Source organism: Grampus griseus, assembly GCF_964374135.1.
Source record: "Grampus griseus genome assembly, chromosome: 20".
Classification (NCBI taxonomy): Eukaryota; Metazoa; Chordata; class Mammalia; order Artiodactyla; family Delphinidae; genus Grampus; species Grampus griseus.
In genome coordinates, this window is record NC_139014.1 from 17,514,084 (window position 1) to 17,656,435 (window position 142,352).

The window sequence follows — 142,352 nt, forward strand, 5'->3', positions numbered from 1 at the left end:
TTGGGGGGTGGAGAGAGAATTGAGAATCCTATTAAATGTCAAATGATTGATGTCTGTACTGTATTAAGAATACATTCTGCAGATAAATGGGCAAAAGGATAGAAATAGTTCACAAAGAAGGAGGAATATAGGGGAAGGGTATCCTGCTGTATTAAAAACATACAAATTGACATAATTTTGAAATACCATTTTATACCTAGCAAAGTAGCATAACAGACAGTGCTGATGAGGTTGAGGTAAAATTGTACTCATTCATTGCCAGGCATTGTAAACTGCTAAGACCTTTTTAGAAAGTCAAATGCCAGTACAGAGCAAAAACCACGCAGACTTACATTTCTTGTGTCCTGATAATAGCACTTCCTAGAATTTGTCTATAGATAAATTCAACCAAAGTATAAAGGAATATATTCAAGAAGACATTAAGTGTCAAAATACATTTAAATCAGTTGGCTTTCCTAATTGGCAAAAAATATTTAGGTGTTTGGCATCCCCCCACCTCTCACCACCACTCATCACATGCTCCCATATTTTCCATTCATAGAGTATGGAAATGATTTTTATTTTTTTCACGAGAGCTGTTCACAGGTTAATTTTGCACGCTCTCACTCCCTACTCTATAACCAAGACTGTGTTCTGAATCTTAGGCTTCTGGTAGGAGAGCGAAAAAATGTTTCTGAGAAAAGGGAATTTTAGTGGAGCAAGAACACAGCAAGACCACACTTGGCAGTGACACGTTTTTGCTTAGAAATGTCAATTCCAGAACCCACCATTCTACTCATTCAGTTTTTTCTCCTCTCTCTCACCCTCCCTCCCTCTTCCCCTTTCCACCCCACCCCCCAAATTGGAGGAGTCTACTCTGATACTTAAGCCTTTCTCTTAATGCTTACAAGGAGAAGAAAGGGATTTGGAAAGGGAAGAGTATCAAAGAAAAGCCTACTGACAGCTCAGTAGATCCACAGTGGTGATGCTGCCATTTGATTAGGAAGCCCATGGTTATTTTAGGAAGAAAATCACCCGTCACCCATTTTATGAGGTGCTGAAGCTACATTACTTTACACATCATTTATACTCAGGGTTCAGGTATAGGGTGCTGTGGCACTTATAAGTACCCTCGGAAAACCAGGCTCTAAGGGCTCATCATTGTCTAGGCCTACAGCTTAACCAGTATGCAGTGTGTATTTCTGGATGTGTTTAAGTGGCTGCTTTATAACTTATAAGCTTTGAAGGGTTTGTCACTAATTTCCCCCTGAACTGTTGAGAAATTATTTCATAGCAATAATTATTAAAAAGGTACCCATTTGTTTTCGGTATGGACGGCAGTGTAGAGGATGAGCTTCCTAACTAATTAACAATTGCACTTTCATGATTTTGGCTTATCGGAACAAATAGAATTTCAGGCTTTAAGGGAAATGTTTTAGATATATATGGCGTTTGGGGAAAATGTGAATCTGGACTTGTGGACGTGAATCATTATTGAGTTCTGTGTTGGAAATCTGGCTTACATCACCATTTAAAGACTGCATATTATTTACTTCTTGTGGTGTGGTTTTATAACTTGTGTATGCAGTGAGAGAAGTGGTGAGCTCAGTTGGACATCAGGGCTGGAAATAAGAGTTGTACTTGAAGTCCTATGGTGAGATCTTTGTGTGGTTGGATTCTGTATGTGAATCTTCATACTTGCATGCTATGCAGATGCCTGAACTTTTCTTCTTCTTCATTGACCTTTTGGGAACTGTTCTGAGTTTTCTTCGTGTATCTTTTTTATTAAGTTATTTTGAACACATAATAACTTGGAACACTCAGGGATTGTTTTACATTCATTTATTAAATTAAATGATAGTAAGTGTGGATGACTCTTGGCCATAGCTATTCCATAGTTTGCAGAACTTGATAATGAGCAATAATTTGTCCTATATATATAGTTTTTTTTTTTTTAACATCTTTATTGGGGTATAATTGCTTTACAACGGTGTGTTAGTTTCTGCTCTATAACAAAGTGAATCAGTTATATATATAGTTTTTAATCACAATACAGATGCAGGTGTTTTCCTTCTGTGAGCAGTTGAGTCTGTAAATCACCTTCTGTGGATATGGGTGTCCCAATGACTGAGAGCCAGCTGTTGGGTGTTTTAACTGAACAGCTCGCTCCTAGTTGGCTGCTCAGATCCCATTGAGAGAGGCATTGGCCGCTCCAGAGAATAGAACAGGAATAGAGCGCACAGGGTGAAGATTTTTGCAAGGCCTTTAGTGACCCAGTTTAAATTTGGTGAAATTTTCTACTTTGGCTTTTTCCTATAGGTGCCAGAGTTCATCTGCTTCAGATTTTCACCAATGACTCATCTTCCTGTCATATTTTCTTAGACTACAGTGACCTAAGACTCTTTGAGTCACTGTTAGGTAGTTTCTCCTACCACGTATAGGAGGAGAGAACAGTGATATTCAAACTCAAGCCTGTTTCCATCTCATGCTGATTGATTCCTATGGTACATAGAAAACTGTTTCTCCCTGAAAATGGCGTTCTAGTGATTTATTGTTTTCTGTGGGAGGAAACTTATGACCTTCTTTTTTCTTTTTCCCTTCCAGAGGGAATCTGGAAAACTTGTAAGCAAAACGTCATTTCTCTTAGAAAATTTTGGATAACAGAAATTCTGGATAACAGGTAAAAAGTATATTTAGATTTCTTTGGTGATGCTGATAATCAACTGTTATCTGCAGAAGTAAACCAAGAGAGGGAAGATAGAAGAGAAAAGCTAGGTGTGCTATGTGGCAGGGGTTGTATGAGGGATTTTACGTACATTATCTCATTTGATGGTTTTTACCTGGATTCTGGACATAGATCTAAGAATCTCAGAATAAAACTGTCCTTCAAAATGCTGTTTTAAGTGGATTTGTCTATTGATTGGATTTTTAATGTCCTCACAATTCAATCTACAGGCATTTTTTAACTTCTACCGTAAACAAAATACAGAAATATAATACAGAATGCTAGAATCTCTGTGATGCAGCCTAGCTCAGAAGTGTCTTCCTTGTTTCTTTCTTTTATTTTAGTTCTTGATCTTTGCCAGTTATTTGCAGCTGTACTATCTCCTTAATTCTTTTTTAATACTTTGTCACCAGGTCCAAAATTTAACTTTCCTGATAAGGTACCTCTTCACAATGGAGTCCATCCAGCCCAGGTGTCCCCATTATGTTCTCAGTGGCAGTCTTACTGTGACCAAATAGCCATACTTCTGTGCTATTTTCTTATCTATATTCCACAAAGTTCGAAGGTCTTATGAAATAATACTGTATGTAAAAAATCCAGTATAGGGCTTCCCTGGTGGCACAGTGGTTGAGAGTCCACCTGCCGATGCAGGGAACACGGGTTTGTGCCCCGGTCCGGGAAGATCCCACGTGCCGCGGAGCGGCTGGGCCTGTGAGCCATGGCCGCTGAGCCTGCGCGTCCGGAGCCTGTGCTCCGCAACGGAAGAGGCCACAACAGTGAGAGGCCTGCGTACCGCAAAAAAAAAAAAAAAAAAATCCAGTATATTTTGAGATATATATCTCAAATGATAGCTATAATTTTACCTTTTAAGCTAAGGAAGACACGAAAACTAATCAGACTTCCTAGGACCCTGTAGGCCCAAACCAGTGCTCTTAGACTGGGGTGAATGGTCCTACCTGATGGTAGTATAGAGAGTGAGATGCTATTTATTCTAACAGTCATTCTAGTATGAGCCTTGAAGATAAATTTCAAGTATGTAGAGAAGTAGTTACTAGAGATATCATCAATGAAAAAATTAAGATTTTAATATTTGCTGATTTTCCTTTAGTATTTTTTCATTTTTATCAGGGTGAACCAGTTCAGTCACCATGAGTTGGAGCTTCCTCACTCGCCTGCTAGAGGAGATCCACAACCACTCCACGTTCGTGGGGAAGATCTGGCTCACTGTATTGATCGTCTTCCGGATTGTCCTTACAGCTGTAGGAGGAGAGTCCATCTATTACGACGAGCAAAGCAAATTTGTGTGCAACACAGAGCAGCCAGGCTGCGAGAACGTCTGCTATGATGCCTTTGCACCCCTCTCCCACGTGCGCTTCTGGGTGTTCCAGATCATCCTGGTGGCCACCCCCTCAGTGATGTACCTGGGCTACGCCATTCATAAGATTGCCAAAATGGAGCACGGTGAAGCAGACAAGAAGGCCGCTCGGAGCAAACCCTATGCAATGCGTTGGAAACAGCACCGGGCCCTGGAAGAAACAGAAGAGGACCATGAGGAGGATCCCATGATGTATCCAGAAATGGAATTAGAAAGTGAAAAAGAAAATAAAGATCAGAACCAATCTAAACCTAAGCATGATGGCCGACACCGGATTCAGGAGGACGGGCTCATGAAAATCTACGTGCTGCAGCTGCTGGCAAGGACCGTGTTTGAGGTGGGCTTTCTGATAGGGCAGTACTTCCTGTATGGCTTCCAAGTCCACCCATTTTATGTGTGCAGCAGACTTCCTTGCCCTCATAAGATAGACTGCTTTATTTCCAGACCCACTGAAAAGACCATCTTTCTTCTGATAATGTATGGTGTCACAGGCCTTTGCCTGTTGCTTAACATTTGGGAGATGCTTCATTTAGGATTTGGGACAATTCGAGACTCACTAAACAGTAAAAGGAGGGAACTGGAAGATCCGGGTGCTTATAATTATCCTTTCACTTGGAACACACCATCTGCTCCCCCTGGCTATAACATTGCCGTCAAACCAGATCAAATCCAGTACACCGAACTGTCCAACGCTAAGATTGCCTACAAGCAAAACAAGGCCAACATCGCCCAGGAACAACAGTACGGCAGCCATGAGGACAACCTCCCAGCTGACCTGGAGACTCTGCAGAGGGAAATCAAAATGGCTCAGGAACGCCTGGATCTGGCAATCCAGGCCTACAGTCACCAAAACAACCCCCATGGTCCCCGGGACAAAAAAGCCAAAGTGGGGTCCAAGGCTGGGTCCAACAAAAGCAGTGCTAGTAGCAAATCGGGGGATGGGAAGACCTCCGTCTGGATTTAACCTTGGCTGGGCTTAAAACTTGTGCTTTTCATAGTTCACGGTAAGCAGCGGCTCACGGAATAATGACTTCCACTGAGTAAACATTCAGCTCTGGTTATTTTCAGGGATGCTGTTGGCTCATGATCCAAGCTCAGGGGACTCTGAAGTGGGGGCTGGGACAGGGGGAAAGAACGGGAAACACAGTGTTCCTGGACACATGTTCCAGCAATAATACAGTTGCAGAACTTTACATTTGCGTCTTCCAGATCTGGAAAAGAACAGATATATTTAAATCATTCTTGTTGAACAGTTTTTGTATGTACAGTATTATGGTACTTTTTTTTTTTTTAGTATGAGAACTTTTCTTTGTATTTGTATATTGGACCACTGTAGTTATACTTTTATATTAAAGGGGAAATAATTCTTAAGGTAATGCCTATTAGGCTAGTGTTATTACTTTGTTCAGCAAATTCTACCCTGGATTTAAAGTTTTAATAGATGCTACATACCTAATAAAAGTGCCTCTCGTGTTGCAGGGAAGATTTCAGATATGTAAGGAGCCGGAGGAGGATGAATCAGTTCTCAGTCTTGGAAAGAAAGTCCATAGTAGAGGGAGGTTGAGATCTTTCTTTGACTTGAGAAATCTTTGAATCTCATTCATGTGTCCAGATTTGTATCTAGTCTTTGAAAACCTATTTGTGTTTTCAAAGAAGATAAAGTGATTCACTGCAGAAGTCCTTTAAATATCAAGCCTTGCCAGTGTATGCTTTGATGGTGTGTATATAATGTCAATTCTTTCAAAAGGCTGGTGCACAAAGCTGTCCTCATCCAGTAGCAGTGTGGAGACCCTGGCTAGAACTGTTGTTCTAAGATTCCTCTGTCACAAAACAAAGGCACTCCTGGGAAATAAGCCCTGATAAGATGTTTAGTTGTGGACCTGTTTGATTTGCCTTAAACCTGTATCCAAACACCTGCCTCTCTGGTTTCTTAAGAAGCCAGTGCTGGATATTTTTTTTATATGGTAACAGTAAAAATACGAAAATTCCCTTCTAGGCTAAAAATTAAAGCTACCTTAAACTGCATATGGCAGAAGGCCTAAATTCAAATTCCTTATTTTTTATAATTCACCATGGAACTTTTATAATTTACATATTTCTGCCAATGTAGGTTTCTGCCTGGAAGACCAGTCAGACCTGGGAGTCTATCTGTGAATAGACCGAAAGAGAATTTCAGTATTTATTTGCTATAGGCATATCTATTAGTTAATGACAAGCATTAATGTTCACATAACACTCGTAATTTGCAGTAGTATTTTACTGCCATTTTCAACCTTCTCTAACGTTGGAGAACTTTGCTCTCCTGTCATGTTCACATCATTTGTCTTACAGTTTATGAGCTTCTGAGTAAGAGCTTTTGGTAAAGATTTAAAGGGAGCGGTGTTTGCTTCACCAGGGAGCTTTCATTTTGGGTATCTCACTCTCTTCCAACAGAAAGTTATTGCAAGCCACCTCCAACTTTGAAATTCCAAGAGTGCTATTTTTTTGACTTAATTTTTAAATGTCAGTTCTCTATTCTTAGAACAGCGTCCTGTATGCAGTTCTTTTTCTCTTTGTTGCTGTCCATTGCATTTCTCCCCCACCTCCACCCCCCGCAAAAGACACTCAGTTGCAAATTTAAGCTTATCTTCTAACCATGCATTTACCTTTATTTTGCTTTTTTTAGTCTGTAAATTTTAGCCTAGAGAAGTTCTTCAGGATCTCTAAACACTTAAGCAAAAGGTAAACTCCCTTGAGACTGAAGGGGAAATTTCAGAAAATGATTTCTACATGTATGGATCCTTGATAATTAATAGACCTGCACAGTTTCCTTGAAACCAAGTGTTTAATAAGGAATTTCAAATAATTATTCTAAAACAGGGAGGATTTTAAATACTTCAGGCCAGCTAAGATAAAGAACTAGCAATAATTCTTATGTCAGTAGAACTTCATGTATGAAGGAGAACAGAGTGGCTTTGCCAGTGGAAGGGTTGGGGATCTGAGTGAGAGAGAGGGAAGGAGTCAAGCAGAAATGCCAGGCAGACATTCGGCGCCAGAAGCATCCACTTAGTTTCTACAAACAGGGCCTCTGGTGTTTCATCTGGGCTTGTTCTGATGAGAATGTTATCTTTTGTGTCTGGATAATTCTTCAACTTCCTCAAGTACATAGAAAGATATTCTGGGTCACTTCACATGTGTTAAGGTCTATTTTTATTCTCTCACTAAAGTTCTAATTATGACATAGATTTCCCAACTCTCACTGCTTTCTTAGTCCATTTCTTTCAGCCTTTGAACATATGAGTTTGCCAAGGCCATTCTCCCCTAACAACATGTCGTGGACTTACATTAAGAAAACGGCCCTATCAGTGTCTAGCTTGTTAACCCATTAATTGGGTCTACATTGAGTCTATAAAATATCGTTCCAGTTACTGTTCTGGAACTTGCAGGTATTTGTATAAAACACCTGTCAGCAGGGTTTTTTTTCCCTATCAAAATCATTCCTTTGAATTGCTGTATAAGACATGCTCTGTAGGGCTTCCCTGGTGGCGCAGCGGTTGAGAGTCCACCTGCCGATGCAGGGGACACGGGTTCATGACCCGGTCCGGGGAGATCCCACATGCCACGGAGCGGCTGGGCCCGTGAGCCATGGCCGCTGAGCCTGCGCGTCCGGAGCCTGTGCTCCGCAACGGGAGAGGCCACAACAGTGAGAGGCCCGCGTACCGCAAAAAAAGACATGCTCTGTCGTATGACATTTGCTTCTCTAAATAGAAGTTGAGTGCTTAGTCCTTCACAGACTACAATCAGGATATGGTCAACATGTTATATTCCTTAAAATACAGTTGGATTTATTCAGATGTGGTGTGTCCTTTGTTCATCTTTGTTACAATTATTCAGAAGAGATCAGTAAAACAAATGGGCTTTTTTTCTTAGTTCAAATTTGAGGGAAGAATTATATAACATTTTCCCCTAAAGAAATGTTACTGTTCATTTTGTGGCTTCCTCTTTGCTTTATGCCTTAGTTTCGCCTGTTTCTATATTTGTTCATTTAAAACCACACGCGTGTTACTTCATTGAAGTCAGTTTGTCTGGGGATTTTCCTTGACTGACGTCTATAGACTTTCGATAAAAAGGAACTTTGCCAACTAAAATGGTTCTCACAGGTTAGGGCTCCCACATATCTGTCTTTTAGAAGGACACCTATATCTTTAAAAAGAAAAACGTCATCATTAGGTACCTTAACTGTCATTTCTTCATGGTATGAGACTAGGCAGTTCACTTTACTTTTCCAAGTTCCAGGAGCCACTTACCTCTCAGAAGTGTTATGAAGTAGTTAGAAAAAGCGTCTGGTAAAAAGTATTAAAAAACCAACTATTATTGTCATTTGTCTGACCTTGGAGCTTCAAAAAAAAAAATAGGTGAAAGAACTATGTGATGTAGTAAGAAGTCCTTCAGTGCTCTTTATCACAGGAATCAGTGATTGTTTAAAACACTTAACTTGCTCTAAGCAGTTTATACCAAGAATGGACTTAAATGTTATTCCTATTAGTCATACCTACGCTTTACGCGTTATGCTTATAAACGTCTAGGCTTTACGTTTTCTGTCTCATTTAAGAGACAGTACACTGCTAAAAATAATACCTATAGTTTAGGATAAATTTTTGGCCAGCCAGTTTTTTTATAAAAGGCAAGTATGTTATACTTGAACCTACTTCACAAATGCCTTTTTATACAGGAAAGGTCTTTCCCAACTGTGAAGAAAAGTACCTGAAGTCAGAGATATGCAGCTGCTGGTCATTTTGATTGGAAGGTTCCAGTTGTTAGATTAATTTTATCTTTATAAAATCATGTAATTTCACGAAGAGTCTTACCACCTGAAAGTAAAGCCCCTGCACCTATACAGTGCAGAGTTTGGAAATAAAATTTCAGCTCGCCTATATATCGTAAGTCTGTAGTCATCCACAGTCACCATCAAAGATTAGAGCCACTAGGTTGACTTGCACGCATTCTGGCCACATGTCCTGGAGACTTTAAAAGATTTTATTTGTTGTCCCTAATGTGCAGTTGTGTTTTTGTTGTTTTTAATAATGATGGTAAGTGAGTTTGGTTCATGCACATTCCATGTTAATAATCATACTTTTGAAAGAAGCAATCCATGGATTCCAAAATTCAGGATTCCAAACAAAAGAAAGCCCTGCTCCCGTGCAAAATCTCTACAGAAATAAAAGAAGTAAGAGTTCTGCACTTCAGGGTTGGCTTACTGAACCAGCAAAGACATTTGGCTGTATGATTCCAAGATTGGAAGTGGTTTTCTTTTCTGTACTCTCTATTGTGTTCTCTTCGATAAATCTCTTACAGAAGTCTCTACCTCAGGCACTAAGTGTTAGATATGATTAGCATATTGATACCAAAAATCTTAGCTAGGACTTCCAACTTTTTAAGATAATTTAAATGTAAAATTCAACTGTTAACCAGCAATTTAATGTCATGTGATGTGCAGTTTGGATATTGTATGAACAGCTAAGGAGTTACCCATTCTAGTGCCAAAGATCACTTGTTGCTAATTTTGTTCTGTACAGTTGATGTAAAATTTTATGGTGGGGACAGACTCTGCTGAGGGCCTTGTCTCTAGGAAGATTTTTTGTCAGTTCCAGATGTTTTTGTCAGTTCCAAATACAGTTTAGAAGCTTCATTCGTGGTCTGTGCATCTTTTTCCAAACGTGAAAACTCAACTGCCAGGAGATGTCATATTGAGGATTTTTACCCCATTCTTTGTGTCAGATAGTGCCCGAGAGCTTAATGGTTTACACAGAAAACCTGATATGAAAATCTCTTCCCATACCTTCACCTGTAAGTTGATCTCAGTGGAAATACGTGAGCAGGAAATTTTCCAAGTAGAGGTTTGGGCTCAAAAGATGCCCTTTTTCATAGCTGGGTTAGAACTCCTCTGGAATGGCTGTGGCTAAAAGGATTTGGCGTGTTTGTGGCATCACAGTCTGGGAGGCGTAGGTGGCCTTAAGGGTGGAGGCTAAGGTCTAAGCACAGAAACCGGGAACATACCCGCTCTCTGGCTCCCTTTGGTTCTCGAGGCCTGGAGAAGAGGAGTGCCTTCTGAGAAAGATGCTCCTCACAGACGTAGACCAGTCTTGGTGTGACTAATCCACTTTGTGAGAATAGCGGATGTGGGAGAGGGCTGAGGAGAGGGTAGCATTTATTCCAACAATGCCCTCTGTTACCCCAGACACAGAATAGCTGACTGAGTGACAGAATAGGTCATGCGTCAAGCCCACCCTCAGCGGCACAGATTGTAAACTGGTCAGCCAACCATATTTGGTAATAAACTTGTGAGCTGTTTGAAAGCTGCTGGAGCTGTTAAGTCACTGCTAGTTTGGAAAGTGGATTCTTTGGCAGATTTGCCATCAGAACAGATATTAGTACCTGGAAAAGGTGTTGCATCAAAGTTAAAGTCTGTTTTCTTTGCTACATAGAGATTAAAACAATATTTCTAAGGTTTTAAGGACTTATACCAATCTTAACATGTAATACTGTTAGCGTTTGCCTCCTTTAGTTATTTAGAGTTGGAAGCATGTTACACAGGGGCATAAAGGATAGGGGGGTCGAGGCGGAGCTGAGAACAGAATCCAGGTCTGCACAGTGATTGCGCAGTGGCTTAATCCAGCATCCTATGTTCTTTTCCTAGCGAAGTGCAGAAGCAGATATGAGTGGGGCTCTCACTGTGGCAGGGGGTGGATCCAGCTGGCTGGACCGTCCTGTGTTTACAGCATTTTTTCCAAATGTGACCCTTGGACCACCTATGAAGAAGTAACAGGGAATTCCTATTAAGATGTTGGTTCCTTGGACCCATCTGAGGCCTATAATAAGAACTAATAAGTTCTCCAGGTGATTTTTAATCTTTTATTAAGGTGTAATTTACATGATGTAAAATTCACCCTTTTTAGTGTATAGTTACAAATGCATGCATTGAGCAACTACCACCGGAAGATACAGAATAGTGACATCACCCAAAAATTCTCTCTAGGTAATTCTTATGTATATTGAGGTTTGAGAACCACTTAAGAAAAAAATGAAAACATGGAATGTGGGCCAGAATAAAAGTGAGAGGGGGATTGTTTTGAGCGATCTCTGTTCAAGGAGGTTTAAACCTGACATAGCACATGAATGTCATCTCACGTGCCAGCTCAGACTGATGGCTGTCTGGAGTGGAGGACTGCAGATGATTCAGACTCTCATCTGGAATCAGTGGGTTAGTCCGTAAGTGATTTGGGGGAGGGGCGGGGGCCGCTGGGAAGAATGCTGTCTCCAACTAGATGTTTAAACATAAGTGTTTTTTTATTGGAGTATAGTTGATTTACAATGTGTTTCTGCTGTACAGCAAAGCGAATCAGTTATACGTTCACATATATCCACTCTTTTTTAGATTCTTTTCCCATATAGATCATTACAGAGTATTGAGAAGAGTTCCTTATGCTATACACTAGGTTCTTATTAGTTATCTATTTTATATATAGTAGCGTGTGTATGTCAATTCCAATCTCCCAATTTATCCCTCCCCCCCAAGCATAAATTTTCAAAACATCTTCCAATATGCACTCAGGACTTCTGGCTTATGACTATGACTAGACCAAGAACCATCCCACCTTGTATATGAACGAGTTTGGTGTCTTTACTTCGGAGTTTCTCCACCCTACATTTTATAACATCTTTGAGGAAATTAGAAATAGGAAGTGACTCAGGGTTGGAAAACAAAAGGAAAAAGATGATGACATGGTAACACGCATCCGCTGTCAGTTGGTTTTCTCTCCTGCCCTCTCAATCCTGAGGAAATGGCACAGCACTTCCTTGCCCTGCCCTTGACATGCTATGCCTACTTTAAACGAGATTCAGGGATTGTGAAAGAAAACCTATGGAAGCCCACTGCTAGTGCCTCAAGGAAAAGCTGACCGGATTCCCTCTTTACCCTCGGCCAAACCTCCCACAAGTATCCTTGTCTGCTCTGCTCTGCGGGGCCATCACACAGGGTATGGGCTGGCTGACAGCCTTAAACTCCAGGCAAGGCAGAACCAAGCAACTGTTCATAACCGATTTCGGTGCATAGCCAGTGACCTGAATGGGACTTGACCATGGGGAAAAATGATACAGAACTAGATAGCTTTTTTCAATTTTATTTTTAGTTTGTACAGTCAGTCCCGTGAAAGTGAAATTTTATCTTTGCTCTGGAAACATTGAAAAACACTGACAGGGAGCTCCTTCAGCCTGGCCCATTTTCCTGAAAGCGTGTTGCAGCTGTGGCTTCTGCCCAGCAGGCAGAGACTGATGTTCGATCCTGTACCCAGGTGCTGTAGAGAGCAATGACAGGCCTCAACTTCTGACTGCAGAGGGGTCTGCACAGGATTTGGGCTCCGTAAGACACTTTTAATGCCAAAAGCCCTGGAAACAGCGCGAATTGTCAGTGGATTGCTTACTTCACATTCAAATGTGGAAATGATCACAGACAAAGGAGCTACAGCTTTGTTTTAAAATATAAATTTATTTATTGTTGGCTGCGTTGGGTCTTTGTTGCTGCACATGGGCTTTCTCTAGTTGCGGCGAGCGGGGGTTACGTTGTGGTGCGCGGGCTTCTCATTGCGGCGGCTTCTCTTGTGGAGCACGGGCTCTAGAGCGCAGGCTCAGTAGTTTTGGCGCACGGGCTTAGTTGCTCCGCGGCATGTGGGATCTTCCCGGACCAGGGCTCAAACCCGCGTCCCCTGCATTGGCAGGCGGATTCTTAACCACTGCGCCACCAGGGAAGCCTGAGCTACAGCTTTTGAACCAGTTGTGATTATAGACCAGCTTGTGATTATGGTGTTTAGTTCCAGTGGTCTGCTTTGGGGGGCTTGTTGACCCAGAAGACACATAGTGTGGGGTAGGAACTGCTTTTCCTTTATCTTAATTGACCCTAGGCAGTGAGCAGCTGCTCAAGCCAGCCCTTTGAGTTGTTGGCTATGATCCCGGGAAATAGCTAGAAGAGTAGGGACTTCCCTGGGTCCAGTGGTTAAGAATCCACCTTCCAGTGCAGGGGACATGCATTTGATCAGGGAACTAAGAGCCCACATGCCGCAGGGTAACTAAGCCCGTGTGCCACAACAACTGAGCCTGCGCTCTACAGCCCGCGAGCCACAGCTACTGAGCCCGTGTGCCACAACTACTGAAGCCCACGTGCCTAGAGCCCGTGGTCCACAGCAAGAGAAGCCACCGCAATGAGAAACCCACGCACCACAACGAAGAGTAGCCCCTGCTCGCTGCAACTGGAGAAAAGCCCGCGCATAGCAACAAAGACCCGACGCAGCCAAAAATAAATAAATACATACATTTATATATTTTTTAAAAAGTAATATACATGCACATGTCTTAAAAATTCAAAGTACCGGGGCTTCCCTGATGGCTCAGTGGTTGAGAGTCCGCCTGCCAATGCAGGGGACACGGGTTCGTGCCCCGGTCCGGGAGGATCCCACGTGCCGCGGAATGGCTGGGCCCATGAGCCTTGGCCGCTGGGCCTGCGCGTCCGGAGCCTGTGCTCCGCAGCAGGAGAGGCCACAACAGTGAGGCCCGCGTACAGCAAAAGAAAACAAAAACAAAAACAAACAAACAAAAATTCAATGTACCAAAATGTGTTAAGTGGGTGAAGAGTAAATATCCCTTTCCCAATAGTTTTTCTCCCCAAATGTAAATGCTGGTCTGTTTTTGTGAGTTCTACACAGGTTTTTCCTGTGCGTATATCAGTCTACGTATGAGGTGTCATCCTATAGACACCTCCATGTCTTATTTTTTCACTTCCTACATCTTGGAGCACTTTTCACACCAGCATTTGTAGACCTGCTTTGCTGGATGCCTTCAGTTTTATACTTTATGCTCCTAGCAACCCTCAACACCATGTTCTCAAGAGAACAGGAGAGAGAGCTTCCCAGAAGTGAATTTGCAAGCGCTTACCAAAAGCGAAGACCATGCAGGTGCTTGATGGGGGGTCTTCAGCTGTCTCTCTGAGCGTAATTTCGTAATTTCTAGTGTCTTCGTATAATACATCCTCTGAACAAGGATTGACATGTAGTTTTGGCTCTTTCCTAAAAACTAAAAGCTGTTATTAAATTTAGCCCCCCAAATTTTCTCAGATTTAACATCTACAGAGTTAGGCCAAATCATGGTAAGATGAAGGCCAGTAAATACACATTTCTGATGTGGTCTGATCAGAGCACAGTTACTGCTTCTGTAGAAGTGAGGCTTCCTCATCAAGGATGGTAATGGGCCCACTGCTCTGGCTCTACTGGTCGTGACACACTGGAGTATTCTCTGTTTCTGGGCAACGTGCTTTAGGAGGCACATGGGTAGGTTGGGGCATGTCCAGAGGAGAATAACAGGACAGGGCAAGACCTGGGTCCCTGGCCCGTGAAGGGCACTTAAGGAATCCGAAAGGATCTTTAGCTTGAGGGAGAGAAGACTTGCACTGGGGAAGTAGGAGCAGTCCTTGCAGTTAAAGGACTCGCCTAGGAATTCCGTGGTAGTCCAGTGGTTAGGACTCCGGGATTCCACCGCAGGGGACACTGGATCGATCCCTGGTCAGGGAACTAAGATCTCGCATGCAGCGGGACGAAAAAAAAAAAAAAAGGACAGTCCTAGGAAGATAAGAGGACACTAGCAAGGAGGAATCAGAGGGAGGAAGAACGTGGTTACAATTTAAGTTTTCTGATAAAGAATCTCTAGGGTTCTGAGGTGGTGTGTTTCCCATCATTGTAATTCACACGAAGGCTAAACTGGGGGGTTTGCAGCAGGAATCAAGCGGGAAGTTGGACAGATACTTTCTCAAGTCCCTCTCATTTCCTGATTCTGCAGTTCTGTCTGAATAAACAAGATTTTAGTCTCCATCCCCCTTTCAACAACACTGATTATTAGGATTTTTTTCTTTTATTCTTTCCCCTGAAGCTCCTGGAGGGGCTGGGCAAGTATTTTAGTAAGTAAACACTATAAATCTTTGAAGTTTATGAATTACTCAGAAAAGGGAAGAACCCATGGAGATCCTCTGAAGCTAGTGGCCGGCTCTTGTGTTGGAGCAGCAGGCCTGTTCTACCTCATAGCTCCACCGTCTCCGCTCTGGGCCACGGCAACTGCACAGGGTGTCATGTATTAGCGTCCTCCCCAGCAAGGATGTTAGGTAGCCCCACATAAGAAAAAACTCTGCAGAAGTTGCAAAAAGACAGAAAATGAGACTCCCTGAGTGCCTTTACAGAGTTGTAGAAAATAGGAGCTTTACATCAAAGTTAACAGGGTCAGATGAACGTTACAAGCAACATAGTGGGTTCAAGGGGGCGTGTCCTCTAAGGCTGGGTTTCCTTATCTGTCAAGTGGGGCTAAAATAGACCTGCATTTGGTGAGTGTATCACCTGAGATGCTGCGCCAGTGCCCGGCCCACTGTAAGCCCTTACTAACTAGGGGCTGTGAGTTCTAAGGCTTCATACATGAGGGTACTTGGTGGGACGAATGGTGTTTCCACCAATAAACCTGGAAAGGCTCAGAGGAAATATGGTTGAGGGAGAGGGTGTGGGATTAGGAATATAATCCCAATTCTTTTTTACAGTAACAAGTCAGATATTCTTTCTGCTGTGCATTGGGAAAGAAATTTCCACAGTGAACACCTGTTGTGGGGTATGTCTCAAATGAAACTGTTTTGCTCTCACACCCCATAGATCATTCACAATCCAGATTAAACCCCAGTTCAACACAACAGGGGCTTCGCTGGTGGGCCAGTGGTTAAGAATCCACTGTGTGGCCGAGAAAAACAAACAAAAAAACAAAAAAGCAGGACAGTTGTGAGCCAGTCTGGATTTTCAGGTCCAGTTGTACGTTTCCTATTGTTTTCCCTAGCCCAGTGCACAGCCATCCAATCCAGTCCAGTTTAGTCTTTGGAGGCACTGCCTTTTTTTACTTGACAAACACTAAGCACCATGAATATTGCAGGCATCACATTACATGCTGGGAATATGATACTGTGAAAGGCAGGCTCTGCCCACCCGTCACGGAGCTGATGCTGTCTGGAGGGGTGGGAAGCATGCGTGGACAGGCTAGTGTGATGGAGTGTGCTGAGTGCTCTGATCTAGGAAGGAGAACAAGTGTTCCAAGAACATGTGGGGGAGACACCCAACCCAGGTGTCTTTCTGGAGCAAGCCATGTCCATTGAGACCTAAATGATGAATAGGAGTTAGCTGGAGAAAATGAGGGTCAGTCACGTCATAAATGGGGAGAAGGTCCTGAAAAACTTCAAGAGACTGAAAGAGATTCCCAAGGTTGTAGTCTAGGGGGAAGGTGGACTTGAAGTGAGCTGGAAAGGCAGGTAGAGAACAGGCAGGTGAGCCAGAGCTCCGCGTTGAGGAATGACTGGAGAGGGCGTGACTGGAGGAGTGGAGCTGGCCGTTGCCAGGGTCCGGATGATGGGATAGAGAAGGAGATGGATTTGGAGTTGACAACCTCCAGTGTTTGCTCCAAGGACTGGATGATTTTTTTTTTTTTTTCGCGGTACGTGGGCCTCTCACTGTTGTGGCCTCTCCCGTTGCGGAGCACAGACTCCGGACGCGCAGGCTCAGCGGCCATGGCTCACGGGCCCAGCCGCTCCGCGGCACGTGGGATCTTCCCGGACCGGGGCACGAACCCATGTCCCCTGCATTTGCAGGCGGACTCTCAACCACTGCGCCACCAGGGAAGCCCTGGATGATTGATGAGGAAATGTGATGGTAGGAGCAGCCAATTCTATCAAGAAGTGTGGCTGTGGTGCCACAACTACTGAAGCCCTCGCGCCTAGAGCCCACGCTCCACAACAAGAGAAGCCACCGCAATGAGAAGCCTGCGCACCGCAACAAGCCCGCGTGCAGCAATGAAGACCCAACACAGCCAAAGATAAATAAACAAATACATAAATTTATTAAAAAAAAAAGAAGTGTGGCTGTGAAGATTCAGGGCTGGTAGCCAGGGGTGTTCTGGTGGTGGTGGTTTTGTTTTTAAAGATGGAAAGGTCTTGAGTTTGCAAAGAAGTAGAAGATATCAGGGGAGAGGATTAGTAAATGACAGAATGGTGACTTCCCTGGTGGTCCAGTGGGTAGGGCTCTGCGCTCCCAGTGCAGGGGGCCCAGGTTCGATCCCTGGTCGGAGAACTAGATCCAACATGCATGCCGCAACTAAGAGTTCATGTGCTGCAATGAAGATCCCACGTGCCGCAACTAAGATAAATAAATAAATAAGTAAAATTAAAAAAAAAAAATTAATGGCAGAATGATGTCCTGAGAAGGTAGGGGGGGTTGCGGTTCAAGCTAAAGAGGGATTGACCTTTGGGAGGAAGGACTCAAGAGCACTGGTAAGAATGCAAGTGGGACCCCGGCAGGGCTTAAGAGTGGGGTTTCAGTTTGAGTGTGAAGTAGGAGGCGAGTGGTTATCTGGGTGAGAAGGGGTGGGATGGGGTGAGTTTGTCGGGAGCAAAGGAGGTGGGATTAAATGACGGGGAGAGGAAAGCATCGACCAGGCAAATGCAGGTGTGCCTGTGCCGCTGCTGTGAGCACCCAGCTGAGGTGGGAGACTACTGTGTTTTTTTTGGTTTTGGTTTTTTTAATTTTACCTATTTCTTTAATTGAAGTAGAGTTGATTTACAATGTTGTGTTAATTTCTGCTGTACAGCAAAGTGATTCAATTATACATATATGTATTCTTTTTTTATTCTTTTCCATTATGGTTTATCAGAGGATACTGAATATAGTTCTGTGTGCTATACAGGAGGACCTTATTGTTTATCCATTCCATACATAATAGCTTATGTCTGCTAACCCCAATCTCCCACCCCATCGCTTCCCCAATCCCCTCCCCCTTGGCAACCACAAGTCTGTTCTCTACGTCCGTGAGTCTGTTTCTGTTTCGTACATAGGTTCATTTGTGTCATATTTTAGATTTCACATATAAGTGATGTCATATGGTATTTGTCTTTCTCTTTCTGACTTGCTTCACTTAGTATGATGATCTCTAGTTGCATCCATGTTGCTGCAAATGGCATTATTTTATTCTTTTTTATGGCTGAGTAGTATTCCCTTGTATATAAGGACCACATCTTCTTTATCCATTCATCTGTCGATGGACATTTAGGTTGTTTCGAGGCTACGGTTTTGTAATGAGGTCAACCTGGGCAAGCCTGAGAGTCTCTCCCCCTAAGATCAGCCCTGCTTCCCACCACCCTACCCCTGTGCCCTCAACCACACCTCAACCTGGGAATGACCCCCAGAGAACTGACAATCATCTCATGACAAAACAGAGTTTTCTGGGACAAACTTCATACGGGCTGTCCTCAGTGGAGACGCTGGAACACGTTCCTGCAGTGGCCTCTGGGGTGAGGGAGGCCCCGTACTTTCAGCAGCTGCCGGGATCAGGCTTAACCTGGAGGAAGTTACAGGGGTCGGGCTGAAGAAAGGCAGAGCATGAGTTTATTTTTAAACCCAAGTGGGCACTCCAGCTGCCAGGGAGGAGCAGACAGCTCTTGGGGAGAATAGAGGTTGGCAGTTGGTCAGACACTTGTCAGGAAGCATGTAGGCTGCCAAGTGGGCAGGGGTTCAGGTGGCTGAAGGCCAGGACTGTCCCTGAGGGGCCGGGGTGGGGATCTGCAGGGAGCAGCAGGTAACACTTCGGAGCCCAAGACGGCAGTGGGGGCGCGAGGCCTGAGCCCAGTGGTCCGGGCTGCCCTGGGGCCGTGAGTGTACTTCCCGGGGGGTGGGTCAGGCTGGGTCTCAATTCGTGGTCAGACGGAGCACGTGAAGAGCTCTTTGCAAGAGCAAAGGGCAGTCCAGCATCAGGGATGCTCTGTTGGCATTCTGGGGGACCAAGTGTGCCTCATCTCCTTACAGCTGAGCTGGAAGGCAGCACTGCGCGGGGGATGGGATCCAGGGCTTCACAGCCTCATCAAGTTCAGGAAGTACGGAGACACTTCTCCCAGGTTCAGGCGACAGCAAGTCCTCCTGAGGACTCCTGCCGCAAGGGCTGTCGCCGCACCTTTCAGGAACTGTCACCAGGGGTGGCGTCCAGGTCGTAAGGTCATAAAAGAACAGTGATAGTTTGAAGCACAGCACCGATCGACGTTTATTTCCCACCTTGCTTTCAACACCGGGAGGCCTGAAGAGCCACTGTGAATGCGGAGCTAAGGTTGGGGTGCGGAGGGTTCCTGGGCTTGGCGGGAGCGCCTGGGGGTCTGTGTGAGCCTGGGGTGCAGAGATCTCACTCCCTTAAATGTATCTGTAGCATCTTAAGAAATGAGAATTAATCTCCATCTTCAAAGGCCAAATGTTGAAGCTGAAGCCGTTACTGACAGCCCGTAAGTCCTTTTGGCAAGAAGAGTCGTCATCGGTCGTCACTGACCTTCTGCAGTGGTGGAGTCTGGGGGTAGAGGTTGCAGATGTGCTGGGGAATTGAGATGCCGGAACAGGGTGGGGACCAGGAATTTAGGCCAGCACTGCCCCGAGCCCTACTCTCTCTGCACGTGGAGGTGGTCCTAGGAATCCTGCCCTTCCGGCAGCTTCTAGCTGCTCACCCTCCCCAGGCCCTTGCCCACTGCAGCTATTTCTTGCTCCCCTTATCTCTTCTCTACCCTTCCCTTCCTCCATCCTTGCCCCAACCTCTCTCACCTTATCTTTCCCCTGAACAGGCAGGACTTTCAGAGCAAGATATCTGCAGGCCCAAAACGCTCTGGAGGGGAGGATGGGAGGAGGAGGTTCTTGGCTCAAACTGGGCCCCCAGTGGGGGAGGGACTCCCAGCCTTGGCCTTGCTCAGCCCCTTCCTGCCCCGGGCACAGTGGGGAAAGAGAAAATTCTCTGCGGGCTCAAGAGCACAGTGCCCTTGGGACCAGATAGCGGTTTTATCCAGCTTTCTGGACTCTCTTGGGAGGTGAGGACAGGCTGCTCTGGCTTCAACCATAAAAGGGAAGTTGGGTCTTCTGCCTGTTGGTAAGATGCTTTCCTAACTCAACTCCCATCTGCTTTACTGAAGCCAGAGACAGCACTTATCTTTGTCAGGAGACCAAGGAAGCGGAAGTGCCAGGCCCTCCACCCAGTCGATGCCTATTTCCTGTCTGGGAATGGAAAGCTACGCCCCCTTCCTCCCAGCCCCCCAGAGCCCAGTCCTGGGTGCTCCCGTCCCACCTTCAGTGCCCAGTCATCACACTCCCTCCTGGGCCAGAGAGGACAGGGAAGGGTCCTGAGCCACCGCGCGGTCATTTACAGAAAGGAGAGACACAAGTCGGTGTGAGCTCCATGGAAGCCCCTGGACGTGATCTTTAATTGATGTTCCTGTCCCTGCCTCCCCACCCCGAGCCCCAGATGACATATTTACAGGATGCTGTATGGAGCCAGTTCCAGGCCCAGGTCAGTGCGGCCTCCACTCCTCCCTGGGCACTGCCAGGGTGGGCGCTGCCAGGGTGGGGCAGGAGGATGCAGACAGCTGGGAGCCAGGTGGACTGGTCACAGGAAGTCTTGTGTTCTCCACATGCTCACCCCCACCCCCATGTGCACGCACACACAGGTGTGCCTGTGCATGCAGAGGTATTCAGACTTGTGCGGAGATGTGGATCCAAATGCTTGTGCCAGATGCACCGCCACCTGTGTGCACGTGTGTACCACCAGAGGATGCCTTAAGGTACCGCAGCAATAGTGCAAAACCTGGCCCTTAGCCTCCTGCCCCTGCCTCAGTTTGTATGGCTGGTGGGGCAGTACTGGCCAGAGGGGTACCCCATCCACCCCCCTCACTTGGGCAGTACCAGCTGGAGCTCAGTATCAAGGACCCCACTGCAGCTGCATCCAGCCACCTTAAAGGGTGTCAGTGGGCCTCAGTCCCCAGGTTGCCCTGAGGGGTGGTGCAAATAAACAGGGAGCCATTTCTTCCATGATTCCTCCTCAAAGATGCCCCAGGCGGAGGCAGCTCAAAGGCCCTGGGGTGTTCAGAAACCCCTGCTGGTCTGGGTGGGGGTATCCCTGGGAAGACGGGCTCCGTTCATTTGTGGCTTTCATCCGGAAGGTGGCTTGACCCCCAGCTTGCCCCTGCCGGCTTTTTTTCAGGAGTTAAGGAGCCAGCTCCTCTGTCCCAAGCGAGGGTCATGAGGAAAGGCCCTGGGCAGGACTGTGTTTGTGGGGGGACTGAGGAATTCTGCCAGCCTCGGTCTCAGGCTCAGCTGCAGTGGGGATCAGAGGACTAATGGGGAAAACGACTGTAAACTTACTACTCTGCCCTGGAGTGGGGTTAAGGAGCAGAATGGGTTTGACAGGGACTTGAGGACTTTTCTAGAAGCTGAGGATCAAACATGAGACTTGCCTTTTCCTACGTCCTCTTGCACATCACAGGCAGAGCCCCTAACCCTCCAGGCACTGGGCCACCCCTGGCCTTCCGTCCTTGGGAGAGTGCTCCCTGGGAAGATGGCCCAGCCGGGAACCTCCAGGCCACGCCAGGGGGCACCTAAACCCTGAGTCAGAATCACCCTTCTTGAAAGGGGGAAGGTGCCGTGTTATTTTAGGGACTGTATTTTCTAGGACCGTCCCCCCAATACATGTGTCCTGGCAGGGACAGCAGGACGGTTGTTTTGGAATTGAAGACAATCTGGGACATGTGGTTGCCGCACCCATAACCTAGGCCTTGGGCACGGAACAGGCAGCTTTGGTTTGAATCAGCACTCGTACTTCTCTCCAAGCTCAGCAGGGCTGGGCGGAGGGGGCAAGCAGGGATGCCAGGCCCCTGCCTGGCTTGGGGACGTCTGTGTTCAGTGAGAGGATTCCAGGTGTGACCATCCCAGGGGAGGGACGGTGGGGATGGTCAGACCTCAGCTCCTCCAGTCCTTCCTGCAAATGTCGAAATATCCCCACAACTGCCCTGGCCCAGCACCCCCAAAGTTACATTCATCAGTTGAGATTCAGTAAAAAAAAAAAAAAAAAAAAGAATGTAGATGTCAGCCCTCTCCCACTAGGTCCCAGAGAGCTTAAACCCTGCCTGGTCCCAGCTGCCAGGTTTTGAGGAGGGGCCATCCCAGGCCATGCCCACTGGTAGCTGCCTGCCCCACTGGGGCACCCCTCTAGTCCTCCCCCCACCCAACTTGAGCTGTGGCAGTCTGTGATGATGGAAGGTACATTCACACAGGGAGAGTTGGTGTGCAAGGCCAAAGCTGCATGAGGTGGGGTGGGGGCCATGGGGGAAATGCCTTGCAGGCCTGGTCCACCCTGGTGGTGTGAGGGCGGGGCCACAACCCGGCCCCAAGCCCTTGTAGGGCCGGGGGTTGAAGGGCTGAGCCCGGAAGACATTTGCTTGATGCCTCCCTCCGTGGCTGGGCGGGGGCAGACTCCTGGTTCAGGGCCGAGATGGTGGACGCCAGGCTCGGAGGGAGGGGGAGGGCACTTAGGCTCCTCCAGACCTGGAATGGAGAGGGGGCATCAGGGGAGGATATAAGGCAGGGCCCAGGAGAGCCCTCGAGCTGGGCCCTGGAAGGTCAGTGCTGGGCCCTGGAGACAGCAAGTCACAGGCTGGTCAGGGAGGGGATCTGGCGGGAGGTCAGACAGCGGTGACATGAAAGACAAAACAGATGGGACGCAGAGGTAGGCTCCCTTCCCAGGGGTTAGGGCCTGTGTGGGCGGGGGCACAGCTCCAGGGTCCACGGGGCCAGAGGTGGTCTGGCCGTAGGAAGGGCAGGAGTTAAACGACCAAGGCCTGAGGGGGTGGGTGGACTGGAGGAAGGGGCAAGGGGCAAGTCGAGGACACTTCCTGGAGTGGGGTTCTCCCACCCCTGTAGTGACAGCAGTGACAGCAAGGGTGGAGGAACCAGCCCCAGCTCCCCATCCACAGAATGCGAGGTGACGAATGAGATGGAGGAGACAGGGACAGCGGGAGGGATGGCGTGGCCGGCGTCACACTGCCCCCTGCTGGGTCGGGTCATACCTTCCTCGGCGGATGTTTCTTCAGGAGCCAAGGAGAGGACAGGCAGAGAAAGGAAAAGGAGCCGTCTGTGACCTTGTCCTTCTCCCAGGGAGGGGCCTTCTGGCTCCCGGGAGACCCTTTGCCCCAGAGATGGGCCAGGGGCCCCAGGACCTAGATGCTAATGACAGGCCCAGGGAGCGCTACCAGGAATACCTACTGAACTTGGGTCCTGGGTTTGAGTCCTGACTGCAACTAACTCACCGCATGACCCTGAGCCTCAGGTCCTCCTCTGTACACTCAGGGGTTAGACCAGCTCGAGGGCCCCAGACACGGGTGCCCACAGAGCACCGTAGGCTGGGTGGGGCCTGGGGACTGAGGACTCGGGCAGCTCCCTGCTCAGCTCCACTGTGGCCAGGCTGGGATGCACTGAAGCACAAGGCGCCCCCATCTTCTCACATTTCAAGAGAAGCTGGAAATCAGGATTCTTAATGTAAAATCTCCTGGTTTTTTAAATGTGAGCAACCAATTATTTTAAATGTTAAGACAAGACGCTGTGGGCTGGCTTGGATTGTGACAGGCGAGCTCCGGTTTGGTTAACCGCTCAGGGAGGCCCCCTCAATTCCAACAGCCTGGGGTTCTGATAACCCCAGAGGATGCCAGGGGGTGCAGGGGCCATGTGTGTGTCTTACTTAAATCCCCAGCCCGTGCCGCCCAGGACGATGGCTGCAACCAGGACAGCCCCGGCGATGGAGCCGATGATGATGTTGGTGCCGCTGGGACCTAGGGAGGAGGGCAGGGCTCAGTTGGCAGGGACAGTCATGGAGGACAGGAAAGATGGAGCCCCACCCTGGCCAGCTCCAGCCTCACCCTTATATCTCTCCGTCTCCCCTGTGGGCAGAGACGTGGGCAGGGGGTTGTGGATACTGCAGTCCTTGCCCGTCCAGTCTGGCTGACAGATGCATTTCCCTTCATTGCTGCAGACCTAGAGGTGGGGTGGGGCCGGTAGAGGTGAGCAGGGCCCTGTCCCCACTTGTAAGCCCTTCCCCTGATCCCTGACCTCCAGGCACCCACCCCGTGGTGGGAGCAGATCCGGTGCTCCCCGCTGCCAGGGCAGGTGCTGAAGTTGAAGGCAGAGGCTGGCAGGCAGCGATGGTCCAGGCACAGCATGTTGGGCCCGCAGGCTGTGCCGTCCTCTACGTAGCTCAGGTCTGAACCATCGGCCAGCTGCACGTGGCCACCCCTGGGGAAACAGCACAGCCGACCTCTGCCCTTGCCCCCGACCCCATCACGGCTGCAACCTCCCCTTCCCCAGCCATGGTCCCAGCCCACACCTGCAGTCCAGCTCCTTGCCCTGGTGGTAGAAAGTGACGCTGCTGATGTCTCCCCCTAAGTCCCCCAGCCGAGGAGCTCCAGAAATGTTGACACAGAGGAGGAAGCCACAGAGCACATCCCTGTTGGGGTAGTGTGGAGACAGTGGGCCCCAAGTCTGACCTCAGACCCAACAACTGACTTTGTATCTGCCCTCTCCCCCTGATTTTTCACATAGTCTCCCGCTGGGACTCATAGCCCGCCCCATCTCTGAAAAAACCCTGCCCAGCCCCAGAGCCCCAGCCCCAAAACTGGGGAAGCCCAACCAGGAGCTTTGACTACTCACTGTTTATTGCACTGGACCCAGCCTGACCCCTTGCGCCCACAGTTCCCACGTTCTGTCCCCTCCACGTTCAGCTTCTCGTAACAGAAGCGATCAGCAGCCGCTGTAGGGAGATGACGCCAGGCATCACCCCACCCACTCCAGAACCCACCTGGGGCCTCAGGCCTGACCCCAAGTCCAGCTGGGTCCCTGAGATCCTGGGGAGCCGCACATCTGGCAGAAGGCATTTCAGCCAGAGCCTGTCCCCAGCCTCTCCATTCCAGGTATTCCACGTTCCCCTCTCCCATCTCCAGCCAAAGACTCACCATGGCCCCAAAGGGCCTGGCACTGCCGGTCCCGGGTTTTGCAGCGACCTCCGTAGCAGCGGCCCTGAGGGACAGACAGGAGACAAGGGACACAGACACTGAGGACAAGAGACTGCACTGAGCCAGAGACCCACAGGGGGTGGAAGCTCCACCCCATCATACCTGTTCGTGATCACAGTAGTAACCATCCAGCTTGTGCAGGTTGGGGGGACACTGCGGAGAAAGGGGCTGGACTGAGTAGAGCTGACCCAGGACTGGGAGCTGAGGTCGGCGCCAGGGAAGAATAAAGGGGTGCCAAAGGCCCACCAGGTGGGGGCTCAGGTCCCAGGGCTCCTCCAGGTCAAGGACAAGAGGAGGGAACTCAGACCACATGGATTGGCAGGTCCCATAGTTTCTCCAGTCTCCCTCAGTTTCCTGCACCTCCTTCACAGGGCTGGGAGCACTGAATGCCTGGTATGTAATAAGGACTTAGAGGTTAAATAGTATTATTATCCACTGTGATCCCTAGTAGACACCAGGCACTGCGCCAGGCACTGGGAACACCAGCTAGACTATAAATACTGGTTTAACGATTGGAGGAACAAAGCCAGAAGGCATGAAGAACTCCTTTCTCAGATGAGAAACGGAGGCTGATCAGCGGCGGCGACTACAGCAGCGGAGAGGAGGGGCGCGCAGAACAGTCACCCAGCAGAGCTAAACGGATAGGGATAGTGGTTGCCTCGCTCGGGACTCCGCAGGGCGGCCGGGACGGACGGACCTGGCTCGAGTCCCCGGTGCAGGTCTCCGCGATGTCGCATTCGTTCACGGCCTCTCGACAGGACACACCCCGCGGCTCGTACTAGGGAAGGGATGCATTGCGGGGCTCAAGCAAGAACCACCGACCCCTCGTCTTCCCGCCTCCTCGGCCCGGCCCCCGCCCGCTCCCTGCCCACTCAGCACCGCCCCCAGATCCGTTCACGGCTCCGCCCACCCCGCTACTTCTCAACAGGTGCTCCGCCCCACTCCCCGTAGCTCCGCCTTCAACAGAACGGAGAGGGCCGCACGCCCAGCTCCTCCCTCCCCATTGGCGCTTTCTTCGCGTCAAGCCCCGCCCCTACAGATTTGCCTCCAGCGGCTCCTCCTCCTTAAGTCCCGCCCCCTATCTGGACGTCCGCAGCCCAGTCCCTCCCGGTCCCCGCTCCTTCCCGTCCCAGCGGCTGGTCCCCCTCACCTTGCAGCGGCGACAGCAGAGCCCGTCGCTGCACATGGCGTCGTGAGTCAGGGTGCATTTCTTGCAACAGTTCCCGCCTGCGCGGCTGCACTCCTGAGGGACGCAGGGAAAGGGCGAGCCCTGACCCTCCCCACCCAGACCCTCCCTCGCACTCACCCCTGCGTTCCCCGCCCCCCACCTGGCACCAGCACTAGTCTCGCACCTGCACCGAGCCGCAGTCGCACTCCTCCCCCGCCTCCACGAAGCCGTTCCCGCACTCAGGCGGGTCCAGGAGCTGGACGGGGAAGAGGTGTCGGGAGTCTGGCCGGGACCCTGCCCGAGCCCCGCTCCCACGTTCCCAGCCCTGGGGCTGGTACCTTGAGGGGCTTGTTGAAGAGGCAGCTCCCGCCGCCCTCCTGCAGAAACTGGTTATACTCGTCGATGCTACAGCGCGAGAACTTGCGGGGTAGGTAGAACCTGGGTAGGGATGAGGGGGCCGTGCCGCTAAGTCCCCGCCAGCCCACTGTCTCGTCCTTTCTCAAGACTGGGATGGGGTGCACCGGCGGACTCGGTCACCATCTCGAGGAGGCTGAAGATCTATGTGCCTGGACACTGCATGAGAATCCTCCCGCCTGCCCATCAAGCGGGAGTGGGCAGGGGACGCCGCTCCTGGCTTCTCCCCGAAACCTCAGGACTCCGGGAGTCGGAGGTTTGTGCGCCAAGGAGGGAAGGTGCCTCCAAATGAGGCTTTGGCGGTGCCCAGTGGCGACAGTGCGCACTACAAGCCTGAACAATTCGGGCGTCCGGCTGGGGAATGTGCGTCTCCCTATGCAGTGTCCACAGACAGCTGTGCTTCCTGGAATTCTGAGTGGTCCCGAGAGAGAGCTGGGTCTCTTGAGGCCACCGGGTCCAGAATGTCACCCAGTGCTCGCTCTAGGACTCCCTTTGCCCAAGATCCTCCCCCGTTTTGTCCCCAAGAACTCACCCAGTGTCCTCCATGATGCAACCCAGCCAGTTGTCCGGACATTTGCAGTCCCCTGAGAGGTAAGCCAGGTGAATATAAGGGAGGGTGAAGAACTGCCCCCCTCCCGTGGGCACCTTCTTCATCTCTAGAGTGTGGGTCTGGGCGGGGTGTGAGGGTCTTCACTGATACCTGCCGAGCTCCGGTGTTTATTCCACATCATGCCCAGGTTCTGCCCCAGCGTCTGGGCCAAGGTCACCGCCATGGCCCCCATGTTGTCATACTTGGGGTGAGGAAGATGGAGCACAAAGATGTCTACATCCCTCCCAAAGGCACAGGGCTCATGCCCTTCGCAGCCCCTCTCCTTCCCACCTGGCCACGCCCCCCCCACTGCTCACCTCGTTCACACCCCCACCCCTGGACAGCGAGCAGATGCCCCCCACGTAGGCAGCGCCACTGCTGGTGCTCTGGAAAGTTCTGCCCCTGGAAGGGAGAGGCTTGTCAGGAGAACCCACTGCCTTCCCCATGGTGGCTCCCCTGGGCTCTGATGGGGAGACAGGTGAGCCCCCCCCCATGAGGCGGTGAGTTCTGCCCTTCATGTCAGTCTGTGTGACCTCAGGCAATTCCCTTCCCTTCTTTGGATTCATTTGCCCTTAAGCCAAATGAGGGATTCCTAATAGATCATCTCTAACTGCAAGGACCTTTTATCAGATTTTTTTCCCTACTAGGGCATTGGAAGGGATGCCCTGAGGAAGGGATGCTGGGACCATTTGAAAGGGGAAGAGGGGACGAAGGGGAGGTATGGGCAGAGGAAGACCACGGGTGGTAGGGAAAAGGGGCCTGAGCCTAAGATGCAGGGGAAGATGCCCAGCCACTGCTGCAAATGGCTGGGAGTAGGTACAAGGGGAGCCCAGTCCCCACACCCTGCAAGCGTGCCTGGCCCAGAGCCATGTTCAGTAACCCTGTGCACCACAGCCACCAGCAGAGGCTGGCAGGGTTCATGGGGTGAGGGACTCACGAGAAGAGGTGGGTGGCATCACTGGGCTCAGGCAGGCCCTCCCGCCGGTAGACCATGAGCCGGGCCAGGGTCTCCAGGAGGTCATCCTGCACCTGGATCTTGTCCCCATCTGCCCACGTTTCCATGGCAACCAGCACGATGCGGGTATTCAGCTGTTCCTTGTACATCTGGGCCAGGAAGGGAGAAGATGAGGAGGGGGCTGGGGCTGGAGGGTGGGAGTGGGTGTGGGGGAACAGGGCTGGAGGAAGGTCTCAATCTGTCCCTCCAGGAAGTGGGGGTCAGAGGCTGACGGTGCCCTTGAGAGCTCACCCTGAGGATGCCTGCGGTGGCGTGGGGGGTGGGAGGAGAGGGAAGGGAAGGGAGGGCTGCTCACCACATCTGCCAGGTTCACCACGGACTTGGCAAAGTTGCTGGTGAGGACCACCGACTGTCGCATCTGCTCAAACTGGGAGAGAAGAGAGTGGGCGGAGGGCCAGTCTGCTTCCAGCCCCTCCTCCCAAAGTTACTCCCAGCCTGGGACTGTACCAGCTGGTGGTCGTTGATCACAATCAGCTCCACATACTTGGTCTCACTGTGCACTGTAGGGTGGCCCCTGCGGACCTGGCGGGGGGGAGGTGGGCACTTGGAATCAGTCCCCTCCATGCCTGGCATCGTGGCCAAGCCACAGACAGACTCAAGGAGGGGCTGGACTCCAGCCAGAGACAGTGTCGGTTCCCCACTTGTGCGGGTCCCATCCAGCCTTGGTACCAGGGCAGGCAGCCTCGGTTTGCCTAGACACTAGTGGTAGGGCCTAGGGTGGGCGCTTCCTGCCAGAGGTGGTTCCCTGGCTTCCAGCCACATCAGTCTGAGCCCTCCTTTGCCCCGGCTATGGATGGGGGTGACCTCCTGCTCCCGGCCACAGCCTGAGGCCTCTGCAGCAGGAGGTCTGTGCGGGCCCCCATACCTGCCTTTTCCTTCTCAGCCTTGGTCGGTTCGGAGAAGCAGAATGGGCAGGGGCAGCAAACAGGCAGCCTGGGGGGAGGGTGCCGGTGAGGGGGGCACAGTCGACCCCCTCCCTAGCCCCATTTTCCCTCCCTTACCTGGTTCCCTGCATCCGAGGGGGGCTGGGAGGAGAGGGGTCCGGTAAATGAGGTGGGGAAGGGGTCCCTGCAATGAGGGGAAATTAGTTCTTGGGGAGGCCGACCAGATCTGCTCTGAGCCCAGTTGCGGGGGAACATCTCCAGCCCTTCCCCCCACCCCACCCCAGGGTGACCCAGAACTGGCCAGAGCTCCCATGTCGGATCTGATCTCCCAGATGCTCAGATTCCGGGGTCAAGACCTGGGGGCACCCTGAGAGACAGGGGCAAAGGACACTGGAGCCCGATGGGAGGTCACTTGGGGGACAGAGGGGACATTGGAGCTGGGGGCACGGGGGAGGGAACCAGAGCTGGGGGCACGGGGGAGGGCAGTGAGGCTGAGGTTACCAAGGCAGGAGGATGAGGAGGCAGCAGTAGCCACAGAGGTGACAGCCATTGGGACGAGCGCAGCAGGGCTGTCAGAGGGGCCAGGGAGGGGCTCACCTGGAGGGTTTCCTGAGGCCTGGCCACCTCGTGGGGCTCCATGATGTAGGTGAAGTTCCCGTCAGAGAAGACCCCGCTGCAGCGAGAGAGACGCAGCTCCCCACCGACCCCAGGGCTGGAGGCTCATCCTGGCCGCCCAGCCCCTCCCCATACTCACTGCAGCCCCTGGCAGGTGGAGAGGGCAGCAAAGGAGTTCGGGTTCCCTCGGAGCCTCCCCTGGTAGTAGCAGTGGTCTCCAGCCCCCTGGGGGAGCAGAGAGCGTGAGTGGACATGCTCCCTTCCCCGCATGAAGGCAGGAGGACGGGTGAGGGCCGCTGAAGCTGCCCCGTGTGCAGGGCTGCGGTCCCTGGATACACCTGGGGATCTGGAGCCCGGCTCTGCTCTGGCTATGCTCCTAATGTGCTGTTTCACCTTGGGCAAGTTCCTAGCCCTCTCTGGGCCTGCTTTACCTCACCTACAACGTGAGGACTTCGGGGCACATCAGTGGCTCTTAACCATGAGTTGGGGCTGGTACAGGGATCACAGACTCATCTGAGAAGAATAGCTGACGTTCATATAGCACCTACTGGGTGCCAGGCACCATTCTAAGCACTTACCACGGATCCGCTCACTTAATCAGATGAAAGCTATGGACTCACCCCCAACACACACACACCATTTCACACACGGTGTGTTCACAGACGCCACAGCCTCTGTGGGCCACCCCTGGACGCATGGTCTGTGGCTGAGGAAACATGAGCAGCGTGTGTCCTCCTGGCCAGGCTCACAGGTCAGAGGGGACGAGCACCCCCTCCCCTCTGCTTCCTGCAGAATTACTGGTGCTCCGATTACTGACCAGTCTGGAGGGGGAGGGCCGAGGCTATCTATAGACACCCATTCATCTTTGCTTGCACCCCTGGGCCTTCAGGGCTGGGACCCTGGGGTCCCAGGCAGCCCGGAATTCCCAGGGCCTTGGTGCTGAGCAAGAGGGGCGTCGCCCCAACCGCCCCCTGCCAGAAGATTCTGGGCATGGAGCAGTGGGGGTCCTGGAATGTCTCCATGCTGGCAGACAGGCTGGCTGGGGGTCAGCCCTCTGGAGCTGGGCGAGGGGAGCTGAGGACTCCATGCCATTCGACAGGCCACCCCGACTCCAATCCTGGAGGGGCCAGGCCCAACCCGAGTGTAGAATATACCCCAGACCCCATCTCCACCGGCCACCTGTCCCTTCATACCACCTCCCCATCCCCTTCCAAAGGCACTCACGGTGCTGTGCTGGGTGGGCCCCTCCCGGCTGAAGTGGCGCTCCACATATTGCGAAGAGAGAAGGTGACTGGAACAGACAGAGTGGGCAGGAGGAAGGAGCGGGTCACAGTGGGGCTAGGTCCTCTTTGGGTCCCACCACAGCTCAGATCCAGGTGCCCTGCCCCAGCCAGCCTGCCCGCCTGCTGCCCTTCCCCCAGACTCAAGGCCACACTCACTGGTTCAGCTCCAGGTCCAGAGTGAAGTTTGAGTTGAAGGCTGGGATGACGAAACTCACCTGGGCCAGGTGGACAGGCTGGGAGAAAGTGGGGGAAGGCAGAAGGGGAGTCAACCTGGGGAGGCCTGAAGGTGGGAACTGGGGGGACTGGCGAAACCCCAGTAAGGGGAGTAGCCCTGGGGAGGGGATGACCCAGGCCCAGTAGCTGTGGGTACCATTGATCTAGGGGGAAGATGCTTTCCTCCAAGCTCATCTTCCTCCAAGACCCTGTTCCTTTCCTGGGGGGAGGGGCAGGAGCACGCATCCCGGGGCACAGGCCTCCTGGCTCTCTGGGTGCCAGCCCACCCTCTCTGGTATGGCCCTGGGGCCAGTCTACGGTAGGGATGGGCAGGGGCAGCTCAGCCTGCCCACTGCCTCACGCCAGGCCCTCCCTGCTGCTGGCAGGGCCACGCTCACCCACAGGTGAACTAAAGGGAGGCCCCGAGAAGTATCACGGGAAAAAGGCAAACAGGAGATGGGGTGCAGTGTGACCCCAGGGCCCTGCTGAAGCAGGCCCCTCCCTTCCTGTCCCCCTACCTTGGCCCTAGCCTCAACTTATGGAGGAGGCCTCGTACACTGCAGACAGGGGTGGAATGGGTTAGAAATGATCGCAGGGCCCCTGGAAGCTGGGATGATGGGCAAATGCCATCCTGTCGGGGAAAGAACGTGGCTCCTCTACCCCCAAGTCCATTGCCCTCTGCCTCGCCCAAAGCAGCTCATCTTTGATATTTCAATCCCATGGTTAATTTTTAAACACGGAAGTTTTCCTGATAAATTTTTCAGAGGGGCCTTTGCAGTGGGGCTGGGAGGCTCCAGGTTGTCATGGCAACGTACCAGGCCTGAGCAAGATGGCTGCCCTCCCAGGCCTGGGTGCCCAGCTACTGTAGCAGGTACGGATTCCAGACCTGACGCTAGTGTGCCTGGAGGGAAAGCGACCCCAAGAGAAGAAGGGGCAGGAGAGTCTGGGCTGAGGAGAAGTCAGCCTCTCGGGTCCCACGTCCCCAGCCCAAGCCTCAGGTCTTACAAAAGATCTCAAAGCACAGGAAGGGCCTGAGGGGGGCTGGAGCCTTCTGTTCATCCCCGTCCGTTTAAGGAGACTGAAATCCAGATCCCCAGATGAGGGGCCCACCACTGGGCTGTACAGATGTGAGGAAGTTTGTTGGCTGCCTTTCCTTCGGGGGGAGCAGGTTACAAGATGGAGGGGAGCCCCGATGTCACAAAACTCCATAGCCTGGTGTAGTCGGCTTCCTGATCAGCCACCCAGATTCCTAATCTTCATGAGCGCTTGTGCGCCAGGCACTGTTCTAAACACTTTACAAGTATCATCGTATTTGATCTTCACTACAACCCAGTGGGATAGATACTAATGTTATCCTCATCTAACATATGGGGAAACTGAGGCACAGAGAGGCTAACTAACATGCCCATGGTCGTAAGGCTAAGAAGTGGTAGAGCTGGGATTCAAGCCTAGGGAACCAGCTTCTAGGGCCTTCTCCCCTCAACGGTAAGGTAAGATGGAAACGGCCCAGTGTCCATGAGAGGTCCTGGGAGTCAGGGTGAGGTAGGCAGCCCTCTGAGCCCCAAAGACACTGAGTCACCCCACCCCAGGCTGACCGAGGCTCCAAGCTCCATCCTGAGCCCCTAGAGCGTCAACCAGATTTGAAATAGAAAGTCAAAGACAAGGAGTCACTGCTTCCCTCTCCCCACCTTGGCCTGGACAACCCCTGCCCTCCCCCTGCCCCTGGGCCTCGACCAGCTCTGTCCCCAATACCCTAACTCCTTGGTCTGGACCACCCCTGCCCTCCCTCTCCCCTCCTGGACTTGGACTATTTCTGCCTTCCCCACCTATCCCTGTCTGGACCATCCCTGCCCTCCCTCTCCCCTCCTGGACTTGGACTATCTCTGCCTTCCCCACCCATCCCTGTCTGGACCACCCCTGCCCTCCCTCTCCCCTCCTGGACTTGGACTATCTCTGCCTTCCCCACCCATCCCTGTCTGGACCATCCCTGCCCTCCCTCTCCCCTCCTGGACTTGGACTATCTCTGCCTTCCCTACCCACCCCTGTCTGGACCACCTCTGCCCTCTCTTGCCCTCAGGTCTGTTCCTGCTTCTTCTTTCTGGCCCCCACTGACAAGCCTGTATCCCGGCCCCTATGCTGACCACCCAGGAGAGCAGCCTGTCCAGGCCCCTTGCCTTGATTCCGCTCTCTAAAGTTGGTAGCCTCAGGGATAATCCAGCAACCTCTCTGAGCCTCAGATTTTCCCACTGAAAATGGTAAGATGAGCCCAGATGCAAGGCTGCAAGGTTGCCTTGTGTGGCAGAGGTTGTCCTGGGCCTGGAGGATTCTGGAAGAGTCGACCCTGGTGCTTGCAGAATCTCCCCCACTCAGAAAGTCAGCGAGCTAACCCATCTGGCCTCCCCACTCTCTCTGCAGACCAAGCTGACCCCAACTCAGGGTAAAGCCCGGACCGATGCGCGAGCAGACGCCAGGTGGCCTTTGTCCCCACCACTTCCTGCAGCCTGCTGAGGCCTCATCCCTCTCCTTACCTGGCAAGGCCTAACTGTGGGGCTGGGAGGCCCTCTTTCCCAGCAGGACACAGGGTTCAGGCCAGGTGGGATCCTGGGGCAGTGCAAGGGCAGCTGCTGGGACTGGGAGGCAAGCCCAGGAGGGGTTGGGGGAACCACCAAAGGCTACGGGAAGAAGAGGACGGAAAGTAGATAATGGGGCATGTTTGCCTAACCTGGCCCGATGCAGGGGCGCTGGGGGGGACACCCCCTGTCTGCAGGAAGAGAAAGATCAGGCAAAGCCACCTCAGTCCCCAGGCCCTCTGGACCCCAGGCGCCCGGGTAGGGGGTTCCTGCTGGCACCAGAGTCTTAACCTCCCCCCACCAACCCACACACTCCCAGCCGAGCTTTCAGCCCATGTTCTGTCAAATCCAAACTGCTCCTGGCCTGCATCCTGCCAGACCTGTCCCTGACCTCTCTCGCTATCCCTCAGTCCCTCCCTCGGGAGCCCCTTCTGTCCCCGACTGCTGCCCTCCTTTGCGCCCAGCTCAGCGCTGCTGGTGACCGGCCGACCGGGCCTCCACCCTGTGCCCCGTGCTTGCCTCTCGCTCCCCGGCCACTGGCTGTCACGTGCTCAGGCTCATTGGATCTCAACCTGCCCGGGCAGTCTGGTGCTCATTTTATAAACGCCAGGGAGGGACACTTGGAGGTGACTGGCCCAGGGCCATGCTTGGGAGAAGCTGGGTCGAGGCTCACCCTCGGGCCGGAGTTCCTGTCTCTCATGGCCGCTGTGACCACCTGGCTGCGGTGACCTCACCCTCCCCTGTCGCCAGCTGGTCCACTCTCCAGGCACCTGCTTGCCCCCCACCAGATATGAGTGTGGAGGCAAGAAGGCAAAATCCCCACTGAAGTCCCAGAATCACAAATACAGATGCCAGGCCTCCACCCCAGACCTACAGAATCACAGTCTCGGGAAGGGGAAGCCTAAATATCTTTCGGGTTCCCAAACACCTCAGCAAGTTTGAACATCCAGGCGCTACCCCTCAAACAGTTACCCTGAATCCCTCCTCCCAAGCTTCCATCTCCTCCCAGGACCTTCTCCTCACCCTCGTCTGCGACCACAGGGCGTGCACCCACCGACCCCACCTGACGGGGCTTCGGCCCCTCTCTATCCCTGGGACCTCGGGCACATCGATTTCTTTGGTCACTGATTCCATTCTTCACAGGGGCGGCCTTTAGTCCCCTGGGGTTCGGGCTACACCACCTTTTTCCTTGCCCAGGGGCTCAACACTTATGTTGAAGGAAAGGCATCAGAAGGCCCGAGTGAGCTGCTTACCCTCTCTGAGCCTCAGTTTCCCCACTGGTAAAATGATGCTGTCATGAGGACTAAATGAAAGCCCTTTCAAATGTGTTTTTCTCACAAGGATTAGTAATATAATAATCAATGAAAAAGGAAGCGTAAATGTTCCCGCTGAACAGGGCTTTGAGGCACTGGAGAAACCGCGTGGGCTGGTGGTGGCAGAGGGGGAGGAGCCAGAGAGGCAGGAGCCCCACCTGGGAGAAATCCCCGCCTTCCCAGCCCTGGTCCCCCAAGATGCGCCGAGCCTGCACTTTTCGGCAGGACAGCGGGAGTCCCAGATAGTGAGAACAGTTGGACCAACTTCCGATAATGGGATTTGACCTAAATGCTTGAGGACAGAGTGACTCCTGACAGGGTCATTAGTCTCTCTGGGGACAGACTCTGGGCAGCTGGGTCCCTCCAGGCAGCCAGGAGGGGTGCTTTGGTGAGGCCAAGCCCACAGGCTGGAGTCTGGCTGGGGAGGACTTAAGACTCCTGCCACGTTGCCCCTCCCCCAACCCTGCACGGAGTCTGACAGGTAACCCCAAATGCCCTGGCTCCTGTTCCTGACACCCAGCCCTCCTGCCACACCTGGCCCCGGACACTCAGGAGGCCAGATGTTGAACATCTGCTCCTGCCGGATCCCAGGCAGGACACCTGACACCCATCATCTCCTCTAATCCTCACAGCAGCCTGGGCAAAGTAGAGACTACTGTTACCCCCATCTCATGGATGGGGAAGGTGGGGTTCGGAAGGCTTGCCCAGGCCACTCAGTCAGAAGCAGGGGAGCCAGGACCCACTGAGGCTGTCCCGCGCCAAAGCCACAGGTACAGCCTTTCGAATGGAAGCTGAGCTTCCTGCAGGAACTCTCCCTCTGCCCAACCTCACGGCAGGGCTCGTTCAGGGCCCACCTGGAGCAAGCTGGGCCCAGCACAAATCCTTCCAGCCACCAGCCCCCTCCCAGGAACCCCCTCCTGCCTCTGATCCCAGGTCAGAGCTGTGACCTTGGCCCGGGTCAGGTACTAGGGCTCCAGGCACAGGCCCTGTGGCTTCCTGCCCGTGACTGCCATCTTGCAAGGGGCTGAGGACTGAGCCTTGCCTAACTGCCCCCCACTCCTCCTCAGCAAGAAAACGCAGACACCACAGCACACGTCCTCGGTTAAGGGCTTTCAGGTGGCAAATGCTGGTCTGGGCAGCTCTCACAGGAGCTCAACCCAGTGACTGAGGTCCCCTCTGCCAGCTGACTCCTGGGCCTGGGACCCTCCACGCCCCCGTTCACTAACTCACATCCTGCCCTCTCCGTGGTTCCGAAGGAGGCTGGGTTTTTCAGGGGGCGGCACAACCTGCACAGCCGCTTCGTGTGGATTAGAAAAAGGGTCGCTTCAGAACACAGGCAGCCTCACGAGTCCTCCGATTCATTCAGCCCACTGGCCCGGGCACCCTTGTGCAGCGAACAACCAGCCCAACTGTACACTGAGGCCCTGCTTGTTCTTCCGCCTCACACCCAGCTGCAGGCTCCCTGTGATCCCAGATTTCTACACTTCCAGAAGCTCCCCGACCTCTCGGCCTCAGGCCTAGCCTGTTTCCAAACTGGACAGAAGTGAGATGTTGAGAGCCGTGGCAAGGAGGGTAGAGTCCCCTGGGCCTTTCTTTGCTGTACCCTTGAGCGAGGGGCCGGCGGCATGCACTGGCTAAGAGGGCTGCCCTGAAAATCAAGCTTGACCATGCTGCTTAAGTGCTGAGTGACCTGGGGTAGTTACTTCACCTCTCTGTGCCTGTTTCCCCATCTGTGAAATGGGAATAATAATAGCCCCACCTCCTGGAGTTGTGATGTGGATGAAATAAATTAATAACATAGAAAGGTAGAACAGTGCCTGTCCCATTGAGGGCCCAGTAAATTGTAATTTCTCTAGCTTCGAACTCCTTCCTGGACTGCTTCGCTCTCCCTGGTCCCCCCTCACAAAAGCCAGGAGTCTTTCCCTATCACTACCTCCTGGCAGTGGGTGGGTCTGAGATCAATGTTCTCATCATCCTGATTTGAGGGATCCGGGCTCAGAAAGGTGCTGGCCCAAGGCCAGAGCAGGTGAGCACCCTGGTTCCCACCATCCCAGCCCTGCCGGCCCGCACGTGCCCCCAAACTTGTCACATGACCCACAGCAGATGGAGATCTTGCTGCTGACCCAAGACCTTGTTTGGCTTGAGATCCCAAATGGGTGCAAGAACTTCAGACAAAACCACACAGCAGCAGGGTGGGACGCTTCCTGTTGGGACACTGGGCTCAATGCTGCACGGGCTCCACCATCGGCCCCTGAGGTTCTGAGGCCAGAAGTGCTCCAGGGAGAAATGCCAAGTGGGAGCTAGAGGGGCCTCCTTCCGGTCAGGTGGGAATATTCTGGACATGTCTTTCTGTCTCCCTTGGCCTTCCTCCACCTTGTGCTGGGCTGGGGTGGGGAGGGAGGTTGGGAAATGCCCCCCCACCCCCACCCCCATGCCAAAACCCAGAGAGTGCCTGGAGGCAGAACGGCACTGTGGGAAGAGCCCTGCTCTTGGAGAACATCACCCCACTGATTAAAATCTCACTGACTTTGGGCAAGTTACTTAATCTCTCTGAGCCGCAGTTTGCTCATCTGCAAAATGGGCAGACAAAAGTTACCCGCCTTACGGAGTTGTAAGAATTCCACCCCAGGGGAAAATGGGGTACAGACAAGTCAGGGCAATGAGTGAGCCTCATTGGGAGGCTGCAGGGAGGTCCCAGGGAAGGCTCAGTCCCAGAGAGATCCCCACTGGAAGCGACCGTGACCACTGCCCCACAGCTCCGCAGAAGCTCCACTCCTACCCTCCAGACACCCGGTTGGGCTTATTCAGACTTGGTCACTCACACACTGTAACACATGCACACATGCCACCCACTCACCCAGCAGAGAGACACCCAGAGAGGCTCCCCCATCCTCTGCATACTCAACCCATCCAGTCCAAGCGCACCCATCCCCGTCTCCCCACCATCACAGGTACCACCATACCTCAGGCTCCTGCCCCCACTCTTTCTCTTCAGGAAGGACTAAGCTGAAAGAGCACCCACTCTTCATCCTTCCCTGGCCCCCCGGCTTTCCCTCATCCCTGTCCTCTGACCCCACTGTGGTACCACCCCATCCTCCAATCTGGACATCCCCTAAGACACCAGTCAGACTCCCAACAGCCAGGAACGGCAGCCAACCCCCAGCCAACACAGGCTTGGGGTGCACGGTTCACAGGTAGGGGGCCACCAAGGAAGAAAGTCAGACCAAGGGCCAAACCCAGCCAGGACACCCTATCCCTGGCCCTGGGACCATCCCTACTGCCCATCTACCACCTGCCAGGGAGCCTGGGCAGGCCCCAAAGGCAGCCTCCACCGCCTTCCCCTCCCTCCCAGCCCACCTCCCCCCACCCCTCCCCATCTTCACCAGGCCTGCCGGCTCAGGACCATTAACCACCCCTCCCCCACTCCACACTGCCCTGAGTGATGGTCCATCTATTATGCATGCCGCCTTCCTGCTCCATTCCATTTCCCCGAGTACCCCCGCCCCCCCCCGCCCCCCCATCCCCCGGCAACGCCACAGCCCCCTCCACCCCCCCTAAGGGCTTTTAACCAAGTACATTAGGCAGGGCCTGAAGCCAGTCTGACAGATGTCCGCAATGTTAGCCTCCGTTTCCCTGCTTCCTCCCTCTGCCCAGCCCAATTTACCTCCCACCACTCCCAGCTGCCAAAACTTCCCAGACCTTGATTGTACTCCTCTGAGTCTCTCTCCTCCTCCTATTTCTGCCAGGCCTTTGCCGTCCTGCCCTCGCCGACCCCTTGGCCTGGCTAACTTTCAGCTTCGAGCTCCTGGAGAGCCTAGGCATGCTGAATGAATATTCCATCTGGGTGATTATTATTCACATGACATTAATTAATTATTAATTGCAATTAATCTCCTTCATTCCCAACCTTCCTCAGGGAGGCAGGAGGGGCCTGGCAGCTGAAAGGGACAGCGGGTGAGTGGAGTGGGCATTTGTGAGTGAGCTTGGGGCCTTGAACATTTTCCCAAGGCCCACCCACAGCGAGAACGGAAAGGAGAACAACCATTCGATCAGGGCACAGGGGGAAACTGAGGCAGAAGCAAGCACTAAGCTGGTCCCCAAAAAAGCCCACTGAGGGTGGCTGTGGCGGGCACCCAGCAGCCCTAACCCCTGACTGGCCTCTTAGCTGCTTCTTCCTGCCTCTCACTGCCCTCCCCAAGCCCCATCTGGTGTAGGACGGCTTGCTTTGGCAGGAGAGGGGGCTGGCGGAAAGCTGACCAAGGCTGGACTGAGCCCTGGGCCTTCTAGGTCCGCGGAGGGCAGGGGATCCCCACCTTGATGGGAGGGGGCCTGGAGAGGGGCAGGTGTGTGCTCCCACTAGTGGACTCCAGCACCCCCTTGGTAGCCCATTGTACAGAAGGGGAAGCTGCAGGAGCCGGCTGCTGGGGAGGCAGGCGCCCAAGCCCTGGCTGCCCCGTGGTCTCCCCTGGGCTCTAAGGCCTGCTCCAGCCCCCTGGCCTCACTGCCGGCCCCACTCACCGGGCCACCAGGAGGCTCCTGGCGGACCCTGGTGTCCAACTGCTGCTTTCGGACCTCTCCCCCGGAGCTCTCCCCCACCAGACGGCTGGGCTCTGTGACCTCCGGGGCTTCCAGGCCCCCCAACGGGGGAGAGACCCTCCAGCGCAGAGCTCCGGCGGGACCCCGGGTCCCCACACCTGGGGAGAAAAGGGCATAGCTGCAGACAGATGCCCACCATGGGGCAAGAGACGGGAATGGGGTGGGTACGGCACGCCCATCCCCCACTCTGATGTGGCCCCTGGAACCCTGGGGGGATCTGGGTGGGAGGATCTGCTGCCCTGCCGAGGCAAGAACCCGATGGGGAGGGGGCCAGGAGCTGCACTCCAGCCCGACCGTCACGACTGCCCCCCCACCAAAGCCTCAGAGACCTGCAGAGTCCGCCGGCCGGCGGCAGGGGGCTGGCCGCGGTGGGGGGCAGATGTGGACAGGTGGGTGCACGCACCCTCCCTCCCTCCCCCCCCCACGCCCTCCCGCGCTCTGGACCTGCTGTCACCCCGAGCACTGCAGGAAAATGTGGCTGCAGCAGAAACCGCCGCAAAACCCGGGGCGGGGGCAGGGAGGGGGCGCCGAGGCCGGGCCGGGCGGGGGTCACTCACCGGGCGAGGGGAGCAGCGGCAGCAGCAGCAGCAGCGCCGCGAACGCCCAGCGCCGCAGCCGCCTCATGGCTCGCTCATAATCCTCCGGGTCCGGGGGCTGCGGCGGCGAGCTGCGCGGCGCGGGCGGGAGGAAGGGCGGGCGGGGAGGCGCGGGCTGCGGGAGCCGCGGGCGGGGGCGCCGGGCAGTCGGGAGAGGGGCGGGAGAGGGGCGGGAGCGGTGCGCGGGCCGGCGGCTGCGGCGACGGCGGCAGGGAGGACGCCCGGCTCAGCGCGCTCCGGCCGCGGCCATCCCGGCGGGGCTGCGGGCCGGGTTAAGAGCCGAGCGGCGAGCACGTGAGCCGAGGGCCCGCCCCCGCCCCCCGCGGCCCCCCACCCCCACCCGCAGCTAGGCCGGGCCGGGGCCGCCGCGACGGGAGGACAAAAGAGGCGCCGCCCGGCACCAGCCTTCCCGCCCCTCCTCGGCCCCCTCGGCAGGTGCAGGGCTGGGCGCACGCGGTTTCCACCTCGCGATCCCCTCGGCTGCACTTGCTTGGGGAGCTCCGAGGACCTGTCGATTCATAGGGAGAGGGAGGCAGGGTACAGAGGTACCCCCGGGCTCTGATCTGGTGACGGCTCTTCTGGGGACCCGCGCGATCGAGGTGCGGGGGCGTGGCTGCCCCGCCTGGGGTCACCCCTCTGGCTTCGTACCCGGGAGAGGGCTTCCCTGGACCCAGCCCCCAGAGCCCTGCTCCACTGAAGGCTATTGGAGCTGGGAAGGCTGAGGCCCCAGGGATGGAAGCGAGGGGCAGGGGCTCTTGCGGCCAACCCAACTCAGTGAGTGCCTCTGGGATCTCTCCCAGTGGAGTAGGGCACTGCTGGGTCCTCTCAGACGCTTGGGCCAGACCCCTTTCCATCCAGCAGCCTCCTTCTCTGGGCGAATGACGCCCTTGCCTCCAGGAGGGCTTCAGGCATTGCTGTCACCGGGGGGTCCTCCCCTCACTGGGCTGAGTCCCTCACACAGGACACCTCAATTCTTTCCCCTTCCCCTAAATATATAAACTAGCCAGGTAATTTACATGAGGTTAGCATGTCCAATTTCTGTCCCTCCCTTGCCAGCCCACATCTTTGAGGAGCAGAAGATACCTCTGCAGCCCCAGCCTCCCCTCTCTCGCCAAACTAGGTTGCCCTGTCTATAGACCATCTGGCCTCCCAACCTACCTCCCCAGCTGTGCCCTCAGCTCAGCTCCCAGGTTCCTGGGCAAAGTGGGTGCCCACACTGGGGGCTTGGGATCTCTGACCCCTGCTAGGAATCCTAAGAGTCAGTGATGGGTTAGGGTGTGGTAAGACGCGTGAGCCCCGCTGGTGAGGCCTCACCCTGACTTTGTGCCCCAAGCCAGAGCATCCTCACACCCACACTGGGAGACCACAGATCACTGAGGAGCAGGAATGGAGGCAGGGATCCCCTTGCTGGGTCCTCTGCTTCCCCAGGGACCCAGGGCCTCTGCCAGGGAGGGAGCTGCCTCTGGCTCATGACAGGCCCCCCCCAGCTCTATTTTAGGCCCAGGAGAGGTGAGAAGGTGATTTCCCAGGAGGCGCTGACATCAATGCTGGGAACAGGGTGACTCCCCCCACCCCCCTCCAACCACCTGCCATTCCAGACCCAGATGCTCAGCAAGTCTGAGTCAATTGTTCCTTCACCCTTGAGACATCTTGGAAACCTCCTCCAGGGTGTAGGGGCTCTGAGGAATTAGGACCTACTGTGTGATATTCCCTGGAAGCCCACAATTATCCAGGAGGGGGAGACTGTGTTTCTCATTTTACAGGTGGGGAAACTAAGGCTCTGAGAGGCTACACGAGCCTCCCAAAGTCAAACAGCTGGTCGGTGAGAGGTACATCCCATATTCCAGGGTCCCCCTCCTCCCTGGCCACCCCTATCCCCACCTTTGCCTTCTATCTGGGACCTAGAAGGGACTGGCCCATCTGGTCCATCTATCCCACCCTCTACCCCTTTGTTTGGCACCCCAGACACTACCAGGGTGAGTCTGTCCTACCTTACCCTCGCCATGTTACACGGCCTCCCAGGGTTTCATTTCACCATGGAGGGCTTTGGGCCTGTGGGAGTCTGGATACCCTCCTGCAACATGCCCAAGACCACACAGAGACCCCAGTCTGTGGCCCGGACCTCCTAGGCTGAAGCACATTCCTACAACTTCTGTGGCCCTGGTTCCTTGGTCTTCCTGGTGGGGAGATCTTGCTGGTCCTGAGTGACACGTCTCCCGTGGCTTTCTGGCCCAGCTCCCCTGGAGCTCAACTGTAGGGCCCACTGGCCTCCAACAGCCCCTTATCTCTCTGGGTTCCCAGCTTTGAGCACACCCAGCTGGACAGCTTGACCTTCCCTTGACCATACTCCACTCCTCACCCAAGTCCCCTCCTCCCCACCTTGTCCTCAGTGGCAGCTCTGCTACAAGCTGCACGCCACTCCCAAGCTTGCTTCAATTCCCTCACGCAACCTCCTGCCTGCCGTCGGGGGTGGCGGCTGTAGACAGCTTCTGCTCAGCCTGGGACTTCACAAGAGTAGGGATTGCCGCCCCATCCTACTTGGCCCCTGATAGCAAGGATGGTTTTCTCCTTAGATGGGGGCCCCTGAGGGCAGGGCCTGTGTCTCCCCCTCAAACAGGGGTTGGTTTCCCTGAGGGAATGCTCACCCTAACCCCACAGCTATGGTGGGCTCCTTTGGACCCTCTGCCCATCACTTGTTTCCCCACGCAGAAGAAATCAGAGGTTGGTGGCCACTGCTGTCTTGATGCCATCCTCGGGCCACCCTCTGGGGAGATGTTAGGCTCTGGTCCCCACCCCCAGTCCTCTCTCAGGAGCCCCCCTACCATCAGGAGGCTGGGGGCCTCCTTCCCTGTACATTCTTCCTGCCCTTCAGCCAATTTTCCCCTCAAATTTTCCTGCACAGGGGCAAAGCTGGGCGTATGTGGGACCAAGACCTAGTCCCAGCAGCAGCTGCAGGTAAGGGAGGGGTGTCTGCTGCCTCCGCCCTGGGGCGGCATGGTGGGCAGGGATTCCTGCCAACAGAGGCAGTCTAGGCCCCCTGCCTAGTCTGCGAGGCCTGCAGCAGAGACCACGCCAGGCAAGGGGGCAGGGTGGTGAGGTGAGTAAGAGTAGGACTCAGGGCTCCAGGCAACCCACTGGGGTCCCAATCCTGGTTAATCGCTGTGTGACCTTGAGCAAGTCCCGCAACCTCTCTGAGCCTCAGTTTCCTCATCTGTGAAATGGGGATAAAAAGTCTTCCCCGCAGTGTTGCAGGGGAGATAAATGAGTGGATGAGCCTCAGGTGCTCAGAGCAGTGCCTGGTGACAGAAGGGCTCACTCACCCTGGGCTCACACTGTTCATGTTGCCCTTACGGTGCCAAGGAGGAAACCAGTTCCTGGCTGTTGTCCAGGACCCAAAGGACTCCTTTATGGCTTGGGGGCCTCGGGGTCCTCTCTACCCAGCATGTGGGGAGACTGTGCCTAATGACATGATACTGAGGGGTGGGGGGTGGAACAAGAAGTTCGTTCTGCTTCCTCCCAGGTCCCACCCAGTGCCCTGTCCTTTCCACCAGGAGAGGACCGTTCTCGTCCGAATACCCTTCCGAGGGAAGCCTCAGCTCCTCCCTCTTGGTTGTCTGGGTGGTCCCCTCCTTTAATCTCTGAAGCTCTGAGGCCTCGCCTCAGGGAGGAGTTGGAGGTACCTAGGGTGCCAGAATCCTGGGGACACCCACCCTTTGAGAGGTTCACAGCGCACAAATGCAGTCGTGCCCCTGGGGGGCCAACAGTACGCCCACCCCACTGCCCCTCCTGTCCCATGCAAGGGATCCTCCTGGAGTTCTGGGGAACCGGCTGTTAGAAAGTGGGGTGCCCAGGGATGGGGTGTCTCACAGAGCCCCTTAGCAGCTTCATCCACAAATTTACACTGGAGACAGGGCTATGGGTCAGAGAGCCATCATGAGGTGGGAGAGGAGTGAAATTCATCTCTGATGAAATGTCTAGAAGGTAGGCCTTGCAGGTGTGTGTGTTGGTGGGAGGATGTAATAATAAGTTAGTTTGCTGAGTGTTTACAACGTGCCAAGCACCTCGCTGACATAAGATTTAATTCTTACTTCCTGGTGATGTGGCAATGACAATTACTTCCATTTTTCAGATTAAGAAAACTGACTTTCAGGAGTTTGCCCAAGGTCTAAAGTGGCAGGATCTGGATTTAAACTCAGGCATGCGTGGCCTGAAAGCTACAGGGTTCGTGGAAAATATGGAAGCTGTGCCTTGAAGAGTGGGCATTCCGGCCGTTCTGGAGGGTCATTCTAGGTCAGGGCCCAAGAGTGAGGACACGGGCGGAGAGGACAGGGAGGCAGGGTGGGTTAAGGGGAGCACTGCCAGCAGGGAGAGTGCACAGGAGGGCCCTGGGGCTGGCGGAGGAAACAGGAGAGACGTATGACGAAGTGGGCAGGGGATCCAGGCTCGGACCAGAGTCCCTCTGTGGTGGCAGCAGGACAGGAGGGACGCAGGGATTCCTAGGAGGTTATGGTATTTTATTATCGGAGGAAGGACCCTTGAAATCATCTCAAACAAGCCCCCTCACTTAAAGATCAAGGTCAAGCAGCACCTACCTGTCCTGGCTCGGACCTCAGACGTCCTGGGTTCCTCTCAACTTATATCCTGGAGGCCAGAACAGAGACATGGCTGTGGAGAGATGTTACCTTGGGGCTTGACCTGGCAGAGATGTGATGTCCAAGGTCACATGAAATTGTTGAAATGGGAGGGGAATTCCATACAGTTGGATGTGAGGTCCTGGGCAGATGGTGATGAGGGTATTAGGACCTGGTGCATCGGTTTTGGAGTGAGTAGCATGTGAGGCTATCAGAGGTCTCAGAAAGGGGCGGGGGAGCTCCCCACCCAGAGTGGCAGAGTCATGGGAAAGGCAGTGGGGGACAAGGCATGCCCATGTGTCACAAAAGGAAAGGGATGCACCCATCAGGGAGCTCAGAAGGAAGCTACTGTCTGGGCCCCAGGGAAGGGGAGAGGGCCTGGAGCAGAACGCTCATTAGGGTGAAGGAGTTTCTCTGGGAGTGGGCGGCGAGCATGCCCTTGGCAGGCGACCACTCAGTGGGCAGCAGGGCCAGTGAGTGACCTGAGCAGACTGGACAGGCACGGCCCCACCTCCCTGCAGCCCTCAGGAGGGCGGTGGCACCCACACATGCTCTCCCACTTGCAGGAGGCAGCCGTCCTTTTTACCAGTTGTTCTGTCTGTATCTGCTGGGCTGTCAGACTGCTCAGGTCCCTGGAGGGGAGATCAAGGCCCGACACACATACTCCAGCCCCCCTATCTTTGCTATTTGTTATTAACAAATTTATTTTACATCTCCTGAACCAAGATTAATTGTGAAATTTAACAGGATGGCATAAAAAGGACAAACACGACCTCTATGAGGGTTGCACACATAGTTGCTCTATTTCCAAACTAACAACTCTGGTCCTCACCTGCAGGTAGGCCCCCCTTTCTTCCTCCAAAATGAGATACAGAATAGCACCAGCCTTCTGGTAGCCCCACATTTAAAGAGAGAAACACACAGAGGCAGAGAAGGGTGAGAGGAACCACAGTACAAAATGTAAAAAAAAAAAAAAAAAAGTGGCCAAAGAATCGATAGCAAACTCATCTCTGTCTCCAGATTAATGGCTTGCCTGAAAGAAATGGGGGGAGGTCCTTGGGGAAGGAGAGAGGGAGGAGGGTGATTGCAGAAGTTGGCAGGTGAGCCACTGACACTGGAACTGAACTCTGGGTGGGCAGCCAGAGCTAGGCGGCAGGGAAGAGCTGAGAGGGGTCCCCAGAGGGGGCTCTGGCTACATCCTGGGCTCAGGGGAGAGGTCAGTGCCGGGCCCCCACTAAGTGCACCAGGGAGGGAGCTCTGGAAGTGCACAGCCGAGCCCCTCCTCTGCTTCATATGTTCCTGAGGATCTGTGTGCACCAGCGTGGGGGGCTGGGGGAGGGGACAACACATCTCAGAAAGCAGGAGAGCCACATGCTTGTGGGAAAGGAGGCTGGGGGGGTGGTGGTTGTGAACACCGACAACTAACCCTCTTGGCTCTGCAGAGCAAGTACCTGCAGAGGGACGGTAAGCCAGGCCATGGCGCCTGCTGCTCTAGCTTCTCTGTGGGCTCTCCCTATGCCAACCTTGCCTCTGCCTCCTGGCCTGGGCAGCTGGCCGTGGCTGCACAAGCCATGGCTGGAGGAAGGGGAGAGGGCAGCCCCCAGCCCAGACCCTCTTGGTCCCACCTGAAGACCTGGCGGGTGGGAGGACTGGCCCCGTCAACCCCACAGAGCTTGGCCATGACCACAGCTGTTCACGTGGACTTCAAGGGCCAGGCCCCTGGCGCAGCTCCTCCCCGTGTGCCCGGTCAGCCCGGGCTGGGTGTGCAGCACTCAGCAGAGGTGGAACTTGCCCTGAGTCGGGAGCTGTCTGGCCCCAGAGCTGCGTGCCTGGGGGGACTCACAGGAGTAGTTCTCTGTTGGCACTGGGCTGGGGTTGGGACTGGGAGACAGGGAGAGGCTGGGGGGTCCAGGACCATCGGGAGCGGCTGGCCCCCCGGCTGGCTGGAAGGGGCGGGGGCAGAGAGGTAGCCTGGCTCTCTGCAGGTCCTCCTGGGGTCTGTGTGCCCGCAGCTGAGTGCAGGTGGGCTGGCAGCTGGCCTGGAGCTGCGGGGCCGCTGGGGAGCTGCTCAGCCTGCTGGGAGACAGGGCCAGAGGCTGCGCACTCAGAATCCTTAGATCCTGGGGGCCATCCTCCCCCAGGCCAGGGGGCCTGTGTGGCCCAGAACTCTGCTGGCCTGTCTGTGGGCTGCCCGGGAAAAGGGCCCGGGAGGGACAGGCAGGTCTGCTGGTGGCACACGGGCTGGAGGGAGGCCAGAGGCCTGGGCTCATGGCCTGGAAGGGGAAGGGAGGGAAGATGCTTGCCACTGGCTGTCCTGGTGCCACTGGGGCTGGGGGCTCTCGGGACGAAGAATGAGGCCTGTGGCCAGGACACCCCTGGCCTCTTCTCGGCATTGCCACTGGGGAACTGAACCTTCCGCTTGTGGCCAACAAGTGCCAGGTCTGGGCCAGAGGAGAGTTCAGCAAATCCAGAGCTGGTCAGCAGGCACTGGTAAGCAGGGCTCCTGGACACTGGTGTCTCTCGGGGGTCCACAGAGACATCAGCCGACCCTCCCGGCTCCTGGCGGCTTGCTATTGGTCCAGGTATCTTGCCAGCCTCCACAGGTTCAGCTGGTGCTTTCATGCCGCCCACTGTCCCATCTTGCTCTGAGGCACCTGGGGCCTGGTGATCGTCTTCTTTCCTCCTCCTGGGAGATGCTGCCCTGAGATAGGATGGCTGGCTGGGAGGCGGAGTCTCAGGACACAGAGGGTCACAATCGGAAGCCAAGGAGCCTGGCTGCCTGTGGGGATAAAAGCACCCAGCGGGCCAGCGTTCAACTCCAGAGCAGGTGGCAAGCTGGGGTCCTCCCGGGCTGAGGCTGGGGCCGAGGGCAGAGCGGGGGCCTTCTGTGTTCTGGTTGTGCTGAAGACAGCTGGCCATTCTGGGTCCCTGTGAGAGGCCCGTTCTTGGCTCTGCGGCCCGTGCTCAGGGCTGGCCAGAGGAACAGGTTAGAGGCTGCTCCATTTATTAACTTCACACAGGAGGCTGTGCCCTTTGGTGTTTAGAGAAAGCAGCACAGGTCCTGGCTGTCCAACCTGAGCCCAGGGAGGCTGCCCGGGGTGGAGACTTGGGGTGGGAGGTGAAGCCACAGCTCCTTGGTGGGCAGCAGAGGGAAGCTGGGGCTCAGAGGGCCCTGGGATTCTGCTGAATCCCCTGCAATCCTTTCTGGGGGTAAACGTCTAGAGAAGCAGCAAGATCCTCCTCTTCACCCACCTGGGAAGGACCCAGGAATCCCCCTCCCCACTTCTAGAAGGCCAGAAAGGCCCATGACCAGGCACATGGCGGGAAACAGCAGCTGAACTGCTCCTCCTGTGCCCCCAACTGTGGCGATGCCCGGGCGTTGAAAAGGGAGCCACACTCTGATCAGGGCCCATCCTGATCTGATGAGCGGAAGCCACAAATGGAGGTCTTCCCCCACCCCAACCCCCCCGAAACCAACAGGACAGGAGATGGCGGGAAAGAAAGGGAAGGAAGGAGTAAGAAAGGGAAGGGACGCCATAGCCTGGTCCCTGCTGCCGCCAACCTGAGGGTCCTTCCCACCTCAGGTGGTCGTGCCCGCCACCCGCAGCAGGGCGGCACGGTGGCGCTCACCCGGGGAGGCTGGCCTGGAAGGGGATGTCCGCAAAGCTGTGGCCCAGCTGGGCGATGATCCGATCCACTTCGGCGTACGGGCGGGCTTCCAGGGCAAAGCCCTGGTGCTGGGGGCTCTGAAGATGCTGCCCAGGGTGAGAGGAGGCAGGGGCATTAGACCAGACCAGGGCGGGAGACAAGCGGAGCAGGCGGGAGAGACCGGGCGGGGCAGGCGGCCTCAGGACAGGCTGGGAGCTGCTGTGTGTGGTGGGGAAGGAGCTCACCCCGCGCAGCTCCTCGAAGGCCTCTTGGCAGCACTCGCAGTACCCCTTCTTCCTCCTGGGCACCGTGCAGGCGGCCGATCGCCGGCTTGGCTCCTGGTCCCTGGCTTCTCTGGCGAGGGGACAGGGTGGGGGAAAGCGGTCACTGCTGGGGCCCTCAGAGCAGGAACTGCTGCTCCGGGGCCTGGAGCCCAGACCAGGGCAGGGATGGACCAAAATGGCCAGAGCCGGGCAGGCACAGGCTGGCCTGCCTACACTTGGCCTCAGGAGAGGCAGCAAGGAAGGCGAGGCCTCCCTGTGAGTACCCTTTCTTAGCTCTGTCCTGTCCCTGCCCACACATCTCAAACCACAGGTGAGGACGGCTGATGAGTGGCAGCAAGAATCCCTGAGGACATTCCAGCTCTGCACACGCACCCAAACCCATGTTCGTTTGACCCGCACAGCTGCACCTTCACTGAGGACTTTCACATCTTTCTTGAACCTGACCTCTCCTCTGAATTTAGTCCTGTATTTTTTTTTAATTGAAGTATAGTTCATTTGCAACGTTGTGTTAGTTTCTGCTATGTAGCAAAGTGATTCAGTTTATATATATATGTGTGTGTATTTTTTCTTTTTCATACCCTTTTCCATTATGGTTTATTATAGGATAGTGAATATAGTTGCCTGTGCTATACAGTAGGACCTTCTTGTCTATCTATTTTATATACAGTAGTTTGTATCTGTTAATCCCAAACTCCTAAATTATCCCTCCTCCACCCCCTTTCCCCTTTGGTAACCATAAGTCTGTTTTCTATGTCTGTGAGTCTGTTTCTATTTTGTAAATAAATTCATTTGTATTATTTTTTAGACTCAACATATAAGCGCTGTCATATGGTATTTGTCTTTCTCTACCTGATTTACTTCACTTGTATGATAGTCTCTAGGTCCACCTATGTTGCTGCAAAGGGCATTATTTCAGTGTCTTTTATGGCTGAGCAGTATTCCGCTGTGTGTGTGTGTGTGTGTGTGTGTGTGTGTGTGTGTGTGCACATATCTTCTTTAGCCATTCATCTGTCCGTGGCCATTTAGGCTGCTTCCATGTCTTGGGACTGATGGATCATATGGCATCAAAACTAAAGCTCTATTTTTAGTTTTTTAAGGAAACTCCATACTGTTCTCCATAGTGGCTGCGCCAATTTACATTCCCACCAACAGTGCAGGAGGGCTCCCTTCCCTCCACACCCTCTCCAGCATTTATTATTTGTAGTCAGTCCTGCATTTTTAACAGCCTGTAGGGCATTGGTGTTTGGCTGTCCCAGCAAACTCAACGGGTCCAAAATATTCCCCAAGGACTTTCCAAGTATGACACAAAACCCAGGAAACAGAAAAAAGCTGAAAAATTCAACTACATGCAATTTTTAAAAATATATGCATGGCAGAAAACATAAACAAAGTTAAAACACAAACCATAAACTGGGGAGGACATTTATAACTAATAACATAGCAAAGGGCTCATTTCCCTGAAACACAAAGGGCTCCTTACAAATCAGTAAGTGATCAATAACTGAACAGAAAAGTGGGCAAAGGATATGAAAAAGGTTTACACAAAAAGAAATTCAAATGATCAAACACAGGAAAACACACTTAAGCTCATTCATAAAAAGAAAAAAAATTAAAATTACAATTACACTGAGATACGGTTTTTAATCTATAAGATTGGCCGAAGTCAACAGGTCTGACGGCTCACAGTATTAGCCAAGGGGATGGGGAAACGGGCTCTGGTCCAGTGCGGGTGACAGCGTACCCTGGCATCACCTCCATGAAAAGCAATTTGGCCGCATTTCTCAAAATTACAAATGTAAGCACCCTTTGACCTGGCATTTCCACTTTTAGGAATTTATCCTGCAAATATACTTGAACAGTCACAAATTTACTCTGAACAAGACTACTCACTGCAGCACTGTTTATGATAGCCAAAGACTGGAAATCATCTACGTGTCTGTTAAATAAAATACGGTAAATCCATACCATGGGATACCCTGCAGCCATTAAAGGGAATGAAGATGCTTTTTAGGTACTAATAGAAATTAATCTAAGATATGTTAAGTGGAAAAGCAAGATCCAGCACAGGGAAGAATATTGTGAGAAGAGGGAACAAAGGATACACAATGTACTTCTGTCCATAAACTCTCTCTGGAGAGAGACTCACAGTCTGGAGATTGGGGGATGGGTGTAGAATGTAGGTTTTTCACTTTAAACCCTTTGTAACTCTTGAATTTTGAACCAAAATATAACAATTTTAAAATTAAAAAAAAATTTAACATTTCCTCCCACAGGTTTTCTATGCACACCCCCAAAACGCTGGGCTACCCCCTCTCTGTTCCTCACATCTGGTCACCAAAGCTTCACTGCTTCACTGTCTTCCCTTTGCAACCTGTCGGCTCCTCTGCCATCCCCAGGCCATCCCAGGCCGAGCACCCCGCCCAGGCCCAGCCCGGGCGGCCTCATGACTTCCTCTCTGCTGTCCCTTGCACATTCTGGGAAAGGGATGAGGGGCACCTGGACTTCACCCCAGCCTGTTCTTGCCTTCCTCTGCTTTCCATCTACTGCCACATTCCCTTTCTGTTTTTCTTACCATTAGCACTGTTTCCTGATCACGTGGCCCTTTTCTGCTGGTGGAAGCCACAGGTCCTCCTTGGCCCTGGGGACCCTCGGGCTGAACATCTGCCTTCTATTCTCCTGGTCTGTAAACTAACCCTGTGGCCCACAAGTTAGAAAGGGGCTGAGAAGGTGTTCAGGCCATCACCCGAACCACCTTCCTTCTGTGATTTGGTCAGTGAAGGTTCAAACTCTCACCCATCTGCAGAGTAGGAATACCGACCAGCATACAAGCCACTCTGGACCACATGGTGTGGCAGGTCCCCCAGATCCCCTGCCCCCATGTTTAGCCCAAAAGGCCTCGAACTTTGATGTGCACTGAAATCACATGGGGAGCCCACGAACATGCAGGTTTGGGGGCTCTATCACCAGAGACTGTGATTCTATGAGTGTGGAGTCCAGGACCCTGCATTTTTAAAGGGACCCCAGGGGACTCTGATGAAGGTGGTCTATAATTCGAGTTTCAGAAAACAGCCTCTTGCCCTCTGGACACAAGTCAAATTCTTCAGTATGGATGGAAAGCACCAAATAAAATGAACACTCCTGGCGTCTCTCTTCTCTGGGCTAAGTTCCCGGAATAGACCTCGCCTAAGGAGCTAACACATGGCCATTCCCAAACCTGACCAGCAGGCCCAACGGGGAGGACTTTGGCCTGGAACCAGCTCTTGGTACTCAGGAACCAGAAAGACCCACCTGGTATGCTGCGAGATGCCCGGAGTCGTCGGGGCCTCAAAGGGACTTGCGTCTTTGGGTCCCAGAAAAGAAATTTCGGGAAAGGATTTAAACTGATGGTGGAAAGGACGAAACTTCCTGAAACACAGAAAACTTCCACTTTGACTACAGTGGGGAAGTGGAAAGGGTGAGGAAGGGGGGCTGGCCCAACTCCCGAGAATTCCACTCTCACCTGCCCAACTTTTAAATTCTAGAACAATGCTCTCATCTGCCTTACTAGGTGAGATTAATATTTTAAATTAACACTCTTCCTGTCTACTTTCCAAGACTGTTTACACTTACTGCCTCCCCTGAATCCTGTAACTTCTGAGCTGAGCGGGACAACGGTGTTACCCTGTTTTACACAAGAGGAAACAAAGCCCAAAAGGTTTTGTGACTTGCCCAAGGGCTCACGACCTGTAAGTGGCCAGGTCCAGATGGGAGGCCACGTCTCCCAAATCCTGATCTAGTTCCTCCCATCTTTCCATTTTGTTTCTCGATCTTCACGTGACCTCTGAGGACTCTAGCCTGGCAGAATCTAAATGCAAGGATGTTTAACCCAGAGCAGTGATCTTCCTGTTCCATGAAGAGGAACATCTCTGCTCTGGGCTGGTCCTTTGTACTATCTGAGGGGTGGTGCTCTGGAAGGAAGAGAGGCACAGTGAAGGTTCTGGATAGTCAGACCTATACTGAGTGATTTGGGGGGTTTGCTTCAAGTTGCTCACGTTCAGGAGACTTTCAGAGCCAGATCTGGCGATCTGTGGATGCTCAGCAAACCCTGGGCACACCGTGTTGGGTTGCAGTGGCCGGTGCTCCAGAGGAGAGCAGGCCCTGGGTTGCTGGGTGGCACAGTAAGAGCCCCGCGGCCTCAGGAGTGAATTAACAAATGAGTCTTGTTGGGGACTTCCCTGGTGGTCCAGTGGTTAAGACTCGGCGCTTCCACTGCAGGGGTCTCGGGTTCAAACCCTGGTCGGGGAATTAAGATCCCGCAAGCCGTGCGGCACAGCCAAAAAAAAGTCTTCTTGGACCCTGAAGGAGACGGAGGCGCCCTTCACAGCCCTGGTACCCGCCTTTCGCCTCCTCCATGTTTCTTTGTTCCTGCTTAGGAGCCTGGAAAGTTGAGTTTGGTGTGGCTATGCTGGGCTTTGAAGACCGCCTGCTTTAGAACCACATGTAAAAAAGGATCGTGAGAAAGCTCAACTCCACTTGGATCTTGCCTACGATGCCAGGGGCACACAAACCCATGTACCCTGCTCCGGTTACCAGTGACACGGCCTGTGCATGCCGTGTGCAGAGATACTGAGGCCCTGGCGGTGTCTCAGCCACTGCGTTGGAGTCATGACTACTTGACTTAGCTGGTTGTGAAGGGGCTGAGTGTGAAGGACGTGCCTCCCGGCCCACTGGCACAGCAGACGAGGGGGCCTCCTTCCACCCCTGTGTTCTGTCTACTGGCCTTCGAGCTGCCAGAGCCAGCTCTGTACTGTGTGCCGGTGCCATCTGGAGGGTGGGCAGGCAGGCCAGTCTCCTGGGCCTGGGTCTCTAGCTGGCCCACCTGAGCTGAGGGACACAGAGAATTCTGGTGCAGGAGGTGCTGCTGGGTACATGTGGGCTTTTTCTCTTTTAAAAAAACTTTTTGGGTTAATTCTAGATTCTCACAGACTCCTGATCTAGTTTCTACGGAAGAGTCAGTGGTAACCCAGGTGGCTAACAGCTCATCAGGTTATCATCAATGTGACCTTCCTGCTCTAGGTAAGAAGGGGCCCTCGTGGGGGCAGACAGGGCAGAGTGGAGAGGGCGCCCGGCTGGATGTGGATTCTAGCTTTGGGCTAAGATTCATTAGGAAAGTGGCCGTGTTCATGTCCCTTAATTTCTCTGACCTCAGTTTCCCCACTGGGAAGAGAATGGAGTCTCCTCATGCCGGTTTTACCCAGGGCTGTCACGAGATAACATGTACCAGGAAAGGGTTTTACGCAGCCAGACAGAAAGGCTTCATCAAGTACAAGGTGGTCTGACAAGGGAACCCCAATATCACCCCAGAGATCTTCACTTCATCCAAGACTGTACTCGCACTAATACCAGCAACGATTCGGTATTAAGTGTCAGTGTACATGTGGGGGGGAAACGAGGAGCAAAACCGAGCCTGGGTGGGACACCATGGACTCGAAAAAGCAGAGCATTAAAAGGAGGGAATTCACACACAGGATCATTAACCTCTGACTTACGACCAAGAGGAGTGCCGGCTGGGCACGGGGCCCCCTGAGAGGCACCGTGTGCGACTTTTCCATGACAGAGGGGACAAAGGGACTTCCGGGGAAGACAAAAGTGCAGGGCTGAGGGGCTCCATGTCCCCGTGGCAGCTTGGGGCCCCCGAGTACCTCTCCTCCATTGCGTCTGGTGGCCCACTCACCTGCTCTCATCTTCGACTTTGAGGAATGGTGCCTTCAGTCTGGCCACTGGAAGGAAGAGTGTGCCCGTTAGCCATCTGTCTGCTCCGGTGTGGGCCCTGAGCTCTACACGCAGGAAATACGCAGGGAGGTGAGGCTCTGCCACAGCCTCAAGGGCTCTCGGAGCTGGAACGCTCGCCGCCCCGAGGTGCGCCTTTCCACTTGCAGAGCGAGGCACCCACTCTTACTTCCTCCAGCCTCTACCTGGGAGAGAGGCAGCAACTCTTGCGGGGAGAGGCTGCAGGGTGCCCGGGGTCCTAGGTGTGCCCGCCCTCAGCCTCCTGGGCGTGGGTGCTGGAGGCTGTCAACCTCGACCGTCGGAAACTTGGCTGCGTGGGAGAAACCCAGCCCCGGTTGGTTTCTGCTAAAAGCCTCAGCTCCTTCCCAGACCTTTACCAAGGGGCCTGAGAACAGCTCCTAGACAGAATTCTCCACGAGAATCCTGGGTTTTTTTTAGGGGAGGAGCAGTGAGGAAGGGAGCGAAAGAGTGTTTCAAGGTCCTGGCAGAAGGACAGGAAAAAAATATCAAAAGTGAAATCTGGTTCCTGAAAAAACAGGGCAAAGGGGTGCTGAGAAGACAGATTTGGAGTCAATTAATCAAGAGATTCATCCCCTACTAGCTGCCTATCTGCACAGTTTACAGACTCTCTTAGGCATTATAAACTACTTCCACGCTCCCACAATGACCAGAAGTCCTGTCAAAGGGGAAGCCAAGGCACTGGAAGCCTGGGCAGAACCAAATCCCCAAAGAGGCTGGCCCCTCTCAGCTCCCAGACCCGCTCCAGGCCACCAGTGCCCAAACAGAAGCAGCCTTTCTCCTTGAGTAGCAGCAGATCCCATTAATTACTTTTTGGGGCGACTTCTCGTCTTTCTAATTAACTGAGCCAGTGATTAAAATCAAGTCCCCTACAGATTTCCTTGGATTTCACATGTGAGAGGTGCCAAGTGACTTTTCTTAGCTCCTGTTTGTGCACGAATAAATGCCACTTAAAGAGCATCTCTGGGAGGAACATCCAGGGGGAGAAACTCTCCTGCTGTCCAAGGAGAGCCGGCCTACCATTCTGCCTGTCTGTCAGTTTCAGGGAGTCTGGCATTTCTGCAAGTGGTAGGCAGCTGTCAAAGTGCCCACCCCAAACTGCTCCTGAATCAGAAGGAAAAGGATGCTGAACTGCGATCAGTGACCAGGAACAGCCAGAGGATGCAGGAGCCAGAGCGACCGCCTGAGGTCTTGGCTGTAAAGAGAAGGCCCGGCCCAGCAGCCCGGGACTCGCTCATGGAGGCCTCTCTCCCACCACTCTCCTCTCCGAAGCTCAGGCCCTGGAAACACGATGGGGCCATACAACCTGGACTTGCTTCCTGCCACAGAAAAGCGAGCAGATGCTGCCACAGAGGGAGTCGTGGGGAAGCATTTAGGGAGGGAGGGATGGCAATTAAATGAGGAGGAGCTATCACACTGACCTTTCCGTGTTCTTGACTCTGCTGGACATGTTCCCTAAATGGAAAGGGAAAATAGGTTAAGGATGTGAGGCAGCCGGCGTTGGGGGGGGGGGGGGGTCGAGGAACTGGGCCCAGTAAGCCGAGTTGCCACCAGTCTGCCCCACTTAGCTTCCTGCCCATGGCTGGACTGTGAGCTGGAGCAGACCTCAGCAACACGGCTCCCTCCACCTCCCCAGGGACTTGAAGTGTGGTGAACTCTGTGCGTGAATCTCAACGGCAGCTGACTTTGTACAGGGAATGCAGGGCAGAGCAAAGAGCAAGGGCTAGGGGGCCGATGTGCAGAGTTCCCACTTAACTCTTTGGATGTGGCACAGATGAAATTCCAGCAGGTAACAGACCTGACGCAGAGTATGTGCTTGCTAACGGCAGCCTGTATTTTCTAGGCATGGCTGCCATTTCAGGGCAGCTGATAGGAAAAGGGTGAAGACAACGCCTCTTGCTTACGGTGCCCTATCTCGCATACCCTGACTGTGTTTGTCAAAACCAACTTTTAGGGGACTTCTGTGGTTGCACAGTGGTTAGGAATCCGCCTGCCGATGCAGGGGACACAGGTTTGAGTCCTGGTCCGGGAAGATCCCACATGCTGAGGAGCAGCTAAGCCCGTGCGCCACAACTACTGAGCCTGTGCTCTAGAGCCCACGAGCCACAACTACTGAGCCTGTGCGCCACAACTACTGAGCTTGTGCTCTAGAGCCCGCAAGTCACAACTACTGAGCCCATGTGCCACAACTACTGAAGCCCGTGCGCCTAGAGCCCGTGCTCCACAACGAGAGAAGCCACTGCGATGAGAAGCCTGTGCACCACCACGAAGAGTAGCCCCCGCTTGTTGCAACTAGAGAAAGCCCGCATGCAGCAACGAAGGCCCATGCAGCCAAAAATAAATAAATAAAACAAACAAAGAAAACAACAAACCAACTTTTAGGCGAAGTTCAAACAAAGCTAATATTAAAAACCAAATGGAACAAATTTTTAAAAATCAGTTAAAGAGTTGGGAGGGTGCGGATAGGATGAGAGATCCAACGGCTCCATGACTGTGTGCGCCTCTGGGCCCGAGGAGGTTCCAGATTCTCCTCCAGGCCGCACTGCCGGGGCAAACACAGCCCGAAGAAGCCTTCCAGCTGCCCTCACCTATCAGCAGATTGTACCCAGAACTTGCTCCGAAAGAGTCCCAAGTAACTACAAAAGAGATTATTAAGCGAACAAAGTAAAAATACTATGTATTCGCGTAAAAGGGGGGAATTTTGATGTATCTGCTTGTAGATGCTTGGAGTCCTGGAAGGACATTTGAGAAACTGTTCACATTGTGGGCCTCAGGGAGGGAGCTCGGCGGCTGGGGAGCAGGGGTTGGAGGGGAACGAGACTTTCATTGTATACTTTTCCCAGATGCGAGCAATGTACATCTACTTAGCAGCGGCAGCAAGACCCTAAAGATGCCCAAACCAGAGGGGCTGGGGCGAGGGCTGTCGAGGCTGAGCGCGCCATCTGGTGTGGATGTGGTTCTGCTCCTGGGTATCAGGCCCTGGATGGACCTGTGGGGCTTAATTTTTCCTCGGATGCAGGCTGGGTGAATACCCCGTGGCTTTAAATCAGCCCGGCTCTCTTGATGTGATACACATCAATTTCTAACTCCAGCAAAGGAAGGAAAAGCCAAACAAGGATTTGGAATACGGCAGCTACTTCCCACACCAGCACCCCACTGCCGCCACCCGTGCAATCTGTAGGCTCATTCCTGGGCCAAGAGCCATCCTCGGAAGGGCAGGCTGGCCAGCAGGCCACGAGGGTTTGTGTTTTATCCAGGCCAGGACTACCCGCAGGCAGTCCACAGCCCAGGCTGCAACGAATGCCTCAGTGTAGCACGGGGGATGCGCAGGTAGCACAGGCAGGAGAGAAGACAGGGCAACGCAGGGCTGTGAGCACCAGGGATGAGCTGACCGAGAGGCCTCTCGGTCAAGGCCAGAAGGAGGTGGCTGGAGTGGGTCCTGGGTTTACCAGCGTTGTCACAGACTTTACTGTTGCCCTTCAGTTCAGGGGAATGACCTACCTCTGGCTTCTTTGGCCCTTGCTTCTTCACACATGGCGCATCAAGAGACAGCTGCTGCACATGCATCATCATTTCTGTGGAGGAAACAGAGGGCTGCAGCCGAAGGCTTCCTCTCCTCATTTCCCCAGCACAGCCCCGTCTTGGGGCTGGGGGACTAAACTTCTCACCGGCCTGGCTTGCTGGATCACACCAGCCTTGCCTGCCACCTTCTGGCTACGTGTCATCTCTGCACCTGCTGATAATAAAAGAGAGGGCTGGGTCCTCTATCCCCGGAAAAGTACCTAAGCTGGCTTCACGCTCCTTTGGAGCACTGAATACAAGTCTTGAACAGGAGGTGCCTTATGACCCCTAAAGAGCTTTAAGGTACTACTGAAAAGCGGCTTCTGTGGGGGAGACCAAGCCATGGCAGTTACTCAGATGCACCCTTAGGTGGCAGACCCAGCAGGGGCTACACATGCTGCAGCTTCTCTAATACACGGAAGGCAGGAAATTAGATCAAGTCAGAAATGGCTGGTTTTCCAGCGGCGATGGAACCCCCCAGCATCCCAGACCAGGATCTTCCCCAGCACAGTTCCCTACCACCCGCACCCCCCCACCAACCACAGATCTAGGGCTGGATCTGGACCATCCCCCTTCAGTGGGTCAGAGAAAAAACCCCAGAAGCAAAGTGCAGCTGGGTGTGAGGGCTGGCTGCAGATTCAAGACAGCTATTCTCATGTAAATTTATTATAACCTGCAAACAGGTGGTTGTAGTGTGAGGCAACCCTAGAGGAAAGAAAGAACATGAAATTTAGTTGAGCCAAAATAGGTGGGAATGTGAGCCACACTATTCACTCCTGGTGAGACTATGGATAATTTACTTAATCCATTCTCTGAGGCTCAATTTCCTCATCTGTACAATGGGCAGAAGACTGCGGTGAGGATTAAATTAGGCGATTCCTAGCACAGCGGAAATACCTGATAAGGGGTCATGGATATTAGGATTTGTTTCTTATTTATAAAACAGGATCTTCACAGCAGCTGAGGAGGGCTGTGCCTGGGTTAAACAAAGCAGCCTCCCCAGCGCCCGCGCTCTGCTACTGCTGGTGCTGCTCCCCACGCCACCCCCCCCATCGTAGCAGAGCAGCACAGTAAGTAACTGAGTACATCTGGCTTCAACTAGTACACGGCTCTGGTCCCTATCACAGCCGAGGTTCCCAGACAAAGTCGGCAACCCTCCCCTCCGCAGGCCCCGGGCAGGAAGGGTACCATCCACATGGAGAATCCGCACCCCCCAGGAGCGGGCGTTGCTCAGGAGGCTGCTGCTGCGCCCGCCACCGCCTCCGCCGCCGCTGCCCTGGAAAGACAAGCCAAGTCAGGCAGGAGCGTGAGATCCCCCAAGGCCTGACCACCAGGGGACAGGCTGGCCTGGCTTCTGGGAGCCCCGGGTCATCCATGTGCGGGGTTGTCGTGTGGGGCGGGGTGGACAGGGGCGAGAGCACAGGGCCTGGACAGTTGATCCCAACCCCCGGGGAAGAGCCTCTCCTCCGCACGGGCTGGCCACATCGGGAGGGCACGGACTGCTGATCTGCCTATAGGCTCTGCTCCGGCCACCTTGGGACCAGAAGGACACAATAAACAGTCACCATCATCGAGCAGGAAACTACGCTGGCTGCCCGAGTCCGGCGACACCACCCTCCCGCATCACAGCCACAGCCAAGGCGCCCACTGACGGCACCTGAACTCCTCCTCCTGCCACTTCACTGTAATGGCCCTGGATTCTCACAAAAAGGATAAACAGCTACTTGTGAAAGTCTGACACGTGCCACAGCGTTTCTCCCAAGCTCTCTTGGGAGGCCCTGGAGTTGGAAAGATCATGGAGTCAAACCCTGGCTCTACCACCTCCACCCTGGGTGACTCTGGGCAGATTACTTAGCTTCTCTGAGCCCCACTTCCTCGTTTGTAAGGAGAAAATCTCGACAGTTCTACACGTCTGCCCGGGTGTGCCTTTTGTGTTAGTGCTTCAGAAGAACCTCCAGAGGCAAGGCTGACTCCGTCCCTGTGCCAGAGACACCGGCCTCCAGCCCGTCCCCCTAGCTCACCTGGTTCCTGATGGCCTTCTGCAGGAGCTCCTTCCCTCTGCTCAGAGGCACCTGGCGGAAGAGAGGAGCAATGGGGGCAGCTGTGGAGACCACCTGTGCACAAACAGATGTTTCCACGGGGGCTGGCAAGGACGTCTGGGAGTCACATCCCTCGGAAAGCTGGGAGCAGTGACAGCTGAGGAGTGGCAGAAGTGAGAGCCCGGAGAACCTTTCAGAGGTAAAGGTAAAGCCACACTCAAGTTCAGGTCACCCACAGGGAGCTGCAGCCCAGGCAGCTTGGAGCCTGGTGAAGGGCATTCTGAATTCACCCAAGATCAAGCGTTACAAATGTCCTGAGACCTCTCTTGAAGAGCCCGCACTCCCCAGCAGACAAGCTTCGGCCAATCCAACAAGGCCTCTCTGGTTTACAGAGGATGCTCCTACTGCTTCTGAACCTCAGACTCTGAAGTCCCAGAAAAAGTGAACGTGTATCACAGAAGGGAGGGCGTGGGGATAGCATGTCGCTGAGGTGTGTAGATCCAGAGCTATGATAAGACAGTTTCAGCCCCTGAATTCAAATATGAGATTAAAATAAACCAGATGAAACTAAAACCAGAAACTGCCGAAGCGGGCTCACCGAGGCCTACTTCCTTCGTTTATCAGACACACACTTCCTTCCCCATGAGGTTCTTACCGAGTCCACAGCTTTCTGTGCGGGGCTGGCATGGCTGCCTTTTGGGTTGGCTACGGACAGTGTTTCCACTGTGACCTCGCTGGGGCTGGGGCAGCCTCTGTGACTTGTCCCGCTGCTCTCGGCCTTCGCCTCCCTGCGGCTGGACACGATGTAACTTACTTCTTTGCTCAGAAACCCCTCAATTACCTGAAACCAGATCACAGAGGTGGCTAAAACCCAAAAGGCCGAAGTAGAATCATCAATATCGAGAGGTAGGGGAAGGAAATCTTGGCTGCCAGAAGTTCTAGAATCAATGTCTTTAAATAGAGCAAATGCAGTTCGGTGCCAGGCCCCCAAGAAGACATCATCCTGAAATACAACAGGATATGACACAGGTTCTTGTCTCCAGAACTGCAGCTCCTCCTGCCCCAGCAGCAGAAGCCCGGAGGCTCTGAGTATTTGACTAGTTTGAGTCTGCATGGAGTGAGAGCACACTGAAGTGATCGGAGAAGATTAGAACTTGGCTAAGCCATGATTTTGCTGTGAAGATACACTGGGACATCCACACGCTGCATCGGTAATCTTGACCACCCTACCAAAAGCCTGAAACAAAAATGGGTTTTGGCTACGACTCAGCTGCCTAAATATCTGCTCATCCTACCTGTGAGCCCGTCACGGCACTGACAGGGTCTGACTCATCTTGCATCCCAAGAACCCAACACAGTGCCGGAAACGCAATGACAAAACTCATGTCTGTGGGAAGAAGAAAAGACGGAAATAAGCAGTAGTGAGCTGGCAAATGCTTAATGACCAGCTCTCCGGGTGAAAAAACCCGCTTTGTAGCATCTGCCGATTTCTGTGGGGTAAAACACTACTGTGGCTTATTTCAAGCTAGCCAGATGACATCAGTGAATGTGGAACTGGAAAGAGATGGTAACAATTGGTTCCCGTGAGCCAGCAGCTGCCAGCTCCAGCACACCTGTGCAAGTAAGGATGGATGATCTCTCTGAAGTGTGACTGGATGAGAAACCTGACACTTAGGTTTAAAAAAAAAAGTTTAGGTTCCTCAAAAAGTTAGACATGGATTACCACATGACCCGGCAATTCTGCTCCGAGGTACACACCCAACAGAATTGAAAACAGGGACTCGAATGGATGCTTGTTCACCGATGTTCACTGCAGCATTATTCATAATAGCTAAAAAGCAGAAACAACCCGAGTGTCCATCAATGGATGAATAGATAAGCAAAATGTGGTCTATCCATACAATGGAGCATTATTCAGCCATGAGAAAGAAGTGAAGCTCTGATCTATTCTACAACATGGGTGAACCTTGAAAACTTTACGCTAAAGCGTAATAAGCCAGACACAAAAGGACAAACATCAGTGATTCCACTGATATGAGGTATCTAGAATGGGCAAATTCAGAAACATAATGTAGATTCGCATTACGGGGGCTGGGGGAGGTGAAATGGGAAGTGACTGCTTAGAGGTTACAGAGTTTCTGTTTGGGGTGAAAAAAGTTTTGGAAACAGATAGTGATGGTTATACAACAGGATGAATGTAATTAATGCCAATGAACTTAAAAGAATGAATTTATAAATGGTTAAAAAGGCATATTTCATGTCATATACATTTTATCACAATTTAAAAAAATCTTTAAAGCTATGGCTTGAAGGAGTGTGCCTATCTTCTGTAATATGGCAAAAAGATAGATGATTTCAGGGCCACACGTTCCTCCCATCCCAACAAACCCACTCCTTTGACTTTGCTGCTCCTCCCATCAGGAGATGGAACCCATTTGTCCACTCCCTTGAATTGGACTCCTTTTGACCAACAGAATGTGATGAAAGTAATACGTGTGAGTTCTATAGCCTAGGCCTCAAGAGACCTTATAGCTTCTCCCTTCATCTTCTGGGAAAGCTGCCCTAAGACCACCTTGTAGATTAGCTGGTCTAGCTCGCTGTATGTACATATGATGGTGTATATACCTATGACGTATGTAAGACACTTCTCCTACAATGTATGAGAAGTCCCAGAGAGGCAGCCAGCACCCACAGCCAGCTGTGTGGGGGAGGTCATCTTGGGTCCTTCCAGCCCAGCTGACCCTGCAGCCAAACGCAGCTGCAGGTGTGAGCCCTTATGAAACCAGCAGAGAAAGCACTCAGCCAGTACACAGAACAGTGAGAAACAACAAATTGTTTTAAGCCCAAGTTCTGGGGTGGTTTTTTACACAGCAAAGGCTAAATGAAAGAACAGACTGAAAGTTCAACATGTAATTTTGGGCTGGTTGGGGTGTATAATCCTCATTCTGTCCATCCCCATTGCTGAGTTTCTATATCCCTGAGTTTCCATTCGTTTGATGGCAAAGAGCCTCTGCATTCTGATCCTGTTCATGCAATTTCCCCAGTTACCTGCCTCTTTTGGGCCAAGTGTTACCATCCTATTTTCTAAACACAGAAATACCCCTGTCAACCCCTTACTAAAAGTACTGTATGATGTGCTCTAGAAAATATTGTAATGGACTCAGATACAGCAAATGCTTTTACCCCGAAGTTGTTCACCACAATACTATTTATAAGAGCTAAAATTTAGAAATAATCTAAATGCCCATACGTTAACTGCTAAATAAATTCATAATCTACTCAAAACGATATTATATACTCATTACAAAGAATGTCCATGAGGGGTAAGAATGATAGGCAAGTGCTAATGCTTTAAGGTTATGGGCAAAAAGTTGGTAATCAAAAATGTATTCATGATCATAGCTACACAGAAAATAAGCATTAAATAAAATAAAGTAGATGAGTGGTTATACAGGGTTGGGAGTGTTGAGGGAAATGGGGAGTGACTGATGATAGGTATGGGTCCTTTTTTGGGGGGGGCTGATGAAAATGTTCTAGAATTGACTGTGTAATCACACAATTTGCACATCTCTGTGAATATACTAAGAACCATTGAACTGTATATTTTAAATGGGTGAATTGTATGGTATGTGAATTATATCTCAATAAAGCCACGAGAGAGAGAGAGAGAGAGAGAGAGAGAGAGAGAGAGAGAGAGAGAGAGAGAGAGCGAGCGCGCACGCCCACAAGGGGAAGGGGAGGGGAGGGGAGGGGAGGGGAGGGGAGGGGAGGGAAGGGGAGGGGAGGGGAGGGGAGGGAAGGGGAGGGGAGGGGAGGGGAGGGGAGGGGAGGGAAGGGAAAGAAGAAAAGAATCCACAAGAAAATAAATGTATCACAATGATGGTTGTTACTTGAACAGTTCCATGTTCTCCAAAGTCTCTAGAATGAACAGATATTACTTTTCCAATTAGGGAACAAATTTAACTTTATTTTAAAAAAATGGTTTATACTTAAATTGCTTTGGAAAATGTAGTGATAGCCCTGAAAATACCTGGAGGTCACAGATATAATCCCTCTCCAGCTCCTGCCCTACAACGCGCAAAGGCACATGGTACCACAGGAGGGAAGCAGGTTACATACCCCACCCAGCCGCTGGATGGCCCCCGTCAAAAACTGTAGGTTCTTGCCAGCGGGCAGATCCAAGTAAAAGGACTTTCCAGAAAAGGGCTGCCTCCCAGCATCCGGTGAGCTCTTCGGGCATTTTCCCAGACAACTGGAAACTCCTAGCTGAGCCCCTAGAAAACAACAACAAAGGGGAGCAAAGTGAGAAGCCTGAGGTAAGAGAGGGTCCTGCAGGTCAATCAGCCCTCGCAAACAGCCCCTGCATGGCACCTGGCCAGGCCTCGGGCACCCGTCCACCAGGGTGGACGTGAGACTTGTGTTCCTGTCCTCGGGAAGCCCAGATGCGGAGAAACCCAACCCTCATACATGGATGGTGGGAATGTAAAATGGTGCAGCCACTTTAGAAAACAGTGTGGCAGCTTCTCAAAAGGTTAAGTATAGACTTAACATGAAACCCAGCAATTCCACTCCTAGGCATACCCCCAGGAGAAATGAAAACATACTTCCAAATAAAACTTGTGCAAGAATGTTCACAGCAGCATTATTCATTTTGGCCCCAAAGTGGAAACAATTCAAATGTAAATAAAATGGTAAGCGAAATGTGGTCTATCCATACGATGGAATATTATTTGGCAATAAAAACAAATGAACTGCGGACACAGGCTACAGCAACAGGCTACAGTTCTGAACCTCAGAAATATGCTGAGTGAGAAAAGCCTGACACAAAAGACCACATACTGTAAATTACATTTTTATGAAATGTTCAGAAAAGGAAAATATAGAGAGACAGAAATTAGACTAGTGGCTGCTTAGGGCTGGGGGTGGGGATGAGGAGTGTTTGCAAACTGGCATGAGGTTCTTTCTGGGGTGATGGAAATATTCTGCAATTAGATTGTTGTGTTAACTGCACAACTCTGTAAATTACCTAAAAAGCATTGCAAGTGTACATTTGCAACACATGAATTTTACAGTATGTAAATTATAACTCAATAAAGCTAAAAAAACCCCACCTCAATGAACATACCTTTGAGAATTGTGCATTTCATTGTATACACATTTTACATTAAAAGGAAAAAATCTACAAACAAATATGGAATTCTGGTCAATGAAATGCATGCTGAATTATTATAATGTCTACAAATTACCTGAAGTGTATCAAAATAAGATGGACAGATATGTGATAAAACAAATGTATTAAAATGTCAGTCATAGGGAATTCCCAGTGGTTAGGACTCGGTGCTTTCACTGCCAGGGCCCAGGTTCATTCCCGGGTCAGGGAACTAAGATCCCAAAACCCGCGTGATGCGGCCAAAAAACAACAAAACACAAAAACCCAAAACACACACACACACACACACACACACACACACACAAAACAAATAAAATGTCAACGGTAAAATCTAAGTGGTGTGTCTGTGCTCACTGTTACTTTCGACTTTGTTGCAGGTTTGAAAACTTTCACAACAAAATGTTAACATTTGAAGAGATAAAAAGGATTCAGCAGAAAGTGGCAAATACTGAAGGTAAGCACAGAAGTTCTAATATACAGATAATCAGAGTCTCTGAAGACAAAAACTAAAAGAAACAGAAACACCCAGAATACTAAAAACTCTAAAAACTTTCCTCAAATAAAAATGCATATTTGAAACTAACATATTGAAAGAGCATGACACATACTTCAAAAAATTGACCCAGAATAGCTGATACCAAGATATAGTTAGCAGAACTGCTGGACTTTAAATGAGGGGTTTGGACCTGATTTTATTGTTTAAAAATATTTATTTATTTATTTGGCTGCGCTGGGTCTTAGTTGCGGCACGCGGGATCTTCATTGCCGTGTGCGAGATCTTTTAGTCGAGGCATGCGGGATCTAGTTCCCTGGCCAGGGATCGAACCCGAGCGCCCTGCATTGGGAGCGCACAGTCTTAGCCACTGGACCACCAGGGAAGTCCCATGGACCTGGTATTTTTTAAAATCTTCTAAAACTCTTTGACTCCATGAATTCCTGAATTTTTCCTATCTACCAGCCAGCCAGACTTTTGATTGGACCCCCTCAGTTAAACCCTGCTTGCCCTGATGAGATACTGTTTTTCTTTCTCTGAGTTCCACATTACTGATTGTCTGTCCTCTTAGTATTTTCAGCTTCATATTCTTGTTTACTCACTCCTTCAGGTCCACCTCTGATCTCCCCAGTAGACTGGGAACTATTTTGGGAAGAGTCCTCTGACTTACACATCATTATCATTCCCATAATGCTTAAACCAGATCCTGCTCTCCCATCCTCAGCTGGCACCTGACCCTCAAGCACTTACCTTCTGGTCCCATAAACCACCCTTTTCCTGAAAGTCCTAGGTATATAGAGACAGGAAATACTGGAAAGTCAGCTTGGTATTTTACAGAAAAGGTCTTTGTTCTGAGTCCTGCCTCACCCTCTTACTAGCTGTGTAACCCTGGGTAAGTCACAATAATCTCACTTAGTGTCTATGAAACCCTATTTCCTCACTTCTGAAATAGTGATAATGATAACACCCACCCTCATTGAGGAGCTATTCAAAACAGGCACCAACCATTCAGAATGGAGACTGGCCAGAAACACCTGATACAGCCATACCAGGAGTATGCGCTGAATGTCAGCCAGGGGAATTATTATAACTGTAGCCATTTTGGTTCCCTCCCCAAGGCCACCTTCTCCAGAAGGCTTTCTTTTCCTTTGCTTTTTTAAAAAATAATTTATTTATTTATTAATTTATGGCTGCATTGGGTCTTTGTTGCTGCGCGGGGGCTTTCTCTAGCTGTGGCGAGCGGGGCTACTCTCCACTGCGGTGGCCTCTCTTTTTGCGAAGCACGGGCTCTAGGCACGCGGGCTTCAGTAGTTGTGGTTCGCGGGCTCTAGAGCACAGGCTCTGTAGTTGTGGCGCACGGGCTTAGTTGCTCCACGGCATGTGGGATCTTCCCAGACCAGGGCTCGAACCCGTGTCCCCTGCACTGGCAGGCAGGTTCTTAACCACTGTGCCACCAGGGAAGTCCCTCTTTTTCTTTTTATTGAGGTATAACTGACATACAACATTATATTAGTTCCAGGTGATATAACATAAGGATTCAATATTTGTATAGAAGGCTTTCTCAGAATAAGCCCTTTTGACTTTCACACAAGGCCTGTGACTTTCTCCACAGGACCTAATCCTAGGGAAGCCACTGAAGAGGGAATTAGGTGGATGCCAGAGTCAGAAACGGAGGGCTGGGTGAACAGCAAGCCTAGAGCGGAATGCCAGGACTCGCAGGAGGGTGAGACTGGAGAATGCCTTCTAGTTGTGCTCAGTGGGTCACTGCCAGTGCCAGATAAGCAGCCCAGCACCAACCAGACACAGTAGGGTAACATCAGGGCAGTGGTGGAGCCTACCTTGGGGTGAATATGCTTTTGTGTGTGTGTGTGTGTGTGTGTGTGTGTGTGTGTGTGTATGTGTGAAAGAGAAACAGTTAACAAGAGGTCAAGATGGCACGAATGAGCCACCCTCCCTTGCCCCATCCATTTGGTTAGTTTGGTAATTACAACTCAAGGGAACAGTTCTTGCAAATGAGTAACAAAGCAACGTGTGTGTACTGGGGAGCTCAGAATGCTGCTGCAAAGGCGGGGGGTGACTGAGCCCACACTGGAACCAGGGGCTCCCCACCTTGGGGTGGTTTTCCTCTTCTATCCAACCCCCAAGCCCTAAACTCAAAGGAGGGGCATAACATGAGAACCTAAGCTTTTGCATCTTCTTCCAGGAGCACATTACCAATCAGAGTGGCTAACAGTCTCAAGAGAACATTAGCTTCTAAGAAAATATGAGGCAACTGAAGAAAGCAAGTACTATAAAAGATGCTTTCTCTGGTATAGGCTGTCTTTCTCTCATAAGTAATGGACCAGACAGGAAAAAGAATTTTAAAGCATAATAAATATCCTCAAGATGGCAAGGAGCATATTAGAAACATAAAATAGGAACAGCAGGTAAAGAAAAGCAGTAAGTGGAGACAATGGACGTAAAAAATATAATAGTTAAAAAAACCCTCAAATATTAAAAAAAAAATCCAATTTAAAAATGGGCAATGAACAGACATTTCTCCAAAGATATACAAATGGCCAATAAGCACATGAAAAGATGCACAAAGTCATTAGCCATTAGGAAAATGCAAATTGAAACCACAAAGAGATACCACTTTATACCCACTAGGATGGCTTTAACAAAAAAAGACAGATAATAACAAGTGTTGGTGAGAACATAGAGAAACTGGAACCCTCATTCTTTGCTGATGGGAATGTAAAATGGTGCAGCCAATTGGAAAAGTCTGTCAGTTCCTCAAAAGGTTACACAGAGAGTTACCATATGACCGAGCAATATGACTCTTAGGTGTACACTCATGGAAAAAAATATATGTCCACACGATAACCTGGAAACAAATGTCTACAGCAGTATTATTCATAATAGCCAGAAAGTGGAAACTCATGTCCATCAACTGTTGAATGGATAAAATGTGGTAATCCACACAACAGAATAATATTCAACAATAAAAAGGAATGTTGTATGTCAATCGTACCTCAATAAAAATTTTTAATTAAATAAAGGAATGGGGCTTCCCTGGTGGCACAGTGGTTGAGAGTCCGCCTGCCGATGCAGAGGACACGGGTTCGTGCCCCGGTCCAGGAAGATCCCACATGCCGCGGAGCGGCTGGGCCCGTGAGCCATGGCCGCTGAGCCTGCGCGTCCGGAGCCTGTGCTCCGCAACGGGAGAGACCACAACAGTGAGAGGCCCGCGTACCGCAAAAAAAAAACACAAAAAAACCATCATCAAACATTAGCTCACACTCCAACATTAAAAAACACACAAAGAAAACAAACCATCATGGATAAGAATCAGCAGAAATTAAAGACAGCAAGATTGGATCCCCAAGAGCTTCAAACAGAATGATCAGACATAGACTATAAAATAAGTATTTAAATTATTAAATACTTTAATTTTATTAAAATAAGTATTTACAATGCTGGGGGAAAATAAACGTCAACTTTGAATTTTACATCTGATTAAATAAAGAATGAGGGTAAACTAAACACATTTTAAACAAAAGCCCAAACAGTTTATCATCAACCAATTATTACTAAAGGACTTCTAAAAGGTATACTTTGGAAAGAAGGAAACTGAACCCAGAAGGAAGGACTGAAATGTCCCCAAACTGGTAAAAATATGTATAAATCTAAACAATCACTGACTGTGTAAAACAATCATAATGACGACTAATTCGGAAGTAAAAAGGAGAGACAATAATAACAACAGTATTGTTGCTAGATAGCAATCATGCTAGATGGGGTGGGGGTGGTTCAGAGCACATGGGGCCTAGGCCCTTGCAGTCAGTGTTCAGGAGGAGGGTGGAAATACTGGTAACATCAGACTTGGCCACAGCACAGTGGAAGCTAAAAGATGAAATGTGTCTTCAAAACTCAGAGAAAACTATTTCCAACCTAGAACTCTTTATGTGGCGTAAAGAATTGTCATACCTACAAGGTCTCAAAAAATTTACTTGTCACATACCCTTTCTCAGGAAGCTATACTAGAAGATGTACTCGCCCAAAATGAGGATGTAAACAAAGAGAGGAAAATATGGAATTTAGAACACAGGGAACCCTACAGAGGAAAGCGGCAAAGGGAATTCCACAGAATGATGAAGGGATATCCTAGGATGGAATCAGTGCAACAGGCCTAGTGCACAGCTGGACCAGACTGTAGTACTAAGACAAACGGTCTCAGGAGGTGTGTCCCCCACAAAGAAGAAACTGATTCTCTCATGAGCTTGAAAGTATGGAGAGAAGGTTTATATTTTTGGTTTATATTTGGTTTATATTTAGACATGAATTCGTGATCCACACACAGAAAACAAAGCTTACTTTGGTTTGCTATATGGCTCAGCTAATATCATCATCATGTAAATACAAAAATGACAACAAAAATTCCTACATATATATTGGGGGAATGGGAGGAGAGGAGGGAAATGTGTATGTGTTTATGTGTGATGTAGAGGAGAGGGGGCCAGAAAAATCTCTTTATCCTCTATATCAGAAAGTCAATAGATATAATTTAAAATTGAAAACAACAAAAGCAGTATGAGCACGCTATTTAGAAATAAGAAGGTAAATACTAGAAGAAATAGCTAAAAGAGCATAAATGGTTGTACCCTAGGGAGTGGGAATCAGGAGTTACGAAAGGAGGAGCAACTCCCACTCTTGTGTGTGTGTGTGTGTGTGTGTGTGTCTGTGTGTGTGTGTGTGTGTGTGTGTGAGACATACCTTGGCCTTTTAAACTGTGCAAGCATAGGGACTTCCCTGGTGGTGCAGTGCTTAAGAATCCGCCTGCCAATGCAGGGGACATGGGTTCAAGCCCTGGTCCGGGAAGATCCCACATGCTGCGGAGCAACTAAGCCCGTGTGCCACAACTATTGAGCCTGCACTCCAGAGCCCGCGAGTCACAACTACTGACCCTGTGAGCCTGTGCACCTAGTGCCTGTGCTCCGCAACAAGAGAAGCCACTGCAATGAGAAGCCCTCGCACCGCAATGAAGGGTAGCCCCCGCTCGCCCCAACTAGAGAAAGCCTGCGTGCAGCAACAAAGACCCAACACAGCCAAAAATAAATAATAAATAAATTAAAAAAAATAAACTGTGTAAGCATAAAACTGTAATTTTTGTTTTCATTTCTCATAATTTTATTTTTATGAAAACTAAAACCCTCCAAAAGTCACACATGGTTATGGTATAGTGAATTTTAAGAACAAATATAAAGAGGATAATCTAAAATCTTCTACAGAGAAAAGCAGGTCACAAACTAAGTAACAAGAACCAGATTGACATCAATTTTCAACAGCACCTGCTTTTTGCAAGAAGAAACCACCGTCATTTTTCAATGTGTTGAAGGAAAAAAAACTTTGACTCAAGAATTTTAACACAAGGGTGAAATAAACATGTTCTCAGGCATACAAGCCTCAGAAAGTTTATCACGTAAAGCCCCCTTTTGAAAACACTCTTGGAGAAAGTTCATCAGCAAAAAGAGAAATAGATCCAGAAGAAAGCAACAGACATGGGAAGGGAGAGTAAATAATTTAGTGAGGTGTATCACTGTTTGAAAGGCAACAAACAAATGGCATATCTGTAACAATCCAGGACTCAAACTAGATGATGCTAAGAGGGGAGAAGGCAGTACCTAGGGAAGTGACTACATGCTAGAATACTTATCTAATTGGGTGGGGCCGTTTATCGATAACTTTAAGAGTTTTATGGTAAAAATAACCATGGATACGGGTTTTATAAGTTAATAATTAGCAAGTCTTCTAATCTTATTCATAATATCTGACTGAAAGCTCTTGTTTGACCTTTATCATTAATTCCTAAATGATCCATGACATCCCTCAACACATACTCTACTCCCCCACTCCCCCTCCGCCACACAAAGTAATTAGAAAACCTTAAGAGAACTAACATTTCTCGGCCTTTTCTTCCCAAGAGACTCTGGGGCGGGAGTTGCAACTGTGACCTCGCATCCCTAGGTTTGACCTGTTACCCACCTAGGTCCGGAGCCCGGAGCCTACTCTCAGCCATTGAACTCTCCAGTTCAAGGCAATCGTCGCCTGAAAAAGAAGGACAAAACAGCAGCTGAACCACCTTCACTAGCCTTCGACCTTCCATCATCCCCTCCTCCCGCCTCCCAAACCCCGCACAATTCCCATCGAGGGTCCCAGGAACCCCAAGACTCAACTCCATCCCAACCCATGTCCCCTCTCCACTCCCGCGCCTCCTTCTAGGTTCTTATCCCTCAGCCCCCTTTCATACTCTGCTCCCTCAACTCCCGTGGCCTCTTCGCCACCCCTTGTCTTACATTTCAATTCCCGTGCCTCTCTCCAGGCTCTTGTCCCCCCCAGTCCCTCTGCCCCCTTTAGACCTCTATCCCTTCTATTCCTGTGACCCCTTCCCGGTCCCTCTACTCTCCCCAGCTCCCGGACCTATCTGCTCCCCAATTCCTGTGCCCACTTCCCAACCCCGCACCCTTCTTTAACTCTTAGGACCCCTTTCCGCCTTGCTTCTCACCCCTGCTTCCCCTTCCCGGCATCCGTACCCTTTCCCGGCTCCCTCCTCAAATTATCGGCTCTTTCTCGGCCTCCGTACTCCTTTAAGGCCGCCGTATCACATTCGCGGGTTCCATGAGCTTTCAGCCTCCCGTGCACCGGCTGTTCCTTTGCAACTATAACATCATTCTCTAGGTGCCCTGGGCCGCGGCTTCGGTTTAAATTTCCTGTCGTCTCCGCCTCTAAAACTACGTAAGAGCTGCGAGACTGCCCTACGGGGGCCCTGGGAGGACAATATTAACTCAGCAAACCTTTTCCCCCCCTTCCCCTTCGTTTTCCGCTCTGTTTTCTATTTCTGTCTCTTCATGTCTCGGCTTTTCATAGGCTGGAGATATTTTGAGGCTTAATAGCCAGCAAGCTGGAGACTAGCAGTAGCATCTTAGTGATTCTTCACACTAAGCTAGTTTGAAATTCCTAGGAGTTCAATAATAACTAACAAAATAAGCCTAAAGCTTATAGTTTACATAAAGATTTCACGTACACACAATTTCATCTTCACACCTTTTGTCTCCCTTTTTCCACTTATCCAACCCCCCCAAAAAATTCTCAAAAGTGGTGTCTCCATTCCTCACTTCCCTTCTTTTCTTCAACTCACCCAATTAGAGTTTGATCCTCACCCCTCCACTTATCAACTGTGACTTGCATTTTCCCCAATCCTATCTGACTTACAGAACATTGAAACAGCCTACTCCCTCCTTCTTGAAACACTTTCTTCTTTTTGCTTCCATTTCTACCCATTTTCATCTTACCTCAATGGCTCCTCCTCAACCTCCTTTGCTGGATCCAAAGCCACTTCCATTTAAAAATGTTGGCATAGGCCAAGGCTTTAGCCCTTAACCCTCAGCCCTCTTCTCTTCCCTATTAACACTTTCTCCCAAGGAGATCTCTTCCAACTCCATGGCCTTACAATTCAGCTCTATGCTAACGCCCAAGTTCTGACATCTCCCCAGATCTCCAGACATACGTTCAAGTACCTACTAGACATTTCCATTTAGGTGTAAAATAGGCATCTCAGGCTTAAGATGTTTAACATTTGTTCCACCCCCCAAAAAACTCACCTATCCTTTTCTCAGCCTATCCCATCTCCGTAAATGTCACATCATCCACTCAGTTGTTCAAACCTATAAGTTATCTTTCAGTACTTTCCCTTATCCCCACCCCACTCCCAGAACGAATTCTACCAACTCCAAAGTACATCTTGAATCAGACCACTGCCACCACTGTAGTCCAACCCACTGTTATTTCTTGCCTAAAGTACTGCAGTCAATTCCTAACATACTTCTACTCTTGAATAGCTTCCTACCTCTTCCCAGTATAATCCATTCTCCATGAGCAACCAGTGATATTCTTTAAGCACCATGGTAGAAGTTTATATACCACATATACTTGGTATCCCTTCCCATGGGGCCTCTCCCTGCAGAAGAGTATACATCTCAGCTCTGAAGAATCCAGCTTGGCCATGTGACTTGCTTTGGCTATGAAACAAGGAAAAAAGTGACACATCATTTCCAAGAATACGTTTTAAAAGGCAGGCTGGTTTACCAAGTTCTCTCTTCCCCTATCTAGTGATGTCCAGCCAAAGGGTGCCCTGTCAACATGGGTTCTTTGGTGAAGAGTACCTGGAACAGAACCATGGGCAAGCCATAATGGATGTGTAGCATGATTAAGAAATAGGGCTTCCCTGGTGGCGCAGTGGTTAAGAATCCACCCGCCAACGCAGGGGACACGGGTTCCAGCCCTAGTCCGGGAAGATCCCACATGCCACGGAGCAATTAAGCCCGTGAACCACAACTACTGAGCCTGTGCTCTAGAGCCGCAAGCCACAGCTACTGAGCCCATGAGCCAAAACTACTGAAGCCCGCGCTCCTAGAGCCTGTGCTCCACAACAAAAGAAGCCACTGCAATGAGAAGCCCGCGCACCACAACTAAGAGTAGCCCACCGCTCGCCACAACTAAGAGTAGTCCCCGCTCGCTGCAACTAGAGAAAAGCCTGCACGCAGCAACAAAGACTCAATGCAGCCAGAAATAAAATAAATTAATTTTTAAAAAAAGCCATTCACCTTAAAAAAAAATAAACCTTTGTTGTTGTAACCTACTGAGATTTCGGCATCATTTGTTACCATATCAGAATCTAGCTCAAGATTGTCAAAGTGTGGTTCAGCCCTTTCAGAAGGTTCCATGAGGTTGAAACTTTTTACAGTGATATTAACATCATTACCCATTTTTTTTTCAATGACGATAAATGCATTTCATCATTTATTTAAGGTTTAAGCCCTCACACTAGATTTTTACAAGCTGGTGAACACTGACGAATTATTTCTCCCACAGAACTATAACCACATGTTCCCGGGCAGTATAAATATATGGTTGAGCTAACGTTAACACACATCACCATATTATCAATTACATAATAAAACGAATTGTCAAGTATCCAAATATTAAGTTACACAGCTCAAAAGGCATATAAAGTATTAAATGTAAACCCACTTCTGTTTTTTTTTTTTTTGCAAGAGAGGTTGGGAATCACACTTCAAACAAAATTAAGTTGGTAAACAGCTTCAGATAAGTTTGAAAAATAATTACAAGAATTTCAGAAATTTTATGATTAAGAATTGTTTTAGCTACAATAACAAAGTATTTCTACCTTTTAAAAAATATTTACTAAGTTAAAGGGCATGTTCTATATGTCCTGCACAAGACAAAGGCAACATTTTACTAAAAGTACTTAATAGCCTCCTCCCATTCTTTCATCATGTAAGTTGCACCCCAAAGCGCAAACATTAAAATTAAGGCTTTTTTGTCTGGAGACATTAAAAACATGTGCTTCTGTACAATGTAGATTTTCAAAATGGAGGTCTTCTATAACAGCACAAAATGAGATTTACAGAAAGACATTAGATAATCACTGTAAGACTTGGTTAACTAAAAAAAGAAGAGCAAATCTGATGTATACTGGTATGAATGTGGGAATTGTGAGCAAAGAACCTTACAGGCCCTACTTTCTATGTTTGAAATGATGGAAGGAATAAACCACACAAGGTCCAGAGTGTTCATAGTTCCTGGGATTTCAGTCCTATATGATACAAAAAATATATAAGTATTGTCCTGGGTATTTTGGCACCTAGTCTTTCTAAATTTCTTATATATTGATAAGATTCTGGCATGGAAACAGATTTAAAGACATGACTCAATACTGTATGATTTCAGGAGAGGTCAATTGGTACAAATGATAAGCACATTTTAAATGCTGAACAGCAAGAATCCTTTGCTAAGTGTCCAAGTAGGTTGATCATAACCCAAACATAGAGGTTGCAATTCTGCCAGGTTTCTGGCCTGGTAAAACTGCTTTTCAACACTCCTACGGAAGCTTCCTCAGACGTCACCAAGCCAACGCGCTGGCTAACACGTATGACAAATTCCATCCCGTCTAGTTTCCACTTCCAAGCAATGGCATCAGGCACCCCAGTTTTACTGAAGGCAACAGTTGTTTCTATGACCATTGGAGTCTTTGAAGCGCAGCCACATTTTGGGACGATACTTCTCCAGATACAAAAGCTGCTTGCTGCTAAAAGCTCCACGCCGCTTTTGTCTTATGAACTGTGCTGCATCTTCGTATTTCATTCCACCTTCAATTGACGCTTGGGTGACAAGCACGGGAGCTCTCCCAAGGCCTGCAACACAATGAACGGCAATACAACGACCAGGGTCTTCACGGAACTTAATTTTCACAAGACTTAACCAATCATCAACAATCTGGTTAGATGGTGGTGCGCCATCGTCAAAAGGCCAGTCGAGAACATGGATGCCTTCTCTCTCCACGAGAGTAGTGTCATAAGTTGCTTCACATAGTCTTCCTATTGTGGTAACTCCACACTGCTTAAGGTCCTCTATAAATTTGCTTAAGGCCACATTTGTTGGGTTGTGTGTAATAAGAAATCTCATGTTCTTGTAAGTGACTTCCACATGGATCATTTGAGCCATGTTAATTTAGTTAAAAAACACTCAATAGGGTTATGAAAGAATTTTAAAAATTGAATACAGAAATGATGCAAAGAAGCTGAGTCTACTTCAATATACTGCACTTGAAATTCTCAGTGCTTTTGAGTATGAAATTGGGAGTAATGGGAAATGAAATGAACCTCCTAACAAAAAGCAGCAATTCTTCAATCCAGTAATACTGAGGCAGTAGAAAGGAAGTACAATGCTCTGAGGATTTCAGTTCCACGCTTCCGTGTCCAGGTTAGCCACTTTTATGGGGGCTTCTCGGTGGAGTAGTAATGAATTTCTACAGTTCACTTGTCTGCACAGAGGTCATGCTGGGCCTGGCAGTAATCTCCACTGCCCTTCTGAAATTCCATAAATGGGTGACCAAGAACACCACAGAACCTGTCTCCAGCCTGTTCTCTTGGCATAGGTTTGGTTATCCCAAGAAAGGTCCACTCCTGTAGCTTCACTCTCAGGGCACCAAATGCTCATTATCCATTTTTGCTCTCTTTCTCTCATGAATGTTCAGTGGAGTATGCAGAGGCAAAAATGAGAATCCAACACTCTTCTGTTAAATCAGGTATTAAAGAGATTTGCAGAAATGTACAATAATGCCATTCTTCTATTTCCATTAAAAATGCATCATCTATGTTAATACACAGAGGGCTTATTTTTATTTATTTTAAAAAGTATTTATTTATTTATTTTTAGCTGCGTTGGGTCTTCGTTGCTGCGTGCGGGTTTCTCATTGCAGTGGCTTCTCTTGTTGTGGAGCACGGGCTCTAGGCGCGCGGGCTTCAGTAGCTGCGGCACACAGGATCAGTGGTTGTGGCGCATGGGCTTAGTTGCTCTGCGGCATGTGGGATCTTCCCAGACCAGGGATTGAACCCGTGTCCCCTGCACTGGCGGGCAGATTCTTAACCACTGTGCTACCAGGGAAGTCCCTCAGAGGGCTTATTTTTATTTTAAAAAAATTTATTTATTTATTTATATTTTTGTCTGTGTTGGGTCTTCGTTGCTGCATGTGGGCTTTCTCTAGTTGCAGCGAGCGGGGGCTACTCTTCGTTGTGGTGCGCGGGCTTCTCATTGCGGTGGCTTCTCTTGTTGCAGAGCATGGGCTCTAGGCGTGTGGGCTTCAGTAGTTGTGGCACACAGGCTCAGTAGCTGTGGCTCGAGGGCTCTGAGTGCAGGCTCAATCGTTGTGGCACATGGGCTTAGTAGCTCCGTGGCATGTGGGATCTTCCTGGACCAGGGCTCCAACCCGTGTCCACTGCATTGGCAGGCAGATTCTTAACCACTGCGCCACCAGGTAAGTCCGTATTTTTTTTTTTTTTTTTTGCGGTACACGGGCCTCTCACTGTTGTGGCCTCTCCCATTGCGGAGCACAGGCTCCAGACACGCAGGCTCAACGGCCATGGCTCACGGGCCTAGCCGCTCCGCGGAATGTGGGATCTTCCCGGACCGGGGCACGAACCCGTGTCCCCTGCATAGGCAGGCGGACTCTCAACCACTGCACCACCAGGGAAGCCCCACCTATTTTTTATTTTTATTTTTTTTCACATCTTTATTGGAGTATAATTGCTTTACAATGTTGTGTTAGTTTCTGCTGTACAACAAAGTGAATCAGCTATATGTATATCCCCTCCCTCTTGAGCCTCCCTCCCACCCTCCCTATCCCATCTCAGAGGGCTTATTTTTAAATGAACAAACTAGTATTTTAAAATTTTGGTTTAATTCCTAAGATGGTAAATATCAAATATGATTTTATAAGAATATATATATACACAAATACATAAAAAATATATATTAGTATAAATTTAAAGATACCCACATTGTGGTAGCCGGTCTCCAAAATGGCCTGCATTGACTATCCTCGACTCCTGATAGCATGCCCACATCCAACAGGGCTATGTACCAATAGAGTATTGAGGAAATAATAATGTGTGGCTTCTGAGGCTAGCTCATAAAAGATATTTCAGTATCTGTACTGCTGTTTCTTAGATCACCTGATATGGGGGAAGCCAGCAGCCATGACATGAGGACGCTCAAGTATGCCTGTGGAGGGGCTTGCGTGGAGAGGAATGGAGGCTTCCTGCTAAGAGCTGGCCCCAACTTACCCATCCTGTGATGGAGCCATCTGGCAAGCAGATCCTTCAGCCTTAGTCTAGCTTTCAGATGACTGCAACCTCACAAGAGATCCCAAGTCATAAAATCCCAGCCAAGCTGCTCCCAAATTGCAGGCCCGCAGAAACCCAGAGAAAATAAATGATTAGTGTTGTTTTAAGTCATTAAATTTTGGGTGATTTGTTACACAGCAATAAATAACAAATATACACATAAGCAAAAAAGCTGTTTGGCATTCTCCTTTTTTTTTTTTTTTTTTTCTCTGTACGCGGGCCTCTCACTGTCGTGGCCTCTCCCGTTGCGGAGCACAGGCTCCGGACGTGCAGGCTCAGTGGCCATGGCTCACGGGCCCAGCCGCTCCGCGGCATGTGGGATCTTCCTGGACCGGGGCACGAACCCATGTCCTCTGCATCGGCAGGCGGACTCTCAACCACTGCACCACCAGGGAAGCCCTAGCATTCTCCATTTTAAAAAATGGAAAAGGGCCTAAAACCAGAACCTACCTTATCCTCACTGACAAAATCACATCATATTACCCTCCTTTTCAAAAACTCCGAGTGGCTTTCCCAGTTTGCTCCTCAGACCAAACCTCTCTGAGTGTTGAACAAGCCTAGCTCGTTCCTGCTTTAGGGCCTTTGCACTAACAGTTCCATTTCCCAGATCTTCTCTTTCCTTTTAGGCATCAGATCAAATCTCATTTTTTTTCCAGCTAGGACTTCTGAGACCACCCAACCTAACAGTAGCGCCCCCATTCCTTGTCAGTTACACCATTTTGGTTTATTTTCTTCACAGCACTTACCACTATCAGAAAGTATCTAATTTGTTTTCTTGTTTGTGGTCTATATTTCCACCCTAGAATGTAAGTCCATAGAACAAGGACCTTTTCTGTTTTACTCACTGCTATATCCCCTAAATAAAGAATTTAGTAGGTTCTTTGTTTTTAATTTTTTAAAATATTTATTTATTTTATTTTTGGCTGCATTGGGTCTTCTTTGCTGCGCGCGGGCTATCTCTAGCTGCAGTGAGCAGGGGCTACTCTTTGCTGCAGTGCACAGGCTTCTCATTGCAGTGGCTTCTCTTGTTGCGGAGCACGGGCTCTAGGTGCATGGGCTTCAGTAGTTGTGGCACACGGACTCAGTAGTTGTGGCTCACGGGCTCTAGAGCACAGGCTCAGTAGTCGTGGCGCACGGGCTTAGTTGCTCCGCGACATGTGGGATCTTCCCAGACCAGGGCTCGAACCCGTGTCCCCTGCATTGGCAGGCATATTCTTAACCACTGTGCCACCAGGTAAGCCCCTAGAATTTAGTAGGTTCTTTTTTTTTTTTTTTTTGCGGTACTCAGGCCTCTCACTGTTGTGGCCTCTCCCGTTGCAGAGCACAGACTCCGGACGCGCAGGCTATGGCTCACGGGCCGAGCCGCTCCGCGGCATGTGGGATCTTTCCGGACCGGGGCACGAACCCGTATCCCCTGCATCGGCAGGCGGACTCTCAATCACTGCGCCACCAGGGAAGCCCAATTTAGTAGGTTCTTAATGAATATTTGTTGAATGAGTGAAAAAAAAAAAAAAGAATCTCTCTGATCTTCAGTTTTTTCATTTGTAAAGTGAAGATAATATCTACCAGGAAGTGAGGTTTTAAAGATTAAAGATGCGTTTAGCACAAAGTCTGTGAACAGAAAAAGGGAGCATTTACCACTCGGCAAAAATATTTTGAGATAATAATTCAAGTTGTTCTCTCTCATTGTTTTTCTTGATTCCTGAGAGGAAGTGCTTAGAAAAGAAAAATCAGCTTATATCATAGAACAAGGACTGATTTCCCAATAGCTAAAAAACTTTAACAAATAGATCCAGAAAAGATCAACCACCGAATTGAAAATGGGTAAAGGCACATTCACAGAAAAGGAAATACAAAGAGCATTCAAATATGCTCAACCTCACTTAAAGTAGGAGAAATGCAAATACATCTATACTGAAATACCATTTTTCACTTAACAGCCTGGCAAAGATCGATTTTGCTAGATAGTGCCAAATTGCCTTACATTGGGGTTGCACCAGACTCCTATGTAAGGCAATTTGGCACTATCTAGCAAAATTACAAATGCACATATCTTTCCACCCAGCAATCCCATTTCTAGGAGTTATTCTACAGATACACTCAGACATATGGGATATGACTTTGTAATAAAGGTATCTACTGCAGCATTACAGTATCTAGCAGCTATATGGTGTTTGTCAGACAAATACCTATAAAATAGTGACACAGAAAAGGGCTGCACATATATATGTTTAATTATTTAATTTTACAAATACACATGGAGTGCTTACTATGATGTTCAAAGTGCTTTAAAAATAGTAATTAGGTTAAAAAAATAGTAATTCGTTTAATCCTCATAATCATCCTTTGAGGTAGGGAGTAACTGCGCCCATTTTATACATGGGAACACTGAGGTTAAAACCTGCTTGAGGTCACACAGCTAGAAGGTGTCAGTGCTGGGATTTGAACCCCAGCAACCTGACTTCAGAGTCCATGCTCTTACCATTGCTCTCTGCTGCCTCTCAGTGTAGGGCAAAATGGAAAACTGATACAGTGATATTAAAATCTGACAGGATAGATTTCAAGAGATAAAGGATTATTAGGAATACAGGTATCATTTCTTGATGATAAACAATTTGCCAGGGACGAAATAACCTGGTACTTATATGACTCTAACAACATCAAAATATTTAAGCCAGAACTACAAGGGAAGACTGTAAAATCTACAAATATACTGGACATTTTAAGATACTTTTCTCCAAAAAACAGATGATAGATGAAACAAAAATAAAACGACATTAGCAACATATAAAAGATTCAATGATATAACTAACAAACATTAATATATAAATATTAGAAAATATGTTCAACTACACATGGAACATTATAAAACTTGACATACTATGCCACTAAAGTACCAACCGATACCAAAAAATCGCCATCATACAGAACACGTCCTATGACCACGATATGATGAAGTTAGAAACCAAAAACAAAAAGGTAAGTTTTTTGTTTGTTTGTTAAAGGATAAAACAAAATGCACTACTCTGGAATTTAAAAAACCACATTTCTAAATAATTCATGATAGGAGAATAAAACAATTACAGTGGAAATTGTAATATATCTAGAACTGCAACAATGAAAAACGATATATCAAAAGCTGCGAGATTCCTTTTAAAAAGTTGTAAAATTCAGCTAAGTAACCAGAGAGAAATGTATGACCTTAAATGTATATGCTATATTAGAAAATAAGACAGACTGAAAAGGAATCAGCTAAGTGTTCACCTTGAGAGGTCAGAAAATGAAGAGTACACCCAAAGATTACAGATGGTCAGAAATAATAAAGGATAGAAATTAATGAAATTAAGAAAAATTAATGAAATTAATGAAAATATTAAGAAAAAAGAAAAAGTAGACTCCTACAAATTAGCATGGCAAAGACAAACAAATGATCCAATAGAAAAACCCACAAGGGATGTAAACAGGCAATTCAAAGATGAGGACTTTTTTTTTTTTTACTTTTTTCACTCAGAGTGTTTTTTATGTGCATTTCTTTTATGGCTAATGATGTTGAACACCTTGTTATGTGCTTATTTGCCACTTGTGTATCTTATTTGGTAAAATATCTTCATGTCTTTTGCTCATTTTCTTTTTTTTTTTTGTATCTTTATTGGAGTGTAACTGCTTTACCATGTTGTGTTAGTTTCTGCTGTACAAAAATGTAAATCAGCTGGGACTTCCCTGGTGGCGCAGTGGTTAAGAATACGCCTGCCAATGCGGGGGACACGGGTTTGATCCCTGGTCCAGGAAGACCCCACATGCCGCGGAGCAACTAAGCCCGTGTGCCACAACTACTGAGCTCGTGGGCCAAAACTACTGAAGCCTGAGCGCCTAGAGCCCGTAGTCCACAAGAGAAGCCACTGCAGTGAGAAGCCCGTGCACCGCAACGAAGAGCAGCCCCTGCCCGCTGCAACTAGAGAAAGCCTGTGCGCAGCAATGAAGACCCAACACAGGCATAAATAAATAAATAAAAATTAACAAACAAAAAAAGAAAGTAAATCAGCTATATGTATACATACATCCCTATATCCCCTCCGTCTTGAGCCTCCCTCCCACCTTCCCTATCCCACCCCTCTAGATTGTCACAAAGCATCAAGCTGATAAAAGATGAGGAAATTTTAATGGCTGATAAATGTATTAAAAGTGCTCAGACTCACTAGTAGTTAAATGCAAATTAAACTAGTAATGCAAGTTAAATTAGATGCTCTTTCACACCCCTTTGACTGGCAAAAATTAAAGTATATTAAAAGCAAGTTTTAGTAAAAATGCGAAGACAAGGGTGGGAATGCAAACTGGGACAAGCCCTTGGGACAGCAATATGGTGATATCCACAAGGTTTATGCCCTTCAACTCAGCAATTCTGTTTCTAGGTATATCCTGGTCTCCAAAGAGAGATGTGCACCCCTCAGACACAAGATAATCACAGAGGTGCCAAAAGGAAGCATTAGTATTTAAATATATTTTTTTATCCAAAAGAAAAACAAGTAAGTTTTACTAATCTTTAGGAAACAGACTGATGCTGGCGCCCTCCCTGTGCTCTTGTCAGAGATCCTGGGTTATGAAGTAAAGCAAATGAGTTATATGGGTAAAGGGTAAGGGAGCTTCATATGTGGAGGGGTTGTCTGTGTTTTCTTTTCAGGGTTTGGCGACGTGTTTTTCACTGTTCTCCACAGTTTACAAATCCCCAGATAAATGGAATTACAGATTATGCTATTTGGATTTTCCTAGCCCCCAAAAGTGAACAAGAGGCTTAACAAGATTCCTCCAAAGAAGCAAGATTAAGATTACAAATAATCCTAATGACTCTCACACAAGTGTGAGTACAAACTCTCAGGTTCAATGAGAGAGTCAGCTGGTCAGTGGGTGAGAAAATCACTGAAGTTCAAGAGAAACTCTTGCCAGTAATGAATCCTTAACACTACCGAACTGTACACTTAAAAGTGGTTCAGATGGCAAATTTTATATCATGGGCATTTTGCCACAGTTAAAATTTTAAATAAATAATAAGTGGGAAAGTAACGAAGCATATTCAGCCACATTATTTTCACTAAAGATTTTTTAAAAAAATATTTACTTGTTTATTTGGCTGCACTGGGTCTTAGTGGCGGCGTGCGGGATCTAGTTCCCTGACCAGGGATCAAACCCGGGCCCCCTGTATTGGGAGCGTGGAGCTTAGCCACTGGACCACCAGGGAAGTCCCTCACTAATGATTTTTGTACTACAAAGAAATAAATATTTGTAATATATTATTTCCTTCTTTTTTCAATTGCCCTTTTTACAGTTATCTTTTTGTATATCTTATGATGGACATACTAATTTGGAATAGTGGTTCACATATGTATTTCATAAATAAATACATATTCATATTTTAGGGGTGCACAGCAAAAATATTTTTCCTGCTAAGAGGATGTGGCAAAAATACGTTTGATGCTTGCTGGCCTAGAGAAACTTTTCCACAGGTGGGCAAGGAGACATAAAAAGGAATGTGACTTGAAGCACTGTTTGAAGAACTGGGAAATAATCTAAATGTCCATCAGCGGAGAAATGGATCAGCTGGGCTATATTCAAGCACTGGAATACTATACAGTGCTTTAAATGAATGAATAAGAGCTACATGTATCAACATGGGTAAATATTTTCAAGATCTTAAGTGAAAAAAGCATACTGCAGAATGAAAAGTCTAACATGCAAAACAATGTGATATATTGTTCATGGATACATCCATATGGATACACACACACATATGTTATAATATGTATTACATATGTAGTAATATGTACTATGTTTAAAAACATTCAAGAGGAGGACAAATACCAAATTCAGGAATAGAGGTTACCTCTTGGTAGGGAAGGAAGCAAAGGAGATTGGACGCATTATTTCTTTAAAACAAAAAGATGGGGCTTCCCTGGTGGCACAGTGGTTAAGAATCCGCCTGCCAATGCAGGGGACACAGGTTCAATCTCTGGTCCGGGAAGATCCCACATGCCGCGGAGCAGCTAAGCCCATGCGCCACAACTACTAAGCTTGCCCTCTAGAATCCACGAGCCACAACTACTGAGCCCTCGTGCCACAACTACTGAAGCCCTCACGCCTGGAGCCCGTGCTCTGCAACAAGAGGAGCCACCGCAATGAGAAGCCCATGCACCACAATGAAGAGTAGTGCCCACTCGCTGCAACTAGAGAAAGCCCACATGCAGCAACAAAGACCCAATGCAGCCAAAAATAAAATAAATATTTAAAAAAGATGCAAGGTAAATTAATATAACAAATAGCTCATACTTTTAAAACAAGATGTTTTAAAACTAGTCTCCCTGAGTTCTCCTCCTCAGCGACGACCCTCTTCACATTCCCTTGTGTATCTTTCCAGAGATATTTTATGCACATGCCAGGTCAGATATGTGTGTGTATTTCTCCCCATCCCTCCAACTTTTTAAACACAAATGGTAGCAAACATTACATACTGTTCTGAGCCTCACTTTTTTCTTTAACAACGTATCTTGAATTTTGTTACATGTCACTACATAAAGAGCTTCTTCCACTTTCATGGCTGCACAATACTTCCTTCTGTGGCTTTTTTGAGTCAGTCTCCTATAGATAGAATGTAGACTATTCCTGTCTTTTCACTACAATTAGCGTCACTGCAACGGATATCCTTATAAATATGTCATTCTGCACACATGCATGTATTATAATAAATTCCCAGAAGGATAAATGCTGGGTCTTTTCAAATTGCCCTCCAACAAGATTGTACCGATTTACTTTCTGCAGAAACATTTTCCAGTGCCTGTTACCCAATGTCAGATCAACACAGTATTATCAGACTTTTAAATCTGAGAAGAAAACATGTTATCTCATTGCAAGTTTAATTTGCATATTTTAAAAGTTATAAATGACTCTTTTTTTTCCAGTGTAAAAAGCCATCTTGATTTTTTTCTGTATACTTTCTGTCATTTGTCCAGTGGTATGAATTGGTTTTTTGAACTATGAGCTATAACTTTTGTAATAAAATAGCCAATGAGGATTTTGTAAAATGCAGGGTCTGTAGAGCCTTCACTCAGTTTTGTAAGAAGTTTCTAGGATGTCTTCAAAAAGCCTTTGTGCACTGTACCAATATCGATTTCCTGATTTTGATATTATACTATAGCTATGTAAGATGTTACCATTGGGGGAAACTGAGTGAAGATGCACAGGTCTCTAAGTACTACTTTTGCAACTCCCTGTGGGTCTGTAATTATTTCAAAGTGAAAACTTAAAAAGGAACAAAATTTTGTGCTCCTTTTTCTTTTTTTAATATTTATTTACTTGGTTGCACCTGGTCTTAGTTGCGGCACGTGGGCTCCTTAGTTGCGGCACGTGGGCTCCTTAGTTGCAGCATGCATGTGGGATCTAGTTCTCTGACCAGGGATCGAACCCTGGCCCCCTGCATTGGGAGCTTGGAGTCTTATCCACCGCGCCACCAGGGAAGTCCCCTGTGCTCCTTTTCTGATCGTGGGGGCTCTGACCTCAAACTATGATCCTTGAGTCATGATGGCTCTCAAATCTGTTAACCAACAAACCCCACCTGCAAGACAGCCACTGGGTTAGAAAGTACATCTGAGGATCTGAAATAGGGGCAAGTCTTTGGGGGCTGACTCCGGCCTCTGACTCCATTATTGTCACATTCTAACTTAGGGAGCACACAGAAGCCATGGGAATAATAGTCACAGTATCCTGTATTTCTACTGAGCTTTACAATGTTCCATGTTCATTCATTTACATTATCCCAACGATAATAAGGGTAGAGGATTCTCTCAGGAGGCGCTCTGCCAGGTATATAAGACCCTTCCTTTCCTTTTGTTGTCATCCCTTGAAAATCTTCTATCTGAACTCTGCTGCTCAAGCCATCCATGATTCTCTGGAGGGCCCACACAGTGCCATGCATCTGGGTCTGCTCCCTTTCTCTTCTAGTCTTTCTGCCTAAAAAACTTTCACTTGTTCTTCAAAAAAGTGAAAGTATCGCCTCCACCAGAAGCCTTCCTAGATCTCCCATCTCCAGTTTCCAACTCCCATCCAACAGGCAATGTTAACCTAATCTCCTTCCAGGCAACCTACTGCAATCTCCATTAGATATTGAAACACTTATCTCACTGTACTGTCATGATTAAACATGTCTGTTTCCACTGAAGACCCTTTAAAGGGAGAGCTTTTGTGACATTTATCTTTATATTTCAGTGCCTAGCAGCAATGCCAATAAATATTTAGTGAATGAAAAAGTCAGGCCAGTGACCTGCCAGCCCCCCTCTGCAGTTCAGGGAAAGCTAACCCGGGTTCTTGGGTAGTTCATTTCAGCCCAGAGCCAGGTGTTTTGAGAGCCATCTGAGGCTCCGCCCGCTGTGCAGGCGCACTTGCCTCTGGTTGGGCTCCCTGTAACTGTGTGACTCTGTGTTTCATTTTCCTTATCTTTACTATGTGGACAATAAAAGCATCTCCTCACACGGCTGTTGGGAGGATTAAAGAGATAATGTATCAAAAGCTCTTAGATAATGCTTGACAATGGGTAAAGAAGGCTCCTCGGAGTTATTTCTGTGTAAGTGTTGACTGAGTGAATAAAAGAAATGACTCGAGGTTGCCTGTTCATTTATTGAGCACCCACTATGTGTCCGGTAGCGCGTTAAGCACAGCACGGTAAATGCAGAGAAGCAAACGCAGCACACTGCAGTGGTCTTAACACAGATTGCAGGGAATCAGGAAGGTTTTCTGGAGCTTGAATTTTCATACGGGAGGAGCATGGAAAGGTGCAGGTGGTAGCAGTTGATAGAGACAGTGGGCATTCCGGACAGAGGCAGCTGTTTCCTCCTTGAAAGCTGTGTGGGAGTGGGTGGCTTAGCTTCCCACGAGTGGCGTGAAAGGGCGGCTTGGTGAGGCCGGTCGAGGCGCTAGAATCGAAGGTGAGTTCCAGTCCCGTTTAGTTATTAGCCGCGTGACTTTGGTCAAGTCACTGAACCCCTCCGAACTTCCCCAACTGTAAAAAAAGAGTCGGTTAAGACTACTCACCAGCCAGGATTCCTGAGAGAACACATGACCGTGCGTAAACCAAGACGCGCTCTACTTAGAAGGTACAAAACACCCGGCAGGTCACTACGGGTCGACTAGGTTCTACGCCCCGCGCGCCGGGGCGTGGATTTCGCTTCTGATCATGCGCAGTGAGCCCGTGGCGCGGCCCGTCAGGCGCTGCGGTAGGCGCCCTGGGGGCTGGCAGGACCCTGGCCCCAAGATGGCGGCGCCCAGCGCAGTGGGCGCTGCTGCCTCCGGCGAGAGCGATGGAGGGGGCAGCGGCTTTGAATCGTGGCTAGACGGACGGTTGGAGGCGCTGGGAGTGGACCGAGCCGTTTACGGTGCCTACATCCTGGGTGTCCTTCAGGAGGAGGAGGAAGAGGAGAAGCTGGACGCTCTGCAGGGTATCCTCTCTGCTTTCCTGGTGAGAAGCCCGGACACATTCCTTTAGCCTCTCTGCCGGCCCCTGTCAGTACTTCGTATCCCCTTTCCCCTACTTGGTGTCCCAGAGGATTAGTGGTCTCACCTGGGAGAGGAATACTCTTCTGAGCCCTGGGCCTCGGGGGAAGGGGGTTGCTCCCCATCCAGGGTTTTGGGAGCCGGAAGGTTGCAGGTGCACAGAGAGGAAAGGCTTTACCTTATTCTTGAGGACAAGGCCCTCTCAGATGCCTGTCGGTGAGCTGGGTGAGTATTCTTCCAAAGGCGTTGAAATGTCTGAATGAGTTTTATCATAAACGTCTAACAACCAATTTCATTCCCATCCGCTGACAGTGTTCAGAGGGGGGAATTAAGTGCTCTGAGATGTCTGTGCCCTTTAAGAGGCAGTGCCCCTGACAAAAGCCTGCAGGAGGTACCCTCTCGGTTTCCTATTTTGGAGGTAGGAGTCCAAAAAGGGTCAGTTTAGGCGGTAGAGGTCTTTTCACGCCTAGGCAGAATGGAAACAAATTTTGTGCTTGATCCTTTACTGTATTTAGAAATGCAGTAATCATTGGGGGGAGTAGGTTGGGGAGTAAGAGAGATTAGAGTTTTAAAGAAGAGAGATAAACTTGATACTTAGCCTTTTAGAAGCAGATTCAAGAATTCAGAAATTGTGCTTATTTAAACTGTATTTAAGTGGTAAGTCACCAAGATGTCCACTTTTCCAACCTGATCATTTCTCCTGCCCTCATCTCTACCTACACTTACTTGGTGAAAGTGCAGTTCATTGACTGGTCACGTGGTTAAAACATAACACTAGTGCAGCTGTCCCAGGGCCTCCTGGCAAGGGCCCCCTTTTAGTTCCAGAGCCTGCTCTGGTGAGATTGACCTATAAATGGGAAAGCCTTAACACAGCTTGTGATGCAACTCATAAGTTCAGTGGAAATACAACACAGTGGAATAACTTATTTCCTTGAACTATTACGTTGCAGGTCATAGAGGGAAAGAGTAGGAGGCAAGCAATTTAAGTTACTTTTTAAAAAATTTATTTATTTTATTTTCCCATTCTAGGAAAAACAAAAGGCATAGCCAACTCAATTGCCATATTGGGCTAGATTCAATATTAGGAATTTAGAAGTTTGTCAGCAACAATTTGAGGTAAGATTCAAGAATAGTATATATAATTGGGAGCAAATGACAGTAAACAAAAGCTTCTGTCATCCTTCCCTTTATTCCTTCTGATTGCACTTGTGCTGATTGATTTTTCTTTTAAGTCTTTTATTGAATTTGTTACAATATTGCTTCTGTTTTATGTTTTGGTTTTTTGGCCGTGAGGCATGTGGGATTTTAGCTCCCCCACCAGGGATCTAACCCGCACCTCCTGCATTGGAAGACGAAGTCTTAACCACTGGACTGCCAGGGAAGTCCCGCGCTGATTGACTGATTAATCAAATTTTTATTGATGGATAAAAATATCCATCGGCCAGGCACTGCCCTAAGTGCTTGGGGTACTTTAGGGAACAACATAGACAGAAATCCCTGCCCTCAAAGGGTTATATTCTGGTAAGGAAAGACATAATCAGTAAATTATATAGTATGTTAGAAAATGATTAGTGCTAGGAAAAAAGGAGCATTGTAAGAGGATCAGGAGTGGAATGGAGGGGTGAGCAGCTTTAAGTAGGGTCATAGCATTAAGGAGGATGTTACATTTTTTTCTTCCAGTTGTATTGAGATATAATTGACATACAGCACTACATAAGTTTAAGGTGTACAGTATACATCATGAAATGATTATCACAATGAGTTTAGTAAACAGGAGATTACATTTCGTCACAGCTGTTTATATACCAGCCTTCTAAATTGTAAGTGTTATGAGGCTAGTGACTGTTTCTCATTCATCTCTTAGCACTCATCTTAGTGCCTTGAATATGGCAGGAACCATCTGGATGAATAAATGAACGAATGGAGGAATGAACTTCTTTGGTTTGGATGAGGGGATTGGGGGAATAAACCACCTCGTCCTCCAAGAGTGCCCTTTCTCTTTTGCCTCTCCATTCCTTTTCCTACCCTTTTTTCTTTTCCTCTCCCTTTGCTTTTCCTGCTGGGGATCCTTGCAAGTCAGGAACTCTGGACCAAAGAAGTCCAATATGTCTGGCATGCATGCTAAAAGTATGCAGGGTAGAGGATGGAATCCTTTGTTGGGTACAGAATAAGGATATCCACAGTAAGTCTGTGTTCTGCCTCTCCTTACTTTTCTCTGAGAGATGGTGTAATATAACGGTTGAGAACGTGGGCTCAAAGCCAGAATGCTTGGGTTCAAATCCTGTTTAATCCACTTATTACTTTTATCACCTTAGGCAAGTTACTTAACCTCTGTGCCTTGGTTTCCTCATCTCTAAATTGAGAGTGCTTCTTGAGACTGTTTTAAGAACTCTGAGAGTTCTTATGTATTTGAACAGTGCCTGACACATTAGGAAATGTGAACACTGACAACTCATCCTGAGGGATAGAAGGTGAAGGTGGTGAAGGCAGCCATAATGAAGATGGAGGGAAATACCCATATTTGTTGAAATGCCTGTTCTTTGCCCAGTGGTGTAGGCCTTTTTTTTTTTTTTTTTTGGCGGTGCACAGCACGTGGGATCTTAGTTCCCTGACCAGAGATTGAATCCTGGCCCACGGCAGTGAAAGCACAGAGTCCTAACCGCTGGACCACCAGCGGTTAGGACTGCAGGCCCTTTATACACATTCATCCTCTCTCAAATCCTGGGAAGATGTGAAGCTTGGAAAAGTTAAGAAACTTGCTCATAGATCTGGGATTTGAATTTAAGTAAGTCTGACACCAAAGCCAACATCCTTTTTGTCATACCATGCTAAGGAGGAAGATTGGTTGGTGTGCAGAATATGTCTGCTTATGAAAAATGGACAGAGGGATGGTTGTATAGGAGACCATCTACTCACTTAACTTCTCTTTATTATGGATCAGCAAGCTCGTGGATATGTTCCAGCAAGAAAGTTGATAAACTTTGGAGAGTGTTCTGAGTTGAGTAAATTGGCCAAGGAAGATTTCATAGAGTTTTGACTCAAGCAACAGGTTTTTGCCCCGAAAGGAGAAGGACTGCCCTGAGTTGGTGAGAATCCTTTCCTTTGGAGCTTGACAGGATGGGGTGGGTGCTCTTGACCTAGCAGGTGTGGCTTCTGGGACTCACACATAGCATTACCTCTGTGTTTGGAGCCTCAGAAGAGAAACATAATCTCTATTCTGTGGCTTCCAAACCCTCCCTGTGATTTCTTCTCATCACCAGCAGGGGGAGCTCTGCCCTCTGCATAGACTTTGTTCAGGTTGAGGGCTCTCAGGAAATTAATTGGTCTACTTTTCCAACCAGGAAGAAGATTCCCTTCTTAACATCTGCAAGGAGATTGTGGAACGATGGTCGGAAACTCAGAATGTTGTCACCAAAGTGAAAAAAGAAGGTAGAGTTGGAGTTTTTACGTCTAATCTCCAACAACCTTTACTCTACAGCTGTTAGAGAAAGAGTTTTTAGTTTTCTCCAGTGGATGCTCATTTGCCCTAAAATAAGTTAAACTGGCAAACACAGAGCAGCTTACTTTAACTTTTTTTTTTTTTTTTTTTTGCGGTACACGGGCCTCTCACTGTTGTGGCCTCTCCCATTGCGGAGCACAGGCTCCGGAGCATGAACCCGTGTCCCCTGCATCAGCAGGCGGACTCTCAACCACTGCGCCACCAGGGAAGTCCTACTTTAACTTTTTAACTGAACATTGGTTTTCTTTTTTCCTTTTACATTTTTCCGCTTCAGCTGACCATGGCTCTCTTCACTGTGGTTTTTTCTTTTTTCGTTTTCATTCCTCTTCCCACTCCCCCTTGTAGATTTGCTCTGCAGGTATAGGGTCAACTATATTTTCCCATCTTTTTCATATTCTCATTTCATAACACAAATTATGATTGGTCTTTTACTTTATTCAGCTAAACCCTCCACCCTTTAAAATGAAAGAGATGTTACCATTAGGATGACAAATCAGCTGCAGAAAGCTCAAATCATAAATCCAAACTTGAACAGAATCTGTTCTAAGCCATCTGCATGTTGGTTCTCAGTCGTGGCTGTACACTAGAATTGCTTGCTGTACGTTTAATAGTGCCAATGCCAAGACTTCCCTGGTGGCACAGTAGTTAAGAATCCGCCTGCCAATGCAGGGGACACGGGTTCAATCCCTGGTCCGGGAAGATCCCATATGCCGCGGAGCAACTAAGCCCATGCGCCACAACTACTGAGCCTGCACTCTAGAGCCCGCAAGCCACAACTACTGAGCCTGCATGCCACAGATACTGAGCCCATGTGCCCAGAGTCCGTGCTCTGCAACAAGAGAAGCCACCACAATGAGAAGCCCACGCACCACAGTGAAGAGTAGCCCCCTCTCGCCGCAACTAGAGAAAGCCCACGTGCAGCAATGAAGCCCCAACACAGCCAAAAATAAAATAAAATAAATAAATAAAAATAAAAGTGCCTGTGCCTGGGCTGCACCATGGACCAATTATATAAACATCTTTGGGGTGGGGACCCAGGCATTGCTATCTTTTTTAAAGCTCCCCCAGATGATTCTAATATGCAGCCAGGCATGAGAATCACTGCTTTACACCATTGCCTCCTTTCTTTGAGAATGGAGAAGTTAACAGATGATTTTATTTTAAAATAGTATAAGAATTTCACCTAGCATAATTATCAACATGAAATAGGCCAGCTTAAGTTGGTGCTAGATTCCCTCTTTGGCTTCTGAGCTGAGAGGAGAGAAAGTTTCATGTTTGGAGGCTTCATTGTCTATGGTTCTAATGCAGTACTTTTTAACCTTTTTTTTTTAAAGCAGCAGAACTTCATTATATAAAATAAGTAAAAGCAGGGCTGCTCTGATTGAAGACGAATACGAGACCTAAAGCCTGGCCTTCACGGCCTTTCCTTGCCTTTCTCATTGGCCCCCGAGGCACCTCCTTTGCACCCCAGAGCTCTAAGGAGTCAGCAGATGCCCTTGCCTTTACTCCAAGCACTGCCAGGGTGGTGGACTAGTGGTTCGGTGAGCATGTTTCCTCTCACATACAACCTTGTTGTCCCTCCCTGCCCTCCCACCACCTCCCAGATGAGGTCCAGGCCATTGCCACCCTCATTGAGAAGCAGGCGCAGATTGTGGTGAAGCCCAGGATGGTGTCAGAAGAGGAGAAGCAGAGGAAAGCCGCGCTCCTGGCGCAGTATGCTGACGTGACAGACGAAGAGGAATATCCTTTCTGGAGTCTCAGCGCTATTCCCTGAGGCTTGAGCCAAAAGCCTTTGCTGGTTTACAGTGAGCTCTGGGAAGCTGCCAGTCCCCCTCTATAGCTTAATTTTCTCCTTTGAAATGGCAGTGATCTGTAGCCCTCGGTGGGCGTGAGGAATGATGTTGGAATGGTTGATACTGGACTTACATATTTTAAGACACAATCTATATGTTCCTGAAAACTTCAGTGTGAAACAAATAATGCCTGAATGGACCACTGTTACTGTGTTTTCAGAAAATATGCTCTAACTGTGATTCTTTATAGTTGATTTACACTTATGACTCTTTACATTTGTATGATACCTTTCTATGAAGTACAGTGTTACATGTATAATCCATCTTTATATTTTTTCACAGTTGATAAGGAAACTGAGGCACTAAGAGATGAATGGGTGATCAGAGACATTCAAAGAATTAATAGCAAAACCAGGACTAGAACCTGGATTTGAATTTGGATTCCCAAATTTGGAGCAATTTCATTTGAATCTTTTTTTTTTTTTTAATATTCCAGTGACCACATAATTAATAAAAGTGAGACTGAACCCCCAAAGTGAGACTGAACCCCCCAAAGCAACACCAGAATAAACCTGGAATTTGAGCGGGGACTGTGTGAAAAGCAGGTGTTGCTGGTGGGGGCAGATCTGGTTTCCCGTGAATTTGAAGTTTGTTTAGGGAATGCCTAGCTTACTGAGCCAGCTTGAATGGAGTGGACATCATACCAGAAACGTCACTAGGTTAGGAAAGAATTCTCAGGCTCTTTGGGGCCAACTCCTCTTCTAGTTTTCCCTCATGATTTTTCTTGCCAGGTTTGGCAGAGCTGAGGTTCCAACTACAAAATCTCATTTCTTGGGCTAGAAAAGAATGTTTTAAGCAGTGGTTCTCCCGGAGGATTGCTGGGCCTTATGCCCCACAGTTTTAGATTTAGTAGATCCAGAATGGGGCCGAGGAATGTGTGTTTCTCACAAGTTCTGGGAACCACACTTTGAGAACCACCGTTTTTGAGGTTATCTTGCCATCCCCTGGCTCCCAGGTAATGTGGCAGTCCACCTAGACCAGCTTCAGTTTCTTTTCAGCCTCTGACAGATAAGGATTTTACAGAAGCTCTGAGCAGTCTTCCCCAAGTTGAGACTTCCCAAGATGACTCTCCTGGGTCTACCGTCATATCCCTGACAGAGTCCTTCCATTCAGTGCGCTTTTCCTACCCATCACCTTAGTCACTATTTTCTGATGTTGGGTTGGGATGTGCTAACCTTTGTTTTCCATCTGACTTTCCTTAACGTCACTCACTGAAGCAGATGAGAAGGATGATTCAGGTGCCACCATGATGAGCACTGGTTCTGAGAAATGTATCCTTCTCTGTGTCCATCCCCATGTGTTCCTCTGTAGAATATTCTTGTGGGTCAGTTTTTATTTTACTGTCCTTGCTGGGGGCTCCATTTACCTCCAATGACACAGGTCAGGCCAGCATTGTGAGCCTCAGTCCTAGGACAGTACTAAATAGTCAATTTAGCAAGAATTTTCCCCAAAGAAAATATGTTAACATGAACTGTGAAGGGCTTAGAGAAAGGATTTCTAAGGGAAAATGAGAATCTATATTCCCTGCATATGGCGCTGGGTTTCCGAGCAATGTGGAAGCAAATAGAACAATATTGCAGTTTTGGTCTTTGTCCTCAAAGATCTTATAATTCAGTGGAAAGAGACTACAAACACTGAAGACTTTATGTTAAAATACGGACAGATTGGAACATACGTGCTGAGGAAAATCCCTACCAACAGAATCACTTATGAGCAGCTTCCTAGAGAACGTGGATAGAAATCCGCCTTAAAGGTGAGGAGTATGGTGGATTATCTGAGGAGGGGGGTTATTTCAGTGAGACTTACTCATTTTAAAGCACTAAAGCAGAAAAAAATTATGTTTTAAGTGTAAAGAGGAGCTTGTCTGGTAGTAACAGGTTATGTTTTAAAGTTGTAAGAAATGAAGAGTAAAGTTTTTGGCTAGGTATTTTCTAACTGGTTAAACTTATTTCCTTAGAACATGATTTTCACTTAAGCTTTAGTGGTCTAGGGTAAAAAACAACCTGATAAAGTTTAGTAAGGTTAAACAACTTAACTCTTTTCAAGCATTTTAATAATGCCAAGTACATAAAAATTTTGCCAGTTACTTTAATACTCTAGTTACTAAAACTAGCCTGGACACTATACAATATTGCGTCAGTGAATGATAGAAGTACTTATTGTAGAATGAAATTTCATTTTCATGAAATATTTAACACTCAGATAAGTCTGAATGAGATTTTTATTCTAGTTTTTTACTAATGGTAGTTTTAGGATTTCCCATTAGACCAAAGATAAACGTAAGGGGTTTTTTTTAAGACTAGGGATAGGTAGAGAGTATTGAAGACTTGGCATGTAGAGAGATGACAGCAAGAATGAGGAGAGAGCAGTAGTTGAGACCTGTGTGACCTGGACCCTCATCCCTTAACTCACCTGTAGCCCTGTTTCGAAACACCAACGTGGAAGATGTCCTTAATGCCCGAAAACTGGAGCGAGACTCTCTTCGGGATGAGTCCCAAAGGAAGAAGGAACAGGACAAGCTGCAGAGGGAGAGGGACAAGCTAGCCAAGCAGGAGCGCAAGGAAAAGGAAAAGAAAAGGACTCAAAGAGGAGAGCGAAAGCGATAACCTTGGTCCACTCTATTCTTTCTCCTCATGAACTTGGTCAAAGGGAGAACTGGTTGTGCACTTGTGTATTTAAGAGAAATGAGAAAACATTGCAAAAGTGGTTTCCCAAGGCATTTCCCCTTTTGTTTACATGGTCAAAAGGAAAATCACAAACACTTCTAATTACAAAATGTGCCATGTCTCTGTGATGTGGGTAAGCAGATTATTGTAGTTGATGTCTGTACCAAAGATCTGGAATGGGGGCAATCTTTATATTTTAATACTGAAGTCCTGTACTCCTTTTGGCCACTTTAAAAAGTCTTCCCTCACCTGGGATAAAGAGCAGGAATATTCAGAAAGCTGACAGTTTTTGTCCTGAAGGAGCAGAATCATGACCACTCCTTCCCTGAGATGAAATGTAGGAGTGTCAATTGCTTCAGAAGTAGTATTCACCCCAAATGTATTGTTTTATGGCTGAAATAGGCAGCTGATGAAGAGCCCCACCTGGATCCAGACTTTATGTTACATGGCAACAAACTAGGAAAATGAGAAGTTATTTGGTGGCTGTTCTACATTTGAGATTTTTTTAAAAGTTTCAGCCTATGGTAGGAAACAAAGTGTCTTTTAATAAGAGTTAGTTATATATTTTTCCTTATCTGGGCTGTGATTTTTATTTTTATTTTTTTTGCGGTAAGTGGGCCTCTCACTGTTGTGGCCTCTCCCGTTGTGGAGCACAGGCTCCGGACGCGCAGGCTCAGCGGCCATGGCTCACGGGCCCAGCCGCTCCGCAGCATGTGGGATCTTCCCGGCCCGGGGCACGAACCCGTGTCCCCTGCATCGGCAGGCAGACTCTCAACCACTGCGCCACCAGGGAAGCCCTGGGCTGTGATTTTAAGAAGGATGTGTCAGTATTGAGTGCAAGGATATCATTGTTAGCTAGATTCATTTTTTATAATCATGAATCCTCTTGAGTGCTAGTAGAGATTTTAATCCTGATCTGCCCTAAAACATATAAGGACCTGATAATTACAAGTTTAAAGAAACCCTTTTAAGGAAGAAACACTGGAAAGCTCTGCTAACACAAAGATATTTAAGAGTGTACATAGTAGGTGCAACAAATTTATTGAACGAGTGAGTGAATGGAAAAACTGCTTGGGAGAGTCAAAAGTGAGTAGGAACTCTCCTCCATGTCTACTTTTGTCACAAGCCACATTCGGCTGTAAATAGGCCTTTCCCTACTTCAGGCAGTAGCCTGTCAAGAAGCCTGAAGACAGCAATTCCTCTGTCAAGACAGAAAGTAGATATTTTATACCAGGGGTGGGCGAACAACTGCCAGCAGCCAAATTTTGCCCAGTCTGGTTCTGTGCGGTGCAAGCTAACAACGGGTTTCACATCTTCAAAGGGCTGTAAAAGAAAGAATATGTGACAGAGACCTTATGTGACCTTTAAAGCCTAAAATATTTACTACCTGGCCCTTTGGAGAAAATGTTTGCTGACCTCTGTTTTATACCATTAACTATGAGATTAACAAATTTTTTTACCTTTCTGTGGAAGGTAAAACGCATGGTTAAGGAAATGATGTGTCACCTCTATACACTCCTATAACCGTGGCATTGCAAAATTTTTTTTAAATAACCACCTTTTAAAAAAATAAACTATTTAAATCACTGTCTTCTGATTTATTCTGATTCCTTCCACCTGGAAGTGAGTTCTGTGTGGATAGTCACTTAGGAATGGGTTTGAATTTTACTTATGTTTTGATTAGCCCAGTTATCTCTTCTGCTAGTAGAACCTCTTCCTGGAATCTATAAATTCTCTGCCTCAGTTTTCCTTTCTATGAGTTGGATATTAGGAGATCAGAAAGGTTACCTTCTCTTTTGGACAGTCAGTAGATTGGCTTTGAAGTCTCTGAAGTACTGTTGGAGTCTTAGTTTCACATGTGGCTGTGGCTACAGATAGCATATGAGAGAGCCTATTTTAATTTAATAACCCGTATTTTGGATTTTTGGTTGGTTCTCACCTTGATTTTGGTCTCTGAAGCAGAGTCAAGTTATATCCATAGACCCCTGAAGGGTTCTAGTTTCAATCTGTTATAACAGTAGGCAATTCTTTCTTCTGGGACTCTATTACATAGGTTATAGTTAGTGTACACTTGAACTAATGCTTAAACAGAAAAAGAGGATCAGCTCATTAGGCTTTGAGTAAGGTTATCCAGTTAACTCAGGTGCCAGTAAATCCTTTATGTCTAAAATATTCAATACTGCAAAAGGCAAATTTTAAACAACCATATTTTCTGTGGTATGATTGACATTTTAGGCCAAATTTGGAATTTCGGTCACAACATTAATTCCCAACCCTCTAAAACATTATAGTACCAGATTATTCATAGGTTGTAATTCAGAAGTACAATGCTTAAGAACCATCCATTAGAGGGTATACAATAGAAAGGAACAACCTACTAACTTGAGTTATCCAAAGCATGACTTGATTAACAGAATTTCAAAGAATTTTTGTGTTTGTATTTTGTTAATGGACTAGTGTTTAATTTCTGACCACTGTCATGTAAAAGTTTCCCCAGAATTTTTATTCTGGTTTGCCAGGAATAGCACAAAGGCAGAACAAAAATTTATTTGAAGGAGGTCAGGTTAGATCTAAGGATATCTGAATGGCATTGGTTTATTATCTACTAACACTATTATTTATGTGTTAATAATGAAATTTAAAACTTACCACCAGTTCTTATCAGTTAAATGAAATTTAATTGGTTTTCTGGCATGAGTGACTCTTAATGTTAGAAACTAATACAGGGACTTCCTTGGTGGTCCAGTGGTAAAGAATCCGACTTGCAATGAAGGGGATGCCGGTTCAATCCCTGGTCGGGGAACTAAGATCCTACATGCCGCAGGGCAACTAAGCCGGCTCCCACAACTACTGAGCTCACGCGCCTCAACGAGAGAGCCCGTGTGCTGCAAACTACAGAGCCCACGCGCCCTGGACAGCCTGTGTGCCACAACTAGAGAGTAAAACTCGCAAGCCACAACTAGAGAGAAGCCCACACGCCGCAACAAAGAGCTGGCGCGCTACAAGGAAAGATCCCGCATGCTGCAATTAAGACCCAACGCAGCCAAAAAAGAATAAAAGAAAATAAATATTAAAAAAAAACTAATACAAACATGTAAAAAAATGAAACTAAATATTTTCAACAAAGTAATTTATTTATTTTTCCTGAGAGACTAAATTCAGTTCAATATTTGTTTTCATAACACCCAACATGTCTTACGTCAAACTTAACCACTTTCTATACAGTGACTGTGGTGGGATGATCTATTTTATTTGACTACCCTCAATGTAATTCATTTGGGTAGTTCTAAGGCATTTCAGTGATCAAAGTGTTTCTCCCTACAGTTAATCCTGCATTCTCAATCAGTTTCTTCTGAATATCATCTAAAGAAAATTTATGTGGTGTGATTACACTTTTTTTTTTTAATACCAGGATTTCTAAAACTAGGAAACACACCAACATTTGAAACATTAGTGTTTCTAGTCAAGGATAGTTCAATTAAATTTCATCAGTACATTATATCGTAGTTTAACTCATGCTAGAAATGTTAAAACCCAAGATCTTCTGAGTCACATAATACCAACATTTCATATTAATGAATTACTCAGGTTCCATACAAAGATATTAAGTGATGAGAAACAGAAAAAGCCAAGCTTTCAAGAACGCTCTTAAAAAAATACAGAAGCAAACTAATGAACAGAACTACACAAAATATACACTAACCAATTGCAAACTAAACAAGTTAAAGATTAACCTTAAAAAAATACATTTTAGAACTTCGTGATACCCTCATAAAAGGCAGCAAACTAAGGATATTAAAACAATAATCATTATTTTAGTTACTGTGCATCAAGTCTAAAAGATCCAGATAAAGGAAATGTTTTGTTTTTGATTCAGTTAAAATACTTTAAAACTGGAAATATTTAATAATTGATAGTATAATTAAATTTTAAAGAATATACACAAATGATTTGAACAGGCTTTATATTCAGTAACTTGCATGGTCTTTTCACTGGCACTTTTATCCCTGCTTTAGGAGAATCAGATGCATTTTCCTCCATATACTTAGGTACTAAGATTTCAAATTTATAAATATGGTAGTATTTTAAATATTTTTACATGAATATTGGGTTCATCCTTGTTTTCCTTTGTTTCCTAGGTATTATCCAGTTTTGTAAGGAAAACACTTTTATATCACAATCAAAACTATGTCTTGGTTACTAGACTGTAGCCATAATTGGGTTACAGTCACTTAGATTCATTATTTGGAATTATACTTACTAAGGCAGACCTAAATGAAACATCTTCTAGAAGAATTTCACATTTGCATTTACCTGCACTGCAGAATGGGTTTCAGCAATATTTTAGCTGTTAGGAAATATTTAATTTACTTAAACTTGTTATCTTTGACTACCCAGGAACCCCTAGGGTAGTCAACTTTAGCTTTGAGTTCACTTTAAACTACATCTGATTCATTCCAAATAGAAGATTTTTAAATAGAAGTTAGACTTCATTAAGGTATTACCTTTAAATCTGAAAGAAAATTAATGTAATGAAATTTTCAAGTTTGACAAGTTCATTAACATTTTTTAGCATGTTTTGATACGTTTACTTATCAGCTTTTTATTCTTCTTTCTGCTGGCATTTCCTTAATGTTTGTTTGCTTCACCTCTCTGGTTCATTGGATTGCTACTATTTAGGCTTTCATGGACTTTATCTTCACAGTTTACTATATCTTGTAAAGCCTTTTCCACATCTGTTTGGCCAGCTGTACTGGCTGTTTTTGGCAAGGTCATCTGCAGTGCACACCACAGGGTAGTGCGTGCTTTCCGAGTAGCCACACACATCTCTTTAATTGCTGAAGCAAGGGCAAAAACATCTGTAAAAGAAATATTTGAGGTCAGTTCATATCAGATGCCATTTAAGTACCCCTTAACTCATAAAACCCCGTGCTGTGCTACTAAATGATCAAACATTATTTTTATAAAAGAAGGATGGCTATTGACTGAGCTAACCAAAGTACTTGACTTAATATTTAAAAGTGTTGATACTTGTATTTATTTCTGACTTGTATAACCATGACTATGCTTTAGGTAGAACACAGACTTTAACAGAGTTATTATAATTAAATGGGTAATATTAGCAAAATAGATCAAAGTACTTCTGGAGTAAGTTATGTGGGCACCGTTTAACAATTTATTCTTTAGATAAGTATAAATGTTAGAAATTCAACCCTTTAACTTTAGAGTCTGATTTTATTAACACTCAAATTATCTCAGTGCCTTATCAAAAGAATATGCATTAATGTTTGTACCTCTGTCATCTTGGCATCTAGGAACACCTTGCCTTTGCCGATTTGAAGCATTAACAATTTCGTCCTTTCTACGTGACTGTACAATGTGAATGGACTCCAAGTGTCTATCAAGAGCTGTAGAGATACTGGCATGAAGGGGAGAGCTTCGAAGCCGTTCCATTTTGCCCAGTAAAGTCACAACCTGAGGGAAACATTTTAAATTTTGATGAGGCATGTAACCACATTGCCCTGTCAGTAACTTAAAACAAATCTTCAATGAAGCAGAATAGAGATGAGAGCAGTAATAATCAATAAATAAGTGAATGCTTCCTATGTCCTGACACCATGCTGGAGGAAACAAAGATGGAAAGTCTGTATTTGTACCTATTTGTGTATGTTAATTCTAAAAGGTTTAAGGGTAGTCAGTTACTGGGAATAAGCAACAATGAAAAAGTCAAACATTCAAATATTTCCATGTTATTAACAGTAAGTGCAAATATAAGATATGACATTCTTTTTGGCAAATAAGAGAATAGCCTGCAAATAGAGCATTATTAGGAGTTACTGTAATTAAAAGGGAAAAAAACTGAGCTAAAAAGGAGAAATCCTAGATTGATTAATCTTGACTTCAGCAATTCCTTTCTGGGCCTCCAAAGTTCTCCTTTTGGAAATCAGAAATAATACTGGCTAGCGGTAGTTTTAAGGAATCCATAATCCAGAAAATACCAATTTAAACTTATGCTGAACTAATACAAAATAAATCCTATAACTGTCAAAACTGCTAAGGAAAATCAGGAAGTCTCAATCTTCTGGTTAATTAAGCTTAAAGAAGAGCACTGTATATCAGTAAGGGTAGTACGTTTCATAGTTGTATATGCCTAACTTGTTTGAAATTCTAAACTTGTAAGGTGTAAGGAAAGAGCAGTTTTTGAGTAAGTAGGATTTGGACATCAAATAAATACAATAATTGCCTTTGGGAGCTAAATGATTTAAAATTTACATTAAGAACTTGGTGTTCAGTGATTGGAGAGAGTAGAAAAATACCTCTCAATTAATAAGCACCTGAATGATGCCTCTAACCTCACACTCCTATCAAGTTTCTTTGGAATAAGTCTATCCCAGTTTAAGCTCATGGAGAAAACACAAGTGTACAGGTATAAAATATTTTCTTCCCAACTGTACAACCAGCCAGATTCTTGAGGGGAAAATAAGACAACAAAAGAAAATACCATAGAAAAAACTCCAGTGAACTACAAATTATGTATTTTTAAAATAAGACAATCATTTTGAATAAATGATAAGTGTAAAGAAAGAAATTTACACAGGTGATTTTTAATAAACTTTTTTTTGTGTGTGTGTGGTATGCAGGCATCTCACTGCTGTGGCCTCTCCCGTTGCGGAGCACAGGCTCCGGACGCGCAGGCTCAGCGGCCATGGCTCACGGGCCCATCCGCTCCGCGGCACGTGGGATCTTCCCAGACCAGGGCACGAACCCTTGTCCCCTGCATCGGCAGGCGGACTCTCAACCACTGCGCCACCAGGGAAGCCCTTAATAAACTTTTAAAAGATTTTTTTCAGAATTCCACAAAACCAGCAAACTAGAAAGTGGTACACATAAAAATATTTTTGCCCTTTGTGTATTACTGATCTAATGTTGCTAAATATAAACAAAATTATTATAACAGCTATAAACATAACCTTCTAAATTAGGGTGAAGCCTAAGTAAGGCTGGAAAAAGTATATTTCTTAATATCCACAGTTAGCAATCCTTTGATTTATTGCCTAGAAATGTATTACTGAGAAAAAGAAAATTTAACTTGGAACAGTTTTAAGAAAAAAACAGAAGACCTAAGTTTTTATAACGTTTGGCTATAACCCATGTCAGTATCTGACTATACCACTGATAAATTCCATTGTACAAATTTACAAATTTGATTAAAAATTACAACTGAATGAGGCTGAAAGCTAGGTAAAATCAATCTTTTTCCATTGAAGTAGTTCATATCTGTATTTTAAAGACAGCATGGTACAAGTAAGAAACTAATGTTCAATAAAATAAGACTCTGTGGGCTTCCCTGGTGGCACAGTGGTTAAGAATCCGCCTGCCAATTCAGGGTACACGGGTTCAAGCCCTGGTCTGGGAAGATCCAACATGCCACGGAGCAACAAAGCCCGTCTGCCACAACTACTGAGCCTGCACTCTAGAGTCCGTGGGCCACAACTACTGAAGCCCATGCTCCTAGAGCCTGTGCTCCACAACAAGAGAAGCCACCGCAATGGGAAGCCCATGCACTGCAACAAAGAGTAGCCCCCGCTGGCCACAACTGGAGAAAGCCCATGCATAGCAACGAAGACCCAATGCAGCCAAAAATAAAGTTAAGAGTACAGAGTTAAGAAAATGAGATATGGTAATTTCCTGTTAATTTACTATCTTGTATAATGCAAGCAGTTTGCTCATGAAGCTAGGAAACAAATATTTGTGACTAAGAAATGGGACTTTCCCTGTAAAAGGTAAAATGATTTTTGCTTAAAAAGAATTTTCTTTCTGTTGAGGATTAGTTCCATTGCTAATTTGGGTTTCTTGAAGAGGAACCACTTAGACTATTAAACCTACTATTTCAATGACTGAGTGGGGCTATTTTCCCTTTCCTAAATAACTAATAGTTCTAGGTCCAAACATGGAAAAGAATACATTTCAGAGAGTTACACATAAATGTGATTTTAAAATCCTTCAGAATTCTAACTTGCTGAAGCATTTTAAAATTTTATCAGTTTAAAAAATCTGCTATTGGATATTTTCACAGCTTACTCTGGCTTGTTCTCGAAGTTCATCCACAATTAAGCGATCAACTCTAGATGGGTTGGAGGTTAGCCTTGGAATTGGAGTATTATTAGTACTCGATACCTTTTTCGCTGGATAATTTTTGGCAAGGGCCAATTCAGTCTGTAAAAAAATTATATGACTTTTAGATGCTAAATTTTCTAAATATGATTCAATCATGAATAATATTTCTCATAGGCCTAAGAAGTAAATTGAAAATTACTCCTTTAGATAAAAATTGTTTTGGTATCAAAAGGCAACAAATACAAACCACAGTACCACAGTACTTTTCTGTCACACTTAATGCATAAAATACCTAAACACTCCAATAGTTTAATACTTAGAAAATTCAAAGAAATAAACTTTTAACCCATTAAGGAAAAAGTCTACCTAATAGGCAAAATAAACTTTAAAATAACAAATTTTTTTAAACCCCAAGCATTTTTAGTCTCTAAATTACCTAATTAATTCTCTATAGTCATGAACTTAACAAATACTACACATTATAGAAGAATGCAACTTAAAAATAAGGCAAGTACTCTTTCTTAAGCTACACTAAGGTAAATAAAATGAAGATAGGCAAAGGGGATATACTAAGTTACACCTAAATGGATAGTTTTGTGTTACCGTTTTTCTCTCCTTTTCTAATGCTCTCCATTGTTCATAGCACTCTTCTAGACGAATATGAAGTTCACTGGCTGGTCCACTACGGGTTTTAATTGGTCTTTGAAATCCAAAAGTTGGCACAAAACCAGAAAAGGAATTATCACCATACATCATATCATTGAAATATGGGTTTAAATGGCTTAAGTCATCATAAGAAAACAAATCATAGGAATCCAACAGTGGAACAACTGAATGGCCAAGTGGGTGTGTGGATCTTAGGGGAAACCCATTTGAACCAAGTTGTTGAAAACTCTGATTATGCCTTAAATCTCCCATCATATAATTATTAGAAAAGCATGACACCTGTGTGCGATTCACACGGCTATTAATATTGTTCTCTCCACTTCCCTGTCTGTGGCTATTAAAATGACCCTGTGACTCCAGCAGATCTTGATATGTATTTTGAGATAAGCTATCTAAATGCTTTGGCCCTTCCTCAGGGTCATAATGGCCACTCTGGGGCATAGCTTGAAAATAATGTTTGTTTACATTTTCAATGATCCCATACTGCTGAGCTGAATAGTTATCATAAAATCCATTTGGCTGCTTTATTTTTTTATCGGTAACAGATTCAAAGAGATTTTCTTCTCCAGTCTTTGTCAGTCCTTTCATGTGACTGACAGATTGAATTCTTTCTGCACCATTATAACCAAAATCACAACTAGAAAATGCTGAAGGGTTTTCTTGGCAATACTTCTGAAATAAATTGCTATTTGCTGTTAAATTTGTAGATGATAGTTGCAGGAAATCTGAAGCATGGTTAGAACCTTTTGAAGCTGCACTTAAATGAGTATTTAATTTCATCAAGTTACCTTGATTTCGATAAGGAATAAGAGTGTTATTTTTTGTTTGGACATTCATCCAAGTTGGTCTGTTTAAGTTGATACTGCCTGAAGATGCTGCTGAGTTTGCTAGTAAATTCACTGACCTAAAATACTCAGAATTTGGGGGGTCAGGTTTAGTAAACTGTTGCTTTTCTGTGACATTGACAAAATCATTATTAGCTGGACAAGCTGTGTGAGGTTTTAGTCCACATTCTGATTTTAAGCCAAAATCAGCAGTAAATGCTTCCTTTGCTAACTGTTTTTCTGTCAGATGTGGTATAGTTTTTGGAAATGTGAAATTCTGCTGGTCAGGTATTGTCGCCTCCATTTTTTTCTGATTTGCTGGTTTAACCTGAAATAACTTTGTGTAGGTGTCTGCTTCTACAGTTGGTGTTTCAGGTGTGCCACTGGCTAATTTTTTACTATCTTGGACACTAAAATTTGAACACTTATTCAGCTTAGCCTTATTAGGATAAGCATATTCTGGGTATCTACAATAATCTGCATTTTCATTGTATCTATTAAATTGGGAAAGAAACATCTCTGCCCTCTTTTGCTGTAATGGTGCTTCAAGACCTTTAGCACATATTTTTTCTCTTCCATAAGAGTAGGTATCAACTCCTGATTCTTTCATGATGTCAGACAGACCAATGTGGGGTGTAAAACAGTTTTTGATAGATAGATATTCTTGAAATGTCGTCTTAGCTGTATCATTTGTCTGAATACTGTAACAGTTAGAATGATCACTTCGTGAGGGGTACATCCATTGTTCTTCAAGGTCTAAACCAGTAAATCCATGATAAAGTTCATCTATTTTTTGTTGTGGTATCAGATTACTATTATGCAGGTACTGCTTTTCCACTGCTGACACAGATTCACCAGTATAAAAAGCTTGCTGAGAGATGGCTGTATCTATTGGCCTTTTGGTTTCTGTTAAGAGGTCATGGTGATCTGCAAATCTGCTTGTGTTCACTGGCCAAACTGACTTTAAATTGGAGGAGCAGGTCCTAGAACAAGTAAATACATTTAATTACAATTTAGGTTTTAAAAGTCTTTATTTTCTTAGTGGAGAAGGTAGGAAAGGCTTTCAAAAACATTTATATTGCCCCACCTCACCAATCTCTAATCCTTTCCAACTTTGCCTTATAAGCTGCCATTACATCCAAATAACTATAACTTGAAATGTGCTATATGCTATATAAATATGCATTGTAATCTTAATATGTCTTCACTATACTTTCCCAAGAGACATATACTAAGGCCTGAGGCTGGTGACTACATGGTCTTACATGAATTGTTTTGTTTTGTTTTTTAATTTATTTTTCTTTCTTTCTTTTTTATCTGTGTCGGGTCTTAGTTGCGGCACGTGGGATCTTTGTTGAGGTATGCAGGCTCTTTTATGTTGCGGCCCGCGGGCTTCTCTCTAGCTGTGGCATGTGGGTTTTCTCTCTCTAGTTGTGGGGTGCACGGGCTCCAGAGTGCATGGGCTCTGTAGTTTGTGGCACGCGGGCTGTCTCATTGAGGTGCATAAGCTCAGCTGCCCGCAGCATGTGGGATCTTAGTTCCCCAACCAGGGATCGAACCTGTGTTCCCTGAATTGGAAGGCAGATTCTTTACCACTGGACCACCAGGGAAGTCCCCACGTGAATTGTTTATATATAGTAAGTAGAAACCAAAATAAGTTTTTCTTTTAATTAAGTTATTATATAATACAAAAGTGTTGTTGACCTCAATGTTTTTTAAATAAAAAAGATGTGCTGGGATTTCCCTGGTGGTCCAGTGGCTAAGACTCCGTGCTCCCAATGCAGAGGGCCCAGGTTCAATCCCTGGTCAGAGAACTAGATCCCACATGCCACAACTAAGAGTTCACAGGCCGCAACCAAAGATCCCGCATGCTGCAACTAAAGATCCCACGTGCCGCATAACATGGCTTCCACACCCAAATAAAACGATTAAAGCATACTTAAAAAATTTTTACCGTATGAATAAAATCCATACATATTTCTGCACAGCAGTAATGATAGTTTTATTTTTGTAGGTATAAGTATAAAAGTCCTTGGAATGTATATTCTTTAAGCCAAATTTTAGCTCATGAACTCAAGGGAAATAGCTCTGAATTATGCAAGAATAATTATGCAAGTTTCCAAATGAAAGTTCTTTTTTTAAAAAAAATTAATTTGTCTTTTATTTGCCAGTATAACTACAGTAGCCTGCAAACTTTTTTAATCTAAAAAGCACACACATCACAATCCAACAAACACACACATATATAATGTGTATACATATATAAAAGTGAAACAAAAGTTTTGCCAAAAACGTCTACCCCGAGTGTTAATTCATTTTAAGACTTTTTTTTTTAACCAAGGCTGAACTGCATTGACACATCATAATCACCAACATCCCTAGTTCATCTTAGGGTTCACTTTACGAAGTGAATAGTGTTTCATGTTCTGTGGGTTTGGACAAAAGTATGATGACATAAAATCATTATAATGTCATACAAAGTATTTTCACCCCTCATAAAAACTTCTGTACTCTATGTATTCATCTCCCCTCTCCCCGCAAACTCCTGACAACCATTGATCTTTTTATTGTCTCCATTGTTTTGCCTTTTCCAGAATGGCATAAGTTGGAATCTATTTTTCTGCTTTTTTTGAAGAGAGGGGTTCAAAGCCTTTATGCCTATAAGACCATTCATGGCCCACCCACACGTGGACCAGACAGGCTCCACGTGGCAAACTTCCCCACTGCATGCTGTAGCTTTCCTTCCAGTACTGAGCCCTGTCCCACTGGTCCTGCCCAGCAGCCACATGGAGGTGCAGGGGGATACGTGTTGGGTATTTGTTCATAGGAAGGCCACAAGTTTTGTGCCCCTTGTCACAATGAACCCAGATTCCTGTCGGGTATGTTGTAAACAGACGAGCCATTTCTTCAGACCCCTTGCTCTAAGCACACCTCAACAAATGAAAGTTCTTAATAGCAAATTAAACTTTCAATTGTATGGCAAGCACCACAGCAAAATCAAGGCTTCTCGAAACAAATATCTGAATTAAGATGTCTACTGTCAGATGATCCTCTATTAACTAAAAATAAAAGTTAATAGGGTAATCTAGTACCTGGGAATTTAAAGGTTTACTACACACTGTATAGCTTATATAATATACTAACCCCTCAGTGAAATATGGCTGTGATTTATCTTGCTCTTCCAAAATGTTAGACACAAGTCCATATAAGTCTGTTTCACTACCATAGTCATTTCTTTCTGTTTGAATCCTAAAGATAAATGAATATCACATGTAAATACTTTTGCTCATATTGAAATACAATATATTGATTTCTATTTCCAGACTTATTCTGCCATTATTTTTCGATAAAATATTTGGATTGACTCTATACCATCATTTCAAATAAAAAGGGAACAGGAACTCAGAATATTTTCCACTTTAGCATAGTGTTTATGTTACATAAGTATTTCTCCTTCATTCCAAATCCTATGTCTAGTTCACAATGTATGCTTACCTCTTATTTCTCCAAAACACATGCTATTCGTTTTAGGTGATCAAGATACAAATCTCTGATCCATGATGTTGCAGACACGGTTGGTACCATGGCTGCTCCTGAAATCATGTTTAGTCCTAGTATACATCATTACATCAACAACACTTGCTCAGTTTTTCCATTTGTGATTTGAAAACCATATGAACCTGTTGCTCTATTTTGTGACTCTTCATACTAAACGTTGGATTAAAAAGTGAAATGTGATATGGTCATCCTAGATATCACAGCAACATTGCAGTTGTCCCTTAAATGTAAAAGATTTGGAGGCTACCTCTAAATCTTTGCCGAAGAAGTGACTGGTACTCCATGTACCTGAAATCCTACCTAGTGACTAAAACTATCTAAATAATACAAAATGTAAAAGCCACAAGGAGATGGAAAATTGGTGCCTTTTTACCGCTTATGGATTTGGGGTAATTTGTTCCTAGAAGTAATATGTTGTTTTAAATTGTAATTTCTTGTTTTTTCATATTTTATGTCTATCATTTCATAGACATAAAATGTTAGGACATTTTAGAAATAAATAAAAATACCTTATATTTGCATAACACTCAAAATTTCATTGATCTTCATAACATAGGAAGGGAAGATATTAGTAATCGTTAAGCTGTTGAATAAATGATCATGTGTGATATTAAGAAACTTGAATTTTGCAAGGGCATGTGATTTGCCATGCTTTACTATACACTTGCTGAGTAAATGGTCTGCCTACAAGTCTAATGCTTTTTCCACTACATCTTGTTATTTCAAAAAGATTCAATATAAAGTTTTTTTGTTTAATAATGTTAGTATATATCTAGAAAAATATTCTATGTAATATATACCAAACTGTTAATAGTTGTTACTGGGAGGTGGAGAGGCAAGGTTATGGTAAAATTCTGCTTGCCTTTATATATTTCTGTAAAGTGTGAAGTTTTTCAATGAACTAGTATCAACTTAAAAAATATTTTTGTTTTTTGTGGAATTATATGTTATATAGTCCTTCTAATAAAATCACTATTTTAGAGAACTTACCAAATTAAAATTTTTTAACAATTATTTAATTAATTAGTAGATTTTAAAAATAATTATGTCCTGGTTAAACTAAAGATGCATCGGCCTCTATTAACTGCTCCCTTATTATAATTAACATAAAGGTATTGTCACTCCCTTAAGCTTCTCTTGGCAGTAAGCTCCCATAATATTCTATACTACTTCTTTCAAACCTCACTATACTTGCAGTGCCTGACAAGTTGTCGTCATCATCATCATCATTACTGTAAGATCTATAAAGGCAGGGATAATTTTTGCCATGTTAATTCTAATATCCCCAGTAGGAGAGAATCTGACATAGAGTAGGCCCTTATTATTACTGGAATTGAACAGAAAAATAATTAAAGTATCTTATGTTTGATAAAATCCTGTTTGTTGTATACTTGTGAAGGAAAAATTACCTAAAATTTAGAATTGGATTAAAAAAATAGATTGAAAAACTGTAACTCATTTATATAAGTTATCTTTAGAAAGAGGAACTTAAGATTTACTCAGGGTTGCCTCTAATGAATGAAAAAAAAGTAATAAGAAAAAATTATACACATGTAACTATCCTGTTTAAGATTTCCTAAAAGTTTGATAAACAAAATTATGCCATAACATAAAAATGCTGATACAGGGAACAAAGGGCTAATACAACTACGTTCCCATGTAATCAAACTTAAAAACACTTCATTTAGCCTGAGAAATCTAATTTATTAATTTACCTGTTCTTTACACTGATCTGAGAATTAGAGGGCTGTTTAATATCATCTCCATACATAGACGATGGTGCATAGAAAAGTGAAGAATCTACAGAACTTGCATATTCTGTTGATGAAGAAAGTGGAGCATAGGTCTGCCTTAGGTCAACACTGTCTTCACTCTGAAATTTTAAAGACATGTTTGTATACCAGACACAATCAAAACTGCATTTATTACAGAATATTAGCCAAATAATAGGAAATTTGAGGAGTTGGGAGACAAATCTAGACTTAGCCACTTATGCTTACTTTACAGTAGGGGTTGGCGATTTTTTTCTGTAAAGGGCCAGATAATTAATATTCTAGCGTTTGCTGTGTTAAGGTCTCTATTGAAACTCCTCAACTCTGCTGTTCTAGCACCAAAGCAACTATAGACAATATGTAAACAAGTGGGCGTGGTTATTCCAAGAAAATTTTGGTCCCGTTCAGTACCTGTTGCTTATCACTGGTATAAAACACCTACAGTTATTGCAGTTTTAATTTTTTGAACAGATGAGCATTATGTGGACTATAGCAGTATTATTTTTAATAAATCATTTACAAAACTCAGTCTTACTGCTCCCAATCTGTGAAAAAAAAAGTGAATGTACATTTACATAGAATTTTCAAAGAAATTCCACAAACATTATTGTATCCAGTCAACTTTATGACATGGATATTCTCTATATTTTAAAAATGAGGAAATGGAGGCTAAAAGTTACTGAGCTAAGAGGTGACAAAACTAAAACCCAATCTCAAGGCCTTCTTACTCCTACATTAGGGCCTTTTAAAACAATATCTTTAATTTTCAGCCTAGTTTCTATTTCCAAGAGAAAGTGTAAAAATGAGATGAGACATGTTATATCTTAAGAAATTTTAAAGATATTACAATTAGAAGAAACAAGCTCATTTTCTTTTTTCTTAACACTTCTATAATGAATTTTGAGTAAATAAGATAAAAAGTTTGAGTTTTAAGATTTTAATGAATTATTAAAAGTCCTGCCTCCTTCCCAAAGGGATTGAGGTACAGTGAAAATACTGCCCCCTCAAATTTTAAATACTTAAAATAGTCTGAAAGTATAGATTCACAATTTTTTTTTTTTTTTTTTTTTTTTTGCGGTACGCGGGCCTCTCACTGTTGTGGCCTCTCCCATTGGCTCCGGACGCGCAGGCTCTGCGGCCATGGCTCACGGGCCCAGCCGCTCCGCGGCATGTGGGATCTTCCCGGACCGGGACCCAAACCCGCGTCCGCTGCATCGGCAGGTGGACTCTCAACCACTGCGCCACCAGGGAAGCCCAGATTCACAATTTTTAACTCTCCAAATAAGGAGCTAGTAAAACGTGAGATGTAATAACTATAAATATCCAGGCATAAACACAGTAGAAATAGTATTTTCTTATAAATATAGAAGGTATATAATCCTGGTTAAAAATATTTTCTAATTGCTTTCATTCTCTTAATCGAAATTTATGTAGAAAGAGATAAAACATGTTTAGATCAAAACATTCCTAAACTTCTGTTCTTCATAGACATGATAATTGAAAAATAACACTTTAAACATTCACTGAGTTTATACCAATAATATATGAAAATTAATAACTTCTAATCACTCACCTTCAAGAATCTCAAATATTTTACAGCCATTTGTTTAAATGCCAGTTATGATTACTATTTGAAACCTACACATTATAATTTTCTCATTTATAGCTTATATTTTGTTGACTATTCTGAAGCTGGAGAAACTGAGGCACAGAAGGGATTTTGCTAAGAGTGCCACTAAAAACTGCCTTTCCAAAATTTCTGTTTGTTAGCAGTAACTTTTATAAAGGATTTTATTGTTAGAACCTTTCATAATTTTATTTCTTTAGTTCTGCAGTTTTTATCACAGACCCCCTTAACTCTCTTTTAGGTTTGAAGTATCCAAAGTGACATAAATAATTGTTCATTTTTTGAAAGAGTTGCTTAAACAAAATAAGCATTTTCAGATTATATAATATCAAATGAAGTAAACAGTATTTGAAACTAAATGTATTTTGGGAGTATTATTTCAAGTATATTTTATACTTTAAAGTAAGATTTGAGTATTAGAAAAAATCCTTTTAAAAGATTGATTTAACTGTAATATGCCAGGATAAAACAAGCAACTAAAGTAATGTGGTGGATTCTAACAATTATACTTTAAATATCTGGATCCTTCTCAGTCAAAATATTTCTGGAAATTAAATATGCAAATGCTTAGGGTTGGCATATTAATTACTCTAGATAACTGCAAAATGTATCACTTTATCCTTGCTATGTTTAAATCCAAGTAAATTTTAGTAGTCATGTAAACATTACAGAGAGCAGTGGAATGCTGGTCTTGGCAGTGAAAAAGAGCTGGGTTCCACATGGGCTTTGTCACTTAGGGCACAAGTCAAACGCTCTGAGCCTCAGTTTCTCTATCTGTACAGTGGGTATAATACTATACAAGGTTGTAGTGTGAATTAAATAAAATTATTTATTTCAGGATTGTTATAATTCAAAGTATAACAATATCAACAGTGATGTCCTGGTTAAATAATTTCAAATGAAAATGGCTTACATTAACCTAAGCTTAATTTAACACGATTAACAACAAAACTAAATGTTTTACGTGAGGTAAAAGGCAGCATGTCACCAAAGACATTGTTAGAGCCAGAGAATAAAAGAGTAAAGAAAAATTTAAATTATAAAACGTATGTTTGCACCGACTTACAATAAACGCCGGAAGGAAGAAATATTTTATGGTCTTAGTAAATACAGATTTTTCTTACATTTCTGGCATCACGTCATGCTGAGGACAAGACAAAAATAAGAATCAACGAAAAATCTTATTCCTTAACTTTTTTTCGAAACCAGTGTGTATTCTGCAGACTCTGTATTTAAAATGCTGTTACCGGGGACTTCCCTGGTGGCGCAGTGGTTAAGAATCCACCTGCCAATGCAGGGGACACCGGTTCGAGCCCTCCTTCCGCGAAGATCCCACATGCCGCGGGGCAACTAAGCCCGTGCAGCACAACTACTGAGCCTGTGTGCCACAACTACTGAAGCCCGCAGGTCTAGAGCCCGTGCTCGGCAACGAAAGAAGCCACCGCAACGAGAAGCCCCCGCACCGCAACGAAGAATAGACCCCACTGCTGCAAGAGAAAGCCCGCGCGCAGCAACGAAGATCCAACGCAGCCAAAAATAAATAAATAAATTTATTTAAAAAAAAATATTGTTACCGGCTGTCTGGTCCTAAACATGGAGCAATTTAAACACCTATGTGAATGGCCTGGGGGGTGGGAGTGGGGGTGGTGCTGGATCTGATGGAGAAAAAAATCCTCTACCAAAGGCAGAGCCGAGTAACTGACCTGCGACTTGTAGCAATCATAGAAGGAAGGGGAGCCAGTCAACATCACGCTGTTGAAGACATCTGTTAGCCGACTGCTGGCGTCGACACTGAGGTTCCAGCAGCGATTCGCACCTCCACGTAACGCGACTTTCCGCTGCACGAAACGGGGATAGGGAACGGGAGAGAGACATCATGCAGGTTAGAGCCAGGACCGAAACGGCCGGACGATGGCTCCACGTCGGCTGTGCGCCCAGCTCCACCCGGAATCAGTTCCCAGGACATTCATTTGGGGGCCCCGGCTTCCCTCTCCACCTTCAGGCCCGACCCCGAGGCGCGGCCCTCGCCCACCCGACGGGCCCTCGCCGCCGGCCTCCGCCTCAGCGCCGCCGCGGCCCAACGTGGAGGAGGTAGCGGCAGCCCGGGCGTCGCGGGCCGTCACCTCCCGCCCCAGCCCGGCCGCCCGTCCTGTCAGCCCGCACCGCGCCCCCAGGCCCCGGCCCGACCGACTGCTGCGCCCCCCGCTCACCCCCGCGGCGCGGCCCGGGCGCCCCGTCGGGGCTCCTAGCTGGTGACCCGGCCTCTCCCGCCCAGCCTGGCCGCCTCAGAGACCCGCGTCCAGGGACGCGCCCGCTCCTCTGTCTCTCCTCACCGTTGCCGTCCTCCAAGCCCGGCCAACACCCGGACCCGGACCATCCCCGTGGGTTACCTCAGGTCCCTCCCTCAGGCCTGGGGGGTAAGAGGGCGGACAGGCGTCTCCGCCGCTCACCTCCATGGTGCCCCCAGCCCCTCCTGGACTAGGCACAGCTCCTCGGGTACAGGGGTGAGCGGGCGTCGAGGCCCGGCTCCCTCAGCCCGCACCCCGCCGCCGCCGCCCACAGCTCTGCCTGGAGCCGGTCTGTGGGTGCGGAGACCAGAGCAGGGAGGGAGGGGCGGGGTGGGGGGGAAAGGCCGTTACATTGTCTGCACCGGCTCGCTACCAGCACGCGACCTGGCACCTGCCCGCCTCGCCCCGCCCCCTATGGCAGGGCCGCTCCCCCTTTCGCACCCCTCATTGGCCCGCTGCCCGGCCAATGGGCGGCTGCCTCCAGGGCCTGTTACCACTCTCCCACCCAGAGACAAGGCCAAGAACCGGCAGTTAGGCGACCTCTCTCTCCCGGAGCTTCTGAGACTTTCCCGCTCAAAGTAAGCGTGTTCGGGATTGGCCCGGCCCGTCAAGCACCCACCTGATGATTGGCTAATAGGGCAGCCTAGGGGGCGGAGCGTGGAAGGAAGAGAAGGAGCGCGGGCGTACCCGGTGGGAGAAGTGATGCAAGTTGTCGGGAAGATTTGAGAAATCGCTCAGCAACCAGCCGATAAGCCTAAACCTATCGGCTGCTCACCTTGGGCCAACATTTCTTTTTTGTCCCTGGTCCCGCCCCTAACTCCCAGAATCCTTTGGAGCAACCCGGAGAGTGATAGACTTGGGCCCGCTTAACGGAGCGTGAGGAAACAGTTATGGAGTTGGGTGTTGTTGGGAGAGCCCCTTCCGAGGGGGAAGAGAGCTTTTCTCTGTCCTAGGCCCCACACTTCGGTGGGGGTGAAGGCATCTTGGTGCTAATGGAACTCCTGAACAAAGTTTACTCTGACCTGTACCAGACAGGCCGTTCACATCGGCGGTCCCATTTGGGGATGTGATATCTCAAGGTTTTCTCCCCAGATAATGCTAAACAATTTCGTGTGCGTTGAAATACTGAAGACGATCAAAGTAAACACAGTAGCCACCTTTAGGGCACGTATGTTTAAAATAAAAATTTGAGAAGCGCTCAATTAAGTGGAAGATGTTCTTTTTAACTCCGGCACAAATGGAAATAGGATAGGGGGACACGTTTTATTGGCCCGTATTATTCTGAGAGTTATTTCAGATTCTCTTCTCAGCTTTGAGTTAAGAAAGCTGTTTAGGGTGGGAAGGAGGGAGACGCAAGGGGAAGACATATGGGAACATATGTATATGTATAACTGATTCACTTTGTTATAAAGCAGAAACTAACACACCATTGTAAAGCAATTATACCCCAATAAAGATGAAAAAAAAAAAGAAAGCTGTTTAGGTGACGTGGCTGTACCAATTACATTTCTTTCCCTGCCTCACCCTTAAAGTTGCTGACGTGGAGCATATTCCACCCTGCCATTCACAGAGCGTACTGTCTTTTCTCTCTCTCCCATAACACCCAGAATGATTTTGAAAAGCTGTGAATTCTCTTATGTATCTTTTTTATTGTAGTAAGATATACATAAGATTTAGCATTTTAACCACCTTCGAGTGTAAAATTCAGTGGCATTAAGTACACTCACAATGTTGTACAAACATCATCACTATCCATTTCCAGAAATTTTTCATTATCCCAAACAGAAACTTTGTACCCAATAAAAAAATAACTCATATTTCCCCTTCCCTCCACTCTCTGGGGAACTTTATTCTACTTTCCATCATTATGAACTTGCCTATTCTAGGTACCTCATATAAGTGGAATCATACAATATTTGTCCTTTTGTGACTGTCTTATTAACATAATGTCAAGGTTCATCCATGTTGTTGTACGTGTCAGAACTTCACTCCATTTTATAGCTGAATAGTATTCCATTTTATGTGTATACCACATTTTGTCCATTCATCAGCTGATGGACACTTGGATTGTTTTCACCTTTTCATTGTTATGAATAATGCTGTTACGAACATTAGTGTACAAATATCTATTTGATTCCCTTTTTCAATTCTTTTGGATATACATATACCTAAGAGTGGAATTGTTGGGTCATATGGTAATTCTGTTTAACATTTTCCACACGAAACTTTCCCACAGCAGCTGCACCATTTTACATTTCCACAACAATGCATCAGGATCCCAATTTATCCACATTCTCACCAACACTTGTTATTTTCCTTTTTAAAAAAAAAAATAGCCATTCTAGAGGGTGTAACGTATCTTATTGTGGTTTTGATTTGCATCTCCCTTATGACTAATGATGTTAAGCATCTTTTCACGTGCTTCTTGACCATTTGTGTACATTCTTTGGAAAAATATCTATTTAACTCCTTTGCTCATTTTTTTTTTTTTTTTTTTTTTGCGGTACGCGGGCCTCTCACTGTTGTGGCCTCTCCCATTGCGGAGCACAGGCTCCGGACGCGCAGGCTCAGCAGCCATGGCTCACGGGCCCAGCCGCTCCGCGGCATGTGGGATCTTTCCGGACCGGGGCACGAACCCGTGTCCCCTGCACCGGCAGGCGGACTCTCAACCACTGCGCCACCAGGGAAGCCCCTTTGCTCATTTTTGAGGTTGTACTGTCTTGTTTAGTATTGATATGGTTTGTTTTGAAAATGAATATTACAGGAAAATGTAACACTCCATTGAACTCAAGTGAATACATTAGTAAAGGGAACATTTTGGTTATGGAGCAGAACAAGTATTCAGTGTGTAGTTAGTTCTTTCTTTCAGCTCTTTTATTTGTTTTTTGGAAGATCTCATTCTGAATGGGTATGTTGAAAGGTAGATGGGATTGGTTTCACAATATTACCTAAAGATATATACAAACCTCAGACTAAAATGAGAAGGGGTTACAAATACTCAAATAATTGTTTTATGTGTTCTCTGCCTTCATCTGAATTTAAAGTTTTGGGGGAAATGGTGACCTGTCTCCATTTATTGAATATTCCTATATAGGAGCAACCAGGGAAGATCTTTACATAAGATGACCACATTTCAGTAACTTTGATCCAGCTCAGAATTATGGTGCCCTCAAGTAATAAATTCATTTTTTTCTTGCTATTTTTGGGATAAGTAAGTGAATCTGAATTTATGATTTTTTAAAATATATTTAAGAACATTCTTTAAGAGCAATTTAAATGTATTCCATCCTGAAAACTTATTGCAGAATGCAGACTTTCTCCTCCAAAATATATTTAAAGGTTAATTTCTTCTCCTTCTCCTTCTTCTTCTTCTTGCAACCCTGGAAGACAATGTACAATGTGGTACTCTTCAGTTACATTAGCGAAGCCCTTTTTATACTTTTACAAATATTTAAACCTTCTGTTTTGTAAAAAAATAAATTGTTGGTTTCATTAAAAAAAAATCAGCCTGCCCTGTAGAAATGTTTTGAGTAATAAATAGTATTTCATTATTCTCCTGAGAAAAACTTTCAGTTCAAATCAAGCACTTATTTTCACAATATTTATTTATTTATTTATTTTTGGCTGCATCAGGTCTTAGTTATGCTGGTGCAGGATCTTTCCTTGGGGCGCGTGGGCTTAGTTACCCCACGGCATGTGGGATCTTAGTTCCCCACTCAAACCGTCATCCCCTGCATTGGAAGGCAGATTCTTAACCACTGGACCACCAGGGAAGTCCCCAAGTGCTTTTTTTTTTTTTTTTTTTGCGGTACGCGGGCCTCTCAGGGCCTCTCACTGTTGTGGCCTCTCCCGTTGCGGAGCACAGGCTCCGGACGCGCAGGCTCAGCGGCCATGGCTCACGGGCCCAGCGGCTCCGCGGCATGTGGGATCTTCCCGGACCGGGGCACGAACCCGCGTCACCTGCATCGGCAGGCTGACTTCAACCACTGCGCCACCAGGGAAGCCCCCAAGTGCTTATTTTTGAAAATTCAAGGTGTAATATTAGTGGCACAACCTCAATGCCAAAGAGAGAACTCTGAATTAATCCTCCATAGAAAGCTGTCATATAATTTCAAGTCAGTATATAATTAAATCGCTGCAGAATTGTTATATATGCTCCCATCTCTATTAAATGAATTTTCCAGCTTCTCAATGGACTCTTGGTCCAACGATTCAAATGGGCTGCAAACCTGCTGTGATTTCAACCATGCAATTCTTCACAGGCTTCTCTGATTTGAGGGACTAAACTCCTTAAATTATACCTTTTGAAATTAACTGGGCTGCCAGATACTATTTCTCAACCTCTAATAGCTTGTTGGGAGGCTTACAAAATGCTCTTTATTAGAGCTATTTAAAAGTGTGTTTCCGGGCTTCCCTGGTGGCGCAGTGGTTGGGCGTCTGCCTGTCGATGCAGGGGACGTGGGTTCGTATCCCGGTCCGTGAAGAACTCCCTATGCCACGGAGCGGCTGGGCCCGTGAGCCATGGCCACTGAGCCTACGCGTCCGGAGCCTGTGCTCCGCAACGGGAGAGGCTGCAGCGGTGAGAGGCCCGCGTACTGCAAAAAAAAAACACTACGTTTTCTTTTTCGTATACTCAAATTAGTGTTTTTCTGGATCTCTAGCATTAGTTTTAGAGCTTCTTCCTTGGTAGGTAGTAAGCTTGTTTCTGCTTTTCCCCTTCTGGTTAGATGGGGTTGTAGGTCATTCTCTCTTAATCTGTGCTCCAGGAAACTTGTAGGTTTCTACTTAGTTTGAGATGAGACCCTGAAAAATTCATGCATTTACCTTTGCTGAGCAAATGTTTCTACTAGGAGTGGGGGGAGGTACTTGAGTTGATATTTATCAAAGATAACATTAATGTGCATTTCATATGGCAAATACTTCTCTTATCCCTTCAAAGGTCAGAATTAATGTTCTCTTTCATCTTTTAATATTCTGATCTTTTTCTAAATATCGCATTTATTTCTTGGATGGATTCTAATGGGGGTATATTTGATATTTAAGCTATGAATTAGGCATGGAACTAGGGTTTTCATTGTAAATTGAAATGTTCTGAATACCTCTGTTACATGGCTCTCCAAAACTGAGTTGCTATTTCTCAGTGTTTGATTGGAACTGGAGGTTAGAAAAGATTCATAAACGAGTGCCACCAGAAAAAGACATTTTTAAAAAGATGTCTTTATAAATTTCCTTTAGGCCTTTAATATTCTCTTGAATTTGAGGGATCCCCTGGCTATCGAATGAAAGGTCTTTTGACACCAAGGGACTGGAAAACAACTTCTTCTTTTTTCTTTGATTAATATCCAGAGTTTTAATTTAGACCACAGAGTTTGAGAACTTACGAGAGGTCCTTTTTTAAAGTTCCATTAAAGCTTTGTGTTGTGATATACTGCTGCAAGCAGGCTTCCTTCTAAAAGGTAAAAAATTAAAGGACATTCCTCAAAAGATGTGGTTTTCAAAGTGAATGATTTTGTATCCTTAAGGTGGGAAGTAGATTCTGGATTTATAGAATCTTCCTGAAAACACACAGCCCACCTCCGTTTTGCAATCTTTCAGCAGCCGAATTTCTATATTAGAGCCTGGAAATAGTTATGCCATTGCAAAAGCTTTAAAAACCTGCTCAGATTCTGAGCTGACTCCTAATTAGGCAGAGTTCTCCATCTTTCCCTTTCCTAGGACACCTACAAAGTTAAATACCAAGGATCATGACTGCTGGATTGCATAGTAAAAGTATGTTTAGTTTTGGAAGAAACTGCTGAACTGTCTTCCAAAATGGTTGCACCATTTTGCATTCCTACCAGCAATGAATGTAAGTTCCTGTTGCTCCACATCCTTGCCAGCATTTGGTGATGTCAGTGTTTTGAATTCTGTCCATATTAGTCTGTAGTGGTACCTCATTGTTTTTTAATGTTCATTTTTTACCTCTTGCTTTTACATATACCTGGCTCCTGATGCTTCTCTACTATCTCCTGTTGCTCAGCTTCTAGACAATTTGTTCTCGAAGTGTTGTCCCCAGACCAACAACATCAACACCACCTAGCAACTTGTTAGAAATTCAAGTTTTGGGGCCTTCCCCAAATCTACTAAATGAGAAGCTCTGGGGATAGGGCCCAGAAATCTGTATTTTAACAGATCTCCAGGTGATTCTGATGCAAGCTAAAGTTTGAAAACACTGTTCAAGGCATGCACTGTCCAACATGGTATCCTCCAGCCATACGTAGCTATTGAGCTCTTAGAATATGGCTAGAATGAATAGAGACGTGCTATAAGTGTAGAATACACCCCAGATTTTAGAAACTTAGTATGAAAAAAGGGGAAGTAAAATATCTCATTGGTAATGTTTATACTGATAACATTGAAATGACAACATTTTGGATATATTGGGTTAAATAAAATATATTATTAAAATTAATTTCACCTGTTTCTGTCTAGTTTTGACATGGGGTTACTAGGAAATTTTAGGTTACATACATGGCTCTCATCATACATCTATCGGACCACATTAGATGAGTCTGCAACTATAGCCTGTGGGCCAAATCTGTTGTCTGTTTTTGTATGGCACATGAGCTAAGAATGGTTTTAAATTTTTAAATGGTTGGAAATAAATTTTACAAAAAAAATGGTATGGAAATTATATGAAATTCAAGTTTCACTGCCCATAAATAAAGTTTTATTGGAACATGGGCACGCTCATTTATTTATGTATTGTCTATGGTTGCCTTTGCTCTACAATGGCAGAAGAGTAGCTGTGACTAGGACTCTATGGCCTGCAAGTCTAAAATATTTACTACCTGATCCTTTACAGAAAAACTTTGCTGGCTCCTAGTCTAGACTGTCAGCTTCCACTTACTCCCTGGGAGAGGGCCCTGCTTTTAACTTGACCCTGTTCTTTGTTCCCAACATTTGCTAAGCTTTTAGGCCCAACTCCTTGACCATCATGCCCAAATCTCAGTAGTATTTTGGGGTTACAAGATTTGACCTCTGCATTATTTAGGCCACAAAGAGGCAGGCCAAAAATGTTATTGCCTTCTAGAGCGGCACAAAGAATTCATGGAACCAGCAAAAAGGAACAGGGAGATGTTCAATAGCTTGTTTCTCCAAAGATGGGTCCTTCTTTCTCAGAAAACAAGAGAACCCAGGATTGACATTTCCATCAGACCGAGATGTGAGCCTATGATATAGGGCTGGCCCGCTTCTTTCACAACTCAGCAGCACCTCTTGAATTAAAACTCTCTCTCTCCTTATGAAGCTTATGGCTACTCTCAGCCAGTTTAGTTGGCTTCCATGACACGTTGTCCTGCCAGATATATTGTGGAAATTGCTATGATGGTTTTTCCACTCCAATAAAGCAGATGTCTGGATCCCTTTGTGAGCCTCTTGATCCTTATTCCCTACTGCCCACACCAATATGCAAGCAAAGCCTTGTTGGCTCAATGAATCTTTATGGTCTCATTTTATAGTCTCCCCAAAGAAAAGTATGGCTGTGGTTTCCAGAATGTTAATTGATAACAGTCCTTGGCAACCATGTTCTTTCTGACTTTCCTTCCTTAACCTGCTCCTTCCACTCATAATAATAACATCATTCCTTAGTAGATTGGCACCAGTCAGGAGTTTCTCTCTCCTCTCTCTCTCTCTCTCTCTCTCTCTCTCTCTCTCTCTCTCTCTCACACACACACACACACACACACACACACACACGCACCTTCATTCCTTTTTTCCTTGCTCTATGAATTACACCTAGGGCTGTTTAACTTTCTAATATGAGCTAGTTTGTAAGCAAACTCCCTGAACAGTGTTATGAAGTGAGTATCAATGACTAAAGGGGCCTCACTGAGAGATGTTGCACCTCATTTCAACCACACTTCATTGTCAAAGTTAAAAAGAGGTCTTGCGGGCTTCCCTGCTGGTGCAGTGGTTGAGAGTCCGCCTGCCGATGTAGGGGACACAGGTTCGTGCCCTGGTCTGGGAAGATCCCACATGCCGCGGAGCGGCTGGGCCCATGAGCCATGGCCGCTGAGCCTGCGCGTCCGGAGCCTGTGCTCCGCAGCGGGAGAGGCTGCAACAGTGAGAGGTCTGCGTACCGCAAAAAAAAAAAAAAAAAAAAAAGAGCAAAAAAAAGAGGTCTTTCATCTCTGTTCATTTAAGAACTCTCACTCTACGTCTACCAAACATATGGATACCAAGGGGGGAAGGGAGGATGAGTTGGGAGATTGGGGTTGACATATACACAGTGTTGTGTGGTGACCTAAATGGGAAGGAAATCCAAAAAAGAGGGGAATATATATATATATATATATATATATATATATATATATATACACACACACACATATATGTATACATATATATATACACACACATATAGCTGATTTACTTTGCCGTACAGCAGAAACTAACACAACATTGTAAAGCAACTATACTCCAGAAATATTAATTAAAAAAAAAAGAACTCTCGCTTTGGACAAGTGTCTTAGATTCTATAGTTGAGTTTAATTTAGATCCTAGACTGGGGATGGGAAGAGGCAGGAATCCTTTTCCATGGGTAAACCCTAAACAAACCTGGCTTTTCTTATCTAGCTTATCTTAAATATTGGGCACAAGAGGGAAATCTATCAGGGGTTACTGTTGGGAAATAAGTTGGGGGATCAAGTGGCCTCGTGTTTCATTCCAGCTCTTGTCCAGACCATCTCCAAATTTCTGTCTTTTACCTTCTCTTGGTTTCACTTTTCTCATTTGTAAAATAAAGGGTCCAATTAGTCAAGCTTTAAAGTTCCTTATAGCTCTAAGTTTTTCTGATTCCACATCCCCATCTGTAACCTAGAGACAATAGTCTCTATCCTTGCCATCCAAAGATTGAGTAATGTTAATGAACTGCCAGAAATAAAAACTTGTTGAGCTCCCCAGAAGACAGGGAGATTCACTGAACTCCCTCTTAATCAGAAAGAGCAGGTAACAGAGTATTACAGTTTATTCCGTATGGTGGTTAAATGAAAGTGGTTATATACCATACATGCACTAGCAAATATTTATGCAATTAGAACAGAAATACCAACAACAGAATTATGATAACCGTTACATAAAATTTTTGGTTTATCCTCTTATAATGCCTTCAGAATAGAGTCTGAAATCTTATAACCATTGTACAGCACTGGAGCTATAGATAAGATTGGGGTGAGTTAATAATATATACCTAAAATTGTTTCTTGAAAGCTTTGTTAGTAATTTTTCTTTCTCACAAAATTAGAATATAAAACAATTGGGGCCTTCCCTGGTGGCGCAGTGGTTGAGAGTCCACCTGCCGATGCAGGGGACGCGGGTTCGTGCCCCAGTCCGGGAAGATCCCACATGCCGCGGAGCGGCTGGGCCCGTGAGCCATGGCCGCTGAGCCTGTGCGTCCGGAGCCTGTGCTCCGCAACGGGAGAGGCCACAACAGTGAGAGGCCCGTGTACCGCAAAAAAAAAAAAAGTGTGCAGAAAGGATCTATTTTCTGGGAATAAATTTTTTTTCTTCATCAATTTGGTAAGGAATAAATACACTTTCCTTTTTGATTTTATTTATAATTCTTTGATTACTAATAAGGTGAAACATATTCTAAATATCTAGTGACCTTTCAGGTTTTCTTTTAAAAAGTATCCATTCTTTTGCTCATTTCAATAGAAATGATTGGCTTTCTCTTATTAACTCGTAAAAGTCTTTGTATATTGGAGAAATTAGTTATCTATCATAAGAGTTGCAAATGTTCTCCCAATTTGTCATTTGTCTTTCCAACTTATTTATATTAATTTTTGCCATACAGAATGTGCTTTCATTTCTGTGTTTTGTGTGTGTAGTCAAATTGATCAATTTTTTTTTTTTTTTTTTGGTTCCAGGGCTTCATGTCAAGCCTATTGAAAAAAAAAAAAAAAAAACCCCTCACCCCAGGATTATACAAAGTGCTACCATATTTTCCTTCTAGAACTCTCATGCTTCCATTCTCCTGCATTTAATCCTTTAATCCATCTGGAATTCATTTTGGTATAAACTGTGAGGTATGGATCTAGCTTTAATTTTTTCCCAAATAGTTAGCTCTTGTTCCAACAGCATTTATTGAACAGTTGAACAGTCCGTCTCTTCTGCACTAATTTTAACCGTCTAATTTAGTGAATACTAATTTCCCAAGTACATTTGAGTCTGCTTTTGGACTCTACCCTGTTCCCTTGATCTATCTATTGTCTATTCCTGTGTCAATAACACATTGTTTTAATTTCTGTAGCTTAAAAATATTTTCTAGGGAATTCTCTGGTGGTCCAGTGATTAGGACTCTGCACTTCCACTGCCGGGGGCCTAGGTTGGATCCTTGGTAGGAGAACCAAGATCCTGCAAGCCGCGTGGTGGGGCCAATAAATAAGTAAAATTCTAATATCTAATTCTAATATCTAATATCTGGTAGGGTTACTCCTTTAAAATTCTAATATCTAATTCTAATATCTGGTAGGGCTACTCCTTTAAAAATATTAGTTTTTATTTCCACAATTGTTTAAAAAAATTTTTATTTTATATTGGAGTATAGTTGATTAACAATTTTGTGTTAGTTTCAGGTGTACAGCAGAGTGATTCAGTTATACATATACATATATCTGTTCTATTTCAGATTATTTTCTCATTTAGGCTATTACTCCACAAGTTTTTAAATTGAAGTGAAATTCATGTAACTTAAAGTTAACCAATTTAAAGTGAAAACTCAGTGGCACTTAGTACATTCACGTTGTTGAGTAACCACCACTTCTATCTGGTTCCCAAACATTTTCATCACCCTAAAAGGAAACCCTATCCCACTAAACAGTTTTTCCTCCTTCCCCCATCCATAAATTTTTAACACAAAAAATTGAGCTTTTATTATAAAACCTCAGGCTTCATGTCTACCGTGTATTAAGGAAGCTTAAAATTCAAGCCCAAGTTCAGAATCATAGAGAAGACTTTCCTGATTAAGGCCTTACTCCAGCATGCCTCTGCATCCCCCAAGCTTGCGTCTGAATCCTCCAAGCTTGCTTCCGTATCCCCAGTAGCCCAAACTCAACTTGGATTCTGTTAATCTGCTAAATTGCTTTGTGATTTTTCTCAAGCATCTGCGACTTGTGTTATGTCTCCTCAACAGCCTTGTAGTCCTGCTACTTTTTTTTCCTCTTCTCCAGTCCACCCTCAGAGCGTCTCGCTCTGGAGTTACACTGTCACGTTCTCAGTAAATTATTGTTGATTGATGGTTATCAAAATTTCCGTATTGGACTCAGCAGGGTCCAATAAAGACTGCCTGTAGCATGATTTAAATGAAAATTAAGAGGGACTTCAACACACAGTCTTTTAATTTCAGATGATATGAAACCATTAGCTGTCATTTATTAAGTGTCTATTAACTGTCTTGTCATGCCATTTAATTCTTACAACAGTCTGGAGTGGTGGTTTACTGATGCTATATATTCACAGAGGTAAAGCAACTTACCTAAAGTGCCTGGGCTTAGGGCTTCCCTGGTGGCGCAGTGGTTGAGAATCTGCCTGCTAATGCAGGGGACACGGGTTCGAGCCCTGGTCTGGGAAGATCCCACATGCCACGGAGCAACTGTGCCCGTGAGCCACAACTACTGAGCCTGTGCGTCTGGAGCCTGTGCTCCGCAACAAGAGAGGCCGCGATAGTGAGAGGCCCGTGCACCGCAATGAAGAGTGGCCCCCGCTTGCCACAACTAGAGAAAGCCCTCGCACAGAAACGAAGACCCAACACAGCCAGAAAAATAAATAAATAAACAAATGTGGGGTTTAAAAAAAAAAAAAGAAAGAAAAGAATTTAAAAAAAATAAAAATAAAGTGCCTGGGCTTAATGTCAGATCCAAGTTTGAAGTCAAGTCTGCCTGACTACACAGCACTTTCTAGAGTGCTGTGCTGTCTCCATATATTCCCTCCATCAAGGGCTACCCGTCATGTTATCCCAGTTCACTTCTATTGTTATAGTCAGGTTTGCTTAGAGGAAACATCTAAGCCCTCCTGCTGAAGTATATGATTAGGATAGCCAATAAGCACCAAAGAATCACCTCTTCTCTCACACAGGACCTTATTTCATGCCCTGACCAAGCTATCAAGGACCAACGTCATTCCTTGCTCCATTATAATCTATATTCCAGATGGAGTCCCATGCTGGCTGGCCCAGCTGTTTTAACTGTCTCCTTGGCTAGAGCTGGAGCTGGTATCTGGAGTTGAAGACAGGTGCAGTCTCAACTGTAAGAAAGGGAGACATAATTCTCCTAAGGGGGTGTTTGGGAGTGCCATCTCTTCTCAATCTGCTCACGCAGCATCTCCCAATGTCCTGTCTTCTAGAAACTGTGAAGCTCAGGGATGTCAGAGAATGCTATTTGAAGAAATTAGGTGTAAACAATTCAGAAACACGTGGATTGGCTTTCCCTCAGAAGAGACTCACATTTTAAAGTGGAAAGGAAGGGCTTCCCTGGTGGCGTAGTGGTTGAGAGTCTGCCTGCCGGTGCAGCGGACACAGGTTCGAGCCCTGGTCTGGGAGGATCCCACATGCCGCGGAGCAACTAGGCCCGTGAGCCACAACTACTGAGCCTGCGCATCTGAAGCTTGTGCTCCGCAACAAGAGAGGCTGCAGCAGTGAGAGGCCCGTGCACCGCGATGAAGAGTGGCCCCTGCTCGCCGCAACTGGAGAGAGCCCACACGCAGAGACTTAGACCTAACACAGCCAAAAATAAATAAATTAATTAATTAATTAAAGTGGAAAGGAAAATAAATGGAACACAGATCAGATGGGCTTCAGAGTATGGCATGGCAGGGTTGGGGTACATCAGCAAACCCTAATCACACAGCCTCGCCTCTCCCTCACAGGTGCAGAAAGACAGGCCACCTCTGAGATGGTGTGGTCCTGGATCTGTGTTCTCAGGGACAGAGGCCCCAGATGTGGAAGCAGAAGGTATGGGTTCATAATGCAGCAACGCCACTTAGCAGCTCGTGTGTCTTTTGTGACCAGACAAGACACTTGGTCCTAGTACATTTTCTCATCTGTTAAAAAAAGGAGGGGGGTTATAATGATAGCATCTTTCTTACCTGCTTATAAGTTTTTTGTAACATCATGGTTACAGTTTGCTGTAAATTATCAAGCCATTATCATCATTTAACTGCATGATAAAGACTTCGGAGAGGTAATAAGTAATGATAATGACCAAATTTGGTCAAATGCACTGACGATTTGTAAAATGGCTATAAGACTTTTCCTCCAAGCAGATGTTAGATGAGCACTAACATCAATAACTCTTTTTATTAGATGACACTTTATCGGACTGGCCTCCTAGGTGACATATTCATTCCATCAATGATAACAGGAGCCCAATCTTGGGCGCTATGTTTGAGTGTATTTGGGGGGTGAGGGCGTGTGTGGAGCACTGGGGGTATTGATGAGCTAAAAGACCTTAATGCTGGAAGGAAGTTAAGGAATCATTAAGTCTAATTTCCTCATTTTCCAGATAAGAAAAATGAAGCCCAGAGAGACAAAGTAATTTGCCTGAGGCCACACAGCTAATGGATGAAGTGGGGCTCAAACCCAGCTTTTAGTTCTTATACCTTTTCTCATGCTTGTTAACAGTTTCTCAAAGTGCAAGTTACAATACATTAGTGAGTTGTAAAATCAATTAGTGAGATGTAACCGGCATTTAGAAAGAAAATAGAGAATCAAATAGGAAAGATCAGAGTGCATGGCTGGTAGGAAGAGTAAGTATTGTCTTCTTTTTTTTTTTTCATTTATTTTTGGCTGCATTGGGTCTTCGTTGCTACGTGTGGGCTTTCTCTAGTTGTGGCCAGCGGGGGCTACTCTTCGTTGCAGTGCGCGGGCTTCTCATTGCGGTGGCTTCTCTTGTTGTGGAGCACGGGCCGTAGGCATGCAGGTTTCAGTAGTTGTGCCTCGCTGGCTCTAGGGCGCAGGCTCAGTAGCTGTGGTGCATGGGCTTAGTTGTTCCACAACATGTGGGATCTTCCTGGACCAGGGGTCGAACCCGTGTCCCCTGCATTGGCAGGCGGATTCTTAACCGCTGCACCACCAGGGAAGCCCGTAAGTATTGTCTTGAGAAACTTTTGTTTCACTTATATATTTTTATATGTATAGGTGATCTGGGACATATGTAAAATGTATTTCTTGCTATGGGTTGATTTTTTTTTTTTTGGTGGTGGTACGCGGGCCTCTCACTGTTGTGGCCTCTCCACAGGCTCCGGACACGCAGGCCCAGCGGCCATGGCTCACGGGCCCAGCCTCTCCGCGGCATGTGGGATCTTCCCGGACCGGGGCACGAACCCGCGTCCCCTGCATCGGCAGGTGGACTCTCAACCACTGCGCCACCAGGGAAGCCCTGGGTTATTATTTTTAAAAGTCTAAAAACTGCTATTCTAGAGGTACATTGATTCTGCCCTCAGATTCTTATAGTCCAGTGATTCAGCAAAAGAATAACTGAACAGGGGGATTTCCTTGGTGGTGCAGTGGTTAAGGGATCCATCCAGCTCTAATTCAGGTTGCCAGGATTAAGCACAGCCCCACCTGGAAATTCCCTCTAAACTAGAGCACTCATGTCCAGAAGGTTCTGGAATTATTATATTCGTTAGTTGGGTGGCTTGGGCAAGTCACATCCCCTCTCCAAGCCTCAATTTCTTCACATATAAAATGGTAAGACTAGCTAACATTTATCAAGCACCTACATGAAGCACATAAGCACTGCATGCATTATAAGAAATCAGTAATAGCAGATGCTTACCTAGAACTGAATGTGTGCCAGACACGATACCAAATGCTTTACATGTTCGTATTCACTCAATCCTCACAACAATCCTTTGGAAATGTTGTTAACCCGATTTCACAGATGGAAAAATGGAGGTCTTCAAAGCAAGTAATTTACCCTAGATGGTTCCATCCAGTGGGCGGTGGTGGAGCTGGGCTTACAACTCAGGCAGTTCTGGCTCCAGAGTCCTCGTCTTAACCACTGTCCTATACTACCTCTTATTTTCTCATAAAATGAGGGGGGCTAATTTAAAATAATTCCTTAGCATTTTTATAGCACGTTTCCAATTCTAAACCACTGTTCACATTCTGTACCCTATTTGATCTTCACAACAACCCTAGGGGTAGAAATTATTAGCCTTATTTACGGGGCAAGAGCTGAGACTTATTAAGAGGGTCGTGTGTCCGAGGGCACACAGCCAGCGAGGGCAGAATCAGAACTTGAACCCAGGACTGCTCATTTCCGGTGCCCCTCCTGCTATACCTCAGATGCCAAAGGGCACACCCTGTCCTTCCTTTCTCACCTCCCGCAGCTCCAACAGCGTACACTATTCTTTCTTCTTTGTTTTTCCCCCGAAGAGGCCTCACGTTCCCTCGAATCCACTGCGGGTCACCCCCCTACACCCACTTTTCAGTACTTACTCACAAACAGCAGCAGGGGGCGCTGTAGACCAGCTCGGAGGGACCGTGCTGCCCCGGGAACCCTGTTGGAGGAAACAGCCGTAAGTCTCTCTCTCTTCTTTTTAATTTGTTTATATTAAAAATGTTTTCGTGGGCTTCCCTGGTGGCGCAGTGGTTGAGAGTCCGCCTGCCGATGCAGGGGACGCGGGTTCGTGCCCCGGTCCGGGAAGATCCCACATGCCGCGGAGCGGCTGGGCCCGTGAGCCATGGTCGCTGAGCCTGCGCGTCTGGAGCCTGTGCTCCGCAGCGGGAGAGGCTGCAACAGTGAGAGGCCCGCGTACCGCAAAAAAAAAAAGTTTTACTAAGTACTACTTGTACATAGTGTAAAATTTTAAAGGTACAAATGAGCATGTATACAATGTACCTGCTCCACAACTACCCAGATCGCGCTCCTGGAGGCAAACCGAGGAAGTTTTCTCCTGTTTCCTTCTCCAGATATTCTATGTTATGTAAGCAAATATGTATTTTTCTTCCCACACAAATGATAGCCTACAAACATGCACACACTGTTTTTTATTGTTCACACAAATGGTACCATACTACACCAGCTATTCTTCCTCTAGTTTTTTGAAGTAATTTATCTTGAAGATCCATCCATACTATAATTCATGATACTTAATTGGATGGATAAACCATCATCAACTTTGCCAGCTCCTTGTTATTTTTTATCTTCTACAATTATAAGCCACTGTACACAGGCCACTTTGCACACATGTGTACCTGCAGGATAAATCCTCAGAAGCGAAATCGCTTGCCTGCCAATTACACACATTTATAATGTTGATCGATATTGCTAGATCGCCTTGCACAGAAGCTACCCAGTTATTGCTGCCTCAGCAGGGCATGCAAAGGTCTATTTCCTACACCCTCACTAACACAAAATCTTCTCAAGCTTTCTGGTCTTTGCCTATCCCGTAGGTGAAAGATGGTTTCTCACTGCAGTTTTAATTGCATTTCTCTGAAAATGAGTCCCCGCCCCCAACCTCTGAGATTCATTCATGCAATCCGTAAATAATTAGCAGGTGCCTCCTATGTGCCAGGCACCGTTTGGGGGCCTCCTCCTCCAGCTGTCCCAGATCTGACTTCTGTTGTCTTTTCCTGTCTACCCTGCACTGGCCTGCCCTATCATATCCTCCAAGAAGCTATTTTCCTTGCTTGGCTATCCTCACCAGGTCAAGCAGGGGCGACCTCGCTTGACCTCTTCTTTAGAGGCTTAGGAGTGAGGAGAATGTAGTTTCTCTGTTTCTCGAGACTAATTCCTGTAACCCAATTAAGCAAAGCTGAGAGGTGGGGGACATGTGTTTTGAGGTCAGAGTTAGCCCTGAGTCCTTGGGCTTCTCAGACCCACCCAGTCCAATGGGTCAGTCAATGCCTAACACTCTGGGGTGTTAGAAAGGAAAACAAAGAGCAGGTACCTGGACACTTGTCTGTATTCAGTGGATATTATTTGCTTCATGACTGGCTGGTTGAAATTCCTCAGATTAGGCGCCTCCTAAATGTAAAATATGGTTAAGAGCAGGACTATTTAGATTAAAGCGAGGAAGACAAGATGTTAGGATCATTGTTCTCTTCTTAGAGAGAAACCTCTGAACTGTTTCTCAAATGCTCCTTTTGTTGGGTTCCCAGCACACTTGACCTCATCGTAGGGTAACTGTTCCTTTGCCGGCCTTCTCCGCAAGGCTAGAAATCAACTAGTCTGTGTCTTTGTTCATCTTTGTATCTCTCCTCAGAATAAAGGCAGAATCAACACATGGGAATTTTGAATGAATATCTTCCTGCCTTCCAGTTCTGAAGGATAGCATCCTTGCGAAGACCTCCACCATTCTCTAATAGCTTCACTAGAGGGACCTCCAGTTCATCCCATATTTGGCTGCCAAATAGTTTTCTTCCCAAAGCACACGCTAAGCCAGTCACTTGTGGGGGTGCCCTGTGGCCTACTAAATGAAACACATATTCCTTAGCCTGGAATTTAAGGGCCTCTGTGGTGATATGGCTCCAGTCTACCTTTCCAGTCCTTTTTTCCACTACCTCATGCGCCAATCAAGAGGAATTACTCAATGCTTCTTAAGTGTGCCCACATTCCACCCCCCTGCCTGTGCCCTTGGCAGCCCTCCTCTGCCTGGAACGCTTTCCTCTTTGTTTGCCTTCCATCACTGATGCCCTCTTCTGTCTCTCTCCCCACCCCACCCTTTGTTTAAAAAGTAAGAGTAATCACTATCAAAATTCCAATGGCATTTTTCACAGAATTAGAACAAATAATTCTCAAATGTGTATGGAACCATGAAGGATCCAAAATAGCCAAAGCAATCTTGAGAAAGAAGAACAAAACTAGAGGTTTCACACTCCCTTATTTCAAACTATACTACAAAGCTACAGTCATCAAAATGGTATGGTGCTGGCATTAAAAACAGACACACAGATCAATGGAAAAGAATAGAGAGCCCCAAAAGAAACCCATGCATATGTGATCAATGAATTTATAACAAAGAAGCCAAGAACATACAATGGAGAAAGGACAGCCTCTTCAATAAATGATGTTGGGAAAACTGGACAGACGTATGCAAAAGAATGAAACTAGACCACTGTCTTATACCATACACAAAAATCAACTCAAAATGGATTAAAGACTTGAATGTAAGACCTGAAACCACAAAATTGCTAGAAGAAAACATATGTGGGGAGTTCCCTGGCGGCACAGTGATTACAAATCCACCTGCCAGTGCAGGGGACACAGGTTCGAGCCCTGGTCAGGGAAGATCCCACACACCATGGAGCAACTAAGCCCGTGCGCCACAACTACTGAGCCTGATTTCTAGAGCCCATGAGACACAACTACTGAACCCCGTGCACCTAGAGCCCATGCTCCACAGCAAGAGAAGCCACTGCAATGAGAAACCTGCACACCACAACTAAGAGTAGCCCCTGCTTGCTGCAACTAGAGGAAGCCTGTGCGCAGCAACAAAGACCCAACGCAGCCAAAATAAATAAATGAAAAAAAAAAGAATAGAACTACTGAATGATCCAGTATTCCACTTCTGGGTATTTATCCAAAGAACACAAAAATACCAATTTGAAAAGACATGTGCACCCCTATGTTCATTACAGCACTATTTACAACAGCCAAGATATGGAAACAACCTAAGTGTCCATGGATGGATGAATAGATAAAGAAGTTGTGACATACACACAATGGAATACTACTCAGTCATAAAAAAGAATGAAATCTTGCTGCTTGTGACAACATGGATGGACCTTGAGGGTATTATGTTAAGTGATGTAAATCAGACCAAGAAAGACAAACACTGTATGATTTTACTCCTATGTGGAATCTGAAAAAACAAAACAAAACAAATGAACAGGGAGTTCTCTAGTGGTCCAGTGGTTAGGACTCTGAGATTCCACTGCAGGGGGCACAGGTTCAGGGAACTAAGATCCCACTGGTCTGGGAACTAAGATCCCACATACTTTGGTGTGACCAAAACAAAAAAAACAAAAACCAAAGAAACCCCACAAGTGAACAAAAAACAAAAAAACAAGCTTTTAGATACAGAAAATAGACTGGTGGTTTCCAGAGGGAAAAGGAGTTGGGGGTGGGCGAAATGGGTGAAGGGGATCAACTGTATGTCAATAAAGGGTAACTAGACCTTTAGTGTTGATTGCTTTCTAGTGTATACAGATGTCAAATTATAATGTGGTACATATGAAATTTATGTAATGTTATATATCAATTTTACCTCAATAAAAGAAAAAAGGAAGAATATTTTAAAACTTAAATGAACAAACAAACAAAAAGTAAGCGTCATTGGTTTTTAAAAAGATGAAAGAAAAATTTTACATAACCATCCAGGTCCTCTTTTTTCTTTTTTCTTTTTTTTTGGGCCACCTGTGTGGCATGCAGGATCTTATTTCCCCAACCAGGGATCGAACCCCTGTCCCCTGCAGTGGACTCATGGAGTCCAAACCACTGGACCTCCAGGGAGTTCTCCAGGTCTTTCTCAAAATGTAATTGCCCCCAAAGACTCCTGTTCAGATCGATCCACCAGCAGGATATCACCTACCCCCACGCCTTAGCTCCCCAGTCAGACTGCTGTCTATACGTCTCCCATGAAGCTCTATCTTGCCCAATCTGTGTACATTTTTTCTTTTTTTTGCAGAGCTGTGTGGCATGTGGGATCTTAATTCCCTGACCAGGGATCGGATCCCCGCACGCACAGCCCACAGTGGAATCACAGAGCCTTAACCACTGGACTGCCAGGGAATTCCCTCTTTCCCACTTCGAGTATGAGAAATGGGAAGAGTTTGGGACCTGTCACCAAGGTCCCTTCAGACCCTCCTCTAAGAGGGGTTTCCTCTTGGCTCAGAGCTGCCCCACTAGTGTCAGGAGATAATGTCACCCCATTATCTCCTGACACAAGCCCTACAGAGAACAGTGGGCACCCGTGCCTGGGACTTGGGAGAAAACTGTCCTGTCTGCCCTTTTCCTGAGGGAGGTTATCATGGTTACATGTCTAACTGACTGGAAGGAGGAGCGTTTTTTCGCTTCCAGTCCGTGGAAGGGACGAGGCCAGGAAAAGGAAATGGAAAGTCATCTCCCCTTGCCCTGTGGCCCTGGTCTCTCCCACTAAGCAGATGGGCTGGGGCACTTGTCTGTTAAAAAAGTCCCATCTGCGTCCTTGGGAGGTGGTGTGTGCCCTGGCCAGGCTGGAGGAAGACAACCTGGGCCTTCCCCAGGGTTTGCTTCTGGTGCCTTCCACAGAGGAAAGAGTGGTACCTTGGAGTTCCAAGAGCTCAGTTTTAATTCTTACTCCACATCCAATAGCCAGATAACCTTGACCAAGTGCCTTCATCTCTCTTAGCCTAAAAATAGAAAGAGCTTCACCTTCTCTACCTTCCACATAGGCTATTCTCAGCACCGAAAGAGAAAACGTACCCAAGAGTGTTTTGCAAGTTGTATTTTTTAAAATGTTATTTATGCCCTGCCTTATTTTGGGCAATGGATTTCCAAGAGGCTTGAAAGATACAGAAGACATAAACTAGCATAAATTAAAAGTGTGATTAGCAGAGGTAAAAAAGAGTGAGAACATAATGAGCCCAAAATGAGGTTAAATGCATCCCTTGTTTGCTACAGGTGGATCTCAAGGTTGCTGAATCTTGTGGAAGTGTTTTCTGAATCTGTGAAAGGGGTTGCTTGGGTGGTGGTGTTTCAGGGTGTCCAGCATGGAGACTGAACCCTCACAGCAGGGCTTACACATTCTGGATGGGCCCCAGATCTCCATGGACAGGGACTGGTCCCAACTTCACCCTCTGCATAGATGTTACTGCTTTAGTCCAGCCCAGATCCACCTGAACCTGGAGGCAGCCAGGTCCTTCTAACCATCTGTCCACCCCCACCACCCTGCACAATTAGCCTTATCCCCCTCTGGGGACAGACCCACCTGCCTCCCACTTAGACACTCATTTAAAACAACAACAACAGGGCTTCCCTGGTGGCGCAGTGGTTGAGAGTCCACCTGCCGATGCAGGGGACACGGGTTCGTGCCCCGGTCGGGGAGGATCCCACATGCCGCATAGCGGCTGGGCCTGTGAGTCATGGCCGCTGACCCTGCGCATCCGGAACCTGTGCTCCGCAGCGGACGAGGCCACAACAGTGAGATGCCCGCGTACTGCAAAACACCACCAACAACAAACCAGCTCTATTGACATATGTAATATACATATAATAAGTTCACCCTTTTCAAGTGTACCATTCAATGGGCTTCAGTATACAGACCCTCTAAACCTCTTGTAATGAGCAGCAGATTAATCAGAACTTCTTTGCCACCCAGACCAACTTGCTTCCTTTTCCTTTGCTCTCCCTCCACCCTAATACTTCTGAAGGAACCAGTCATAAGAGTCTGCACTCAAATTCGGAAAAGTTGCCCTGTATTTCCAGGATTTTCCATCTCTGACCCATCTCTTTGGCTGGTGTCCACGTTAGATGGGCTCTCCCGAAAGTAATAACTGGACCTGGGGATGGTGCACAGGGCACAGAAAAGCCAGGGCATGATCTCGGAGTTTTGTGAGACTGAGAAACGCCCAGTGAGGATCCAGGCGGTGGGAGGCTGTGGGTACGAGTGGCCCAGAGAGCTGCAGCACTTGACAGATCACATTGTTAGACCGTGACTCACTCCCACCGCCGCTGCTGACGCTGCACCGCAGTCTGGAAAGCTGAACCTCTCAGCCTGGCCTTCAAAGGAGGGCCGTTCGGACTGTGGGTGGACCCCCTGAGTCAGCCTGTGAGGGCCAGGCTGGGCTGGCAGAGCTGGGATCTCTTTATTCCCGATCTGGACTGTTTCACGCCCCTTGACCCCACATGTTCAAAGGTCATGTGTTGGGAGCCTGAAAGGCGCAAGGAAAGGTGTCCTCTTTGTGCTTTTCAACAGAGGACGGGGACCTATCTGAGCTCATGACCTTCCTCCCCAAAAGATTTGGGCTCTGGGGCTTCCCTGGTGGCGCAGTGGTTGAGAGTCCGCCTGCCGATGCAGGGGACACGGGTTTGTGCCCCGGTCCGGGAGGATCCCACATGCCGCGGAGCGGCTGGTCCTGTGAGCCATGGCCGCTGAGCCTGCGCGTCCGGAGCCTGTGCTCCGCAACAGGACAGGCCACAGCAGTGAGAGGCCCGCGCACGGCAAAAAAAAAAAAGATTTGGGCACTGCTGACTGGCTGTGGGGACCCAAACTCCAGCTCTGGAGTTAGTGAGAATCAAGCAGACCGCTTCCCGTGCCCTCACAAGGCACTCTCTCATTATTTTCTTCCCCATGTTCAAGATTATTTCTTGACCTGTGGCCCTCACATGCCTTTCTCTTCTCCTCTCTCCTCCTCCCCATCATCCTACTGTTTCCCATCCACTACATCAGCCCATCAGATCTTTCACAATATAAAGAAGAGAGGAGGTGGGGCTTCCCTGGTGGCGCAGTGGTTGAGAGTCTGCCTGCCCGGTGCAGGGGACACGGGTTCGTGCCCCGGTATGGGAAGATCTCACATACCGCTGAGCAGGCTGGGCCCGTGAGTCATGGACGCTGAGCCTGCCCCACTCGCCGCAGCTGGGGAGGGCCCTCGCATGGAGGCGAGGACCCAACACAGCCAGGAATAAATAAAGAAAGAATTAAGAGAGGGGGAAAACAACTATACCCCAATAAAAAAAGTGGAAAACAATAAATCATAATTCGAATGTGTTTGCAGTTGCATTTAGTGGACAAAAAAATAATAATAAGGAGGGGGGGGAATGCCTTCCACGTCTATCTTACTCAATTGGTTTAGGATTCCCTCTGTTTTGAGCATCCATTGACGTCTGCATCTCCAAAAAGATGATCCCACCTCAGGGGCATGGGGACGGGCTGCTAAATCATTTCCCTCTGCAATTCTAGCACATCACAAGTCCACTCTCCCTGCGTGCTTGGGCTAGGAGTGGACTGGGGTGTTGAAAGTGTGACCCAGAAGTCCCTGTCTGGTGGAGGAACTTAGATGAAAATAGTGAAATACTATTTCCCAGAGCAGTATGTTCCCAGCTGCAAAGCCTACAAAACACTGAAGCTCCAGAGAGTGGTTGAGATGGTGGCAAGAGTCCTTCAAAAGGCTTCCTTAAAGCCCTCGTGGGAACCATCACATGTATGCGGTCACAATTTCTAACCCTCCCTAAGCAAAGCCAGGTAGAGTGTCCATTATCCAGGGAAATTAACTCTGAGCTGCACTGGGGAAGCTGTCCCTGGGTTAGGTGTCTTTAAGAACAAGATCCCCGGGGACTTCCCTGGTGGCGCAGTGGTTAAGAATCTGCCTGCCAACGCAGGGGACACAGGTTCGAGCCCTGGTCCAGGAAGCTCCCACATGCCGCGGAGCAACTAAGCCCGTGCGCTACAACTATTGAGCCTGTGCTCTAGAGACCGCAAGCCACAACTACTGAGCCTGCGCGCCTAGAGCCCATGCTCCACAACAAGAGAAGTCACCGCAGTGAGAAGCCTGCGCACCGCAGCGAAGAGCAGCCCCCGCTCACCGCAACTAGAGAAAGCCCGCGCGCAGCAACGAAGACCCAACGCAGCAAAAATAAATCAATAAATAAACGTATAAAGAACAAGATCCCCGAATCTAGCGGTCTTTCCCCTGCCCCAAGCCACTTCCGTTGCCTTCAGATCATGTGAGGAAACCTGGGAGTGGACGTGGTGGGAGACGGGCTGTGCGGTCAACTAGGAAAGCTACAAGATGGGAAGACTTGCTCCACCTAATAAGGGGAGAGGGGGGAAGAAGCCGATTCAGGTTTCTTGAAACAGTATTTTCTCTTCTATGGGAATAGCCAAGTGTATCTGGGGGAGACAAAGAGGAGCTTCCTATCTGGGCAGGAGGTCGGCCGCTTAACACGTGTTGGGACACCGTCTCATAGCAAGAGCTACACAGGCACTTGGACCAGCTCACTGCCTGCTCACAGCCACCCCGTAAGGCGTGTTCTTACCCCCATTTTCCCAGTGAGGCTCTGAGAAGTGAAGTCGCTGGCAGCGGCCTCACGGCAGATTTGGGACACGAGCCCAGGCCTTCTGATTGGAAGCCTAGTGGTTGTGGCACTATTGTGCCTTGTCACCCCACGAGACTGGTGCCTAGGGTCATTGCTGATTCCGAGGTCCCCACCATAGGCCCCTGTCCTTGACCCAAACAACTGCCCTGTTCAGTGTTTGGGAGGAAGCTGGAATGGCTCATACTCAGGGCTCAGAGACCCCTGGCCGCTCTCCCAGTCTGTTCTTCCCAAGAGGTTCTTAGGCTCGAGTTTTACACTTCCCTCCACCCCACACCCTCCTAGCCCCAGCTGCCTTGGAAGCAGGGAGAAGGAGGCAAGACCAGAAGGCTTTTGTTTTCCAAAGATGGAGAAATGGCTGAAATCCCGGCATCTGCCCCAGAAGACAGAGGCAGCTCTGGATTTCCTGCTGCTCCCAACACGGGCCAGATAATTGGAGACAGATTTTTGGGCTTGGGTTGGGGAGGTGAAGCTTGAAGTACAGTCATCCGGTCTCCTGTAAGTCCGTGTGTGCGTGCGCGGGCGCGTGCACTGCTTTGTTGGAGTTTCTTTGTTAGTAGTGAATGTATGTGTGTGTAGACATCTGTGTTTGAGACAGCGTGTGTATGCGTCTAAGTGCACGTGTCTGAGTGTTTGTGCGGCACGCCCATGTTCCTTGTACTTCTTTGTTCGTGTATAGGACTCTGTGCGTGTGTGTGTGTGTGTGTGTGTGTGTGTGTAAGAAAGTGTGTAAGCGCGCGTCTGGCTCTCTGTGAGTGGCTCCCTTGTTTTGTTCTGTCCCTTTGTGAGAGTCAGTCCAGCCTGGGGAGATCTCACGAGCTCTTTAGGGTCCTATTACTCAAGACTGGGTGATTAAATGTAAAACAATAATTAAGATAAGAAAATAAAAGGCAGGAAGGCAGATGGCCTTCAGGGAGAGGGTATGAGGGACAGAAACAGCCAGAGTAGAGTCAGAGGGAGAGCAGAGGTTCTCTTTTGAGGGGTACAGATAAAACCCCAGCCCCTCCCCCAACCTCTCTAATAGAGAAGGGCACCGTGCACTTCCAGAGAGGTTCAGCTTTCTCCACACTTCCAGGGTTGGGCAGGGGAGGGAGCTGCTAGTGCCTTCCTGCCCGAATGAAGGAATATCAGCCACTTTCTTCTAAGCCCTTCTGTGCATATTCACCAATGGAAGTTCTTTGGGCTACAGATGAGATACAGACCAGTTGGGAAGTAGCCTAAATCATAGACTTACACCCAGTCATTGTGTACCTGCTGCATGTTGGACCCTGGGCTGCACACTGGACATACTTTTTGTATCAACGCTGTGTATATATATGTATGTATGTATATGCGTGTGTGTGTATGCGTGTATGATTTCATAAAACCACTTATGAGCTGGACCATACCTCTTGGCAGAGGAAACGGAGGCCTATGATAGAACCAGGACTCTTTTCTTCTTTAACCTTCCATGATTCCCCCCAAGTGATAATCCATTTGTTCATTCAACAGACAGGTACTGAACACCTGTCTTCCTTAGGCAGGATGCTAGGTATCCTGGGGGGGACACAGACGAGCCAGATGTAGTTTCTGCCCTCCTGGAGGCCACCCGCTAGGGAGGGAGTCAGTGACCTCCGAGGATTGAACTCGCCACTCTATTTGGGACTGATCCCACTCAGCGCCGGAGCAACGTGGCTGTTAGAGAGTCAGGGATTTTTTGGACTGGGGCAAGATTTGCTCCTAGAATTAGTTGTTCCTTATAAGGACATTTGAGATAAGGACTGGCTGGGGAAGAGAAGACGTGGGGGGAAGTGGAGGGCAGTGACTGTGTGCGCTGGGGCTGGAGGCGGAGGAGGGGGAGACTTCCAACTGGTCCGCTTCACAGCCCAGCATTCACTGGGTGGATATGTTGTCCTTAGATGGTCCAGCCCCTCTGGAAGGAGGAAGGAGGGAAGCAGGGGAAATGCACACACCCTCGCCTCTCTGGACTGGTCTCTGAGGTCCCAGGGTGGCTGATTGGGGGTGGGGAGGCTAGAGGCCCCTATTAGCTCCTGGCGACCTGACTCAATTCTCTAGTGCAGCGGCTTCAGAGCCGCCGCCAGCATTCTCTGGCCTAAATCGCTTCCAGTTTGTTTAGTCAAAACCCTTGGCCCCAACATCAAAGCCCCTTTGGAGTTTCTGGGGGTTGTTGTTCTTATATGGTGTTTATTTCAGAGATGGTTCTGCTGTCACTGGCTGTGTGGGGTGGGACAGGAGGGGCTGCTGGGGCCCTTGATTTCAGAGACATCGGGTTGGCCTGGGTGGAGGGCTACCAGACAGTGTCTAGGGCAACTGTCCCCGGGACACTGTGTCCCCCACGCCTGCCTCTGCCTGGGGAGAGCACAAGGGGTAGCTGCCTTCTCGCCTGCCCAGGGCCCCGCAGAGGAGCCTCCATTCCGTTCAGATTTATGGCAGACATTTCAGTCTGGGCTTCCAGGGGTCAAGTCCACACCACCTCCGCACAACCCCCATACAACCCTCACCTCAGAATCCGCGGGCTCACTCCAAGCACACAGCGCTCCACTCCACACCTCACCATCTCAGCCCCTCCGCACCCGGGCCTGGAGCCCAGCTCCTTCAACACCTCCTCCCCTTCTTTAAGTCTTTACAGCTTTTCTTTTCATCTGATTGGCTGAATGTGTACTCAGCTATTTGACAAACGCTTGGCTCCGTTAGGCTCTGGAATCCGCACCTTTCTTACTTCTGAGTTCCTGCAGGTTAGAGCAGAACCCCTCCCTCCTATGGCCCATTCTCCAGCACCTGGCAGGGTGTGTGCACACGGAGAAGAGGGATGCTCTGTCCAGACAGCGGATGGAGGTGCTGCTTCTTTTTTTTTTAATTAGTTTATTTTTATTTTTGGCTGTGTTGTGTGTTCCTTGCTGTGCGTGGGCTTTCTCTAGTTGCGGTGCGCAGGTTTCTCATGGCAGTGCCTTCTCTTGCAGCACAGCACGGGCTCTAGGCATGCGGGCTTCAGTAGTTGTGGCATGCGGGCTCAGCAGTTGTGGCTTGTGTGCTGTAGAGCACAGGCTCAGTAGCTGTGGTGCACAGGCATAGTTGCTCTGAGGCATGTGGGATCTTCCCCGACCAGGGCTCGAACCCATGTCCCCTGCACTGGCAGGCGGATTCTTAACCACTGCGCCACCAGGGAAGCCTGGAGGCGCTGTTTTCAGGGAAGCTGATAGCAGAGGATGCAGGGCTGGTGGCCTGGGTGGAGGTAAGCTCCTAGGACTGG

The 142,352-nt window shown here is 47.2% G+C and overlaps 6 protein-coding genes and 1 long non-coding RNA gene across 8 annotated transcripts; 2 read left to right on the top strand and 5 right to left on the bottom strand.

Annotated features, from left to right (window-relative positions):
* The first annotated feature begins 2,377 nt into the window (after positions 1-2,377).
* Positions 2,378-6,021, top strand: GJC1 (gap junction protein gamma 1). Its single transcript, XM_082680092.1, has 2 exons — positions 2,378-2,659; positions 3,833-6,021. Exon 2 carries the CDS (start codon positions 3,853-3,855, stop codon positions 5,041-5,043), a length of 1,191 nt encoding a protein of 396 aa, XP_082536218.1. The 5' UTR covers positions 2,378-2,659; positions 3,833-3,852; the 3' UTR covers positions 5,044-6,021.
* A 16,985-nt stretch (positions 6,022-23,006) lies between these two features.
* On the bottom strand, positions 23,007-40,316 carry ADAM11 (ADAM metallopeptidase domain 11; the record flags this gene model as incomplete). 2 transcript variants are annotated; one of them, XM_082680079.1, is made up of 26 exons in its annotated part: positions 23,007-23,055; positions 23,706-23,796; positions 23,884-23,998; positions 24,088-24,256; positions 24,348-24,467; positions 24,671-24,770; positions 24,973-25,036; positions 25,135-25,185; positions 25,730-25,810; positions 26,183-26,275; positions 26,385-26,456; positions 26,539-26,638; positions 27,147-27,198; positions 27,315-27,405; positions 27,521-27,605; positions 28,141-28,307; positions 28,514-28,585; positions 28,666-28,740; positions 29,084-29,151; positions 29,220-29,286; positions 29,700-29,775; positions 29,857-29,942; positions 30,942-31,008; positions 31,157-31,233; positions 39,615-39,790; positions 40,250-40,316. In XM_082680079.1, 26 exons carry the CDS (start codon positions 40,314-40,316, stop codon positions 23,007-23,009), a joined length of 2,331 nt encoding a protein of 776 aa, XP_082536205.1. The 2 variants fall into 2 exon arrangements, with proteins under 2 accessions (XP_082536205.1, XP_082536206.1); XM_082680080.1 differs by lacking the exons at positions 23,007-23,055; positions 29,700-29,775; positions 29,857-29,942; ... (2 more) ...; positions 39,615-39,790; positions 40,250-40,316 and having other exon boundaries at positions 23,702-23,796; positions 29,088-29,151; positions 29,220-29,233.
* A 6,307-nt stretch (positions 40,317-46,623) lies between these two features.
* Positions 46,624-71,959, bottom strand: DBF4B (DBF4B-CDC7 kinase regulatory subunit; the record flags this gene model as incomplete). The annotated part of the gene is made up of 12 exons (XM_082680078.1): positions 46,624-47,698; positions 48,550-48,674; positions 48,813-48,921; positions 52,140-52,271; positions 54,565-54,610; positions 56,060-56,093; positions 58,140-58,213; positions 59,388-59,475; positions 60,221-60,271; positions 60,894-61,079; positions 64,358-64,512; positions 71,926-71,959. The coding sequence occupies 12 exons, from the start codon at positions 71,957-71,959 to the stop codon at positions 46,759-46,761; spliced, it is 1,974 nt and encodes a 657-aa protein (XP_082536204.1). The 3' UTR covers positions 46,624-46,758.
* Positions 71,960-75,951: 3,992 nt separating this feature from the next.
* On the bottom strand, positions 75,952-76,464 carry LOC309838799 (protein tyrosine phosphatase type IVA 1-like; the record flags this gene model as incomplete). The annotated part of the gene is made up of 1 exon (XM_082680119.1): positions 75,952-76,464. The coding sequence occupies one exon, from the start codon at positions 76,462-76,464 to the stop codon at positions 75,952-75,954; it is 513 nt and encodes a 170-aa protein (XP_082536245.1).
* An 11,413-nt stretch (positions 76,465-87,877) lies between these two features.
* On the top strand, positions 87,878-100,346 carry CCDC43 (coiled-coil domain containing 43). Its single transcript, XM_082680114.1, has 5 exons — positions 87,878-88,140; positions 91,517-91,604; positions 93,279-93,414; positions 94,740-94,798; positions 95,946-100,346. Exons 1-5 carry the CDS (start codon positions 87,937-87,939, stop codon positions 96,131-96,133), a joined length of 675 nt encoding a protein of 224 aa, XP_082536240.1. The 5' UTR covers positions 87,878-87,936; the 3' UTR covers positions 96,134-100,346.
* A 3,769-nt stretch (positions 100,347-104,115) lies between these two features.
* MEIOC (meiosis specific with coiled-coil domain) lies at positions 104,116-106,658 on the bottom strand. Its single transcript, XM_082680081.1, has 2 exons — positions 104,915-106,658; positions 104,116-104,410 (listed from the first exon to the last, which is right to left on the bottom strand). Exons 1-2 carry the CDS (start codon positions 106,538-106,540, stop codon positions 104,252-104,254), a joined length of 1,785 nt encoding a protein of 594 aa, XP_082536207.1. The 5' UTR covers positions 106,541-106,658; the 3' UTR covers positions 104,116-104,251.
* A 21,069-nt stretch (positions 106,659-127,727) lies between these two features.
* Positions 127,728-131,997, bottom strand: LOC309838805. The gene is made up of 3 exons (XR_014298390.1): positions 131,979-131,997; positions 130,525-130,586; positions 127,728-127,797 (listed from the first exon to the last, which is right to left on the bottom strand). It is a non-coding gene; the product is annotated as an uncharacterized lncRNA (long non-coding RNA).
* Positions 131,998-142,352: the final 10,355 nt, after the last annotated feature.

What these genes read in the sequence shown, in the direction of transcription:
- MEIOC (XM_082680081.1), bottom strand. Translation starts at nt 106,540, where the DNA reads ATGTACCCCTCACGAAGTGATCATTCTAACTGTTACAGTATTCAGACA. An exon ending in TAGAAAAGGAGAGAAAAACG is followed by an intron (nt 104,411 to 104,914) that starts GTAACACAAAAC and finishes ATTTTTTTACAG; the next exon opens with ACTGAATTGGCCCTTGCCAA.
- GJC1 (XM_082680092.1), top strand. Translation starts at nt 3,853, where the DNA reads ATGAGTTGGAGCTTCCTCACTCGCCTGCTAGAGGAGATCCACAACCAC.
- CCDC43 (XM_082680114.1), top strand. Translation starts at nt 87,937, where the DNA reads ATGGCGGCGCCCAGCGCAGTGGGCGCTGCTGCCTCCGGCGAGAGCGAT. An exon ending in CACCAAAGTGAAAAAAGAAG is followed by an intron (nt 91,605 to 93,278) that starts GTAGAGTTGGAG and finishes ACCACCTCCCAG; the next exon opens with ATGAGGTCCAGGCCATTGCC. An exon ending in GACGTGACAGACGAAGAGGA is followed by an intron (nt 93,415 to 94,739) that starts ATATCCTTTCTG and finishes AACGTCACTCAC; the next exon opens with TGAAGCAGATGAGAAGGATG.